This window comes from Staurois parvus, unplaced genomic scaffold, assembly GCF_062004578.1.
Source record: "Staurois parvus isolate SC_StPar_1 unplaced genomic scaffold, SC_StPar_1.0 ptg000565l, whole genome shotgun sequence".
In the NCBI taxonomy this organism is placed as follows: domain Eukaryota; kingdom Metazoa; phylum Chordata; class Amphibia; order Anura; family Ranidae; genus Staurois; species Staurois parvus.
The window spans coordinates 202,533-346,711 of record NW_028318361.1 but is presented as its reverse complement, the minus strand read 5'-3'; the positions used below and the strand labels follow the sequence as shown (position 1 = coordinate 346,711).

Genomic DNA, 144,179 nt, shown 5'->3' with positions numbered 1-144,179 from the left:
TGACATTCCCTCCTTTTACAGAGACAATCTGATAGTAAGGTTTATGACCAGCTTTGAAAAATGGTCATTTTATCCTGATTGTCTGCCAGTTGGAAATTACTTAGAAATTAGATATTAATACTAACCGACAAATGGGGGTTTATTTACTAAAGCTGGAGAGTGCAAAATCAGACTCACTTCTGCATAGAAACCAATCAGCTTCCAGGTTTCATTGCCAAAGCTTCATTGAACAAGCTGAGGTTAGAAGCTGATTGGTTTCTATGCAGAAGGGAGTCTGATTTTGGACTCTCCAGCTTTAGTAAATAAACCCCATGGTGTCTGCAAATGTCCCGGGACTGCAAGAGGCTTCCAACAGCGTGAGCTTCTTCCAACAAGTTAGCTGTCAGTTGGACTGCGATGGTTGTTCTGTGTGCAATTACTTTTCACTCAGCTACCTCTATATTCATTGGTCCAGATGGAATGCCCTTCATGTATCTTGCGATGAAAGTAGAAGGTCAGATGACATTAAAGTAAATGGGCCTCACCCAGGCAGGACTTAGCCCCGAGCTGTCACCGTTTAACTTTAAAGCAATTCTTACTGACCGATGTATTTTTCTGGAGGCATTTCATATTTATATTTCTACTAGTTCTATTAGAACTTAATCTATCCACTCTTTAAATACTTGTTTATAACCCAACTCTGACCAAATTTGTTTTTTTTTAATTTTCTAAAATCTATTAACGACTGTCTATAAAGGCAAAAAGGCCCCGGAAGACGTCTGGCTATGACGAAACGCGTTAGTGGGAGCCTCCATTCTGATGTCATTGCGTAAGGATCACCATGTTAGCTTGTTTCTGCTAATTGATGTTTTTAAGCTTGTAAGTGCAATTTTGTTCTTCTAAATCAATTAGCCTTAACTTACTGCACTATGAGAGGCACCTGTTTAGTTTCATATGAATCTATGTTGACTTCAGGCCTCGGGTGGTGCACGTGATCCGATCTGAGACACATGAGCCTGGACAGAATTATATATATTGAGCGTGTTGTGACCTCCTATCATCAAGGGATCAAAGGATCTGGTAAGCCTCCAATCTGATATCAGGGTGGTGCAATTCACGTTGGTGGTTATATTAGAATGAAGATTTTTCATCATTCATCACAGATAAAAGGGGAGACTTTATAAGGTCTGTTTTATTTATGTTTATTTAACTTATTTAATTTATTTGTTTTTTGCCAATGGTTCACTCTTGAGCACTTTCTTGTTTATCTTTTATTGGACATATATTATTTGTACATTATTCATGTATTCTTTGAGGTATTTATATTTCACTATATTTTCACTTTCTGTCTTTACAAAATGAGATATCAGGCTTTTGAGGTACCAAACCCAAACAAAATTCATAAAAACCGATTTTATTGTATCACAAATAGATTTAAAGTCACATAAGATAATATATGAAGGACTGACTATACTGATGGTGTTAGACCTTCATATTCTGCATCCCATATACCATGTAAAATGATTAGATTTCCTATGATACTCAAATATGCTGCAATGTAGCTCTTTCTATATCATTGTGTTGGTGATCTAGTGGAATGGGGCGACTCAACATATTGCACAAGAATTACTACTTTCTCAGGCGTGTATTGGAGGTGAATGCATAGTGATTGTTTGCTAGCCAATTGCACCAGTGATGACCATAACCATAAAACCAGGGACGTACAGTATTTACTGAGAGGCAAACAAGACATTTTCCTTGGGCGGCATTTTTCGGGGGGGGGGGGGGGGACGCCCTCTGGAATAAGGGACATTCGTGGAAGGTGTCAAAAGATGGGAACCAGGTGAGGCACTGCCTGAGCTCTGCTGAAGAGTGTAGGCAAAGGCCGACTCTGTGCTTTCCTGACCATGTCTTCGGGGATGGCTGGCTGCTTTCAATCCGGAGGTGAGTGCTGGATGAACATCACTCTTTCCTCTCCCTTTGATGACCCACTAAACAGGTATCTTATATTAACATCACTCCAGTTGGATTCCTTGATGTGTTCATACTTCCTCCATCCACTTAGGAGCTCCTATTCCACTGGATCACCAAAGTGGAAATAATTACATTTGTGTATCGTAGTAAATCTAATCATCCTACATAGATATAGCTGGTCAGTGGTAGGTGGGATGGAGGTCTAGGACCATCAGTATAGTCAGTCCTTTATATAATGATCTTACATGACTTTAAATCTATTTGTGATAGAAAAAAAATAGTTTTTATGCATTTTTCTACAGTTTGATACCTCAAATGTCCGATCTTCTGTTTTGTAAAGATTCTTGTACATTTACGGATGTGGTTCATTACTCTACCCCTTTACCTGGATTACTCTATACAATAATTCTACTTTGAGTCTTTTAAATATACAATTAAGTTGGGAAAAAAGTGCAAAATATACCAGTTGAATCTGTGAGAAATCCAGTGCTGACCTGCATCTTGTGCACACTGTATGGATGTGGACAATTTCTCAGCTTTGCAGTGGTGGGGTCTTTCAGGATCTAGAAGACTGCACAATGAGAAGACATCATCACAATGGTATTGAATGGCATGGGCAAAGACTACAGTCTACCTTTCAAAATGGAACAAGCAAAGGACACAGGCTGTCATGGTCCGGGATCAGGCTCGGAGGCCAGTGGCTGTAGCAGTAGAGAGGTTCACATAGTAGTCAGTTGGATGAATACACAAGCAGATCCCCCTAGCGACAACACTGGTTCAACCGAGGTTTAAGGGAGTACTAGCTAGTCTTCACCAGAGCTACTGATAGTGGAGATGGATTTCGCTGTGTGCTAATGCCAGGTCACGGATTAGAGCAAACAAGGGTCAGGTAGTGGATGAAGCCGAAAGGAACAAGCAGAAGAGTAGTTGATGGACAACCCAAAGGGTCAGTAATCAGTAGTAGCTGGATGGGATCAGATGGAAGCGTAGTCGATGAGCAAGCTAAGGGTCAAAAACGAGTGTTAACAAAGAGAAGTACAGCAGTAGGCATGCAAGGAGCAAGAAATCGGCTGGATTGAGCTCAATATTCTTGTAAACAGGAAGTGCAAGGACATGGCTTAAAGTAGAACTTTAGTCAGAAAAGTCCTTCTAGATCACTTCAGGTTGGCCCCTTTTGCAGGTGTAGCTAGGTAAAACATTAAAAATAAGTGCCTATACTGTTTAAAATCCAGTAATACACCATCGCACCTTTTTCTGCACATGCTCAGTTGCTCTTTATTTTCAGCTTTGTGTTCAAAATGTAAAGGCTTGTCCACTGACAGCCTAAAGATTTACTGCTGCTCGGGGGCTCTGGTCTTCAGTAAGATGGCGGCCTCTGGCAAGAAGAAATGGGAGCAATGCTGGAGGAAACTTAAAGCACGCACTAATTTTGGTAGCATAATTATTAATGTGGAATGTATATTCCTTGCTAAAGAACAATATTTTGTATCAAGTAGTTTGGGTAAAGTTCCCCTTTAAGCTATGTCCCTACACCTCCTGTTTGTCAGATTATTGTGCTCTCTCCAGCTGATGTCTTGCCCCTTGCATACCTTCTGCTGTCTTTCTCTTTGTTACCACATTTTATCAATCCTTGGCTTGTTTCTCATATATGTTTCCACCTATGGCCACCGCTAGACTATTTTGCGCTCTAGGCGACTAGGCAGCTAATTTCAACACCCCCCCCCAAAAAATAGAACTTCACCTGTAGTTCTGCTTCACTCCTCCTAGCACACATCCTCTTTCCCTTCAAATATTCCATCCTAGCACAAATCCTCCCCTCGTAACCCCCCCCCCCAGCATTGATCCCCCCCAATCCCGCCTCCTAGGAAAAATCTCCCTAAATGTATTCTCTTAGCACAACCCCCTCCAAATTAGCCTTCCCAGCACAAATCCTTTCTCCCCACCCAAATCCCCTCTCCTAGGTCAGATCCCTCCCTCCTAGCACAACCCCCTCCAAATTACCCTTCCCAGCCTAAAACCCTATGGAAGATTGCTCCACTGACAGGAGAGGAAAGCAAAGCCCACACCTCCTGGCTCTCTCTTGTCATTTCTCCTTTGCAGGCTTCACTGATTCAGTCTTCTTTCCCCTTGTTTCAGCCATGGACTGAAGACTGGCCAGAGGGAGCACAACTGAAATCTGGGGGGGTGTAGCCCATCCCAGCACTCCTTAGATCAGGCCATGGAGGAGCGTAGGGACCCCAGCGGCTGTGGCTGCACCCTAGGTTGCAGTGTGTCCTAGGCAGCTGCCTATTTTGCCTAGTGGTAGCGCCAGCCCTACTTCCATCTACTCTCATCCAGATCCTACTCATTACTGACCTTTTGGCTTATTTTTGATCGACTACTCTTCTGCTTGTTCCTTTCTGCTTCATCTGCTACCTGACCCCTGCTTGATCTCTTCCTGTTGGGGCAAACCAGAGGGTCGTGACCTGGCATTAGCATGAAGTGAAAGTGAAACCCATCCCCACCATCAGGAGCTCTGGTGAAGACTGGCTTGTACTTAGACCCCAGCCTGTGTTATTGCTAGGGGGATCTGCTTGTGAATTCACCCATCTGACTACTGTGTGAACCTCTCTACTGCTACATCCACTGGCCTTCAAGACTAATCCCAGACCATGACAGTCTGGGTCCCTCACTGGTGCCATTCCGAAAGGGAGAGTGTGGTAACGTCTTCTCATTGCGCTGTCTTCTGGATCACGAGAGATCCCCACCACTGGAAAGACATTGTCTATGTCCATACAGTGATGTGGGTACATGAAGATGGACCTTCTTACCCTGCTGTAGGAAAAATCAAAGACTCAAGACCAGACAAGATACCATAGATTTAGGTTTGTAAAAGGAGCTTTTAGATAGCCTATGTTCCTAAACCAGGGGGAGGTGTTCCATAATTCACAGAGGCTTGAGATAAGACTGCAGGGTGCACAGAGCACTTTTTTTCCAACCTAATTGTATATTTTAAAGACCCAAAGTAGAATTATTGTATAGAGTATAACAGGTAAATTGGTAGAGAAAGGTACCACATCCGAAAATGTACAAGAATCACGTAATGTCATTTGTAAAGGACTGAGGGTGTTAGATAGGAAACTTGGATGGGAGCTGGAGAGACATTCAATCTCACCTGTCCTTGTGTAGTGGTTTTACAGGTGCCACACCCCTATTTAATCAGAAAAAAGCAAAGACCCTAACAGAGGAAAAACTTATGGGGCTTTTCAAGGCACCATACCATAAAGTATGGTATATGTTATGGTGCCTTGCAAAGCCCCATTAGTTTTTCCTCTGTTAGGGTCTTTGCTTTAAACTGAGGGTGCTTACAATGTAGTTCTTTCCACATTGGTGATCCAATGGAATTGGAGCTCCTAGGTATTTTGTAAGTGGATAGAGGAAGTATGGACACATTCAGGGATCCAACAAGAGAGATGTTATTATACCATACCTGTATAATAGGTTATCAAAGGGGATATTTTGAAGGGTGGTCTTAGATTTTCATCATTAGCTAGAAGTTCCAGTATTTCGCTCTTTCCTTTGGTGCCTCTCTATGCTCCGGTGGGAGGTTTTATGGTCTTATCAGTGGTGTAATTGGCTGGCAAGCAATCACCATGCATACACTGCCAATACACTTCTGAGAAAGTAAAAATTCTTGTGAAATATGTTGAGTCGTCCCATTCCACTAGATCACCAGCACAATGATAGGGAAATAGCTACATTGTGACACATTTGTGTATCATAGTAAATCTAATCATCTTTAGGTGGTATGTGGGATGCAGTATATGGAAGTCTAGCACCATCAGTATAGTCAGTCCTTCGTATATGATCTTATGTGACTTTAGATCTATTTGTTGTACAATAAAATGGGTTTGTTTATACCTTTTGTTGGGGTTTGTTACCTCAAGAGCCTGATCTTCTGTTTTGTAAAGACTAAAAAGCAACAAATAGGAGAAGTTCCTTTCTAAGTTTATTTGCCTTTATAGTTTGTCGATAATAGATTTTTGGGCACTGAAAAAAAGTGTCCGAAATTGTGTTTTAAACAAATATTTAAAATGTTGAAAGTTTATTTTTGTAATAGAACTTGCTGACGTTTCATACCAGCTATACGCATTAAATGCCTCCAGAAAAAATATTTCTGCCAATAAGAATTGTTTTAGAGTTATATCGAGACAGCTCGGGGCTAAATCCTGCCTGAGTGAGGCCCATGTACTCTAACGTCACCCAACCTTCTACGTTCTTCACAAGGTAGACGTATAGCATTCCATCTGGACCAATGAGTATATAAGAAGCTGAGAGATCGGTAATTGTCCACAGATCCCCTCCAACATCCAACTGCCTCTCCTAAAGGTAGCAAAGCTCAACCGACAACGAACTTTGCGCACTTGTTGGAAGATCATCAAGTTGCTGGAAGTTTCGTGAAGACCTGGGACGTTTGAAAACCACATTTATCGGTTAGTATACAATTCCTAAGTCATTTACAACTGATAGCCGACAATAAGGATACAATTGTCATTTTCTAAAGCTGTACAATCTCCATGATGGGAGGGGATGTCATGCGAGAACGATGGAGATTGCCATTGGTGACTCTGTATTTTCAGAATGCTGGTTGGTTATCAAGATAATTCACTGATCTGCGGCTTTGTAATTGCGCTACTTTATGTGAAGCAGCGTGATTTCAAAGTCGCATTCAGTGTGAACCAGAGCTCACCGTATTTCTCTAATGGTCTGAATCGTATTGTTTTTTCCTAGTAAATAAAAATAATGAATATTGTAACATATATGAATGTTTTTTCTTTCTTTGTATTTATTTTGTTTTACTTTGTATTTTGCTGTATTGCTCTACAGGTTTGAATCTTATTCTTTAGTTCACGTTATAAATTCTTCTTCTTCTTCTTAATAATAATAATAACAATGATAACTAGAAAAGCTACAATTTGTGGGGAAATTGTGTGAAGTGTTCTTGCCTCCACCTGTAGTCTACAACTGGAGTGGGCGGAGTAACTGGGTGGAGTAGCTTGAGTAACATTGTGTGGTTGGAGTGGCTGAAGTAACTGTGAAAAGGTTGGACGGGGCAGAGTAACTTTATGGAGTGCGCAGAGTAACTGTGTGGAGTGTTTGGAGTGAGTAAAGATAGTAAACATGACATTAACCAATTGATCATGGCAAGCTTGATAGAGTGAGAAATGCATTTCAACTTTTAATTATTTATATAGCACATCAAACTGTTGTAATTTAAAAAATTATAGATCCTACACCGAAGAGCTTTATATTGTGAGAATCACAAGACCCAGACCTACATTTTGCTGCATTGTATGTCTCTGAAATATTAAAAATTAAGGCACAGTCACAGTTTAGAAATTGCCCTTAAAATTTGAGGTGACTAGAGTGGAGTTTCAATGAATGTCAATGGGTGGCGTGAGTTTCAAACAAATGGTCATATTGTGAAAACTATCAGGACTATGGCTTAGCCGTGGACATTTTTAGTGGCCACAGGGATAGCTGAACATTTTGATATAAGATTTGTGTAGGGGGGCTCGCAAATGAGGGAGTGATGGCAGTTTAGAAATCATGTCCTGATTTTTCAGCTCACACTCTAGCTTTTGTCAGCTCACACTCTAGTTTTGAACATTCCACCATTCATTCCTATGGGACCAATTTCACCACAAAAATGCTGAAATTTCATGAACCATTCGGCGAAACATTCCACAAAGTAATAGCACACCAATCGGGAACAACCCGCACGTTTCGGTATATTACTATCTATGGAGTGTAAAAACTGTGGGAGGAGTTTGGGGGGTAAATTTGGCTCTAATAATCAGAATATATATGTGAGATAACAGGAAGTAGTCTTGCCATGCAGGAACACTTAATAATAATATATACATATATATGAAATAATTTCTTATCAAATATTGTTAGATCTTATATGTTATGTAGTCAACAAAAATAATGAATATTGTAAAATATATGGATGTTTGGTGTTTGTTTTTTCATTGTATTTATTTTGTTTTATTTTGGATTTTATTGTATTACTTTACTGGTTTGAATCTTATTGTATATTTCTAGTTATAAATTTATATATATATAATTTTTTCAGTTAAAATTTTGGTAAGTCTAGTATGTTACATAGTCAATAAAGATAATGAATATTGTAGCATATATGGACATTATTTTTTCTGTTGTATTTATTTTGGGTTTTTCTGTATAAAACTATATATAAAATAAAGCAAACTCTGCAGGACTTGTTTCTTTTTCTTTCTGTTTTTTCTTTTTTTTCTGATTTTTGCTGAATCACAAACAGAATTTGGTTGCTCATACTGGATGTATTTTCCAGGGTCCCTGATAACCATGAAGACAACACTGCTGCTCTCTGTATTGTGCGCTGCCATGGCGGGTGAGTGAAGTTGATGTCCTTTTCTCCTATAATAACACATCTGGAATACAGAGACAGCGATAGTTCCCAGAAATTAGATGGCACAATTGGGGAAGGGCAGATGGACAGAGAAAGAGTGAGGGAGATCAATTCTCTGATTTAAATTTATCTAAACTAAATCTAAATAATAATGTAATATATTGCAGCTTGCTGGTTCTTAGTGGTGGCTGCATTAGTTTTCTTTTTTTAGACTTTTTTGTGAATGTTTTCACTTGGTGATCCTGCCAGCCTCCATGTAACATCTCCCACTCTCCATATTGTATCTATGAACAAGCAGTGCCATAGGACTACAAAATCCTTCCCCCTTTCCTGATCTGTGTAAGATAGGAGGAAGGGGCAATAAACTGACCTAACAGGACTGATAACCCTGTATGAGATAAGACTGCAGAGTCCACAGGAGAGCATTGGATTTCTGGCAGGATCAACAGATAACAAAACAGATTAGGAATGAATGGCAGCCCCGCGTATCTGCTGAATATCAGCGTGGTTTGCCTGAGGGTGCAGGAATGCGTGTGATTTACACAAATTCCGGCACCTACATATATGTAAACCTCGCCTTATTCAGGAACACGAGTGACTACAACGCAGGGAAGAGGGTTGTGGAGCACTTTGTTTATGAATTGTAACACTTTTGGTAGACGTTTGTATATTGGAACACTCGGGTACAAGTTGCAGCGGTTGGACAATCATTGGATTGCTGTGGAGAACTTTGAAACAAACTAGACATTATCGCTGATTTATTTGAACTGTTGTGATCCTTGTGTCACATAGTAGCTTGATATGAGACCTGTTTAGACTTCCACACAGGAACACGGGGCGCACTTTAATGTATTTCTGTCTCTCCAGTGGCTGCGTCTCAATCCTGTGACAGTGCTACCTGTGCTGATGATGAGTATTGTAAAAATAATACTACCTGCGTGTGCAATACAACTCTCTATAAAGATTCAGGTATGGTATGATATAATATAGTCAGAATGGGTGCCTTATGAAATCAAATATTGAATTTATGAAATAAAATGTATTTCTATGAATAAACCATATGAGGTGCATGTAGCACACATTAAATAGTGGGAAGGTGCAATGGTCACTTTACATCAGGATTCTAAATGAACCCCAATGGAGTGCCCTGGTGTGAATGAGCCCCCCGACTTCCTGAACATGAATGGTGGATAGTACAGGAATAATCTGACTGTCTGCAGATAAACATACAAACTGGGATTGCTGTGTGTAATATGGAGTCAGGAGACCATAGCAAGACCCAACTGAAGTCGACTTATCGTGTTCCCAAAGAAACAATCACTGTTTGCACCCAGATATGAGGCTTAGGGAGGTCTGTATCGGGGAAATCACGAATAGAGTCTTCAGCTTCTGAAGGACTCCGGTGTGCCAGACTATACCAGACATTGCATGGGGTTACTTGAGCAAAGTCTGCCTCTGATAAGTCTGCTCTTGTTTCTTCACTCCCGATGAATGATAGGTCTGATGGGGGACAGATGATATATACAAAAGGTGGGGTCTCCCTGGAGATATCAATGATCATCTATGGACATGACCAACACTGGGATCCAAATGCCTGAAAAGCCAAGCTACTTGACTTGTTCAGACAGAATCCTAAGCTCTACTGACCACCAATGTAAAGGTTCTACACTAACCACCAATGTAAGGGAACACTACACTAACCACCAATGTAAGGGGGCTCTACACTGACCACCAATGTAAGGGGACACTACACTAACCACCAATGTAAGGGGGCTCTACACTGACCACCAATGTAAGGGGACACTACACTGACTAACACTGACCACCAATGTAAGGGGCACTACGTTGACCACCACTGTAAGAGGGGCTCTACACTAACCACCAATATAAGGAAGCATTACACTGACCACCAATGTAAGGGGGCACTACATTGACCACCAATGTAAGGGGGCACTACATTGACCACCAATGTAAGGAGGCACTACACTGACCATCAATGTAAGGAGGCACTACACTGACCACCAATGTAAGGGAATACTACACTGACCCCCAATGTAAGGAGACATTACACTGACCACCAATGTAACAATAGATCCCCAACCATTAACAGTAGCTCTCCCCAGCAAAAATGGACAGACACTCAAAATAGATGTCTTCTAGCAACAATAGATCCCAAGCACCCAGCAACAACAGACCCCTCTCAACAGTAGATCCTGTCCAGCAACAATTCCCCCCCCCCCACAATAATAGATCCCCCACCAACAACAATAGACCACCCAGCAGCCAGCATTAATAGACCCACCAGCACACCCCAGCACCCCTTGCCATTACATAAATTCAGTGCTGGAGGTGCCGGATTGGCGTTTCCCCACTGAAAAAAAGCCCTGGTAGGCACTACACTGACCACCAATGTATGGAAAGTTGGTGCATTGACTATGAACAGTCTGTACTGTATGTAAACTGGAAGTTTAATTTCTCTTTAACTCCTTGACTCTATTGCTGCTTTCTCCCCAGTCCCTGGTCACTCTGCCACCCTAAAGTGGGTATATATAGAAACCCCCTATAGTGTATAATGTACATCAAGTATGTCACCGTCACCTTCTCATCTCAGAAATACTGAATTAATTTACTCTTTTTACAGGAAGCAAACCATCTCCAAATTTGACTTGTGATGGAGGATTTTTCAATATTCAAGTGTCAAAATGTTGGTTGGAAGCACATGGTTATAATACATCTGATATAAGGCTGAACGACACCAACTCCAAGTGTTGGGCAGTAAGGGAGATTGTGGGTGGAATATCGCAGATGGCCATTCATAGTCCATTGACAAAATATGTCTGTGACACTGATACTGTGGTAAGTTCTCCTGACTCGGTCTGACTGTTTACTATACAAGAGAAGTAAAAACAGATACATTAAAGTATATTTGGACAAAAATATTCTGTTTTAGGATGTTAATGGAATAGAGAAAACGTAGAGCCCTTGTTATGTTATTCTTTTGTCTTTGTTCTCAGAAGAATGTTTTACTTTCTATATATTTTTGCTACTTAGTCTTGTAAGAAAAGAAATGACAAACAAATACTTTTGTTATATGCCCCAGGCTCAACAGAACACATTATGATTGCACTATAAGCCTAAGAATTTTTTTGTTACCCCAATGCCCTGATGAAGTTACACCCCCCCCACCCATATACATACCTGGTGTCCCTGGTCATTTCCACCGGGTCCTCCAAGTCTGCACCCTTCCCCGATCTTCCTGTTTGTAGAGGAGATAGTGAGGGAAGGGGTGTGTTTGGCTCCTGCATCTGCATGGGAGGAGGGAGCAGGGGCGTGGCTTGCTGGGCGCTGTGTGTTTGAAAAGACGCACACAGCCCCAGCTGGGGGCCCACATACATGGATGTCTCTTTAGCAGCAGGCTAGTTAAAAGAGACATGCAAAAGGATGAGCTGAATTCCAGGCAGATATAAAAGACACAAATAACACAGCTCTGTATTTATTTACATCATTAAATGTATTTTTTTAATACAGTCAGTATAAGTACCTCCATGTGATCTGGTTTCAGCCTCGTGCAGTCCCTGTTCAACTGGGAGAAAGAGAAGCAGCACAAGTAGCTAGTTAGTTCATGTGCTGACAAAGATTATGTTGATAGGAGGAGAGAGCAGAGTGACAGAGAGATGAGCTCATCAGTCCTCTGCTTCTCTTATTACTGTACAGTCACAGGCTGGGGGTTTGGGGTCCAAAGGGACCTGGGCTCAGAGAAAGTGGATTGATACTGGCCATCAGAGTGAGCACATAAATTGGCAAAAAAAAAAAAATCCACAGGAGGAATCTCTGAACTGAAGTTGAATTTTGCATGCATTTTGTTATTTTATCTTTGGGGTATTTATATTTTTATATATATTTTTTACAATGGAGTTTATTGATAGTATCAAGTCATCAGATGAATCCAAGGATAGAAATATCAGTGAAGAGGAATAAACATACAGTTCCTCTAGGTAACATAAAGCATAATAAATGCACTGAGTTACAGAAGCAAACAAGAAATGTGATTACAATGTGTAATGAAATGATAAGATACATAACAAAGTGCAGTATTGATTAGCATATGAAGATCTCGGATTCATCAGTAGAAAAGGAGAAAATGGGGGCGACCATTGGGTGGTAGAAGGTCACACCCCGGGAAATGTCATAGAGCCACGTCCCAAGTGTTTTCCACACAGCTTGGATATTCCCCACCCTCTGAAAGAAGTAAACTGTATCCTCTATCCATCTCCCGGATGGGAGAGCTGCCTAAGCGGGGGGACGTTTCTAAACTCCCCCTGCATCCAGTGCCTGTGCACACTCCCTGGGAACGCGTGACACCGCATTCGGTGCCTACTTTGTCCTCCGGACACAGCGGAACACCGATCGCTGTACGGGACCCTCTGTGTGAGGTCCAGATTCATGTGATCACTGATTGGCCAATCAGTGATCATATGAATAGTAGTAAACAAGATGCCACTTCCTGACATCATTGCTTATTACTATGATCACAGAGGTCACATGGTACAGGCCGTGACACGCTGTGACCAATCACAGCTCACACATTATTTCTCAATGGCTGCAGGAATGCAGCCAGAGAGGAGAAATTATTGCATTTACAGCCTTTATGGGTGTAAAAGCAATCAATGTAAAAAAAGAAAAAAAAATCTTCATCACCCCCCACAATTAGTACAGTGTCACTATGGTGACATTGCACTGCTAGGGTGACAGTATGTAACCCCCCACCCCATAAATAATAATATAAAAGAAATAAAATAAAAATGTAAAAAACATTTGAAAAATTTTAATTTTTGGTTATAAACTAATTTGTTTTTTTTTTGGTTTGCTAAAAAGATAGCTGAATACATTTTGGCCAAGATTTATGAAGAAAGATTATTGATTTGCAAAATTTTATAAGAAAAACACTTTTTTTCCAAATTTTTGGTCTCTTTCATTTATATAGCAAACAAAATAAAAATCCCAGCGGTGAATAAATACCACCAAAATAAAGTTTTATCTGTCTCAAAAAAAGCCTATGGGTACAGTGTTGCATGACCGCGCAATTGTCAACCAAAGCACTGAAAGCTGAAAATTGTCCTGGACAGGAAGGGGGTGAGAGTGTCAGGACTTGAAGGGGTTAATAAAGCAACATTGTTTTTGTTCTTTGTGTACGGAGTTTATGTTCCTAAAAGGTCCATTAGGTTCTCATGAATCTGTAAGTAAACATGAAGACAGCGTACAAAGCATTATGCGGAACCCCATGAGAGAAGTGAGGATACGCCAATCCTTTGGGCCCAAAATGGGTCCAGCGATTATACAAAACGCTTCAGGTTCCAAAAAAAAAAAAATATTCAGCTGAAGTATAGAATGAAAAAGAAGAGTAGATGAGGAGAAAGAAAAAGTTAAGGAAAACATAAAGGTTCCCGGGGGATCACGGTAGAAGGCGGGGTATTTATTTTTATCTGGTTGCTTTTGGCCGGAGTTCTGCTTTTACAAAACTGGAGACTTGCTTTTTGACTTGTCAGGGAATACACTGATATTAATAGTAACTATCTGTAAATGTGCAGATCACTGTATGGAGTTTTCTGACCTCGTCTAATGACTTATGTGCTTCCTCTCTCTACAGGTAAACAAAACCCATATCACATACACAAATCAGCTGAATATTTTTGCCAATACGGGTCCGATCATAACACAAAATGACGCTGCTATGAATGTCTCCTGCTCTTACCCGCTGTATATGAATATCACGCTTAATGTGACCCTGCACCCAATACTCGGGTAATTATTATTACACATTGTTGGTCTTTCAGAAATCTATGTTGGCCATCTCTTATGACATTGGATTCCATCATATACTCTTGTATGAGGTGCTTATAGTGGAGTTCCAGCTGAAAAAAAAATACAGACACTTACCTGTCCCTCAGTCCAGCGGTGTCCTCACCATGGCTGGTTTCACCGGTTGTCTTCTCTCCCTGCCGCCGGCATCTTCAGCGGAGTTCCAGCTGAAAAGAAAAAAAAAGTCAGCAGCTACAAAAACTTTAGCAGCTGACTGCAAACTCTTACCTGTCCTTTGGTCCAGCGATGTCCTCACCACGGTTGGTTTTTACCAACCGTCTTCTGCGCCGATCCCCCGAGAGCCAATTGGATATTCCTTGGATCAACTTTCCCGATAAATGTTAGTCCATACTCGTCTGTACGAATGAAGGGCGCACTCTCTTCATGCATTATCGTGGTGAAACACGAGTTCATTAAAATGCATAAATGTACATACTCACAAACCAAAAGAGATAAAAACAGAGACAAAGAGTCAGTGGTGACGGTCCCAAATGACGGGAGACCCTTGATGAGGTAGGCTGACGCGTTTCAGGAGACGTACTCCCTTCTTCAGAGCTCTCCTTTGGTTTGTGACTATGCACTTTTATGCATTTTAATAAACTCGTGTTTCACCGTGGTAATGCACGAAGAGAGTGCGCCATGTTCACCAGTTACAAGGTTTCCCGATCTTCCAAGGGCTGCACCTCAGTGAATGACAGTCACAGTACCCCTAGTCAGCATGAAGATATAAGCGCTGGTTTGGTTTTTTGGATACTCATCTATATGCTGCCATAATTGGTGTTTTTCTGTAGTTGCCCCACTTTGGCTCTAATGCAGGCCAGAAACGGGTCAAAACCGGGCCTTTTTTTATGAAAAAAAACCCCCATAAAATCGGCTGTTCGATCGGCCGACGTTACCACCAATGGTAAAAAAAATCGGTTGATTTTAGTCCCGTCTACGGCCGGCATTTAACCCCATAATTACTTCTGTCCCTTGCAGAGAGCTCCGCTATTATATTTTACATGAAAAAGTCTTGTGGTTGCAACAATGTATCCATTTGTATCCTTTTCGGATACACATTGTTTTATTTGGATACTAATAGATACATTGTTGCAAGACTTTTCATATAAAATATAATAGCGGACTGGAATTCTTCTTTTTCTTCTTCTTGCAGGTCACGGCTCATGCGCAGACTTTTTATCGGTAAAACGATCGGCCGATTTGCCCATCATTGGCGGGAAAATCGTCCGATCGTCAAAATCTGTCACAAATTTACCAACTTGACCAATAAAAAAATGTGCCAAAACCCCGAAAAACGGCCGACCAATTAACCCACTAACGGTGCGAAAATCGGCCAATTTTTTTTTCGGACAAAAAATCAGTCGATTTTTGACCCGTCTATAGCCTGCATTAGACTTATTACTGAGCAATCACATGACTACTTACTGCCCAGTTCTCAGTCTTCTCCAAGTGGAGAGAAGTGACTGTCAGTCATGTCCTCTCCGCTCTGCTCCTCCAGCACTCACAGAAGCATTGGTCAGGGGAGGGGGTGGGTGCAGCTGGCTCCAGATCTCAGTCGCATGCTGAGAGGCAGATCCAGCTGTCAGTCTGACAGTCAAATGGATCCTGACAATTTTGTCGGGATCCTTCCACAGCCTGTAGAGGCTGTGCCATGTCAGATGATAGCGGGCAATCTGGGTCACAGAAGAGTAAGTAAGTGCACTCCTGTGCCCCACAAGAGATGTACGGACGAAAACCATTTTTGGAATATTTCTCTTTCAAAGTATTTTTATTTTGTTTGCTTTATAAACATTCATTTTAACACCATTGTGGTGCTTTTTAAATTGTATATCAGATTAATGGCTTCCATCAGAATACACAGAGCTAAAGGAAATAGCTAATAGGTTTGTTCTTTATCCTCATTGCAAATAATGTCAGTTCTCTGTGTGATAACATAGACGCATGGCCACATACCTACAAGGGTTTCTTGGTAGGTGACCTTTGTCTTGTGTCTATTTTCCAGGAGCGCAGTAATAAACGGTCCTACAAATGGTACAAGTTATACAGCCGTAATGGCAGCCTTTACAGATAACACATATTCGGTCGGGCTCTTGGAAGAAGACACCGTGACTGTGGAAGATACTATTTACCTTTCTGTGAAAGTACCAGATCTGGATGCCAACACCTTCAGTCTCTCAGTGGTGAATATTTATGCCTCTCCTACCAACTCAAGCTCCCCCAAGTACTATCTTCTTCAGGACGGGTAAGTACACAGTATGCCGGTTAGCAATTCTATGTGGTCTTTGACTACAGAAATAATTCATTAAATGCCCAGAAAAAGATATCATATTAGGAGGTAGGTTGCTGTAGTGTTGCCAAGAAGTTCTGAACTAATCTGGTCAAACAACTTATTAAAGTGACATAATTAACATTTATTAACATTTATTTTTGCTTGATACAGGGGGGTTTATTTACTAAAGCTGGAGAGTCCAAAATCAGACTCACTTCTGCATAGAAACCAATCAGCTTCCAGGTTTCATTGCAAAGCTTCATTGAACAAGCTGAGGTTAGAAGCTGATTGGTTTCTATGCAGAAGGGAGTCTGATTTTGGACTCTCCAGCTTTAGTAAATAAACCCCAGTATGTTTTCCATTGAAGGGCTCATTCACACCACAATTGATGGGTTCCTTTGCTCAAGGCAGGCCCAATGCATTGACAATCCGTTGTTTATTACAAGTCCAGGTCACAGCAATGTGTTGGTGCGCATTGGAGGAAAATGGAGCATGCTGCAATTAAGCAGAGTGCAATACATGCAAATTGATGTATTTCATTCATCTCAATGGAGAATACATCAGGGAGAAAATCATGTAGGTGTGAATAGGTCTGAGGTGTGAAGAAATACTGGTCACAGAGCATGTAATCATTTCTTGTGTACGGCACAATGACTCCACCAATTAAAATGTGAATTGGGGACTTTAATTCTGAATAACAGGAACAATATAATGAACACATGCCTAGAACTGTTCAGTTATAAAATACATATAAAATAGGGAAGACATGCCATGTATTGTCCATCTATAATATATATATATATATATATCTGTAAATCTATATCGATAGATAGATAGATAGATAGATAGATAGATAGATAATAGATAGATAGATAGATAATAGATAGATACAGTATTTATATATTGAACATACCCCATACATTGATCAGCTCTATTAGTATGTACCAGTATTGTGTTCTAATCTATAGATTACAGTAACTGAAAGCTGATGAAAGGTTTCTGTATCCAGGTGCCCATCTAGCCAAATATCTGCTGACCAGCTAACAGTGGATAACAATGGAGTCGGCATTGAAGCTCTGTTTGCAATGAAAGTCTTCAAGATCACCAGTTCTAACACCGTCTATCTCTTTGCTGATCTTAGACTCTGCACTGATGATTGTGCGGTAAGACTCAACGTACACATAGAGGATGTTCTGTGATTTCTGTGCCTGAAGGAGCAGTCAGGGCTTCATTAGCCATACCCACATATTAGGAACCGGGGGTTTTCTTCAATGGGAATGCAGTTCTGGCACCTTCAGCACAGAATGTTTGTAAGGGCAAGGAGTGGTGGGAAGTAGAGGTCTTTTGTTGCTAAGGAGGTCAGTTGTTGCTGGGGGCAATATTGTTACGGGTTGGGGGGTCTATTGCTGTTGGGAAGGATCTATTGTTGTTGGGGGGTATTTACTTGTGGGGGGTCTATTGTTGTTGGTTGCTGACAGGTATACTGTTGCTAAAGGGTGTCTATTGTTGCTATGGTGGATCTATTGTTGATGGCTTTATTGTTGTAAAGGGAACTATTGTTGCTGGTTTGGATTTATTGTTGCTGGGATGATATTTTATTTGGGGGGGGGGGCTATTGTTGATGGCTGCAGGGGATCTATTTTACTGCTTTTTGTTATCATTAACATATTCCAAACAAATTTAGCAATACAAAATTATACTTTGTTCTGTGTCTTTTAAAAGGGGCGGTACTGGAAGGTCGGTATGGGGTGGAACTAAGGGACAGTACTTGGAGGTGGGTGGAGGGTGGACACACGGAGTGGCTTGGAAGGAGGGAGTTCTTGCACCTATTCTCTGGGAAAAAACTCCTGAAAGGAACAGTTTAGACAGGTACCAAGAATCCTACTAGCATGTTGGAGGAAATCCACACAAACATAACATGCAAACTCCATGCAGTTAGTGTTCTGGCTGGGAGTTTAAGATCCCCAGTGCTGCAAGGCAAAGAGTACTAATCATCAAGCTACTGCGCTGCCCAAATGTCCACATTTGGCTTTCTGATCGTTGCACAGCCTTATTAAGATGAATAGAGGTGTTTATGGACCAAAAATATATGAACACCAAGCATAAAGATACCAGTTTTCCTCCTGAATACCAGATCTGCTGCTGCTAACCAAGCGGGTAGAACATTGCTGTGTGTAAAGAGTATAGTAGCTGAAATAATGGCCAACTCCACACAAAAGTGGCAAATTAAGTTATATGCTGGCTTCTGATACTGAGATATCACCACCAGAATTCACAGTTCTGCCCATCTGCTGCAGCCATAACATGGGATGAGCTAGAGTTTGGCTCAAACCCAAGTCCATCCCTAACAAAGTTGATTGATGGCTTCATGCTTATCCCCAACAAAGACAATGGATGGTTTCATGCTCATTCCTAACAAAGACAATGGATGGTTTCATGCTCATTCCTAACAAAGACAATGGATGGTGTCATGCTGCCCCGATACAATGTATAATAAATAGGTGATTCCTATTACAGGGAAGTCTCACCATTGGAGTGATGGAAGAACCTGGTGCGCCCGCATCCTCCACTGTTTCCATTGTGGGGATAACACAGATAAAGGAACATGAAGGGGACGTTGTGACTTTAGCATAGCTGTGGTGTTTCTTTGATACAGTTTGCAGTTCCTTTATCGATTTCACTTGTCTGGAATTTCTGTTGAATTACTTTTATTTCCTTACAGACCTGCGGCTCCAGATCAGGTGTTTCCAAGAACATTGCAGGAAGAACCGGTATCTATCTGAATGCAGGTAAGTCATCTCAGGTTCAGTTTTGTTACAGTAATTTTCCGTGTTCCTTCAGTCACATATATTAAAGACAAACATATTTTTTGGGGTAATGTGGGAAAAGGGTTAAAGCTTTTGTCAAGTATTATCTGCTGTCTTTGTTCCCTTTGTGGGAATACCTCTCACTTCCCATTCTGTCTGACTCCTGTCACCTGACCAGGAAGAATGGAGAAATGTCCCAGAGGGGACAAATCAATAAAACTTGCAGAGATTCTAACCCTTCACTGTCATAATAAAAAAAAATGTTTTCTTGCTGAGTGTGTCCCGTATATTTAAAAGATAAAAAAGTGAACAAATTGCCCATTGTTTGGGTTTATTGTCGGGGCTTACAAATGCTTCAACGTCTACGGTGAACACAACCCAATTATTTCAGCCTCCAGTGAATGTGAATGTCATACGATATATCCAGAAGAATGAGTCTCAGCCCTGTTGAGATCTCCAATTAACAGAAATGTTTTTCTTTATTTCCAGCTGATAAGTCTTACGATATAGATGTCAGTTCTGCTAGCGGTAAGTAAACTCTTACATTGAGAATTCTCATTGTTTAAACATGTTCAACCCATTTACAGCAACAACACCCCTATACACTGGGGAAGGGCAGGTCGACCTCAACATCTATCCCCTGCATATATGCCCCACCCCCAGAGCTGTAACCGAGCTGTCACCAATATCCCACAGTCAACTACCGATAATCAGCAGTTGGTAGGATTGGCTCTGGATGATGTCAGCACTGAATCATCTAAACTAAACATCTAAGCTCATCAACTAAAGCTGAATTCCAGGAAATAATCTACATTTTCAGATGATTAACAGATAGGGGAGCCATAGTACCTGCCAACGGATTTGTAATTCTGTCTATGCATTCCTGAGATTTACACAACTCTGCCATGCAGCACAGCCATGAAGATGACGCCATTTTTACTGTTACACTTAGGAATACAATGGTGTCCTCTCCTCACCCCCAGTTGGGCAGTAGCACACTGATTAGGTCATCTACCCCTCCTCCTATCCGCATGCTCCTTGTAAATACTTCTGTGTGCAGCACATGATTAGTATTCTATCCTTTGTGCTGTTTCTTCCTCTCACTTTTATTTATTATTTTATTGCAGGTACTTATATAGCACCACCAATTTACACATATATTGTACATTCATATCAGCCCCGCCCTCAAGGAGCTTACAATCGAAGGTCCCTAACTCACATACCCACATACATACAAATACTAGGGCCGATTTAGCTCCCATTGTGTAGGTAGTATCGTGGTTGGGATTTGAACCAATGAACCCAGTGCTGCTAGGTTGAAGTTCTAACCACTTAGCCACTGTGCTGCTCTCACATTTAATCTCTACTGTACAGGGACGGCAAAAGGCCGATACCAGGTAACATCTAGGTACTTACACTGCTTGCATTAAAAAAATGCTCAGCAAAAATATTGTCTCCTTTTCAGCCTTTGCAGATTCCTTTTACTGGCCACAAAAAGAATTAACTCCTCCATAGAGATATGTCAAATTTCCCATTTCCCCCCATCTCACCTGTCTAATTCCAACACTGACTGAGAGCTTTGACCTATCCATATAATTCTATGCGTACAGTTAGTATTTATCTAAAAATGTTATTTTTTTTATAAAACTATAAAGTTAAAAGGTTGTTAGCAATGATTGAGACTTTCAATTAGAAAGAGACAGTCTGAAGGCAAACAGCTTCTGTTGTGCTGTCTTTGGAAAACACATATTGCTCCATGACACAAATATTGTATTAACATTTTTTTTTTGTGGTATTTAATGCTGTCCCCCACTAGACAGATTTTCCTTCACCTGTATTAAAATGTTACTGTTTTTGGTGGTATTTATTGTTTCCCCCCCACTAGACAGATTTCCCATCACTTCCTGTGTGGTCAACAGAACTACAGTGGAGGGGATCTCTGTATTAATGAGTACATCCAGCCATTTTTTTCTCAGCTTTAGAAATAGTTGGAAAGGATAAGGCTCCATTTTGGGCTTTTATTACCATCTTGGGATATGTTAGAGAAATTTCCCTTTGCTTACTGTCCCAGTGGCAACGGTTTTACCAAACCAGAAGTGAGAGCAAATCTCCAACAACAACACAGACAGAAATAATTTTTGTTTATTAAGTAGAGTATAGAAAGGTCAAAGTACCTGCCAGCTTTTTTATTGCTGTTTGGGTCCTTGTAGCAGATTTTCCCTCAATTCCTTTTTTTTAAAACCATTGTCACTTTGACGGTAAATGAGGGTAAATTTCTCTATATCAGTTAGACTGACAAGAGTTCGAATTCTATCTCTATTGTATCAAGATTTATAAAAATTTTGGTTGTACATACACTTTAAATTCCCATAGTCACAATCTGGTATAAAAGTTGGCTTTCTTCAGACTGCAACTAAATGAAAACTTAGGATTGAACAAAAGATCTTCCATAGGAAGGTGAAGCCCTTCCCAATCCATTCCTAATATCTCTTGTGTGATGTTATTGGAGGATGAAGCCCTTCCCGCTCCATTCCTAATATCTCTTGTGTGATGTTATTGGAGGATGAAGCCCTTCCCGCTCCATTCCTAATATCTCTTGTGTGATGTTATTGGAGGATGAAGCCCTTCCCGCTCCATTCCTAATATCTCTTATGTGATGTTATTGGAGGATGAAGCCCTTCCCTCTCCATTCCTAATATCTCTTATGTGATGTTATTGGAAGGTGAATGTCACGGTGTAAGGTCAGGTTCAGAGACCAGTTGCTATAGCAGTAAAAGGCTTACCTGGAACCAGCAGGATAGGTACACCAGCGGATCCCCCTGGGAATGACGCAGGCTCACCTGAGGTGCGGGGTCTAAGTATTAACCAGTATTCACCAGAGCTCCTAATGGTGGAGATGGATTGGGCTGCGTGTTAATACCAGGTCGCAGATCTCAGGATCACCCCACCAGGGAATGAGCAGACTGGGAACCAATAGCGGATCAACAGGTTAGGGATCAGACGAAAGCAGAGTCGGTCACAAGCCAAGGGTCGGTCACAAATGGTAGCAGATCAATCGTGGTCAGGAACAAGCCAAAGGTCAGTAGCGGAGGTGTAGACAGCAGCAGGAACAGTAGCAGGAATATTGGCTGGAAAGGCACAATAATCTGGCAAGGAGGAAGTCCAAGGACATGGCTTATATAGGAAGTTCATGGGAGGAGCAAGGAGTTCAAGGTTCAAGAGCAAACAAGGCACAAGGCAGGATTATCCAATAGATGAGGCAAAGTGTTGTCCAGCATCCCAGGTAGCTCAGTGAGTAGAGTTACTGCCTGACACAGTAGAAGTCCCAGGTTCAAGTCCAGGCCCTGACAGTGAAGCCCTTCCCGATCCATTCCTAATATCTCTTATGTGATGTTATTGGAAGATGACAACTCTTCCCGCTCCATTCCTAATATCTTCTCTGTGTTGTTCCAGAATTCTCCATGCCTTGGACTTTGTCTGCTCTGATCTCCTCCTGGATCCTGATGAAGCTGATGTAAAGTCTTCGAGCACCAACCATCCCGGGCACCATGAGGCTTTGTCGTAACGTCAACCCCAATGCTCTCGGCAGAGAGAAGTTATGAAGGAATCTTGTATCTATTTCATTTTCTGTGTATGCTATTGGCTGCATCATATATAACGCTACCTAGGATAACCTCGCCGCTATGCGCCCTGATTATTACTCATTTTGTACAGTGCCGATATTCTGCTCTTTTGGCTTAGAGGTGCCGGCTTTATATCTGAGCTATTTATTGTGTTGTATTTATTGTACGGCAAGAATGGTTAATGGAATGGACAATATATTAGATATTTTGTATCCCTGGTGAGCACAACCTGTACTTTTTACTGTTCTTTTACATATAATAAACTGCAAAGTAATGTAATTCAAGGTGTTTCTTTGCATTTATATTCAGTCATTGCAGGTGCTATGGTTAGGGAAAGGTGCCTCCTAAGGCATAGCTAACCCCAAAACCCAAAATGTAATATATTGCAGCTCACTGGCCCTTAGATTAGTGGTTGCATTTTTCTTTTTTTACAGGCATTTTCCCCCTTTTTATAATTTAAACTTTTATTTGATTTTCCAGTACAAAAAGAACAACACCTTTGCAAAATTTTTTTCACATATACATATTTCCATTTACTACAATATTACCCCCACCCACTCTTCCACCCTCCCCCCAACCTATTTAACCCATCCACATCCTCTTTCCTGAACTATATCTTCTCTCATATATATCTATCTATCTCTGATACTGCTCTCTCTCAGATTCTCAATTAAGGCTCTCTCCTGACTTCTAATTTTCCCCCTCAATTCCGACCAGTTCCATATATTTTTCAGAGGTTTTACATTTCATCCGACTGCACCACATTTTCCTGAATTTTTTCCATTTTATGCTTCTCCATGTGACATAGATATTTTCAACTCTATTTATCCATTCGTTAATTCTTGGTGCTTCAGCAACCTGCCAGAACTTGGCAATCAAACCCTTAGCTGCCCTAATTAAGTGATAAAGTACCCTATTTTTATATAATTTCGCTGATTGCTCAAATTTATAAAATAAACACCTCCAGGGATCACTCTGTACAGTTATCCCACATATTTCCTGAATGTATTGGATTATTTCCCTCCAGTAATCCTGTATTTTTGGGCAACCCCACCATAGATGTGCCATTGTACCCCTCTCTCCGCATCCTCTCCAGCACAGAGGTGAAGTATCTACTTGTTACCTGTAAGCTACGTTTGGTGTAATATACCATCTAGTTAAACATTTATATTTCATCTCCACTGTGCTCATATTTGTCACCTCATTTGTTAATTTGAAAACTTTATTCCATTGCTGTGCATTCAATTATGTTCCAAGCTCCTTTTTCCATTTTTCCAAGAACCCCAGAGGATCAGTTCCTTCCATAGCCATAAGGATCTTATAAATCCTAGAAGTGACACATTTTGGGGTTATTTTTTCATTTAACAATTTATCAAATGCATACATGTCCAAAACGTATGTGGTATCCATACAATCTTCTTTAACTGTGCCTTATTTAAAATCCCTTCCATCTTTACCCATCCTTCCCCTTGTGAATTAAATGTCCAATCTACTATTCATGACAAAATCATTGCTAGATAGTAATTTCTTACGTTGGGTAAGCCCAAAACCCCATTCCCTTTTACTCTACTCAGGACCTCGTAACTGATTCTTGGTTTCTTATTTGCCCATATAAACTTAGTAATCATCTTCTTTATTATCCTGAAAAAAGACCCTGAAAGGTGAACCGGGAGCATGTGGAACTTATACAGAATTTTTGGCATTATCACCATCTTTACCAAATTTATACATCCTAACCAAGAGGCTCCTCCCTTTGAAAGTCTCCTTAGCTCTTCCTTAACTTCATTTAGTAGTGGGATATAGTTTGCCTTATATATACCTTTTATTGAGGGGGTTAATTTTACTCCCAGGTAACCTATTTCCTTTTCCCTCCAGATAAATGGAAACTCTTTTTGTAGACTCAACTTCTCTGACATTGGGAGGTTGATATTTATTATTTCTGATTTTACCGGGTTTATTTTCAAGTTTGATAGCTCACCATACTGTTTTAATACTCTCATTAGGTTAGGCAATGTTATTCTGGGGTTTAACAATATAAAACAACGTATCATCTATGTCAACATATCATCTGCATATGTGGCTACTTTATGCTCCATTTCACCTATCTTTATTCCCGCTATATCTACACATTTCCTTGCCCTCGCCAGAACAGGTTCCAAAGACAGTACAAACAACAAGTTGTTCATTCTAAAAAACTGAGAAAGAGATCCGTTAACCGTGACCGCTGCTGACGGGCTATTATACAATCATTTTATCCATTTTAGCATTTTAGGCCCTATTTCTAATGTCTAGTGTATCAAACATGAATCCCCAATAAAAACTAAAAAAAATTTTCAGCATCGATCGATAGGAGTATTGCCAGCACTTTCTCTCTCTTAGCTCTTTGTACAAGAATCAAGGGTCTCAAACCATTATACCTACCTTCTCTTCTCGGGATAAAACCCACCTGATCTAGATGTACTCATTCAGGCATCAAGTCCTTCAGTCTCATTGCCAGCACCTTAGCATATAATTTAGTGTCTATGTTTAGTAATGATATAGGCCTGTAACTGGCCTCCAACTCCTCCCCCCTGTGATTTCATATACCTGCACATTTTAGGGACAAGAAGATCTCTAAACTTTTTTAAATATCCCACTGTGTATCCATGCAGCTTTGGGATTTTACCTCCCACAGTGTTCTTTAAGGCTAAGTTAATTTCCTCTGGGATAATAGGTCTCTCAAGGGTCTTTAGTTTTTCTTCCACTAATCGTGGCAACTCCACTTCATGTAAATAATTTACGTGGTTCTTTTCTTTTCCTCTTCCCTTTCCTTTTGATCACCACCTTCTCATTAAGTATTTTCCAAGTCTATTCCCCCACTGGTATCTTTCCTTTAAGACCCTATTAACTATTCTCCTCGACTCTTGTTCCAAAAGATCTTTTAACTCATCTCTTTTAAGTATTATCTTCTGATATACATCTGTTCCTCTTTTCTTTGTGTAGCTGTTCCAATTTATAAAGCTCTTCTGTCACCATCTTTATTTTTTTTCTGTTCCTATCAAAATCAGTATTCCCCTAATATAAGTTTTATGTGTATCATACTGTGGCTACCAAGACCTCATTAGTCTCATTGAGCTCAAAAAAGTGTTAAATTTCTCACCTTAACAAACTTCAGGATCCTGTATGAGCATTTAATTTAATCTCCATATAGTTGTTTTATCTCGGCCTCCTCCTACTCATAATCTCATTGTGATGGGAGCATGGTCAGAAATGGACATGACCTCTATGTTGGAACTAACCAATGATTCCAACTGTCTATGCTCTATCATTATATAATTTGTACTAGGAGGGGGGATGGAGGGGGGAATTTCTGCTAGGAGATGGGATGGGATGATTAGGTGGTTGGTTGTGCTGGGAGGGGAGATTTTGGGGAAACTTTATGCTAGTAGAGGGGATTGAGTGGGAATTTGTACTAGGAGAGGGGGAGTAGGGGGGATTTGTGTTAGGAGGGGGGATTGGGGGAAAGTTGTGCTAGGAGTGGGGATTGGGAGGGGTTGTGCTAGAAGATGGGATTTGTGCTATGAGGGGGGATTTGGGGGGGGGAGATTTGTGCTGGGAAAGGAATTTTGGAGGGGGTTGTACTAGGCTCAGATTCAGGGGGGATTTCAAGTAGTAGGTGGGATTGGATGGATTTATGCTAGGGGGTAAAGTAGAACTATAGGTGAAGTTTTATCTTTTTGAGGGGGGATGCAAGTAGCTGATCTTGCCTAGGGCACAAAATAGTCTAGCACCATCACTGGGTAGGATTGCAGGAAATAGAGGAGTAGGGATGAGATTACTGCTCATTCCGCAGCATATGAGGGTCATGTAGTGGATGAAGCTGAAAGGAACAAGCAGAAGAGTAGTTGATGGACAACCCAAAGGGTCAGTAATCAGTAGTAGCTGGATGGGATCTGATGGAAGCTAAGGGTCAAAAACGAGTGTTAGCAAAGAGCAGTACAGCAGTAGGTATGCAAGGAGCATGAAATCGGCTTGATTGAGCTCAATATTCTTGTAAACAGGAGGTACAATGACATGGCTTAAAGCAGAACTTTAGTCAGAAAAGTCCTTCTGGATCACTTAAGGTTGGCCCCTTTTGCAGGTGTAGCTAGGTAAAACATTAAAAATAAGTGCCTATACTGTTTAGAATACAGTAATACACCATCTCATCTTTTTCTGCACATGCTCAGTTGCTCTTTATTTTCGGCATTGTGTTCAAAATGTAAAGGCTTGTCCACTGACAGCCTAAAGATTTACTGCTGCTCGGGGGCTCTGGTCTTCAGTAAGTTGGCGGCCTCCAGCAAGAAGAAATGGGAGCAATGCTGGAGGAAATTTAGAGCACGCACTAATTTTGGTAGCATAATTATTAATTTGGAATGTATTTTCCTTGCTAAAGAACAATGTTTTGTACCAAGTGGTTTGGGTAAAGTTCCCCTTTAAGCTATGTCCCTACACCTCCTATTTGTCTGATTATTGTGCTCTCTCCAGCTGATGTCTTGCCCCTTGCATACCTTCTGCTGTCTTTCTCTTTGTTACCACATTTTATCAACCCTTGGCTTGTTCATTATATATGCTTCCACCTAGGACCACTGCTAGACTATTTTGCGCTGTAGGCGACTAGCACAAATCCTCCCCTCCTAATTCCCCCCTCCCCCATAGCATTAATCCCCCCCCCCAATCCCGCCTCCTAGGAAAAATCTATCTAAATGTATTCTCTTAGCACAATCCCCTCCAAATTACCCTTCCCTGCACAAATCCTTTCTCCCCACCCAAATCCCCTCTCCTAGGACAGATCCCTCCCTCCTAGCACAACCCCCTCCAAATTACCCTTCCCAGCACAAATCCTTTCCCCCCACCCAATTCCCCCATCTTAGGACAAATCCCTCCCTTCTAGCACAACCCCTCTCAATCCCCTCTTCTAACCCAATTTCCCCCCAATCCCCCCTCCTAGCACAACCCCTCCCAAAACCCTATGGAGGATTGCTCCACTGACAGGAGAGGAAAGCAAAGCCTACACCTCCTGGCTCTCTCCTGTCATTTCTCCTTTGCAGGCTTCACTGATTCAGGCTGCTCTCCCCTTGTTCCAGCCGTGAGTGTGGGAATAGAGGAAAACACTCAGTGGCCAGGCACAGCATCAAGACTGGCCTGACAGGGGCACAACTGAAATCTGGGGGGAGGTGTAACCCATCCCAGCACTCCCCTTAGATCAGGCCATGGAGGAGAGTAAGGACTTCAGCGGCCTTGGCTGCACCCTAGGTGGCATTGTGCCCTAGGCAGCTGACTATTTTGCCCAGTGGTAGCGCCAGCCCTGCTTCCTTCTACTCTCATCCAGATCCTACTGATTACTGACCTTTTGGCTTGTTTTTGATCGACTACACTCCTGCTTTTTTCTTCCTGCTTCATTTTCTACCTGACTCCTTCTTCCTCTCTTCCTGTTGGGGCAAACCAGAGGGTCGTGACCTGGCATTAGCCCCACCGTCAGGAGCTCTGGTGAAGACTGACTAGTACTTATACCCCAGCCTGTGTTATTGCTAGGAGGATCTGCTTGTGTATTCATCCATCTGACTACTGTGTGAACCTCTCTACTGCTACATCCACTGGCCTTCAAGACTAATCCCAGACCATGACAGTCTGGGTCCCTCACTGGTGCCATTCCGAAAGTGAGAGTGTGTAACGTCTTCTCATTGCGCTGTCTTCTGGATCATGAGAGGACCCCACCACTGGAAAGACATTGTCTATGTCCATACAGTGATGTGGGCACTTGAAGAAGGACCTTCTTACCCTGCTGTAGGAAAAATCAAAGACTCAAGACCAGGAAAGAGACCACAGATTTAGGTAAGTAAAAGGAGCTTTTAGATAGTCTATGTTCCTAAACAAGGGACAGGTGTTCCATAATTCATAGAGGCTTGAGATAAGACTGCAGGGTGCACAAAGATCTTTTTCTCCAACCTAATTGTATATTTTAAAGACCCAAAGTAGAACTATTGTATAGAGTATACCAGGTAAATTGGTAGAGAAAGGTACCAAATCCGAAAATGTACAAGAATCACGTAATGTCATATGTAAAGGACTGACTAAACTGAGGGTGTTAGATAGGAAAATTGGATGGGAGCTGGAGAGACATTCAATCTCACCGTCCTTGTGTAATGATTTTACAGGTGCCACACCCCTATTTAATCAGAAAAAAGCAAAGACCCTAACAGAGGAAAAACTTATGGGGCTTTTCAAGGCATCATACCCTATGGTTTGGTATATGGTATGGTGCCTTGAAAAATCTCATTAGTTTTTCCTCTGTTAGGGTCTTTAAACTGAGGGTGCTTACAATGTAGTTCTTTCCACATTGGTGATCCAATGGAATAGGAACTCCTAGGTATTTTTTAAGTAGATAGAGGAAGAATGGACACATTAAGGGATCCAACAGGAGAAATGTTATTATACCATACCTGTATAATTGGCTATCAAAGGGGATATTTTGAAGGGTGGTCTTAGATTTTCATCATTAGCTAGAAGTTCCAGTATTTCGCTCTTTCCTTTGGTGCCTCTCTATGCTCCGGTGGGAGGTTTTATGGTCTTATCAGTGGTGTAATTGTCTGGCAAGCAATCACCATGCATACACTGCCAATACACTCCTGAGAAAGAAAAAATTCTTGTGAAATATGTTGAGTCATCCCATTCCACTAGATCACCAGCACTATGATAGGGAAATAGCTACATTGTGACACATTTGTGTATCATAGTAAATCTAATCATCTTTAGGTGGTATGTGGGATGCAGTGTATGGAAGTCTAGCACCACCAGTATAGTCAGTCCTTCGTATATGATCTTATGTGACTTTTAATCTATTTGTTGTACAATAAAATGGGTTTGTTTATACCTTTTGTTGGGGTTTGGTATCTCAAGAGCCTGATCTTCTGTTTTGTAAAGACTAAAAAGCAACAAATAGGAGAAGGTCATATGTAAAGGACTGACTAAACTGAGGGTGCTAGTCCTCCATCCCACACACCACTGACCAGCTCTATCTATGTAAGACAATTAGATTTACTACAATGAACAAATGTGTTACAATGTAGTTCTTTCCGCATTGGTGATCCAATGGAATAGGAGCTCCTAGGTATTTTTTAGGTGGATAGAGGAAGTATGGACACATTAAGGGATCCAACCGGAGTGATGTTATTATACAATACCTGCATAATAGGTTATCAAAGGGGATATTTTTAGGGGTGCTCTTAGATTTTTATGATTAGCTAGAAGTTCCAGTATTTTGCCCTTTCCTTTGGTGCCTCTCTATGCTCCGGTGGGAGGTTTTATGGTCTTATCAGTGGTGTAATTGGCTGGCAAGCAATCACCATGCATACACTGCCAATACACTTCTGAGAAAGAAAAATTCTTGTGAAATATGTTGAGTTGTCCCATTCCACTAGATCACCAGCACTATGATAGGGAAATAGCTACATTGTGACACATTTGTGTATCATAGTAAATCTAACCATCTTTAGGTGGTATGTGGGATGCAGTATATGGAAGTCTAGCACCATCAGTATAGTCAGTCCTTCGTATATGACTTTATGTGACTTTGTTGTACAATAAAATGGGTTTGTTTATGCCTTTTGTTGGGGTTTGTTACCTCAAAAGCCTGATCTCCTGTTTTGTAAAGACTAAAAAGCAACAAATAGGAGAAGTTCCTTTCTAAGTTTTTTTGCCTTTATAGTTTGTCAATAATAGATTTTTGGGCACTGAATGTCCAAAATGGAAAAAAAAGTGTCCGAAATTGTGTTTTAAACAAATATTAAAAATGTTGAAAGTTTATTTTTGTAATAGAACTGGCTGACATTTCAGACCAGCTATAAATATTAAATGCCTCCAGAAAAATGCATTGGTCATTAAGAATCGCTTTAGAGTTAAATCGGGACAGCTCGGGGCTAAATCCTGCCCGGGTGAGGTCCATTTACTCTAATGTCACCCAACCTCCACTTTCTATGTTTTTTTCAAGGTAGACGTATAGCATTCCATCTGGACCAATGAGTATATAAGAAGCTGAGAGATCAGTAATTGTCCACAGAACCCCTCCAACATCCAACTGCCTCTCCTAAAGGTAGCAAAGCTCAACCGACAACGAACTTTGCGCACTTGTTGGAAGATCATCAAGTTGCTGGAAGTTTCGTGAAGACCTGGGACATTTGAAAACCACATTTATCGGTTAGTATACAATTCCTAAGTCATTTACAACTGATAGCCGACAATAAGGATACAATTGTCATTTTCTAAAGCTGTACAATCTCCATGATGGGAGGGGATGTCATGGGAGAACGATGGAGATTGCCATTGGTATTTTCAGAATGCTGGTTGGTTATCATGCTGGTTGCGCTACTTTAAGTGAAGTAGCGTGATTTCAAAGTCGCATTCAGTGTGAACCAGAGATTACTGTAATGGTTTGAATCTTAGTGTTTTTTCACAGTAAATAAAAATAATTAATATTGTAACTTATATGAATTTTTTTTCTTTGTATTTATTTTGTTTTACTTTGTTTTTTGCTGTATTGCTCGACAGGTTTGAATCTTATTCTTTATTTCACATTATAAATTCTTCTTCTTTTTCTTGTTTTTATTATTAATAATGATAATAATAATATAATATATATGAAATAATTTCTTATCAATTATTGTTAGGTCTGGTATGTTACGTAGTCAATAAAAATAATGAATATTGTAAAATATATGGATGTTTGCTGTTTGTTTGTTTTTTTATTGTATTTATTTTGTTTTATTTTGGGTTTTACTGTATTACTTTATTGGTTTGAATCTTATTATATATTTCTAGTTATAAATGTATATATATATATCATTTTTTGGTAAAAAAGTCAATAAAGAATTTAATATTGTAGCATATATGGATGTTATTTTTTCCGTTGTATCTATTTTGGATTTTACTGTATAAAACTATATATAAAATAAAGCAAAACTCTGCAGGACTTTTTTCTTTTTCTTAGTTTTTTCAGATTTTTGCTAAATCACAAACAGAATTTGGTTGCTCATACTGGATGTATTTTCCAGGGTCCCTGATAACCATGAAGACAACACTGCTGCTCTCTGTATTGTGCGCTGCCATGGCGGGTGAGTGAAGTTGATGTCCTTTTCTCCTATAATAACACATCTGGAATACAGAGACAGCGATAGTTCCCAGAAATTAGATGGCACAATTGGGGAAGGGCAGATAGACAGAGAAGGAATGAGGGAGATTAATTCTCTAATTTAAATGTATCTAAACCCGAGAATAATAATGTAATATATTTCAGCTTGCTGCTTCTTATGGTGGCTGAATTAGTTTTAATTTTTTAGACTTTTTTTCACCTGGTGATCCTGCCAGCCTTCCTGTGACATCGCCCACTCTCCATATTGTATCTATGAACAAGCAGTGCCATAGGACTACAAAATCCTTCCCCCTTTCCTCATCTGTGTAAGATAGGAGGAAGGGGCAATAAACTGACCTGACAGGACTGATAAACCTGTATGAGATAAGACTGCAGAGTCCACAGGAGAGCATTGGATTTCTGGCAGGATCAACAGATAACAAAACAAATTAGGAATGAATGGCAGCCCCGCGTATCTGCTGAATATCAGCGTGGTTTGCCTGAGGGTGCAGGAATGCGTGTGATTTACACAAATTCCGGCACCTACATATATGTGAACCTCGCCTTATTCAGGAACACGGGTGACTACAACGCAGGGAAGAGGGTTGTGGAGCACTTTGTTTATGAATTGTAACACTTTTGGTAGACGTTTGTATATTGGAACACTCGGGTACAAGTTGCAGCGGTTGGACAATCATTGGATTGCTGTGGAGAACTTTGAAACAAACTAGACATTATCGCTGATTTATTTGAACTGTTGTGATCCTTGTGTCACATAGTAGCTTGATATGAGACCTGTTTAGACTTCCACACAGGAACACGGGGCGCACTTTAATGTTTTTCTGTCTCTCCAGTGGCTGCGTCTCAAACCTGTGGAAGTGCTACCTGTGCTCCTGAAGAGTATTGTGACATTAGTACTGCCTGCGTGTGCAATACAAGTCTCTTTACCAACACAGGTATGGAATGATATAATATGGTCAGAATGGGAGCCTTATGAAATCAAATATTGAATTTATGAAATAAAATGTATTTCTATGAATAAACCATATGAGGTGCATGTAGCACACATTAAATAGTGGGAAGGTGCAATGGTCACTTTACACCAGGATTCTAAATGAACCGCAATGGAGTGCCCTGGTGTGAATGAGCCCCCCGACTTCCTGAACATTTGAGTGGTGGAGAGTACAGGAATAATCTGACTGTCTGCAGATAAACATACAAACTGGGATTGCTGTGTGTAATATGGAGTCAGGAGACCATAGCAAGACCCAACTGAAGTCGGCTTGTCGTGTTCCCAAAGAAACAATCACTGTTTGCACCCAGATATGAGGCTTAGGGAGGTCTGTATCGGGGAAATCCTGAAAAAGAGTCATCAACTGGTAAATGACTCCTGTGTGCTCTCTAAAGCAGACTTTATGAACCCGAGTTCTGCAGAACCATAAGGTTCCTCCACAGGTTGGTTTGGGTTCGTTGAGCAAATTCTACCTCTCAGATAAGTTTATTCTAGTTGCTTCACTTCCGCTGAATGATAGGTCTGGGGGGGGGGGGGGACAGATGATGTATACAAAAGGCGGGGTCTCCCAGGTGACATCAATGACCATCTACGGATGTGACCAAATATAGTCAATGTTGTCACTGGGATCCAAATGTCATCTCTACTGGCCACCAATGTGGGGGGGGGGCACTACATTGACCACCAATGTAAGGGAGCACTACATTGACCACCAATGTACGGGGACACTACACTGACCATCAATGTAAGGGGACACTACACTGACCATCAATGTAAGGGGACACTACACTGACCACCAATGTACGGGGACACTACACTGACCATCAATGTAAGGGGACACTACACTGACCATCAATGTAAGGGGACACTACACTGACAATCAATGTAAGGGGACACTACACTGACCACCAATGTGAGGGGGCACTACACTGACCACCAATGTAAGGGGGCACTACACTGACCACCAATGTGAGGGGGCTCTGCACTGACCATCAATGTAAGGGGGCACTACACCAATTATCAATGTAAGGGGCAGTACAATAACCCCCAATGTAAGGGGGGGGGACACTACACTTATTATCAATATAAGGGGGCGCTACACTGACCACCAATGTAAGGGGGGGCTACACTGACCACCAGCAGTCAATGTACTGTATGTACACTGAAAGTTTAATTGTCCTTTAACTCCTTGACTCTCTGGCAGCTTTCTCCCCAGTCCCTGGTCACTCCTGCCACCCTACATTGGGTATATAGAACACCTCCTATGGTGTATAATGTACATCAAGTATGTCACCGTCACCTTCTCATCTCAGGAATGCTGAATACATTTACTTTTATTTAGGAGGCCTTCCATCTCCAAATTTTACTTGTACTGGAGCAAAGTTCAATATACAAATGCCAAAATGTTGGTTGGAAGCACATGGGTATAACATCACCAATGTAAGGCTGAACAGCACCAACTCTGACTGTTTCGCAGTAAGGGAGCTTGTGGATGGAACATCGCAGTTGACCCTTCATCGTCCATTGACGACTTCTGACTGTAACACTTATACTGAGGTAAGTTCTCTTGACACGGTCTGACTGTTTGTTATACAAGAGAAGCAAAAACAGATACATTAAAGTATGTATAGAAAAAAAATGGGGGGTCCGCTCTTCCGGACCCTGCATTCACTATATCTGCTCTCCCCGGACACCGCATTCATTATATCCGGTCTCCCCGGACCCCGCATTCACTATATCCGCTCTCCCCGGACATCGCATTCACTATATCCGCTCTCCCCGGACCCTGCATTCACTAAATCCGGTCTCCCCGGACCCCGCATTCACTATATCCGCTCTCCCCGGACACCGCATTCACTATATCCGCTTTCCCCGGACCCCGCATTCACTATATCCGCTCTCCCCGGACCTCGCATTCACTATATCCGCTCTCCCCGGACCCCGCATTCACTATATCTGCTCTCCCGGGCCCCGCATTCACTATATCCGCTCTCCCCGGACCCCGCATTCACTATTTCCGCTCTCCCCGGACCCCGCATTCACTATATCCGCTCTCCCCGGACCCCGCATTCACTATATCCGCTCTTCCCGGACCCCGCATTCACTATATCCGCTCTCACTGGACCCCGCATTCACTATATCTGCTCTCCCAGGACCCCGCATTCACTATATCCGCTCTCCCCGGACCCTGTATTCACTATATCCGCTCTCCCCGGACCCTGCATTCACTATATCCGCTCTCCCCGGACCCCGCATTCACTATATCCGCTCTCCCCGGACCCCGCATTCACTGTATCCGCTCTCCCCGGACCCCGCATTCACTATATCCACTCTCCCCGGACCCCGCATTCACTATATCTGTTCTCCCCGGACCCTGTATTCACTATATCCGCTCTCCCCGGACCCCGCATTCACTATATCCGCTCTCCCCGGACCCCGCATTCACTATATCCGCTCTCCCCGGACCCCGCATTCACTGTATCCGCTCTCCCCGGACCCCGCATTCACTATATCCACTCTCCCCGGACCCCGCATTCACTATATCTGTTCTCCCTGGACCCCGCATTCACTATATCCGCTCTCCCCGGATCCCGCATTCACTATATCCACTCTCCCCGGACCCCGCATTCACTATATCCGCTCTCCCCGGACCCCGCATTCCCTATATCTGCTCTCCCCGGACCCCGCATTCACTATATCCGCTCTCCCCGGACCCTGCATTCACTGTATCCAGTCCCCCACAGTACACACAACATGGAAATAAACATAAGCTGCTAAATACCTTTTCTAATCAGCAGTATATAGCTGTCTTGTGACTTCTGTCAGTGTCCAGCTGAGCACTGGTTAAAACTTATAGGAGGAGTTTTCATTCTGCTCTGACTGTCCTATGAGGCTGCAAGTGAAAAGTCACTTTTCTTTTTTTATCTGTGGGCTATTCATTTTTATTTGGCTGTTTTGGGTGGAGTTCTGCTTTAACAAACCTGGAGACTTCCTTTTTGTCCTGTCAGAGAATACACTGCCTCTCTGTCTGGACAGTGCTGATTGGCCCTGTGCTGATCACATGCACCCTCCCAAAGAAAAAAGAAAAAAACCTCTCTAGCAATACACACCAAACTGAACATGTGCAGAGTGACTCCTGGAGCTCTGTACTATCAGCAGATGGACTGGGGTCAGTAGAAGAAGGGGAGTATCTGAGAAGACAGGATAAAACATTCTTCTTTCACAATGTGGAGGATTAACCCCTTAGGTTCCACAGTGAGTACACCAAGCATGCTTTATGGCATCTACAGACTGATTGTACTGTTGGGGGTTTAGTAACAGTTTATTGGAGTAGAGAAGGCTTAGAACCATTGTTATGTTTTTTTGTTGTTGTCTTTGTCCCCAGAAGAGTGTTTTACCCTCTACATAGTTTTTTTTTTACATTTTCATCCAGGCTCAGCAGAACAAATTAAAGCAGCACAAACCCGGAGCTTTTGTTTTATCCTAATGGATTCACAACACTGATGAAAAAATACCCCAATACAGTTACAACCCCCCTGTCCTCAAACACTTACCTGGTGTACCTGGTCACTTCCACCGGATCCTCCATGTCTGTACTATTCCCTGAACCTTCTGTTTCTACAGGAGATAGTGAGGGGCGTGATTGACTCCTGCAGCTGCATGGGAGGAGTGAGGAGGGGCGTGGCTTGCTGGGCGCTGTGTGTTTAAAAAGACACACACAGCCCCAGCTGAGGGTGCAAATGCATAGATGTCTCTTTAGCAGTTGGCAGATCACTGTATGGCGGGGCGTTTTCTGACGTTGTCTAATGACTTATGTGTTTCCTCTCTCTACAGGTAAACTCAACCCATATCACATACATAAATCAGCTGAATATTCTTGCTGAGACGGATCCGATCCGAATAGCCAATGATGCTGTCATGAATGTCTCCTGCTCTTACCCGCTGTCTTTGAATGTCAGCCTTAATGTGACCCTGCACCCAGTTGTTGGGTAATTATTATTACATGATGTTGGTCTTTCAGGAATCCATGCTGATTGTCTCTTATGATATACTCTTGTGTAAGCGGTCCTTAACCCCTTCACTCCTGAGGGTGAAACAAATCCTAATGCCTAAGCACAATTAGCAACGTTGACCTGTGTTAGTAAAACCGTCCATATCATCACAACTACTTCGTACATCGAGGTGGATTATACCGCGTTTTTTTTCAGGACAAATTGAGCTTTCCTTTGGTAGTAAATGGTAATGGATATCTCCTGATTTATTTTTTATCATCAAAGGAAAACTGGCCCAAAATATTTAATTTTTTAATATTTATTTTTACAAAATGTTTTTCCCTCTATGCTAGGAGTTAGAGAGATACAATGTATCTCTCTCCTCCATTTATAGAGAGAAGAAAAAAAAAAGGGGGCCGGGCTGTACAGCGACTGATCACTGTGTTAGCCAATCAGAGGCTATCACTGCAATCATGTGACCTGGAATCGGTAGTCCCAGGTCCTGATCATTAGAACGGGACCCGGGGTTCTCAGTGACAACGCGGTCTTTGTGCTGGCTGCGCTGTGTGACGCGCTCCCAGTAGAAAGACCGGTACGGAAATAGGCGGCCCCACGGAAAAAAGCCCAGTTCTGTGAGGGCTGATATTTGTGTGACGTCGGTGTCAAGGGGTTAAAATAGAACTTTAGTCAGAAAACTAAGCCCTGCTAGATCACTCCAGGCTGGCCCCTTTTGCAGGTATAGCCATGGAAAACATTAAAAACAACTACCTGTACTGTTTAAAATCCAGTAATACACTGCCCCACCCTGCTCTGCACATGCTCAGTTGCTCTCTAATTTGCAGCACTGTGCCTAAAATCAGAGCCACAAGAGGCCGATCTGCTGACATCCCGCTGCTCAGGGGCTCTGGGCTTCGTCAAAATGGCAGCCTCCAGTAAGCAGAAACCAGAGGCGAATCACAGCACACACTAATTTTTGTAGCATCATTAATAATGTAGAATGTATTTCTCTAAAGAACATAATTTTTTATCAAGTAGCTATAGGTAAAGTTCCACTTGAAGCAAAACGTCAAATATCTTCCCAACAGTAGATGTTAAACTCACAGGTCTGTGGTTACTAATTAAAGAGCTCAATCTGTTTCTTAGCAAAGACACTAAACTGACCTTACTGATTTGGAAACAAAAGCTTAGATATACCTGAGCTCAACTCTCGGAGGACACATGGGTGTAAGCCATCTGGGCCAAGTGCTTCCAAGCCGCCCTGTTAAATCGAGAGGAAACGTCTCTGCAGTAGAAGAGTCTTTATACCCCGTGTCTCCTCCCTTCCTTCTGCTTCAGTGCTGCAGCCTCCATGAGACTCTTTGGCATTGAATGCTTGTTTGTCCCCCCCGCCACATTGCTGGGTTCCTTCCACCTCACCCTACAACACTGCTAAGTCCTACATTGACATTGGGGCCAAAGAAGGAACCATGGCATGTGCTGGGAGACTCAGGTGCACTTCCAGAAATGTTGAATACTGAAGAGTCCGGTGGAGTATGAAAACTTTTTTATTGCAGGTACATTTAGTCTCAATTTGTTTTCCAGTCTGACAAGGTAATTGAAAGAAGTATGGATTTAAAAAAACAAACAAACATATTAACCTCTATGCTGCAGTTGCCCAATGTCTGCTCTAAAACCAAAAAATGTGCAATCAACTGACTCTCGGTCTCCTTGGAGCAAAGAGTGGTGACTGTCAGTCACCACTCTCCACTCTGTTCCTCTAGCACTTACTAGAGATCTAGGTGGGTAAAGGAGTGGGTGCAGCTGGCTCTCAGCCAGGCTCAGCTGTCAATCAGACAATATTGTTGGGATCCTTCCAGATCCTGGGCGGCTCTGCCGTGTCATCTAACAAAAACCCGCTATTAGCTGAATCTGGGTCCCAGTATGGATTTAAAAAAACCAATATACATACCTCTATGCTGCAGTATTGGTGTAATTCTGCAGTTGCTCCATGTCTGCTCTAAAATCAAAAATGAGCAACCAAATGACTGCTGATCTCTCGTTTCTCGGTCTTCTTGGAGCAAAGAGCGGTGACTGTCAGTCACCACTCTCCACTCTGCCCCTCCAGCACTTACTAGAGAGCTAGGCTAGGCTAGGAAAGGAGTGGGTGCTGCTGCCTCTGACGCTCAGCCAGGCCCAGCTGTCAATCAGGCAGCCAGGTGGATCCCAACAATATTGCTGGGATCCTTCCAGATCCTGGAGCAGCTCTGCCGTGTCATCTGACAAAAGCCCACCATTAGCTGAATCTGGGTCCCATGGGAGCAATAGAAAGTGCACTGCTATGACCCACAGAAGAAGTATGAACAAAAAAACGTTTTGACCATACATCTCTTTTAAATGATCTTTATTGGTCTAATTCTTAAGCAGATTCATTTTAAACCTTTGTGGTGCATTTGCAATTGTAGTTGTAGCAGTTTCACCGCTTCCATCAGTATACACGGAGCTGAGGGGGGTATTTAATAGGTTTGCTCTTTTTTTATCCTCAGTGCAATTAATGTCAGTTCTGCGTCCTCTCTGTATAATAACATAGACGCATGGCCACTTACCTACAAGGGGTTCTAGGTAGGTAACATTTTGTTGTGTGTTTATTTTCCAGGAGCACAGTAATAAACGGCACTACAGCAGATGCAAGTTATGTAGCCTTAATGGTGGCCTATAAAGATCAGTTTACGACCCTTCTCTCAGAGACTGACCCCCTGACAGTGGAAGATATTATCTACATCTCAGTGGTCGTACCAGATCTGGATTCCAAAACCTTCAACCTCTCAGTGGTGAATCTTTATGCCTCTCCTACCAACTCAAGCGACATCAAGTACTATCTTCTTAAGAATGAGTAAGTACGCAGTACACAGGTTAGTAGCTCTGCGTGTTCTTTGCACACTTGGACTGCAGAAATAATTCATTAAATGCCCAGAACAATATATCACCTTAGGAGGTAGGTTGTTGTAGTGTTGGCATGAAGTTCTGAACTGATCTACACAAGACAACTTTTTAAAGTCAAATAATTCTGCAGTTTGTCTTTAAAGCCACTCAGACTTTTTTTATTTCAGTTTTGGATAGAGCTGGGGAAAGGTTAGAACCCTTGTACAGGGGCATCCCTAGGGTTGGTGTCACCCGGTGCGGTAACATGTGGTGTCACCCCTCTAGAGGTGGGCAGTCCCTGTCATGCACACACAGCCTGGCTCTTCCCCTACCTGTGTCCCCGTCGCACCCCCCAGACCAGTGTTGCAAGATCAGTTAACTCCATATAGGTTGCAAGCCGATGATCCCCACAATATGGATCAGAACTGCGGAATGGGGAGCATAATGGATTTGACTCTGATACATCTTTCTTTGATCGTTGACTTGCAAACTATATGGGGTTAACTGATCTTGCAACACCGGTCCGGGGGGTGCGACGGGGACACAGGGAGGGGAAGAGCCAGGCTGTGTGTGCATGACAGGGACCGCCCACCTCTGGAGGGGTGACACCACGTGTTAACACAGAACCGATCCATCTTGCGGGGATCGTCGGCTTCCTTTACTATTTTTGGTGTCACCCCCTGAGATAGGTGTAACCCGGTGCGGTGCGCACCCCCCGCACCCACCTAGGGATGCCACTGCCCTTGTAAGGTGTCCGTGGCTCCTTTGAGGCACTTTCAGCTTCCTGTTCCATGCTGGTGACACCAGGTCTAGAATTAAGGAGATGGAGTCATCAAGACAGTACAACACAGACAGCAATACAAACCAGGTGAGAGATTCTTTCTCTTCACCACTCCGCTTGCCCTCCATGTCCCCACTGGAGAGATTTTACATCAATTTGTGTCCCTGTATTTGTGTGTCACCAGGACAGGAAATGAGGGGGAATATTTCTTCAGACAGCAATACAAACCTTGAGAAGGGACTAGGTGTAGAAGGAGAAAAAAGGCAAAAAGCCAACGTATTTTGAGGGTGTTAAGCAGTCCGCCTTCATCAGCGCTTCAGGTACTTAGGTATATGGAGAAGGACTGGACTCAATAGGATGGTGATTGGTGAAAGATCTAACAATCTTTAGGCATGGCTTTCCCAGCTGCTTTAGGCACCAAGCAATGAATACCCACCAGAGGATCTAATCCTTTCCCATACTATTCATTGATTATAAGAAAAGGTTACAACTACAGAGCTCTTTTAAAATGATACAAAACTTCAGGTTTGAAGTAACACTTACCTGATGTGTCTTCCATTGAAGGACCCGTTTGCACCACCTGTGATGGGCTGCTTTGCTCAAGGCAAGGCTCTACGCATTGACAATCCATAGTTTCCAATAGGCCAGTTCACAGCAATGCATTGGATGAAAAGGATGAATGTTGTATTTTAACAGAGCGCAATACATTGGAGACTTTAATGCTAAGTAACAGAAACAATAATAATGAACACGTGCCTGAAATCATCCATCCAGCTATAATACAGTATACATGTAAAATAATGAAGACATGCCATGTATTGTTCATCTATAACAGATATATGTATTTATACAGTATATACCCCATATATTGATCAGCTCTATTAGTATGTACCAGTATTGTGTTCTAATCTTTAGATAACAGTAACTGAAAGCTGATGAAAGGTTTCTGTATCTAGGTGCCCATCTAGCCAAATATCTACTGACCAACTAGCAGTGAACAGCAACGGAGTCAGCAATGAAGCTCGGTTTGCAATGAAAGTCTTCAAGATCGCCAGTTCTGACACCGTCTATCTCTATGCTGAACTTAGACTCTGCACTGATGATTGCACCGTGGTAAGACTCAACATACACATAGAGGATGTTCTGTGATTTCTGTGCCTGAAGGAGCAGTCAGGGCTTCATTAGCCATACCCACATATTAGGAACCGGGGTTTTTCTTCAACGGGAACGCAGTTCCGGCACCTTCAGCATAGAATGATTGTAAGGGCAAGGAGTGCAGGGAAGTAGAAGTATTTTGTTGCTAAGGAGGTCAATTGTTGCTAGGGGCTATATTGTTACTGGGAGGATCTATTGCTGCTGGGTAGTATCCATTGTTGTTAAGGGGTATTTAGTTGTGGGGGCTTTGTTGTTGGCTGCTGACAAATATATTGTTACCGAAGGGCGTCTGTTGTTGCTATGGTGGATGAATTGTTGTTGTGAGGTTTTTGTGTTGTAAGGGGATCTATAGTTTCTGGCCAACAATCCAACCAGCATGTCATTGGAAGAAACCCACACAAACATAACATGCAAACTCCATGCAGTTAGTGTCCTGGCTGGGAGGTTAAGATCCCCAGTGCTGCAAGGCATGAGTGCTAACCATCAATCCACTGTGCTGCCCAAATGTCCACAGTTGGCTTTCTGATCATTACATGGCCTTATTAAGATGCATAGAGGTGTTTATGAACCAAAAATATAAAAAACAAATAAATAAACTCCAAGCATAAAGATGTCAGCTTCCCTCCTGAGTACCAGATCTGCTGCTGCTAACCAAGCAGGAAGAACATTGCTGTGTGTAAAGAGCACATTACCTGAATTAATGGCCAACTCCACACAAATGTGGCAAATTAAATCATATGCTGGCTACTGATATTGAGATACCACCACCAGAATTCACAGTTCTGCCCATCTGCTGCAGCCATAACATGGGATGAGCTAGGGTTTGGTTTAAACTCTAACAAAGATGATTGATGGCCAGCCCCAACAAAGACAAATGATGGTTTCATGCTCATCCCCAACAAAGACCACTGATGGTTTCATGCTCATTCCTAACAAAGATGACTGATATTGTCATGCTCATTCCTAAAAAAGACCACTGATGGTGTCATGCTCATTCCTAACAAAGACAATTGATGGTGTCATGCTCATACCTAACAAAGACCACTGATGGTGTCATGCTCATTCCTAACAAAGATCACTGATGGTTTCATGCTCATTTCTAACAAAGACAATGGATGGTTTCATGCTCATTCCTAATGAAGACAATGGATGGTGCCATGCTGCCCTGATACAATGTAGAATAAATAGGTGATTGAGGAATATGGCTTAGAGTGACTGAAACCAATGTGGAGGGGAAATGCAAACTATTCCAGGGAAGTCTCACCATTGGAGTGATGGAAGAACTTGGTGCGCCCGCATCCTCCACTGTTTCCTTTGTGGGGATAACACAGATAAAGGAACATGAAGGGGACGTGACTTTAGCATAGCTGTGGTGTTTCTTGGATACAATTTGCAGTTCCTTCATCGATTTCACTTGTCTGGAATTTCTGTTGAATTACTTTTATTTCCTTACAGACCTGCAGCTCCAGATCAGGTGTTTCCAAGAACATTGCAGGAAGAATCGGTATCTATCTGAATGCAGGTAAGTCATCTCAGGTTCAGTTTTGTTACAGTAATTTTCCGTGTTCCTTCAGTCACATATATTAAAGACAAACATATTTTTTTGGGGTAATGTGGGAAAAGGGTTAAAGCTTTTGTCAAGTATTATCTGCTGTCTTTGTTCCCTTTGTGGGAATACCTCTCACTTCCCATTCTGTCTGACTCCTGTCACCTGACCAGGAAGGATGGAGAAATGTCCCAGAGGGGACAAATCAATAAAACTTGCAGAGATTCTAACCCTTCACTGTCATAATAAAAAAAAATGTTTTCTTGCTGAGTGTGTCCCGTATATTTAAAAGATAAAAAAGTGAACAAATTGCCCATTGTTTGGGTTTATTGTCGGGGCTTACAAATGCTTCAACGTCTACGGTGAACACAACCCAATTATTTCAGCCTCCAGTGAATGTGAATGTCATACGATATATCCAGAAGAATGAGTCTCAGCCCTGTTGAGATCTCCAATTAACAGAAATGTTTTTCTTTATTTCCAGCTGATAAGTCTTACGATACAGATGTCAGTTCTGCTAGCGGTAAGTAAACTCTTACATTGAGACTTCTTATGGTTTAAAGAGTTGTAGTTAAACATGTTCAACCCATTTATAGCAACAACACCCTTATATGTGGGGGAAGGGCAGGTGGACCTCAACATCCATCCCCTGCATATATGCCCCACCCCCAGGACTGTGACCGAGCTGTTACCAATAGCTCACAGTCAACTACCAATAATCAGCAGTTGGTAGGATTGGCTCCGGATGATGTCAGCACTGTGCAGCAAATCACAGTGCAACATGATCAGGTGACCCTCCTATCGACCTTTGGGTATCAGGGCCCATTTAAAGCACCAGCTGCCACCAGCATAAAGAGGCTAATGCTGAATTCCAGGAAATAATCTAAATTTTCAGATGAATAACAGATAGGGGAGCCATATTACCTGCCAACGAATTTGTATTTTTGTTCCTGAGATTTACACAACTCTGCCACGCAGCACAGCCATGAGGATGACGCCATTTTTACTGTTACACTTAGGAATACAGCGGTGTCCTCTCCCCACCCCCAGTTGGGCAGTAGCACACTGATTAGGTCATCTACCCCTCCTCCTATCCGCATACTCCTTGTAAATACTTCTGTGTGCAGCACATGATTAGTACTCCATCCTTGTGCTGTTTCTTCCTTTCACTTATTATTTTATTGCAGGTACTTATATAGCACAACCAATTTACACATATATTGTACATTCATATCAGCCCCACCCTCAAGGAGCTTACAATCGAAGGTCCCTAACTCTCATACATACATACAAATACTAGGGCCGATTTAGCTCCCATTGTGTAGGTAGTGCCATGGTTGGGATTTGAACCAACGAACCCAGTGCTGCTAGGTAGACGTGCTAACCACTTAGCCACTATCCTTCTCTCCCATTCTTTTTCTCCTGTACAGGGATGGCAAAAGGCCGATACCAGATCACAGTTAGGTACTTACACTGCTTGCATTAAAAAAAATGCTGAGCAAAAAATATTGTCTCCTTTTCAGCCTTTGCAGATTCCTGTTACTGGCCACAAAAATATTCAACTCCTCCATAGAGATATGTCAAATTTCCCATTTCCCCCCATCTCACCTGCCTAATTCTAACACTGACTGAGAGCTTTGACCTATCCATATAATTCTATGCATACAGTTCGTATTTATCTAAAAATGTATTGATTTTTTTTTTTTTTATAAAACCATAAAGTTAAAGGGTTGTTAGCAATGATTGAGACTTTCAATTAGAAAGAGACAATCTGAAGGCAAACAGCTTCTGTTGTGCTGTATTTGGAAAACACATAATGCTCCATGACACAAATATTGTATTACATTTTTTTTTTGGTATTTATTGCTGTCCCCCACTAGACAGATTTTGTTTTGCTTAACCTATATTAGCATGTTGTTGTTTTTGGTGGTATTTATTGTCCCCTCACTAGACAGATTTCTCATCACTTCCTGTGTGGTCAACACAACTACAGTGGAGGGGATCTCTGTATTAATGCGTACATCCAGCCATTTTTTCTCAGCTTCAGAAATAGTCGGAAAGGATAAGGCTCCATTTTGGGCTTTTATTGCCATCTTGGGATATGTTGGTGAAATTTCCCTTTGCTTACTGTCCCAGTAAAATGAAAGCAAATCTCCAACAACAACACAGACAGAAATCATTTTTTTTATTAAGTAGAGTATAGAAAGGTCAAAGTACCTGCCAGCTTTTTTATTGCTGTTTGGGTCCATGTAGCAGATTTTCCCTCAATTCCTTTTTGGTAAAAGTCACTTTGACGGTAAATTTCTCTAATGATGCCCCATATCAATTAGACTGACAAGATTTAAAATTCTATCTCTATAGCATTCAGATTTATAAAAATGTTGGTACTTACTTACTTTAAATTCCCATAGTCACAATCAGGTATAAAAGTTGGCTTTCATCAGACTGCAACTACAATGAAAATGTAGGATTGAACAGAAGATCTTCCATTGGAAGATGACAACCCTTCCCACTCCATTCCTAATATCTTCTCTGTGTTCTTCCAGGTTTCTCCATGCCTTGGACTTTGTCTGCTCTGATCTCCTCCTGGATCCTGATGAAGCTGATGTAAAGTCTTCGAGCACCAACCATCCCGGGCACCATGAGGCTTTGACGTAACGTCAACCCTAATGCTCTCGGCAGAGAGAAGTTATGAAGGAATCTTGTATCTATTTCTTTTTCTGTGTATGCTATTGGCTGCATCATATATAACGCTACCTAGGATAACCTCGCCGCTATGCGCCCTGATTATTACTCATTTTGTACAGTGCCGATATTCTGCTCTTTTGGCTTAGAGGTGCCGGCTTTATATCTGAGCTATTTATTGTGTTGTATTTATTGTACGGCAAGAATGGTTAATGGAGTGGACAATATATTAGATATTTTGTATCCCTGGTGAGCACAACCTGTACTTTTTACTGTTCTTTTACATATAATAAACTGCAAAGTAATGTAATTCAAGGTGTTTCTTTGCATTTATATTCAGTCATTGCAGGTGCTATGGTTAGGGAAAGGTGCCTCCTAAGGCATAGCTAACCCCAAAACCCAAAATGTAATATATTGCAGCTCACTGGCCCCTTAGATTAGTGGTTGCATTTTTCTTTTTTTTTCAGGTATTTTCCCCCCTTTTTTTAATTTAAAGTTTTATTTGATTTTCCAGTACAAAAAGAACAACACCTTTTCACACATACGTATTTCCATTCAATCCAATATTACCCCCACCCACCCTTCCACCCTCCCCCCAACCTATTTTCCCCATCCACATCCTGTTTCCTGAACTATATCTTCTCTCATATCTATCTATCTATCTATCTATCTATCTATCTATCTATCTATCTATCTATCTCTGATACTGCTCTCTCTCGGATTCTCAATTAAGGCTCTCTCCTGACTTCTAAACTTCCCCCTCAATTTTGACCAGTTCCATATATCTTTTAGATATATATATATATATCTTAGGTTTTACATTTCAACCAACTGCACCACATTTTCCTGAATTATTCCATTTTATCCTCCTCCATGTGACATAGCATCTCCATCCTATAGATATTTTCATCTCTATTTATCCATTCGTTAATTCTTGGTGCTTCAGCAACCTGCCAGAACTTGGGAATCAAACCCTTAGCCACCCTAATTAAGTGATAAAGTAGCCTATTTTTATATAATTTCGCTGAAGGCTCAAAGTTATAAAATAAACATCTCCAGGGATCTCTCTGTACAGTTATCCCACATATTTCCTGAATGTATTGGATTATTTCCCTCCAGTAATCCTGTATTTTTGGGCAACCCCACCATAGATGTGCCATTGTACCCCTTTGTCTACATCCTCTCTAGCACAGAGGTGAAGTATCTACAGTACTTGTTGCCTCTAAGCTACGTTTGGTGTAATATACCATCTAGCTAAACATTTATAGTTCATCTCCACTGTGCTCATATTTGTCACCTCATGCGTTAATTTGAAAACGTTATTCCATTGCTGTGCATTCAATTATGCTCCAAGCTCCTTTTCCCATTTTTCCAAGAACCCCAGAGGATCAGTTCCTTCCATAGCCATAAGAATCTTATAAATCCTAGAAGTGACACATTTTGGGGTTATTTTTTCTTTTAACAATTTATCAAATGGATACATGTCCTCCGATGTCCTCAGTGGTTGTGGGAGACTTGAAACAAAATGGTTTAGTTGATAGTACCGCCACTCATCAAATGTGATCAATAATTTTTTTCTTTAAATTTTGAAAAGTGTTCAATTTCCCATCATTCAATATATCCTTCAAGCGCGTGTTCTTATCCTTTATTCATTTCCCAAAAATATTATCCTTCCCCGGGGGGGGAATACTTTGTTCCCACCAAGGGAGTCGATATTGAATTATATTTCCATTCTTTTTGACTATACATTCTATCCCATAATCCCATATACTCAAAACTTTCCTTGTGTCCTGTTAACATCTAATGTGAGAAACTTATATCTTATCCATACAATCTTCTCTAACTGTGCCTTACTTAAAATCCCTTCCATCTTTACCCATCCTTCCCCTTGTGAATTAAATGTCCAATCTCCTATTCGTGACAAAATCACTGCTAGATAGTAATTTCTTACGTTGGGTAAGCCCAAAACCCCATTTCCTTTTACTCTACTCAGGACCTCGTAACTGATTCTTGGTTTCTTATTTGCCCATATAAACTTAGTAATCATCTTCTTTATTATCCTGAAAAAAGACCCTGAAAGGTGAACCGGGAGCATGTGGAACTTATACAGAATTTTTGGCATTATCACCATCTTTACCAAATTTATACATCCTATTCAAGAGGCTCCTCCCTTTGAAAGTCTCCTTAGCTCTTCCTTAACTTCATTTAGTAGTGGGATATAGTTTGCCTTATATATACCTTTTATTGAGGGGGTTCATTTTACTCCCCAGGTAACCTATTTCCTTTTCCCTCCAGATAAATGGAAACTCTTTTTTGTAGACTCAACGTCTCTGACATTGGGAGGTTGATATTTATTATTTCTGATTTTACCCGGTTTATTTTCAAGTTTGATAGCTCACCAAACTGTTTTATTACTCTCATTAGGTTAGGCAACGTTATTCTGGGTTTACAATATAAAACAACGTATCATCTATGTCAACATATTATCTGCATATGTGGCTTCTTTATGCTCCATTTCACCTATCTTTATTCCCGCTATATCTACACATTTCCTTGCCCTCGCCAGAACAGGTTCCAAAGACAGTACAAACAACAAGTTGTTCATTCTAAAAAACTGAGAAAGAGATCTGTTAACCGTGACCGCTGCTGACGGGCTATTATACAATCATTTTATGCATTTTAGGCCCTATTTCTAATGTCTCTAGTGTATCAAACATGAATCCCCAATAAAACCTAAAAAAAATTTTCAGCATCGATCGATAGGAGTATTGCCGGCACTTTCTCTCTCTTAGCTCTTTGTACAAGAATCAAGGGTCTCAAACCATTATACCTACCTTCTCTTCTCGGGATAAAACCCACCTGATCTAGATGTACTCATTCAGGCATCAAGTCCTTCAGTCTCATTGCCAGCACCTTAGCATATAATTTAGTGTCTGTGTTTAGTAATGATATAGGTCTGTAACTGGCCTCCAACTCCTCCCCCCCGTGATTTCATATACCTGCACATTTTAGGGACAAGAAGATCTCTAAATTTTTTTAAATATCCCACTGTGTATCCATGCAGCCCTGGGCTTTTACCTCCCACAGTGTTCTTTAAGGCTAAGTTAATTTCCTCTGGGATAATAGGTCTCTCAAGGGTCTTTAGTTTTGAGAAACATGAGCCTGCACAGGACTATATATATACTGAGCGTGTTGTGACCTCCTATGATCAGGGGATCAAAGGATATGGTAAGCCTCCATATTGGAATGAAGATTTTTCACCACAGATAAAAGGGAACTGTTCTATACACTTTATAAGGACTGTTTTATTTATGTTGATTTAATTTATTTGTTTTTTGGCAATGGATCACTCTTGAGCACTTTCTTGGTTATATTTTATTGGACATATATTATTTGTACATTATTCATGAATTATTGGAGGTATTTATTATTATATATTTTTTTAATTTTCTTTATATAAAGAGACAATACAAATAACAATAATATCACATCAAATACATCAAATACACCCCCTTTTCCCCCATTTCCTCCCCCCCAATCCTCTCCCCCTTAAAAAAACCCCATGTCCATTCCTGTCTTATCTTCTCTTTCCCTTTTTGTATACCAACCCATTTCCATTTATCTGTTTAATCATTTAATTTCCTCAACTCAATTATCAAATCATCCGTCATTTTGACATAATTTCCTGATGTTCTAAAATCACACCACCCTCTCCATTTTTCTCTATACACTTCCACTTTATCCTCCTCAATATAACACAACTCCTCCATCTTATTAATATACTCAGTTCTATCCATCCAGTCCTTCATTGTTGGGGAATCCTGGACCTGACAATATTTAGGAATCAAGCTCTTTGTAAATAATACGCTATGCTATTTTTATATTGTTTTACTGACAACTCTGTTTTGTAGAAAAGGCACACCCACGGGTACTTCTGTATTGAAGTCCCCAAAATCTCCTGTATATTTTTATTATTTCTTGCCAAAATACTTGTATATTTGGACTTTCCCACCAAATGTGCGCCATCGTCCCTAGTGCCCCACATCCCCTCCAACACAATGGTGATATTTCCTCTCGCTGTTTATGTGCCACACTCGGTGTACAATACCATCTGGACAAACATTTATAATTCATTTCAACTACGTTCATATTCCTCACCCCGTGTATTCATTTTAACACTTTACTCTTCTGTTGATCATTTATTTTTGTACCCAATTCTCTACTGCTGTAGCAGTAGAGAGGTTCACATAGTAGTCAGTTGGATGAATACACAAACAGATCCCCCTAGCAACAACACTGGTTCAACCGAGGTGTAAGGGAGTACTAGCTAGTCTTCACCAGAGCTACTGATGGTGGAGATGGATTTCGCTGTGTGCTAATGCCAGGTCACGGATTAGAGCAAACGAGGGTCAGGTTGTGGATGAAGCTGAAAGGAACAAGCAGAAGAGTAGACTATGGACAACCCAAAGGGTCAGTAATCAGTAATATCTGGATGGGATCAGATGGAAGCGTAGTCGATGAGCAAACTAAGGGTCAAAAACGAGTGTTAGCAAAGAGAAGTACAGCAGTAGGTATGCAAGGAGCAAGAAATCGGCTGGATTGAGCACAATATTCTTGTAAACAGGAAGTGCAAGGACATGGCTTACAGTAGAACTTTAGTCAGAAAAGTCCTTCTAGATCACTTCAGGTTGGCCCCTTTTGCAGGTGTAGCTAGGTAAAACATTAATATTTACTGCTGCTGAGACCATCAGTATAGTCAGTCCTTCATATATGATCTTATGTGACTTTTAATCTATTTGTTGTACAATAAAATGGGTTTGTTTATACATTTTGTTGGGGTTTGGTATCTCAAAAGCCTGATCTTCTGTTTTATAAAGACTAAAAAGCAACAAATAGGAGAAGTTCCTTTCTAAGTTTAGTTGCCTTTATAGTTTGTGGATAGATTTTTGGGCACAGAAAAAAAAGTGTCCGAAATTGTGTTTTAAACAAATATTTAAAATGTTGAAAGTTTATTTTTGTAATAGAACTTGCTGACGTTTTATACACATTAAATGCCTCCAGAAAAATATTTCAGCCAATAAGAATTGTTTTTGAGTTATATCGAGACAGCTCGGGGCTAAATCCTGCCTGAGTGAGGCCCATGTACTCTAACGTCACCCAACCTTCTACGTTCTTCACAAGGTAGACGTATGGCATTCCATCTGGACCAATGAGTATATAAGAAGCTGAGAGATCAGTAATTGTCCACAGATCCCCTCCAACATCCAACTGTCTCTCCTAAAGGTAGCAAAGCTCAACCGACAACGAACTTTGCGCACTTTGTTGGAAGATCATCAAGTTGCTGGAAGTTTTCGTGAAGACCTGGGACGTTTGAAAACCACATTTATCGGTTAGTATACAATTCCTAAGTCATTTACAACTGATAGCAGACAATAAGGATACAATTGTCATTTTCTAAAGCTGTACAATCTCCATGATGGGAGGGGATGTCATGGGAGAACGATGGAGATTGCCATTGGTGACTCTGTATTTTCAGAATGCTGGTTGGTTATCAAGATAATTCACTGATCTGCGGCTTTGTAATTGTGTTACTTTAAGTGAAGCAGCGTGATTTCAAAGTCGCATTCAGTGTGAACCAGAGCTCACTGTATTCCTCTAATGGTTTGAATCTTAATGTTTTTTCCTAGTAAATAAAAATAATGAATATTGTAAAATATATGAATGTTTTTTCTTTCTTTGTATTTATTTTGTTTTACTTTGTATTTTGCTGTATTGCTCTACAGGTTTGAATCTTATTCTTTATTTCATGTTATAAATTATTTCTTCCTCTTCTTCTTCTTCATATTAAGAATAATAATTATATATATATATACATATACATATATATGAAATAATTTTTTATCAAATATTGTTAGGTCTGGTATGTTACGTAGTCAATAAAAATAATGAATATCGTAAAATATATGGATGTTTGTTGTTTGTTTGTTTTTTCATTGTATTTATTTTGTTTTATTTTGGGTTTTACTGTATTACTTTACTGGCTTGAATCTTATTGTATATTTATAGTTATAAATTTATATATATATAAGTCTAGTATGTTACGTAGTCAATAAAGATCATGAATATTGTAACATATATGGACATTACTTTTTCCATTGTATTTATTTTGGGTTTTAATGGAAAAAAATATATATAAATGAAAGCAAAACTCTGCAGGACTTTTTCTTTTTTTCTTTTTCTTTCTGTTTTTTCTTTTTTTTCTGATTTTTGCTGAATCACAAACAGAATTTGGTTGCTCATACTGGATGTATTTTCCAGGTTCCCTGATAACCATGAAGACAACACTGCTGCTCTCTGTATTGTGCGCTGCCATGGCGGGGGGTGAGTGAAGTTGATGTCCTTTTATCCTATAATAACACATCTGGAATACAGAGACAGCGATAGTTCCCAGAAATTAGATGGCACAATTGGGGAAGGGCAGATGGACAGAGAAAGAGTGAAGGAGATCCATTCTGTAATTTAAATGTATCTAAACCCGAGAATAATAATATAATATATTTCAGCTTGCTGGTTCTTAGTGGTGGCTGCATTTGTTTTCTTTTATTCTTTTTTCTCACATGTTTTCACTTGGTGATCCTGCCAGCCTCCATGTAACATCTTCCACTCTCCATATTGTATCTATGAACAAGCAGTGTCATAGGACTACAAAATCCTTCCCCCATTCCTCATCTGTGTAAGATAGGAGGAAGGGGCAATATACTGACCTAACAGGACTGATAACCCTGTATGAGATAAGACTGCAGAGTCCACAGGAGAGCATTGGATTTCTGGCAGGATCAACAGATAACAAAAGAAATTAGGAATGAATGGCAGCCCCGCGTATCTGCTGAATATCAGCGTGGTTTGCCTGAGGGTGCAGGAATGCGTGTGATTTACACAAATTCCGGCACCTACATATATGTGAACCTCGCCTTATTCAGGAACACGGGTGACTACAACGCAGGGAAGAGGGTTGTGGAGCACTTTGTTTATGAATTGTAACACTTTTGGTAGACGTTTGTATATTGGAACACTCAGATACAAGTTGCAGCGGTTGAACAATCATTGGATTGCTGTGGAGAACTTTGAAACAAACTAGACATTATCGCTGATTTATTTGAACTGTTGTGATCCTTGTGTCACATAGTAGCTTGATATGAGACCTGTTTAGACTTCCACACAGGAACACGGGGCGCACTTTAATACTTTTCTGTCTCTCCAGTGGCTGCGTCTGAAACCTGTGGAAGTGCTACCTGTGCCGATGATGAGTATTGTGACAATAGTACTACCTGCGTGTGCAATACAACTCTCTATACAGACTCAGGTATGGTATGATATAATATAGTCAGAATGGGAGCCTTTTGAAATCAAATATTGAATTTATGAAATAAAATGTATTTCTATGAATAAACCATATGAGGTGCATGTAGCACACATTAAATAGTGGGAAGGTGCAATGGTCACTTTACATCAGGATTCTAAATGAACCGCAATGCAGTTCCCTGGTGTGAATGAGCCCCCCGACTTCCTGAACATGAATGGTGGAGAGTACAGGAATAATCTGACTGTCTGCAGATAAACATACAAACTGGGATTGCTGTGTGTAATATGGAGTCAGGAGACCATAGCAAGACCCAACTGAAGTCGGCTTATCGTGTTCCCAAAGAAACAATCACTGTTTGCACCCAGATTTGTGGCTTAGGGAGGTCTGTATCGGGGAAATCCTGAAAAGAGTCTTCAGCTTCTGAAGGACTCCGGTGTGCCAGACTATACCAGACTGAACCCGAGTTCTGTGCAATCGTGGGGTTTTTCCACAGATTGCATGGGGTTCCTTGAGCAAACTCTGCCTGTCAGATAAGTCTGCTTTTGTTGCTTCACTCCCGCTGAATGGCAGATCTGGTGGGGGACAGATGATATATACAAAAGGTGGGGTCTCCCTGGAGATATCAATGACCATCTATGGACATGACCAACACTGGGATCCAAATGCCTGAAAACCCAAGGTACTTGACTTGTTCAAACGGAACCCTTAGCTCTACTGACCACCAATGTATGGGGGCTCTGCACTGACCACCAATGTAAGGGGTTCTACACTGACCACCAATGTAAGGGGCACACTACACTGAACTCCAATGTAACAGGGCACTACACTGACCACCAATGTAAGGGGCACTACACTGACCTCCAATGTAACGGGGCACTACACTGACCACCAATGTAACAGGCACTACACTGACCACCAATGTAAGGGGATACTACACTGACCACCAATGTAAGGGGACACTACATTGACCACCAGTGTAAGGGGGCACTACACTGACCATCACTATAGGGGGGCATCTATGGACATGACCAACACTGGGATCCAAATGCCAAAAACCCAAGATACTTGACTTGTTCAAACGGAACCCTTAGCTCTACTGACCACCAATGTAAGGGGACACTACACTGACCATCAATGTAAGGGGACACTAAATTGACCACCAATGTAAGGGGACACTACACTGACCACCAATGTAAGGGGGCACTACACTGATCACCAATGTAAGGGGGCACTACACTGATCACCAATGTAAGGGGACACTAAATTGACCACCAATGTAAGGGGACACTACACTGACCACCAATGTAAGGGGACACTACATTGACCACCAGTGTAAGGGGGCACTACACTGACCACTAATGTAAGGGGGCACTACATCGACCACCAATGTAAGGGGGCACTACACTGACCATCAATATAGGGTGGCACTACACTGACCACTAATGTAAGGGGCACTACATCGACCACCAATGTAAGGAGGCACTACACTGACCATCAATATAGGGTGGCACTACACTGACCACTAATGTAAGGGGCACTACATCGACCACCAATGTAAGGGAACACTACACTGACCACCAATGTAAGGAGGCACTACACTGACCACCAATGTAAGGAGGCACTACACTGACCACCAATGTAGACCTCTAATTCAACATCAGATCCCTTCCAGTAAAAATGGACTCCCCGGCAACAATAGATCCCAAGCAGCCAGCAATAGTAGACCCCCTCTTAACAGTAGATCCTGCCCAGCAACAATTGGACCCCCCAGCAACAATAGATCCCCCACCGAAAGCAATAGACCACCCAGCAGCCAGCATTAATAGACCCACCAGCACACCCCAGCACCCCTTGCCATTACATACATTCAGTGCTGGAGGTGCCGGAATGGGGTTGCCCCACGTTCCCACTGAAAAAAAGCCCTGATTGGCTCTACACTGACCACCAATGTATGGAAAGGGGGTACACTGACCACCAACAGTCTGTACTGTATGTAAACTGGAAATTTAATTTGGCTTTAACTCTAACTCTCTGGCTGCTTTCTCCCCAGTCCCTGGTCACTCCTGCCACCCCAAAGTGGGTATATATAGAAACCCCCTATGGTGTATAATGTACATCAAGTATGTCACCGTCACCTTCTCATCTCAGAAATGCTGAATAAGTTTACTCTTTTTACAGGAAGCTTTCCAAATTTGACTTGTGATGGAGGATATTTCAATATACAAGTGCCAAAATGTTGGTTGGAAGCACATGGTTATAATACGTCTGATATAAGGCTGAACGGCACCGACGCCAATTGTTTGGCAGTAAGTAACGTTGTGGGTGGAATATCGCAGATGACCATTCATCATCCATTGATAAAATATGACTGTAACACTAGTACTGAGGTAAGTTCTCCTGACACGGTCTGACTGTTTGATATACAAGAGAAGTAAAAATAGATACATTAAATTATGTATGGACAAAAATGTTCAATTTTAGGATTTTAATGGAATAGAGAAAATGTAGAACACTTGTTATGTTTTTTTTTTGTCTTTGTTCTCAAAAGAATGTTTTCCCTTCTTTGTATTATTTGATACTTAGTCTTGCAAGAAAAGAAATGACAAAACAAAAACTTTTGTTATATGCCCCAGGCTCAACAGAACACATTAAGATTGCACTAAAGCCTAAGAATTTTTTTGTTACCCCCAATGTCCTGATGAATTTACACCCCCCCTCATCCGCATAAGTACAAGACAAGTAGCTAGTTAATTCATGTGCTGACAAAGATTATATTGATAGGAGGAGAGAGACAGAGAGATGAGCTCATCAGTCCTCTGCTTCTCTTATTACTGTACAGTCACAGGCTGGGTGTGTGGAGTCCAGGGGGACCTGGGCTCAGAGAAAGTGGGTTGACACTGGCTGTCAAAATGAGCACATAAATTGGCAAAGAAAAAATACCGCAGGGGGAATCACTGAACTGAAGTTGGATTTTGCATGTATTTTGTTATTTTATCTTTGGGGTATTTATTTAATTATTTTGTACAATGGAGTTTATTGATAGTATCAAGTCATCAGATGAATCCAAGGATAGAAATAACAGTGAAGAGGAATAAACATGCAGTTCCTCTAGGTAACATAAAGCATAATAAATGCACTGAGTTACAGAAGCAAACAAGAAATGTGATTACAATGTGTAATGAAATGATAAGATACATAACAAAGTGCAGTATTGATTAGCATATGAAGATCTCGGATTCATCAGTAGAAAAGGAGAAAATGGGGGCGACCATTGGGTGGTAGAAGGTCACACCCCGGAAAATGTCATAGAGCCACGTCCCAAGCGTTTTCCACACAGCTTGGATATTCCCCACCCTCTGAAAGAGGTAAACTGTATCCACCATCTCCATCCAATGTCCTTTGGAATCAGTTTGTAATGTTTGATTGGTGGGGGGGGGGGGGGGGACATGCTGTGTTCCTATTGTGCAATGCAATTTTAAATATATGTAAGATACATTTTAGACAGAGGCATCCCTAGGGTTGGCGTCATCCGGTGTGGTAAGAAGTGGTGTCACCCCTCCAGAGAGGAAGGAGCGGTGCCGGTGTAGCAGTAAAATGAGTATCCCGACCCGTGAAGATATGTATCCCCTGAAGGTTGAACCTATACGGGGTTAACTGATCTTGCGACCCATAGTGATCCGCAGGATCAGCTTCAGCGGTTTGCAGCCTCTAAGGGGTTAACTGTGGCAGCTCTGTGCTAATGTTGGAGATCGGTTTCTTCGGCCTGAATCTGGCACATGGGCCGTTGCTTCAGGGGATACATATCTTCACAGGTCGGGATACTCATTTTAACACTACACCGGGGGCAGCTGTCACTGTGCCGGGAACCCGGGATCACCCCAATAACTGGCCAGGACCTTCACAGAACCCAGAAGCTCTGCTGGCATCCTACTCATGCACCCCTTGTGATGGTGTCACTCAGTGCACCCCGTACCCCCCTAGGGTTGCCACTGGTTTTAGATGTGATATGTTAATAAAGCAACATTGTTTTTGTTCTTTGTGTACGGAGTTTATGTGCCTAAAAAGTCCATTAGGTTCTCATGAATCCGTAAGTAAACAGTAAACATGAAGACAGCATACAAAGCATTATGTGTAACCCCATGAGAGGAGTGTGGATACACCAATCCTTTGGGCCCAAAATGGGTCCAGCGATTATACAAAATGCTTCAGGTTAAAAAAAAAAATTATATTCAGCTGAAGTACAGAATGAAAAAGAAGAGTAGATGAGAAGAAAGAAATAGTTAAAGAAAAGGAAAAAGGGTCCCGGGGATCACGGTAGAAGGCGGGGTATTTCTTTTTATCTGGTTGTTTTTGGCCGGAGTTCTGCTTTACAAAAACTGAAGGCGACCTTTTTCACTTGTCAGGGAATACACTGACATTAATAGTAACTATCTGTAAATGTGCAGATCACTGTATGGCGGGGAGTTTTCTGACCTCGTCTAATGACTTATGTGCTTCCTCTCTCTACAGGTAAGCTCAACCCATATCACATACACAAATCAGCTGTATATTGTTGCTGATACGGATCCGATCCGAACACAAAATGACGCCGTCATGAATGTTTCCTGCTCTTACCCGCTGTATATGAATGTCAGCCTTAATGTGCCCCTGCACCCAAAACTTGGGTAATTATTATTACACGTTTTTGGTCTTTCAGAAATCTATGTTGACTATCTCTTATGACATTGGATTCCATCATATACTCTTGTATGAGGTGCTTAAAGCGGAGTTCCAGCTGAAAAAAACTGTAGCTGCTGATTTTTAAAAAACAAACACTTACCTGTCCCTCGGTCCAGCAATATCCTCACCACAGCTGGTTTCAACGGCCGTTTTCTGTGCCGATCCCCCAAGAGGCAATTGGATATTCCCTGGATCAACTTTCCCTATAAATGTTAGTACATACTCTTCTGTGCACTCTCTTCATGCATTACCGTGGTGAAACGTGGTACCAGGGGCGAACTGACAACTCATGGGGCCCCCGGGCAATAGGGGATCATGGGGCCCCTGTGTCCTTGCCCAAACTAAAAAAAGCCTATGAAAAAAGTACCAGGGGCATCTCATGGGGCCTCTACTGACCTCGGGCCCTCGGGCAGTTCTCAAATTTCCAAATGGTCAGTCCGCCCCTGCGTGGTACGTTTCTTCTAGATTTATGGATTTAAAAAGTAATGAACATACATAGTTACATAGTTAGTCTGGCTGAAAAAAGACAAAAGTCCATCCAGTTATACCATAAAGAAAAAAAAGTTATAATCCTACACCCACAGTTGATCCAGAGGAAGGCAAAAAACCCAGCAAAGCACGATCCAATTTGCTTCTGCAGGGGAAAAAAATCCTTCCTGATCCCCAAGAGGCAATCAGATATTCCCGGGATCAACTTTCCCTATAAATGTTAGTACTTACTCTTCTGTGCACTCTCTTTATGCATTACCGTGGTGAAACACGACTTTATTAAAATGCATAAATGTACATACTCACAAACCAAAGGAGATAAAAACAGAGACAAAGACTCAGTGGTGACGGTCCCAAATGACGGGAGACCCTTGATGAGGTAGGCTGACGCGTTTCGGGAGATGTACTCCCTTCTTCAGAGCTCTCCTTTGGTTTGTGACTATGCACTTTCATGCATTTTAATAAGCTCGTGTTTCACCGCGGTAATGCACGAAGAGAGTGCGCCATGTTTTTGGTTTCTTCACCAGTTACAAGGTTTCCCGATCTTCCAAGGGCTGCACCTCAGTGAATGACAGTCACAGTACCCCTAGTCAGCATGAAGATATGAGCGCTGGTTTGGTTTTTTGGATACTCGTCTGTATGCTGCCATAATGGTGTAATTGGTGTGTTTCTGCCGCTGCCCCACATTGGCTCTAAGACTGAGATGTGAGCAATCACATGACTACTTACTGCCCAGTTCTCAGTCTTCTCCAAGTGGAGACAAGTGACTGTCAGTCATGTCCTCTCCGCTCTGCTCCTCCAGCACTCACAGAAGCATTGGTCAGGGGAGGGGGTGGGTGCAGCTGGCTCCAGATCTCAGTCGCATGCTGAGAGGCATATCCAGCTGTCTTTCAGACAGTCAAATGGATCCTGACAATTCTGTTGGGATCCTTCCACAGCCTGTAGAGACTGTGCCATGTCAGATGATAGCGAGCAATTTGGGTCACAGAAGAGTAAGTAAGTGCAGTCCTGTGCCCCACAAGAGATGTACGGACAAAAAAAGTATTTAAAGGTATTTTTATTTTGTTTGTTTTATAAACATTCATTTAAAAACCATTGTGGTGCTCTTTAAATTGTATATCAGATTCATCTCTTCCATCAGAATACACAGAGCTAAAGGAAATAGCTAATAGGTTTGTTCTTTATCCTCATTGCAAATAATGTCAGTTCTCTGTGTGATAACATAGACGCATGGCCACATACCTACAAGGGTTTCTTGGTAGGTGACCTTTGTCTTGTGTCTATTTTCCAGGACCGCAGTAATAAATGGACCTACAGCAGGTACAAGTTATACAGCCGTAATGGCAGCCTTTAAAGAAGGCACATATACAACCCTTCTCTCAGAACAAGACACCCTGACTGTGGAAGATACTATTTACCTTTCTGTGAAAGTACCAGATCTGGATGCCAGAACCTCCAATCTCTCAGTGGTGAATCTTTATGCCTCTCCTACCAACTCAAGCGACATCAATTACTATCTTCTTAAGGACGGGTAAGTACACAGCACACAGGTTAGCAATTCTATGTCATCTTTGACTACAGAAATAATTCACTAAATGCCCAGAAACAGATATATTAGGAGGTAGGTTGTTGTAGTGTTGCCAAGAAGTTCTGAACTAATCTGGTCAAACAACTTATTAAAGTGACATAATTAACATTTATTAACATTTATTTTTGCTTGATACAGAATGTTTTCCATTGAAGGGCTCATTCACACCACAATTGATGGGTTCCTTTGCTCAAGGCAGGCCCAATGCATTGACAATCCGTTGTTTATTATAAGTCCAGTTCACATCAATGTGTTGGTGCGCATTGGAGGAAAATGGAGCATGCTGCAATTAAGCAGAGTGCAATACATGCAATTTGATGTATTTCATTTGTCTCCATGGAAAATACATCAGGGAGAAAATCGTGTAGGTGTGAGTAGGTCTGAGGTGTGAAGAAATACTGGTCACAGAGCATGTAATCATTTCTTGTGTACGGCACAATGACTGTGAATTGAGGACTTTAATTCTGAATAACAGGAACAATATAATGAACACATGCCTAGAATTGTTCAGCTATAAAATACATATAAAATAAGGAAGACATGCCATGTATTGTCCATCTATAATATATACTGTATATCTATATATCTATATTGATAGATAAATACTGTAGATAGATAGATAGATAGATAGATACAGTATTTATATATTGAACACACCCCATACATTGATCAGCTCTATTAGTATGTACCAGTATTGTGTTCTAATCTATAGATTACAGTAACTGAAAGCTGATGAAAGGTTTCTGTATCCAGGTGCCCATCTACTGATATATCTACTGACCAGCTAACAGGGAGTAGCAATGGAGTCGGCATTGAAGCTCGGTTTGCAATGAAAGTCTTCAAGATCACCAGTTCTAACAGCGTCTATCTCTTTGCTGAACTTAAACTCTGCACTGATGATTGTAACGTGGTAAGACTCAACGTACACATAGAGGATGTTCTGTGATTTCTGTGCCTGAAGGAGCAGTCAGGGCTTCATTAGCCATACCCACATATTAGGAACCGGGGGTTTTCTGCAACAGGAACGCAGGGAAATGCAGTTCCAGCACCTTCAGCATAGAATGTTTGTAAGAGCAAGGAGTGCTGGGAAGTAGAGGTCTTTTGTTGCTAAGGAGGTCAGTTGTTGCTGGGGGGCGATATTGTTACTGGGGGGGGTCTATTGCTGTTGGGTAGGATCTATTGTTGTTGGGGGGTATTTAGTTGTGGGGGGTCTATTGTTGTTGGCTGCTGACAAATATGTTGTTGCTAAAGGGTGTCTATTGTTGCTATGGTGGATCTATTGTTTAGGGGTTTTTTGTTGTAAGGGGAACTATTGTTGCTGGTTTTGATTTATCGTTGCTGGGATGGTATTTTATTTGGGGGGGTATTGTTGATGGCTGTGGGGGATCTATTTTACTGCTTTTTGTTATCATTAACAAATTCCAAAAAAATTATTTAGCAATACAAAATTATACTTTGTTCTGTGTTTTTTTAAAAGGGGCGATACTGGAAGGTCGGTAGGGGGTGGAACTAAGGGACAGTACTCAGAGGTGGGTGGAGGGTGGGCACAAAGAGTGGCTTGGAAGGAGGGAGTTCTTGCACCTATTCTCTGAGAAAAAACCCCTGACAGGAACAGTTTAGACAGGTGCCAAGAATCCTACTAGCATTTTGGAGGAAATCCACACAAACATAACATGCAAACTCCATGCAGTTAGTGTTCTGGCTGGGAGGTTAAGATCCCCAGTGCTGCAAGGCAAAGAGTACTAACCATCAAGCCACTGCGCTGCCCAAATGTCCACAGTTGGCTTTCTGGTTATTGCGCAGCCTTATTAAGATGCATAGAGGTGTTTATGGACCAAAAATATATTTAAAAAATAATGAGCACCGAGCATAAACATACCAGTTTTCCTCCTGAATACCAGATCTGCTGCTGCTAACCAAGCAGGTAGAACATTGCTGTGTGTAAAGAGCAAAGTAGCTGAATTAATGGTCAACTCCACACAAACGTGGCAAATTAAGTTATGTGCTGGCTTCTGATACTGAGATATCACCACCAGAATTCACAGTTCTGCCCATCTGCTGCAGCCATAACATGGGATGCGCTAGGGTTTGGCTCAAACCCAAGTCCATCCCTAACAAAGACAAATGATGGCTTCATGCTCATCCCAAACAAAGACAATGGATGGTGCCATGCTGCCCCGATACAATTAGAATAAATAGGTGATTGGGGAATATGGCTTGGAGTGACTGAAACCAATGTGGAGAGGAAATGTAAACTATTCCAGGGAAGTCTCACCGCTGGAGTGATGGAAGAACCTGGTGCGCCCGCATCCTCCACTGTTTCCATTGTGGGGATAACACAGATAAAGGAACATGAAGGGGACGTTGTGACTTTTGCATAGCTGTGGTGTTTCTTGGATACAATTTGCAGTTTCTTCATCGATTTCACTTGTCTGGAATTTCTGTTGAATTACTTTTATTTCCTTACAGACCTGCCCCTCTGTATCCAGATCAGGTGTTTCTCAGAAAATTGCAAGAAAAGTCAGTCTCTATCTGGATGCAGGTAAGTCATCTCAGGTTCACAGTTTTGTTACAGTAATTTTCCGTGTTCCTTCAGTCACATGTATTAAAGCCCAACTCCAGACCAACCCATTGTTTGGGTTTATTGTCGGGGCTTACAAATGCTTTCACGTCTACGGTGAACACAACACAATTATTTCAGCCTCCAGTGAATGTGAATGTCATACGATATATCCAGAAGAATGAGTCTCAGTCCTGTTGAGATCTCCAATTAACAGAAATGTTTTTCTTTATTTGCAGCTGATTCCTCTTACGATACAGATGTCAGTTCTGCTAGCGGTAAGTAAACTCTTACATTGAGACTTCTCATGGTGTAAAGAGGTGTAATTAAACATGTTCAACCCATTTACAGCAACAACACCCTTATATGTGGGGGAAGGGCAGGTGGACCTCAACATCCATCCCCTGCATATATGCCCCACCCCCAGAACTGTGACCGAGCTGTCACCAATAGCTCACAATATAATCAGCAGTTGGTAGGATTGGCTCCGGATGAAGTCAGCACTGTGCAGCAAATCACAGTGCAGCGTGATCAGGTGACCTTCCTATCGACCTTTGGGTATCAGGGTACATTTAAAGCACCAGCTGCCACCAGCATAAAGAGGTTAAAGCTGAATTCCAGGAAAAATCTACATTTTCAGATGATTAACAGATAGGGGAGCCATATTACCTGCCAACGGATTTGTATTTCTGTCTATGCGTTCCTGAGTTTTACACAACTCTGCCACGCAGCACAGCCATGAGGATGACGCCATTTTTACTGTTACACTTAGGAATACAGTGGTGTCTTCTCCCCACCCCCAGTTTGGACAGTAGCACACTGATTAGGTCATGTACCCCTCCTCCTATCCCGGGGGTAGGCAACTTGTGGCTCTCTAGCTGTTGTGGAATTACATTTCCCATGAGGCATTGTAAAGATTATAAAACTGACAGTTACAGCTATGACTTGCAGAGTCATGATGGAACTTGTAGTCCTGCGGCTCTCAGGTTGCCTACCCCTGTCCTCTCCGCATGCTCCTTGTAAATATTTCTGTGTGCAGCACATGATTAGTACTCCATCCTTGTGCTGTTTCTTCCTCTCACTTGTATTTATTATTTTAATTGCAGGTACTTATATAGCACCACCAATTTACACATTCATATCAGTCCCGCCCTCAAGGAGCTTACAATCGAAGGTCCCCAACTCTCATACCTACATACATACAAATACTAGGGTCAATTTAGCTCCCATTGTGTAGGTAGTACGGTGGTTGGGATTTGAACCAACGAACCCAGTGCTGCTAGGTTGAAGTTCTAACCACTTAGCCACTGTGCTGCTCTCACATTCTACCTCTGCTGTACAGGGACAGGAAAAGGCCAATATCAGGTAACATTTAGGTACTTACACTACTTGCAGGTAGTGCCGTGGTTGGGATTTGAACCAACAAACCCAGTGCTACTAGGCAGAAGTGCTAACCACTTAGCCACTGTGCTGCTCTCCCATTCTTTTTCTCCTGTACAGGGATGGCAAAAGGCCAATACCAGATCACATTTAGGTACTTACACTGCTTGCATTGAAGAATGCTCAGCAAAGATATTGTCTCCTTTTCAGCCTTTGCAGATTCCTGTTACACAAATAATTAACTCCTCCATAGACATATGTCAAATTTCCCATTTCCCCCCATCTCACCTGTCTAATTCTAACACTGACTGAGAACTTTGACCTATCCATATAATTCTATGCGTACAGTTAGTATTTATCTAAAAATGTATTGATGTTAGTTTGATTATAAAAGCATAAAGTTAAAGGGTTGTTAGCAATGATTGAGACTTTCAATTAGAAAGAGACAATCTGAAGGCAAACAGCTTCTGTTGTGCTGTCTTTGGAAAACACATAATGCTCCATGACACAAATATTATATTAAAATGTTTTTTGTTTTTTTTTTGGTGATATTTATTGTTTTCCCCCCCACTGGTCAGATTTCCCATCACTTCCTGTGTGGTCAACACAACTACAGTGGAGGGGATCTCTGTATTAATGAGTACATCCAGCTTTTTATTTTCTCAGCCTTAGAAATAGTTCGAAAGAATAAGACTCCATTTTGGGCTTTTATTGCCATCTTGGGATATGTTGGTGAAATTTCCCTTTGCTTACTGTCCCAGTGGCAACTGTTTTACAAAACCGGAAGTGAAAGCAAATCTCCAACAACACAGACAGAAATATTTTTTTTTATTAAGTAGAGTATAGAAAGGTCAAAGTACCTGCCAGCTTCTTTTTATTGCTGTTTGGGTCCATGTAGCAGATTTTCCCTCAATTCCTTTTTGGTAAAAGTCACTTTGACGGTAAATGAGGGTAAATTTCTCTAATGATGCCCCATATCAATTAGACTGACAAGAGTTCGAATTCTATCTCTATAGCATCCAGATTTATAAAAATTTTGGTTGTACATACACTTTAAATTCCCATAGTCACAATCTGGTATAAAAGTTGGCTTTCATCAGACTGCAACTACAATGAAAACTTGATTGAACAGAAGATCTTCCATTGGAAGATGAAGCCCTTCCCTCTCCATTCCTAATATCTCTTATGTGATGTTATTGGAGGATGAAGCCCTTCCCTCTCCATTCCTAATATCTTCTCTGTGTTGTTCCAGGTTTCTCCATGCCTTGGACTTTGTCCGCTCTGATCTCCTCCTGGATCCTGATGAAGCTGATGTAAAGTCTTCGAGAACCAACCATCCCGGGCACCATGAGGCTTTGACGTAACGTCAACCCTAATGCTCTCGGCAGAGAGAAGTTATGAAGGAATCTTGTATCTATTTCATTTTCTGTGTATGCTATTGGCTGCATCATATATAATGCTACCTAGGATAACCTCGCCGCTATGCGCCCTGATTATTATTCATTTTGTACAGTGCCGATATTCTGCTCTTTTGGCTTAGAGGTGCCGGCTTTATATCTGAGCTATTTATTGTGTTGTATTTATTGTACGGCAAGAATGGTTAATGGAGTGGACAATATAATAGATATTTTGTATCCCTGGTGAGCACAACCTGTACTTTTTACTGTTCTTTAACATATAATAAACTGCAAAGTAATGTAATTCAAGGTGTTTCTTTGCATTTATATTCAGTGATTGCAGGTGCTATGGTTAGGGAAAGGTGCCTCCTAAGGCATAGCTAACCCCAAAACCCAAAATGTAATATATTGCAGCTCACTGGCCCTTAGATTAGTGGTTGCATTTTTCTTTTTTTTCAGGTATTTCCCCCCCTTTTTTTTAATTTACATTTCAACCAACTGCACCACATTTTCCTGAATTATTTTCATTTTATCCTTCTCCCTGTGACATAGCTCCTCCATCCTATAGATATTTTCAACTCTATTTATCCATTCGTTAATCCCTGTGCTTCAGCAACCTGCCAGAACTTGGGAATCAAACCCTTAGCTACCCTAATTAAGTGATAAAGTAGCCTATTTTTATATAATTTTGCTGAAGGCTCAAAGTAATAAAATAAACACCGCCAGGAATCACACTCTACAGTTATCCCACATATTTCCTGAATGTATTGGATTATTTCCCTCCAGTAATCCTGTATTTTTGGACCACCCCACCATAGATGTGCCATTGTACCCCTCTCTCCACATCCTCTCCAGCACAGAGGTGAAGTATCTACTTGTTGCCTGTAGGCTACATTTGGTGTAATATATCATCTACTTAAACATTTATAGTTCATCTCCACTGTGCTCATATTTGTCACCTCATTTGTTAGTTTGAAAACTTTATTCCATTGCTGTGCATTCAATTCTGTTCCAAGCTCCTTTTCCCATTTTTCCAAGAACCCCAGAGGATCAGTTCCTTCCATAGCCATAAGGATCTTATAAATCCTAGAAGTGACACGTTTTGGGGTTATTTTTTCATCTAACAATTTTTCAAATGGATACATGTCCTCCGATGTCCTCAGAGGTTGTGGGAGACTTGAAACAAAATGGTTTAGTTGAAAGTACCGCCACTCATCAAATGTGATCAATAAATAATTTTTCTTCTTTAAATTTTGAAAAGTGTTCAATTTCCCTTCATTCAATATATCCTTCAAATGTGTGTTCTTGTCCTTTATCCATTTCCCAAAAATGGTATCCTTCCCCGGGGGTTAAATACTCCATTCCCACCAAGGGAGTCGATATTGAATTATATTTCCATCCTTTTTGACTATACATTCTATCCCATAATCCCATATACTCAAAACTTTCCTTGTGTCATGTTAACATCTAATGTGAGAAACTTATGTGGTATCCATACAGTCTTGTCTAACTGTGCCTTACTTAAAATCCCTTCCATCTTTACCCATCCTTCCCCTTGTGAATTAAATGTCCAATCTCCTATTCGTGACAAAGTCACTGCTAGATAGTAATTCCTTACGTTGGGTAAGCCCAAACCCCCATTCCCTTTTACTCTACTCAGGACCTCGTAACTGATTCTTGGTTTCTTCTTTGCCAATACAAACTTAGTAATCATCTTCTTTATTATCCTGAAAAAAGACCCCGAAAGGTGAACTGGGAGCATGTGGAACTTATACAGAATTTTTGGCATTATCACCATCTTTATCAGATTTATACGTCCTATCCAAGAGGCTCCTCCCCTTTAAAGTCTCCTTAGCTTTCCTTAACTTCATTTATTAGTGGGATATAGTTTGCCTATTATATATCTTTTATTGAGGAGGTTAATTTTACTCCCAGGTAACCTATTTCCTTTTTCCTCCATATAAATGGAAACTCTTTTTGTAGACTCAACTTCTCTGACATTGGGAGGTTGATATTTAATATTTCTGATTTTACTGGGTTTATTTTCAAGTTTGATAGCTCACCATACTGTTTTAATGCTCTCATTAGGTTAGGCAATGTTATTCTGGGTTTAACAATATAAAACAAAGTATCATCTGTGTCAACATATCATCTGCATATACAGCTACTATATGCTCCATTTCACCTATCTTTATTCCCGCTATATCTACACATTTCCTTACCCTCACCAGAACAGGTTCCAAAGGCAGTATAAATAACAAGGGAGAAAGGGGACATCCTTGCCTAGTGCCGCTGTGCATTCTAAAAAACTGAGAAAATCTGTTAATCATGACCGCTCCTGACGGGATAGTATACAATCCTTTTATCCATTTTTGCATTTTAGGCCCTATTCCTAATGTCTCTAGTGTATCAAACATGAATCCCCAATTAAGCCTATAAAAAGCCTTTTCAGCATCGATCGATAGGAGTATTGCCGGCACTTTCTCTCTCTTAGCTCTTTGTAAAAGAATCAAGGGTCTCAAACCATTATACCTACCTTCTCTTCCCAGGATAAAACCCACCTGATCTAGATGTACCCATTCTGGCATCAAGTCCTTCAGTCTCATTGCCAGCACCTTAGCATATAATTTACTGTCTATGTTTAGTAATGATATAGGCCTGTAACTGGCACACTGTGAGCTATCCTTCCCTTCTTTAAGAATAATTGTTATATGAGCTTGCAGTGACTCCTCCCTCATTTCCAACTCCTCCCTCCGTGCTTTCATATACCTACACATTTTAGGGACAAGAAGATCTCTAAATTTTTTTAAATATCCATCCGGCCCTGAGCTTTTACCTCCCACAGTGTTCTTTAAGGCTAAGGTAATTTCCTCCAGGGTAATAGGTCTCTCAAGGGTCTCTAGTTTTTCTTGCGCTAATCGTGGCAATTCCACTTCACGTAAATATTTCTGCATGGTTCTTTTCTTTTCCTCTTCCCTTTCCATTTGATCACCACCGCTCATATAAAGTTCACTATAATATTTTTGAAACCTATTAGCAATATCAGAAGTAGCATACAATATTTCTTCTTTCCCATCTCTAATTTTTTCTATAAAATTTTTGGATTTCTTGGTCTTTGACCTTCTCATTAAGTATTTTCCAGGTCTATTCCCCTACTGGTATCTTTCCTTTGGGACCCTATTAAATATCCTCCTCGACTCTTGTTCCAAAAAATCTTTTAACTCATCTCTTTTATGTATCTATTCCTCTCTTTTTTAGTGTAGCTGTTCCAATTGTAAAGCTCTTCTGTCACCATCTTTATTTTTTTTCTGTTCCTATCAAAATCAGTATTCCCCTAATATAAGTTGTATGTGTATCCCATACTGTGGCTACGGAGACATCATTAGTCTCATTGAGCTAAAAAAAGTGTTAAATTTCTCACCTTAACCTACTTCGGGATCCTGTATGAGCATTTAATTTAATCTCCATATAGTTGTGTTATCTCGGCCTCCTCCTACTCATAATCTCATTGTGACGGGAGCATGGTCAGAAATGGACATGACCTCTATGTTGGAACTAACCAATGATTCCAACTGTCTATGCTCTATCATATATAATTTGTACTAGGAGGGGGGATGGAGGGGGGAATTTGTGCTAGGAGATGGGATGGGGGGGGGGTGTTAGAAGGGAGGATTAGGTGGGGGTTGTGCTGGGAAGGGATTTTGGGGAAAATTCATGCTAGTAGAGGGGATTTGGTGGGAATTTGTACTAGGAGAGAGGTAGTAGGGGGGATTTGTGTTAGGAGGGGTGATTGGGGGAAAGTTGTTGTAGGGATGGGGATTGGGAGAGGTTGTGCTAGGAGATGGGATTTGTGCTATGAAGTGGGATTTGGGGGGGGGGGATTTGTGCTGGGAAAGGAATTTTGGAGGGGGTTGTGCTAGGAGGGATTCAGGGGAGATTTCAAGCAGTAGGTGGGATTGGGTGGATTTATGCTAGGTGGGGGAGGGTTGAGAGAGAGAATATTTGCTAGGAGGGGTAAAGAAGAACTATAGGTGAAGTTTTATCACAAAAAAATCTAAACACACCCACAGTTTTTGACAAGGCCTTCAATAAAAAAAAATATTAATTTTTAATATAAAATTTAATATAAATTAAATTTAATATAAATTAATATAATCCCCCCACCCCCATGTACATCCATTTAATTATGTTTCCCAGCTATTTAGATCCACATCAATCATTATGTGTGACATTTGCTGAAAGAAAAAAAAACTTGATGCCCACCAACAGGATCATACCCCAACGGCGGCTTGTTCACTTCTTACAGCTGATTTAAATAAAAGGGGAGGTTTCTCCCAGGTGACATCACTTATCATATTTAGAAATGACCCAAAGGGTCTGGCATGAAACACAAGGAGGACCCCACCCCTATTTTTGTGTGGGGTCACCCTTACAATTTACCTGACCTGAAGGGCCTCATATGAATTATTGGGGAAGCCTACACCATTTTTTTTGCATGTGGGACCCCATTGACCCTCATCTGGGACAAGAATCTTGTACAGATGAAAGGAATCCTTGGCCATTTGTTTACAAACAGAACAAAGCAGCAGGGAAATGTCATTTTGCTAGCGATTTTAACACATTCTTTTCTTTGTAAATGTCGGTGTTGCTGTAATGGGTTGTATACATCATATAGATACACCATATCACAGGCAGGGTTGGAGCCTCCCCCAGGCATGATATTTAATAGAGCCTTGCATTGTTAATGTTTCAATTTGAATGTTACTAAAATCATTGCTCTCTGTCATTTTTTTTTAAATTTGTTTTGCTCTTTTTTGCTTTGATACATGGACACTGCCCCGATGACTTTTTTTAACGTTTCCTGGCCTATTCACTTAGAAAATGTCCAGAACTGATTTAGTGGTATTACATTCAAAACCAAAAATGTAATGTATTGCATCTTACCAATTATTAGATGTGGTGGCTGCTTTATTTTTTTTATGTTTTTTTCCCTATGTTTTCACTTGGCCAGTAACACTGCTCCTGTAATACTCTCCATGGTTCCACTTCTGCCACAAGAGACAGCACCTTCAGAAGTGCAGGATGAAGTCTCCGGCTCCAGTACTGACTGTTCCTACTGACTGAGAAGCTAAGTTGTGTCACATGACCTCAATGCAGAGCAATGCAAAGAGAGTCAGCACTGCGACATTATGTGAGAATGAAAGAGAATAGAATGTGCATGTGTGGGTTGGGAATGAAGCCAGGAGTGCTCATTTGTAGGTTTTGGGGGCCTCACACCCAACCATGGGTACATCCTGCCATTTGCAGGATGGAATGGGGAGGACAATAATATGGACAGCTGAAAAGGTAAGCATATATTTGCAAAATGAACCACATCATTTATTGTATGAAAGTCACTGTAAGGCATAGGAATGTTTTTAGAAAAAGTATTTAAAGGTGAACTAGCCCTTTAATAATTAATCTGCTGTGGACTTCAGTGGGGTTCAGTACGATGGAGACGAGGTACATTTGTCTCATTACAACTGCTAACTTCATCCTATTTTGCATATGTCCCATTGACAATTGCGGTCTACTGTCCATCCTTTGACTTGTTCTTTATCCATGTACACAACCCAATGAACAGAACATTGCAATCTGAGACAGAAATAGTTGGGATTGATTGCCATTCCTCTCAAAGGATTGCGTGTTTCATGCTGGTATTGGTTATCCCAATGTGGATGACTTTTAATGTCTATAGCTAAGAGATGTCCACTTAGTCACTGCAGAATTGAAGTGTGTGATCAATCTAGAGCCACAATGGTTCATGACTGTTTATGTTATCTTTGTAATAATTTCTCATTGTCCCCTCTTAAACCTGTACAGACTTTACAAAAATTACAAAAGACTTTAGGAATTGTCTGTTAAAATACTTTTTCTTTAAGAGATAGCTTTAAAACTCATCTCTGGGCATACGTAATTCATCTACTCATCTGTGTCAGGATCAAGTTCTGAACCTGGGACCTCTGCATTGTCTGGCTGTGTCTCCTCTTGCTGTGCCACCTGCAATGCTGGTCTGGTACAGAAGCAAAGACACATCACCTCTAAGTAAATAAATAATTTGCGCTAGTAAATGTGTATAAATATATAAATATATATGAAGAAATCATCAAATCATAAGTCCAGAAAAAATATATATATATACCAATACCACAAAAAAAAAAAATATAAAAAACTTTTAGGTGCAAAAAACTTTTGTGCAAAAAAAGTGTCTGAATATGAAAAATTTCACCAAAAAACCTTGATAATATAATGGCAGATCATCCATAAATATATCTTCAGAAACGGAAACTCTGCAGCACACCGATCCTCATCGATCGAAATAACAGGATGAAAAACTTTGTGGTTAATCGAAAATCCACTTCTCCAATAGGCGGGGCTTGATTGATGTGACGTCATTACGTTTTTGGCTGCCAGCTACTGCGCATGTGCTGAGTAGCCAGGCTCGTTTATGTGATTGCTGTTATGCTGTTGATGCTGGTGTCGGCTGGGACACCTCTTGAGTAAGTGCAATGAGTACCTAATAAAGGAATTGGTTTTTATAATATTGCCCCATGAAGTCTTTCTGTTTCTCCCGAGTGCTTGGCATTTCCCCCTATGGATACGTTTGAAGGTGGTCCTTTACCTATTGGAGAAGTGGATTTTCGATTAACTACAAAGTTTTTCATCCTGTTATTTCGATCGATGAGGATCGGTGTGCTGCAGAGTTTCCGTTTCTGAAGATATATTTATGGATGATCTGCCATTATATTATCAAGGTTTTTTGGTGAAATTTTTCATATTCAGACACTTTTTTTGCACAAAAGTTTTTTGCACCTAAAAGTTTTTTATATTTTTTTTTGTGGTATTGGTATATATATATATTTTTTCTGGACTTATGATTTGATGATTTCTTCATATGTATTTATATATTTATACACATTTACTAGCGCAAATTATTTATTTATTGGTACACTTTATATATGGTGATTTTTTTGCAGCTGGTACATTATTAGTAAGTTATATAATTTTGACCATAGGCGCTATTATTAATTTTTCTTACATCACCTCTAAGTGTAGACTGTTTAACAATTTATTCTTAAAAAAGGTAAATTTAACAACTCACATCTCGTAAAAGTAAAACAGGCTCATAGGGATCAGTGTCTATCGCCAGATGTAGACGACCGCTCAGGGAGGGATACCGGCAGATCAGCAGGGGGACGTCAGATGCCAACACCACTAGCTATGGACATACCAGGGACACAGCCAGGCTCCACCATCCACGCCTCTCCTCCTTGCAGCACCTCCTGCTGATGGGCCGGTATCCTTCTCTCAGCGGTCTTCTACATCTGGTGATAGATGTTCTGCACACTGATCCCTATGAGCCTGTTTTACTTTTACAAGATGTGAGTTGTTAAATTTACCATTTTTTTACCAATAAACTGTTAAACAGTCTACACTTAGAGGTGCTGTGTCTTTGCTTCTGTTCCTTCTACTCTAGAGTTCCGCTTCACTCTACCACAGCCTGCCCTAGTGCCTTTAGACTGGACCTGACCTGGAACACACCCATAAAACTACATGGACTGCACAATTCATGCTCCTGTTTACTCTCCTTGCAGTGCCTTGTCTGGTGTCTTTGTCTCTGTTAAATCTTGAACTCTTTGCTCCCCCATGAACTTTCCATTTAAATATAAAGTTCATAGATGAGCAAAGAGTTCAAGGTTTAACAGAGATGAGGTATAAATCAGGAATGATCATAGAACCTGACAAACAGCAGTCCAGGGTCGCAGGTGCCACGGCAAGAAGAGTCTCAGCCAGACACAGCAGTGGTTCCAGGTTCAGATCTGGATCCTGACTCAGATGGTGGATTCAGATGCATTAAAAACATTGCCATTCAGGTCATCAAAACATACTGTAGACCAGGGGCGGACTGACAACTCATGGGGCCCTCAGGTAATAGGGGATCATGGGGCCCCTGTCTCCTTGCCCAAACTCAAAAAAGCCTATGAAAAAGGTACCAGGGGCAACTCATGGGGCCCCCTACTGACCTGGGCCCTCGCGCAGTGCCCGAGTTTCCAAATGGTCAGTCCGCCCCTGCTGTAGACAGACTCATGGTGTACTAGATTTTAACATCCTTTATAAAAGTAAGAAAATAGTATACTCACACAACAATCACCATATAACTACCCCATTATATATACATTCTCCAGGCCTCTCCTGTAAGTGAATGAAAGGTTAACCAAACTTTTGTGAAGCAATGGCATTAAGCAGGATATTCAGCTAATCCCTGTCTATACCAGGAAGCCCCCACCATGCACTGCTCAACTCTGCTCTCCAGGCACAATCCCACTTGCTTACCCACAACCAGCATCAGTGCCCAAAACCAATTCCTTCACCCTTAGCTCATCCACTGTACCAAAGTTAATCACTCAAAGAGCAATAAAGCCAAAGAATTATCATGATAACCAACCAACTATGAATCTTAAAATGAAGAATAACCAATGGCAGCCTCCATCATTCTCTCATGACATTCCCTCCTTTTACAGAGACAATCTGATTGTAAGGTTTATGACCAGCTTTGAAAAATGGTCATTTTATCCTGATTGTCTGCCATTTGGAAATGACTTAGAAATTAGATATTAATACTAACCGACAAAAGGTGTCTGCAAATGTCCCGGGACTGCAAGAAGCTTCCAACAGCGTGAGCTTCTTCCAACAAGTTAGCTGTCAGTTGGACTGCGGTGGTGGTTCTGTGTGCAATTACTTTTCACTCAGCTACCTATATATTCATTGGTCCAGATGGAATGCCCTTCATGTATCTTGCGATGAAAGCAGAAGGTCAGATGACATTAAAGTAAATCAGCCTCACCCAGGCAGGACTTAGCCCCGAGCTGTCACAGTTTAACTTTAAAGCAATTCTTACTGACCGATGTATTTTTCTGGAGGCATTTCATATTTATACTTCTACTAGTTCTGTTAGAACTTAATCTATCCACTCTTTAAATACTTGTTTATAACCCAACTCTGACCAAATTTGTTTTTTTTTAATTTTCTAAAATCTATTAACGGCTGTCTATAAAGGTAATAAGGCCCCAGAAGATGTCTGGTTATGACGAAACGCGTTGGACGGAGCCTCCATTCTGATGTCATTGCGTAAGGATCGCCATGTTAGCTTGTTTCTGCTAATTGATGTTTTTAAGCTTGTAAGTGCAATTTTGTTCTTCTAAATAAATGAGCCTTAACTTACTGAACTATGAGAGGCACCTGTTTATTTTCATATGAGTCTATGTTGACTGCAGGCCTCGGGTGGTGCACGTGATCTGATCTGAGACACATGAGCCTGGACAGAATTATATATATTGAGCGTGTTGTGACCTCCTATGATCAAGGGATCAAAGGATCTGGTAAGCCTCCAATCTGATATCACGGTGGTGCAATTCACGTTGGTAGTTATATTGGAATGAAGATTTTTCATCATTCATCACAGATAAAAGGGGACTGTTCTATACACTTTATAAGGTCTGTTTTATTTATGTTTATTTAACTTATTTAATTTATTTGTTTTTTGCCAATGGTTCACTCTTGAGCACTTTCTTGTTTATCTTTTATTGGACATATATTATTTGTACATTATTCATGTATTCTTTCAGGTATATATATTTTACTATATTTTCACTTTCTGTCTTTACAAAATGAGATATCAGGCTTTTGAGGTACCAAACCCCAACAAAATTCATAAAAACCCATTTTATTGTATCACAAATAGATTTAAAGTCACATAAGATAATATATGAAGGACTGACTATACTGATGGTGTTAGACCTTCATATTCTGCATCCCATATACCATGTAAAATGATTAGATTTCCTATGATACTCAAATATGCCGCAATGTAGCTCTTTCTATATCATTGTGTTGGTGATCTAGTGGAATGGGGCGACTCAACATATTGCACAAGAATTACTACTTTCTCAGGCGTGTATTGGAGGTGTATGCATAGTGATTGTGTTTGCTAGCCAATTGCACCAGTGATGACCATAACCATAAAACCAGGGACGTACAGTATTTACTGAGAGGCAAACAAGACATTTTCCTTGGGCGGAATTTTTCGGGGGGGGGGGGGGAACGCCCTCTGGAATAAGGGACATTCGTGCAAGGTGTCAAAAGATGAGAACCAGGCGAGGCACTGCCTGAGCTCTGCTGAAGGGTGTAGGCAAAGGCCGACTCTGGGCTTTCCTGACCATGTCTCCGGGGATGGCAGGCTGCTTTCAATCCGGAGGTGAGTCCTGGATGAACATCACTCTTTCCTCTCCCTTTGATGACCCACTAAACAGGTATCGTATATTAACATCACTCCAGTTGGATTCCTTGATGTGTTCATACTTCCTCCATCCACTTAGGAGCTCCTATTCCACTGGATCACCAAAGTGGAAATAATTACATTTGTGTATCGTAGTAAATCTAATCATCCTACATAGATATAGCTGGTCAGTGGTAGGTGGGATGAAGGTCTAGGACCATCAGTTTAGTCAGTCCTTTATATAATGATCTTACATGACTTTAAATCTATTTGTGATAGAAAAAAAATTGTTTTTATGCATTTTTCTACAGTTTGATACCTCAAATGTCCGATCTTCTCTTTTGTAAAGATTCTTGTACATTTACGGATGTGGTTCATTACTCTACCCCTTTACCTGGATTACGCTATACAATAATTCTACTTTGAGTCTTTTAAATATACAATTAAGTTGGGAAAAAAGTGCAAAATATACCAGTTGAATCTGTGAGAAATCCAGTGCTGACCCCCATCTTGTGCACACTGTATGAATGTGGACAATTTCTCAGCTTTGCAGTGGTGGGGTCTTTCAGGATCCAGAAGACTGCACAATGAGAAGACATCATCACAATGGGATTGAATGGCATGGGCAAAGACTACAGTCTACCTTTCAAAATGGAACAAGCAAAGAACACAGGCTGTCATGTTCTGGGATCAGGCTCGGAGGCCAGTGGCTGTAGCAGTAGAGAGGTTCACATAGTAGTCAGTTGGATGAATACACAAGCAGATCCCCCTAGCAACAACACTGATTCAACCGAGGTTTAAGGGAGTACTAGCTAGTCTTCATCAGAGCTACTGATGGTGGAGATGGATTTCGCTGTGTGCTAATGCCAGGTCACGGATTAGAGCAAAGAAGGGTCAGGTAGTGGATGAAGCCGAAAGGAACAAGCAGAAGAGTAGTCGATGGACAACCCAAAGGGTCAGTAATCAGTAGTAGCTGGATGGGATCAGATGGAAGCGTAGTCGATGAACAAGCTAAGGGTCAAAAACGAGTGTTAGCAAAGAGAAGTACAGCAGTAGGTATGCAAGGAGCAAGAAATCGGCTGGATTGAGCACAATATTCTTGTAAACAGGAAGTGCAAGGACATGGCTTAAAGTAGAACTTTAGTCAGAAAAGTTCTTCTAGATCACTTCAGGTTGGCCCCTTTTGCAGGTGTAGCTAGGTAAAACATTAAAAATAAGTGCCTATACTGTTTAAAATCCAGTAATACACCATCGCACCTTTTTCTGCACATGCTCAGTTGCTCTTTATTTTCAGCATTGTGTTCAAAATGTAAAGGCTTGTCCACTGACAGCCTAAAGATTTACTGCTGCTCGGGGGCTCTGGTCTTCAGTAAGATGGCGGCCTCCAGCAAGAAGAAATGGGAGCAATGCTGGAGGAAATTTAGAGCACGCACTAATTTTGGTAGCATAATTATTAATGTGGAATGTATATTCCTTGCTAAAGAACAATATTTTGTATCAAGTAGTTTGGGTAAAGTTCCCCTTTAAGCTACTGTATGTCCCTACACCTTCTGTTTGTCAGATTATTGTGCTCTCTCCGGCTGAAGTCTTACCCCTTGCATACCTTCTGCTGTCTTTGTCTTTGTTACCACATTTTATCAATCCTTGGCTTGTTCATCATATATGCTTCCACCCAGGGCCACTGCTAGACTATTTTGCGCTCTAGGCGACTAGGCAGCTAATTTCACCACATCCCCAAAAAATAGAACTTCACCTGTAGTTCTGCTTCACTCCTCCTAGCACACATCCTCTTTCCCTTCAAATATTCCATCCTAGCACAAATCCTCCCCTCGTAATCCCCCCCCAGCATTAATCCCCCCCAATTCCACCTCCTAGGAAAAATCTCCCTAAATGTATTCTCTTAGCACAACCCCCTCCAAATTAGCCTTCCCAGCACAAATCCTTTCTCCCCACCCAAATCCCCTCTCCTAGGACAGATCCCTCCCTCCTAGCACAACCCCCTCCAAATTACCCTTCCCAGCCTAAAACCCTATGGAAGATTGCTCCACTGACAGGAGAGGAAAGCAAAGCCCACACCTCCTGGCTCTCTCTTGTCATTTCTCCTTTGCAGGCTTCACTGATTCAGTCTTCTTTCCCCTTGTTTCAGCCATGGACTGAAGACTGGCCAGAGGGAGCACAACTGAAATCTGGGGGGGTGTAGCCCATCCCAGCACTCCTTAGATCAGGCCATGGAGGAGCATAGGGACCCCTAGGCTGTGGCTGCACCCTAGGTTGCAGTGTGTCCTAGGCAGCTGCCTATTTTGCCTAGTGGTAGCGCCAGCCCTACTTCCATCTACTCTCATCCAGCTCCTACTCATTACTGACCTTTTGGCTTATTTTTGATTGACTACTCTTCTGCTTGTTCCTTTCTGCTTCATCTGCTACCTGACCCCTGCTTGATCTCTTCCTGTTGGGGCAAACCAGAGGGTCGTGACCTGGCATTAGCATGAAGTGAAAGTGAAACCCATCCTCACCATCAGGAGCTCTGGTGAAGACTGGCTAGTACTTAGACCCCAGCCTGTGTTATTGCTAGGGGGATCTGCTTGTGAATTCACCCATCTGACTACTGTGTGAACCTCTCTACTGCTACATCCACTGGCCTTCAAGACTAATCCCAGACCATGACAGTCTGGGTCCCTCACTGTTGCCATTCCGAAAGGGAGAGTGTGGTAACGTCTTGTCATTGCGCTGTCTTCTGGATCACAAGAGGACCCCACCACTGGAAAGACATTGTCTATGTCCATACAGTGATGTGGGTACATGAAGATGGACCTTCTTACCCTGCTGTAGGAAAAATCAAAGACTCAAGACCAGACAAGAGACCACAGATTTAGGTTTGTAAAAGGAGCTTTTAGATAGTCTATGTTCCTAAACCAGGGGGAGGCGTTCCATAATTCATAGAGGCTTGAGATAAGACTGCAGGGTGCACAGAGCACTTTTTTTCCAACCTAATTGTATATTTTAAAGACCCAAAGTAGAACTATTGTATAGAGTATAACAGGTAAATTGGTAGAGAAGGGTACCACATCCGAAAATGTACAAGAATCACGTAATGTCATATGTAAAGGACTGAGGGTGTTAGATAGGAAAATTGGATGGGAGCTGGAGAGACATTCAATCTCACCGTCCTTGTGTAATGATTTTACAGGTGCCACACCCCTATTTAATCAGAAAAAAGCAAAGACCGTAACAGAGGAAAAACTTATGGGGCTTTTCAAGGCATCATACCCTATGGTTTGGTATATGGTATGGTGCCTTGAAAAATCTCATTAGTTTTTCCTCTGTTAGGGTCTTTAAACTGAGGGTGCTTACAATGTAGTTCTTTCCACATTGGTGATCCAATGGAATAGGAACTCCTAGGTATTTTTTAAGTAGATAGAGGAAGAATGGACACATTAAGGGATCCAACAGGAGAAATGTTATTATACCATACCTGTATAATAGGTTATCAAAGGGGATATTTTGAAGGGTGGTCTTAGATTTTCATCATTAGCTAGAAGTTCCAGTATTTTGCTCTTTCCTTTGGTACCTCTCTATGCTCCGGTGGGAGGTTTTATGGTCTTATCGGTGGTGTAATTGGCTGGCAAGCAATCACCATGCATACACTGCCAATACACTTCTGAGAAAGAAAAAATTCTTGTGAAATATGTTGAGTCATCCCATTCCACTAGATCACCAGCACTATGATAGGGAAATAGCTACATTGTGACACATTTGTGTATCATAGTAAATCTAATCATCTTTAGGTGGTATGTGGGATGCAGTATATGGAAGTCTAGCACCATCAGTATAGTCAGTCCTTCGTATATGATCTTATGTGACTTTAGATCTATTTGTTGTACAATAAAATGGGTTTGTTTATGCCTTTTGTTGGGGTTTGTTACCTCAAAAGCCTGATCTTCTGTTTTGTAAAGACTAAAAAGCAACAAATAGGAGAAGTTCCTTTCTAAGTTTATTTGCCTTTATAGTTTGTCGATAATAGATTTTTGGGCACTGAAAAAAAGTGTCCGAAATTGTGTTTTAAACAAATATTTAAAATGTTGAAAGTTTATTTTTGTAATAGAACTTGCTGACGTTTCATACCAACTATACGCATTAAATGCCTCCAGAAAAATATTTCTGCCAATAAGAATTGTTTTAGAGTTATATCGAGACAGCTCGGGGCTAAATCCTGCCTGAGTGAGGCCCATGTACTCTAACGTCACCCAACCTTCTACGTTCTTCACAAGGTAGACGTATAGCATTCCATCTGGACCAATGAGTATATAAGAAGCTGAGAGATCGGTAATTGTCCACAGATCCCCTCCAACATCCAACTGCCTCTCCTAAAGGTAGCAAAGCTCAACCGACAACGAACTTTGCGCACTTGTTGGAAGATCATCAAGTTGCTGGAAGTTTCGTGAAGACCTGGGACGTTTGAAAACCACATTTATCGGTTAGTATACAATTCCTAAGTCATTTACAACTGATAGCAGACAATAAGGATACAATTGTCATTTTCTAAAGCTGTACAATCTCCATGATGGGAGGGGATGTCATGGGAGAACGATGGAGATTGCCATTGGTGACTCTGTATTTTCAGAATGCTGGTTGGTTATCAAGATAATTCACTGATCTGCGGCTTTGTAATTGCGCTACTTTATGTGAAGCAGCGTGATATCAAAGTCGCATTCAGTGTGAACCAGAGCTCACCGTATTTCTCTAATGGTTTGAATCTTATTGTTTTTTCCTAGAAAATAAAAATAATGAATATTGTAACATATATGAATGTTTTATCTTTCTTTGTATTTATATTGTTTTACTGTGTGTTTTGCTGTATTGCTCTACAGGTTTGAATCTTATTCTTTTTTTCACGTTATAAATTATTTCTCTTCCTCTTCTTCATAATAAGAATAATAATTTTATATATATATATATATATATATATATATATATATATGAAATAATTTTTTATCAAATATTGTTAGGTCTGGTATGTTACGTAGTCAATAAAAATAATGAATATCGTAAAATATATGGATGTTTGTTGTTTGTTTGTTTGTTTGATTGTATTTATTTTGTTTTATTTTGGGTTTTACTGTATTACTTTACTGGCTTGAATCTTATTGTATATTTATAGTTATAAATCTATATATATAAGTCTAGTATGTTACATAGTCAATAAAGATCATGAATATTGTAACATATATGGACGTTACTTTTTCCATTGTATTTATTTTGGGTTTTAATGGAAAAAACTATATATAAAATAAAGCAAAACTCTGCAGGACTTTTTCTTTTTTTATTTTTCTTTCTGTTTTTTCTTTTTTTCTGATTTTTGCTCAATCACAAATTTGGTTGCTCATACTGGATGTATTTTCCAGGGTCCCTGATAACCATGAAGACAACACTGCTGCTCTCTGTATTGTGCGCTGCCATGGCGGGTGAGTGAAGTTGATGTCCTTTTCTCCTATAATAACACATCTGAAATACAGAGACAGCGATAGTTCCCAGAAATTAGATGGCACAATTGGGGAAGGGCAGATGGACAGAGAAGGAATGAGGGAGATCAATTCTCTGATTTAAATGTATCTAAACTAAATCTAAATAATAATGTAATATATTGCAGCTTGCTGGTTCTTAGTGGAGGCTGCATTAGTTTTCTTTTTTTAGACTTTTTTTCACATGTTTTCACTTGGTGATCCTGCCAGCCTTCCTGTAACATCGCCCACTCTCCATATTGTATCTATGAACAAGCAGTGCCATAGGACTACAAAATCCTTCCCCCTTTCCTCATCTGTGTAAGATAGGAGGAAGGGGCAATAAACTGACCTAACAGGACTGATAACCCTGTATGAGATAAGACTGCAGAGTCCACAGGAGAGCATTGGATTTCTGGCAGGATCAACAGATAACAAAACAGATTAGGAATGAATGGCAGCCCCGCGTATCTGCTGAATATCAGCGTGGTTTGCCTGAGGGTGCAGGAATGCGTGTGATTTACACAAATTCCGGCACCTACATATATGTGAACCTCGCCTTATTCAGGAACACGGGTGACTACAACGCAGGGAAGAGGGTTGTGGAGCACTTTGTTTATGAATTGTAACACTTTTGGTAGACGTTTGTATATTGGAACACTCGGGTACAAGTTGCAGCGGTTGGACAATCATTGGATTGCTGTGGAGAACTTTGAAAAAAACTAGACATTATCGCTGATGTATTTGAACTGTTGTGATCCTTGTGTCACATAGTAGCTTGATATGAGACCTGTTTAGACTTCCACACAGGAACACAGGGCGCACTTTAATGTTTTTCTGTCTCTCCAGTGGCTGCGTCTGTACCCTGTGGAAGTGATTTCTGTGCTCCTGAAGAGTATTGTGACATTAGTACTGCCTGCGTGTGCAATACAAGTCTCTTTAACAACACAGGTATGGTATGATATAATATGGTCAGAATGGGAGCCTTTTGAAATCAAATATTGAATTTATGAAATAAAATGTATTTCTATGAATAAACCATATGAGGTGCATGTAGCACACATTAAATAGTGGGAAGGTGCAATGGTCACTTTACATCAGGATTCTAAATGAACCGCAATGGAGTGCCCTGGTGTGAATGAGCCCCCCGACTTCCTGAACATGAGTGGTGGAGAGTACAGGAATAATCTGACTGTCTGCAGATAAACATACAAACTGGGATTGCTGTGCGTAATATGGAGTCAGGAGACCATAGCAAGACCCAACTGAAGTCGGCTTATCGTGTTCCCAAAGACACAATCACTGTTTGCACCCAGATTTGTGGCTTAGGGAGGTCTGTATCCGGGAAATCCTGAAAAGAGTCATCAACTGGTAAATGACTCCTGTGTGCTCTCTAAAGCAGACTTGATGAACCCGAGTTCTGCAGAACCGTAAGGTTCCTCCACAGGTTGGTTTGGGTTCGTTGAGCAAATTCTTCCTCTGAGATAAGTTTATTCTAGTTGCTTCACTCCCGCTAAATGATAGGTCGGGGGGGGGGGGACAGATGATGTATACAAAAGGCGGGGTCTCCCAGGTGACATCAATGACGGTCTACGGATATGACCAAATATAGTCAATGTTGTCACTGGGATCCAAATGTCTGAAAAGACAAGCTACTTGGGTGGTTCAGACGGAACCTTAAACTGGCCACCAATCTGGGGGGGGGGGGAGTAACTACATTGACCACCAATGTAAGGGGAGCACTACATACACTAACCACCAATGTAAGGAGGCACTACACTGACCACCAATGTAAGGGAGCACTACACTGACCATCAATGTAAGGGGATCACTACAATGACCACCAATGTAAGGGGGAACTACACCAACCATCAATGTAAGGGGGCAATACACTGACGGCCAATGTAAGGGGAACACTACAATGACCACCAATGTAAGGATGCACAGCACTGACCATCAATGTAAGGATGCACCACACTGACCACCAATGTAAGGGGGCACTACACTGACCACCAATGTAAGGGGCACTACACTGACCACCAATGTAAGGGGGCACTACACTGACCATCAATGTAAGGGAGCATTACACTGATTACCAATATAAGGGGGCAATATACTGACCACCAATGTAAGGGGGACTACACTGATCACCAATGTAAGGGGGGCTACACTGACCACCAACAGTCAATGTACTGTATGTACACTGAAAGTTTAATTGTCCTTTAGCTCTTTGACTCTCTGGCAGCTTTCTCCCCAGTCCCTGGTCACTCATGCCACCCTACATTGGGTATATATAGAAAACCTCCTATGGTGTATAATGTACATCAAGCACATCACTGTCACCTTTTCATATCAGAAATGTTGAATACATTTACTTTTTTTTTAGCACACCCCAGCACCCCTTGCCATTACATAAATTCAGTGCTGGAGGTGCTGGATTGGCGTTTCCCCACGTTCCCACTGAAAAAAAGCCCTGGTTGGCACTACACTGACCACCAATGTATGGAAAAGGGGTGCATTGACTATGAACAGTCTGTACTGTATGTAAACTGGAAGTTTAATTTGTCTTTAACTCTGACTCTATTGCTGCTTTCTCCCCAGTCCCTGGTCACTCCTGCCACCCTAAAGTGGGTATATATAGAAACCCCTATAGTGTATAATGTACATCAAGTATGTCACCGTCACCTTCTCATCTCAGAAATGCTGAATGAATTTACTCTTTTTACAGGAAGCAAACCATCTCCAAATTTTACTTGTACTGGAGCAAAGTTCAATATACAAGTGCCAAAATGTTGGTTGGAAGCACATGGGTATAATACATCCAATATAAGGCTGAACAGCACAGACAACGGGTGTTTCGCAGTAAGGAAGGTTGTGGATGGAATATCGCAGATGACCCTTCATCATCCATTGACGACCTCGGACTGTAACACTGGAGCTGTGGTAAGTTCTCCTGACACGGGCTGACTGTTATATAAGAGAAGTAAAAACAGATACATTAAAGTATGTATAGATAAAAATGTTATGTTTTAGGAACTTAAAGTGTTACTAAACCCAGAACTCTACATTCACTATATCTGGTCTCCCCGGACCCCGCATTCACTGTATCCGCTCTCCCCAGACCCCGCATTCACTATATCCGCTCTCCCCGGACCCCGCATTCACTATATCCGCTCTCCCCGGACCCCGCATTCACTATATCCGCTCTCCCCGGACCCCGCATTCACTATATCCGCTCTCCCCGGACCCCGCATTCACTATATCTGGTCTCCCCGGACCCTGCATTCACTATATCCGCTCTCCCCGGACCCCGCATTCACTATATCCGCTCTCCCCGGACCCCGCATTCACTATATCCGCTCTCCCCGGACCCCGCATTCACTATATCCGCTCTCCCCGGACCCCGCATTCACTATATCCGCTCCCCGGACCCCGCATTCACTATATCCGCTCTCCCCGGACCCCGCATTCACTATATCCGCTCTCCCCGGACCCCGCATTCACTATATCCGCTCTCCCCGGACCCCGCATTCACTATATCCGCTCTCCCCGGACCCCGCATTCACTATATCCGCTCTCCCCGGACCCAGCATGCAGTATATCTGGTCTCCCCAGACCCCGTATTCACTATATCCCCTCTCCCCGGACCCCGCATTCACTATATCTGCTCTCCCCGGACCCCGCATTCACTATATCCGCTCTCCCCAGACCCCGCATTCACTATATCTGCTCTCCCCGGACCCCGCATTCACTATATCCCCTCTCCCCGGACCCCGCGTTCACTATATCTGGTCTCCCCAGACCTTGCATTCACTATATCCGCTCTCCCCGGACCCTGCATTTACTATATCCGCTCTCCCCGGACCATGCATTCACTATATCCGCTCTCCCCAGACCCCGCATTCACTATATCCGCTCTCCCCGGACCCCGCATACACTATATCCGCTCTCCCCGGACCCCGTATACACTATATCCACTCTCCCCGGACCCCGCATTCACTATATCCGCTCTCCCCAGACCCCGCATTCACTATATCCGCTCTCCCCGTACCCGGCATTCACTATATCCGCTCTCCCCATACCCGGCATTCACTATATCCGCTCTCCCCGGACCCTGCATTCACTATATCCGCTCTCCCCGGACCCAGCATTCACTATATCTGGTCTCCTCGGACCCCGCATTCACTATATCCGCTCTCCCCGGACCCCGCATTCACTATATCCGCTCTCCCCGGACCCCGCATTCACTATATCCGGTCTCCCCATACCCGGCATTCACTATATCCACTCTCCCGGACTCTGCATTCACTATATCTGGTCTCCCCGGACCCCGCATTCACTATATCCACACTCCCCGGAACCCGCATTCACTACATCCCTTTCCCCGGACTTAAATATAAACTGCTAAATACCTTTTCTCATCAGCAGTATATAGCAGTCTTGTGACGTCTGTCAGTGTCCAGCTGAGCACTGGTTAAAACTTGTAGGAGGAGTTTTCATTCTGCTCTGACTGTCCTATGAGGCTGCAAGTTAAAAGTCCCTTTTCTTTTTTTATCTGTGGGCAATTCATTTTTATTTAGCTGTTTTGGGCTGGAGTTCTGCTTTAACAAAACTGGAGACTTCCTCTTTGTCCTGTCAGAGAATACACTGACTCTCTGTCTGGACAGTGCTGATTGGCCCTGTGCTGATCACATGCACCCTCCCAAAGAAAAAAGAAAACTCTCTAGCAATACACAGCAAACTGAGCATGTGCAGAGTGACTCCTGGAGCTCTGTACTATCAGCAGATAGACTGGGGACAGTAAAAGAAGGGGAGGATCAGAGAAGACAGGATCAAACATTCTTCTTTCACAATGTGCAGGATTAACCCCTTAGGTTCCACAATAAGTATACCAAGCATGCTTTATGGCATCTACAGACTGATTGTACTGTTGGGGTTTAGTAACAGTTTATTGGAGTAGAGAAGGCTTAGAACCATTGTTATGTTTTTTGTTGTTGTCTTTGTCCCCAGAAGAGTGTTTTACCCTCTACATAGTTTTTGTTTTACATTTTCATCCAGGCTCAGCAGAACAAATGAAAGCAGCACAAACCCGGAGCATTTTTTTTTTCTATCCTAATGGATTCACAACACTGATGAAACAAATACCCCAATACAGTTACAACCCCCCTGTCCTCAAACACTTACCTGGTGTACCTGGTCACTTCCACCAGATCCTCCATGTCTGTACTATTCACTGTCCAGTCCCAGGTTGGGGGGACCTGGGCTCAGAGAAAATGGGTTGAATGATACTGGTCATCAGACTGAGCACATCAATTGGCAAAAAAAATTCTCTGCATCAAAGTTGAATATTGCAGTAAAAGTAACTTTTCTTATTTTATCTGTAGGCTATTCATTTTGATTTATTTGGCTTGGGCTGGAGCAGGGGCGGACTGACAACTCATGGGGCCCCCGGGCAATAGGGGATCATGGGGCCCCTGTGTCCTTGCCCAAACTCAAAAAAGCATATGAAAAAGGTACCAGGGGCATCTCATGGGGCCCCCTACTGACCTCGGGCTCTCAGGCAGTGCCCGAGTTTCCAAATGGTCAGTCCGCCCCTGGGCTGGAGTTCTGCTTTAACAAATCTGGAGACTTCCTTTTTGACCGGTCAGAGAATACACTGATATTAATAGTAACTATTGGATAATGTGCAGATCACTGTATGGCGGGGAGTTTTCTGACCTCGTCTAATGACTTGTGTTCTTCCTCTCTCTACAGGTAAGCAAAACCAATATCACATACACAAATCAGCTGTATATATTTGCCGAGACGGATCCGATCCGAATAGCCAATGACGCTGCCATGAATGTCTCCTGCTCTTACCCGCTGTCTTCGAATGTCAGCCTTATTGTGCCCCTGCACCCAGTACTCGGGTAATTATTATTACATGATGTTGGTCTTTCAGGAATCCATGCTGATTGTCTCTTATGAGATACTCTTGTGTAAGCGGTCCTTAACCCCTTCATGCCTGAGGGTGAAACAAATCCTAATGCCTAAGCACAATTTTGCAACATTGACCTGTGTTAGTAAAACCGTCCATATCATCACAACTACTTCGTACATCCAGGTAGATTATATTTTTTTTCAGGACGAATCGGGCTTTTGATGTTAAATAGTAATGGATATCTCCTGATTTTTTTTTTTATCAACAGAGGAAAACTGGCCCAAAATATTTAATTTTGTAATATTTATCTTTTTTTTTTTTATACAAACATTTTTCCCCTCTATGCCAGGAGTTAGAGAGAAGAAAAAAAAGGGGGCTGGCCTGTACAGGGACTGATCACTGTGATAGCCAATCAGAGGCTATCACTGTAATCATGTGACCTGGAATCGGGAGTCCCAGGTCCTGATCATTAGAATGAGACCCGGGGTTCTCAGTGACACCGCGGTCTTTGTGCTGGCTGCGCTGTGTGAGGCGCTCCCAGTAGAAAGACAGGTACGGAAATAGGCGGCCCCACGGAAAAAAGCCCAGTTCTGTGAGGGCTGATATTTGTGTGACGTCGGTGTCAAGGGGTTAAAATAGAACTTTAGTCAGAAAACTAAGCCCTGCTAGATCACTCCAGGCTGGCCCCTTTTGCAGGTATAGCCATGGAAAACATTAAAAACAACTACCTGTACTGTTTAAAATCCAGTAATACACTGCCTCACCCTGCTCTGCACATGCTCAGTTGCTCTCTAATTTGCAGCACTGTGCCTAAAATCAGAGCCACAAGAGGCCGATCTGCTGACATCCTGCTGCTCAGGGGCTCTGGGCTTCGTCAAAATGGCAGCCTCCAGTAAGCAGAAACCAGAGGCAAATCACAGCACACACTAATTTTTGTAGCATCATTAATAATGTAGAATGTATTTCTCTAAAGAACATAATTTTTTATCAAGTAGCTATCGGTAAAGTTCCACTTGAAGCAAACCTTCAAATACCTTCCCAACAGTAGATGTTAAACTCGCAGGTCTGTGGTTACTAATTAAAGAGCTCAATCTGTTTCTTAGCAAAGACACTAAACTGAACTTACTGATTTGGAAACAAAAGCTTAGATATAACTGAGCTCAACTCTCGGAGGACACATGGGTGTAAGCCATCTGGGCCAAGTGCTTCCAAGCCGCCCTGTTAAATTCAGAGGAAATGTCTCTGCAATAGAAGAGTCTTTATACCCCGTGTCTCCTCCCTTCCTTCTGCTTCAGTGCTGCAGCCTCCATGAGACTCTTTGGCATTGAATGCTTGTTTGTCCCCCCCGCCACATTGCTGGGTTCCTTCCACCTCACCCTACAACACTGCTAAGTCCTACATTGACATTGGGGCCAAAGAAGGAACCATGGCATGTGCTGGGAGACTCAGGTGCACTTCCAGAAATGTTGAATACTGAAGAGTCCGGTGGAGTATGAAAACTTTTTTATTGCAGGTACATTTAGTCTCAATTTGTTTTCCAATCTGACAAGGTAATTGAAAGAAGTACAGATTTAAAAAAACAAACAAACATATTAACCTCTATGCTGCAGTTGCCCAATGTCTGCTCTAAAACCAAAAAATGTGCAATCAACTGACTCTCGGTCTCCTTGGAGCAAAGAGTGGTGACTGTCAGTCACCACTCTCCACTCTGTTCCTCTAGCACTTACTAGAGATCTAGGTGGGTAAAGGAGTGGGTGCAGCTGGCTCTCAGCCAGGCTCAGCTGTCAATCAGACAATATTGTTGGGATCCTTCCAGATCCTGGGTGGCTCTGCCATGTCATCTAACAAAAACCCGCTATTAGCTGAATCTGGGTCCCAGTATGGATTTAAAAAAACAAATATACATACCTCTATGCTGCAGTATTGGTGTAATTCTGCAGTTGCTCCATGTCTGCTCTAAAACCAAAAATGAGCAACCAAATGACTGCTGATCTCTCGTTTCTCGGTCTTCTTGGAGCAAAGAGCGGTGACTGTCAGTCACCACTCTCCACTCTGCCCCTCCAGCACTTACTAGAGAGCTAGGCTAGGCTAGGAAAGGAGTGGGTGTTGCTGCCTCTGACGCTCAGCCAGGCCCAGCTGTCAATCAGGCAGCCAGGTGGATCCCAACAATATTGCTGGGATCCTTCCAGATCCTGGAGCAGCTCTGCCGTGTCATCTGACAAAAGCCCACCATTAGCTGAATCTGGGTCCCAGGGGAGCAATAGAAAGTGCACTGCTATGACCCACAGAAGAAGTATGAACAAAAAAACGTTTTGAGCATACATCTCTTTTAAATGATCTTTATTGGTCTAATTCTTAAGCAGATTCATTTTAAACCTTTGTGGTGCATTTGCAATTGTAGTTGTAGCAGTTTCACCGCTTCCATCAGTATACACGGAGCTGAGGGGGGTATTTAATAGGTTTGCTCTTTCTTTATCCTCAGTGCAATTAATGTCAGTTCTGCGTCCTCTCTGTATAATAATATAGACGCATGGCCACTTACCTACAAGGGGTTCTAGGTAGGTAACCTTTTATTGTGTTTATTTTCCAGGAGCACAGTAATAAACGGCACTACAGCAGATGCAAGTTATGTAGCCTTAATGATGGCCTATAAAGATCAGTTTACGACCCTTCTCTCAGAGACTGACCCCCTGACAGTGGAAGATATTATCTACATCTCAGTGGTCGTACCAGATCTGGATTCCAAAACCTTCAACCTCTCAGTGGTGAATCTTTATGCCTCTCCTACCAACTCAAGCGACACCAAATACTATCTTCTTCAGGACGGGTAAGTACGCAGTACACAGGTTAGTAGCTCTGCGTGTTCTTTGCACACTTGGACTACAGAAAAAATTCACTAAATGCCCAGAACAATATATCACCTTAGGAGGTAGGTTGTTGTAGTGTTGGCATGAAGTTCTGAACTGATCTACACAAGACAACTTTTTAAAGTCAAATAATTCCACAGTTCGTCTTTAAAGCCACTCAGACTTTTTTTATTTCAGTTTTGGATAGAGTTGGGGAAAGGTTAGAACCATTGTACAGGGGCATCCCTAGGCTTGGTGTCACCCGGTGCGGTAACACATGGTGTCAGCCCATCACAGGTGGGCAGTCCCTGACAGTCGTGCACACACAGCCTGGCTCTTCCCCTACCTGTGTCCCTGTCGCACCCCCCAGACCAGTGTTGCAAGATCAGTTAACTCCATATAGGTTGCAAGCCGATGATCCCCACAGTATGGATCGGATCTGCGGAATGGGGAGCATAATGGATCGGACTCTGATACATCTTGCTTTGATCGTTGACTTGCAACCTATATGGGGTTAACTGATCTTGCAACACCGGTCCGGGGGGGTGCCACGGGGACACAGGGAGGGGAAGAGCCAGGCTGTGTGTGCATGACAGGGACCGCCCACCTCTGGAGGGGTGACACCACTTGTTAACGCAGAACCGATCCATCTTGCGGGGATCGTCGGCTTCCTTTACTATTTTTGGTGTCACCCCCTGAGATAGGTGTCACCCGGTGCGGTGCGAACTCCCGCACCCACCTAGGGATGCCACTGCCCTTGTAAGGTGTCCGTGGCTCCTTTGAGGCACTTTCAGCTTCCTGTTCCATGCTGGTGACACCAGGTCTAGAATTAAGGAGATGGAGTCATCAAGACAGTAGAACACAGACAGCAATACAAACCAGGTGAGAGGTTCTTTCTCTTCACCACTCCGCTTGCCCTTCATGTCCCCACTGGAGAGATTTTACATCAATTCATGTCCTTGTATTTGTGTGTCACCAGGACAGGAAATGAGGGGGAATATTTCTTCAGGCAGCAATACAAACCTTGAGAAGGGACTAGGTGTAGAAGGAGAAAAAAGACAAAAAGCCAACGTATTTGAGGGTATTAAGCAGTCCGCCTTCATCAGCGCTTCAGGTACTTAGGTATATGGAGAAGGACTGGACTCAATAGGATGGTGATTGGTGAAAGATCTAACAATCTTTAGGCATGGCTTTCCCAGCTGCTTTAGGCACCAAGCAATGAATACCCACCAGAGGATCTAACCCTTTCCCATACTATTCATTGATTATAAGAAAAGGTTACAACTACAGAGCTCTTTTAAAATGATACAAAACTTCAGGTTTGAAGTAACACTTGCCTTTTTTCCTGATGTGTCTTCCATTGAAGGACCCCTTTGCACCACCTGTGATGGGCTGCTTTGCTCAAGGCAAGGCTCTACGCATTGACAATCCATAGTTTCCAATAGGCCAGTTCACAGCAATGCATTGGATGAAAAGGATGAATGTTGTATTTTAACAGAGCGCAATACATTGGAGACTTTAATGCTAAGTATCAGAAACAATAATAATGAACACGTGCCTGAAATCATCCATCCAGCTATAATACAGTATACATGTAACATAATGAAGACATGCCATGTATTGTTCATCTATAACAGATATATGTATTTATACAGTATATACCCCATATATTGATCAGCTCTATTAGTATGTACCAGTATTGTGTTCTAATCTTTAGATTACAGTAACTGAAAGCTGATGAAAGGTTTCTGTATCCAGGTGCCCATCTAGTGAAATATCTTCTGACCAGCTAACAGTGACTAGCAATGGACTCAGCAATGAAGCTCTGTTTGCAATGAAAGTCTTCAAGATCGCCAGTTCTAACAACGTCTATCTCTATGCTGAACTTAGACTCTGCACTGATGATTGCACCGTGGTAAGACTCAACGTACACATAGAGGATGTTCTGTGATCTCTGTGCCTGAAGGAGCAGTCAGGGCTTCATTAGCCATACCCACATATTAGGAACCGGGGCTTTTCTTCAACGGGAACGCAGTTCTGGCACCTTCAGCATAGAATGATTGTAAGGGCAAGGAGTGCAGGGAAGTAGAAGTATTTTGTTGCTAAGGGGGTCAATTGTTGCTAGGGGCTATATTGTTACTGGGGAGGATCTATTGCTGCTGGGTAGGATCTATTGTTGTTGGGGGTATTTAGTTGTGGGGGTTTATTGCTGTTGGCTGCTGACAAATATATTGCTACCGAAGGGCGTCTGTTGTTGCTATGGTGGATGAATTGTTGTTGTGAGGTTTTTGTGTTGTAAGGGGATCTATAGTTTCTGGCCAACAATCCAACCAGCATGTCATTGGAAGAAACCCACACAAACATAACATGCAAACTCCATGCAGTTAGTGTCCTGGCTGGGAGGTTAAGATCCCCAGTGCTGCAAGGCAAGAGTGCTAACCATCAATCCACTGTGCTGCCCAAATGTCCACAGTTGGCTTTCTGATCATTACATGGCCTTATTAAGATGCATAGAGGTGTTTATGAACCAAAAATATAAAAAACAAATAAATAAACTCCAAGCATAAAGATGTCAGCTTCCCTCCTGAGTACCAGATCTGCTGCTGCTAACCAAGCAGGAAGAACATTGCTGTGTGTAAAGAGCACATTACCTGAATTAATGGCCAACTCCGCACAAATGTGGCAAATTAAATCATATGCTGGCTACTGATATTGAGATACCACCACCAGAATTCACAGTTCTGCCCATCTGCTGCAGCCATAACGTGGGATGAGCTAGGGTTTGGTTTAAACTCTAACAAAGATGATTGATGGCCATCCCCAACAAAGACAAATGATGGTTTCATGCTCATTCCTAACAAAGACGACTGATGGTTTCATGCTCATTCCTAACAAAGACGACTGATATTGTCATGCTCATTCCTAAAAAAGACCACTGATGGTGTCATGCTCATTCCTAACAAAGACAATTGATGGTGTCATGCTCATACCTAACAAAGACCACTGATGGTGTCATGCTCATTCCTAACAAAGATCACTGATGGTTTCATGCTCATTTCTAACAAAGACAATGGATGGTTTCATGCTCATTCCTAATGAAGACAATGGATGGTGCCATGCTGCCCCGATACAATGTAGAATAAATAGGTGATTGAGGAATATGGCTTAGAGTGACTGAAACCAATGTGGAGGGGAAATGCAAACTATTCCAGGGAAGTCTCACCATTGGAGTGATGGAAGAACTTGGTGCGCCCGCATCCTCCACTGTTTCCATTGTGGGGATAACACAGATAAAGGAACATGAAGGGGACGTGACTTTAGCATAGCTGTGGTGTTTCTTGGATACAATTTGCAGTTCCTTCATCGATTTCACTTGTCTGGAATTTCTGTTGAATTACTTTTATTTCCTTACAGACCTGCGGCTCCAGATCAGGTGTTTCCAAGAACATTGCAGGAAGAACCGGTATCTATCTGAATGCAGGTAAGTCATCTCAGGTTCAGTTTTGTTACAGTAATTTTCCGTGTTCCTTCAGTCACATATATTAAAGACAAAAATATTTTTTTGGGGTAATGTGGGAAAAGGGTTAAAGCTTTTGTCAAGTATTATCTGCTGTCTTTGTTCCCTTTGTGGGAATACCTCTCACTTCCCATTCTGTCTGACTCCTGTCACCTGACCAGGAAGGATGGAGAAATGTCCCAGAGGGGACAAATCAATAAAACGTGCAGAGATTCTAACCCTTCACTGTCATAATAAAAAAAAATGTTTTCTTGCTGAGTGTGTCCCGTATATTTAAAAGATAAAAAAGTGAACAAATTGCCCATTGTTTGGGTTTATTGTCGGGGCTTACAAATGCTTCAACGTCTACGGTGAACACAACACAATTATTTCAGCCTCCAGTGAATGTGAATGTCATACGATATATCCAGAAGAATGAGTCTCAGCCCTGTTGAGGTCTCCAATTAACAGAAATGTTTTTCTTTATTTCCAGCTGATAAGTCTTACGATATAGATGTCAGTTCTGCTAGCGGTAAGTAAATTCTTACATTGAGACTTCTCATGGTTTAAAGAGTTGTAGTTAAACATGTTCAACCCATTTATAGCAACAACACCCTTATATGTGGGGGAAGGGCAGGTGGACCTCAACATCCATCCCCTGCATATATGCCCCACCCCCAGGACTGTGACCGAGCTGTTACCAATAGCTCACAGTCAACTACCAATAATCAGCAGTTGGTAGGATTGGCTCCGGATGATGTCAGCACTGTGCAGCAAATCACAGTGCAACATGATCAGGTGACCCTCCTATCGACCTTTGGGTATCAGGGCCCATTTAAAGCACCAGCTGCCACCAGCATAAAGAGGCTAATGCTGAATTCCAGGAAATAATCTAAATTTTCAGATGAATAACAGATAGGGGAGCCATATTACCTGCCAACGGATTTGTATTTTTGTTCCTGAGATTTACACAACTCTGCCACGCAGCACAGCCATGAGGATGACGCCATTTTTACTGTTACACTTAGGAATACAGCGGTGTCCTCTCCCCACCCCCAGTTGGGCAGTAGCACACTGATTAGGTCATCTACCCCTCCTCCTATCCGCATGCTTCTTGTAAATACTTCTGTGTGCAGCACATGATTAGTACTCCATCCTTGTGCTGTTTCTTCCTTTCACTTATTATTTTATTGCAGGTACTTATATAGCACAACCAATTTACACATATATTGTACATTCATATCAGCCCCGCCCTCAAGGAGCTTACAGTCGAAGGTCCCTAACTCTCATACATACATACAAATACTAGGGCCGATTTAGCTCCCATTGTGTAGGTAGTGCCATGGTTGGGATTTGAACCAACGAACCCAGTGCTGCTAGGTAGAAGTGCTAACCACTTAGCCACTGTCCTTCTCTCCCATTCTTTTTCTCCTGTACAGGGATGGCAAAAGGCCGATACCAGATCACATTTAGGTACTTACACTGCTTGCATTAAAAAAAATGCTCAGCAAAAAATATTGTCTCCTTTTCAGCCTTTGCAGATTCCTGTTACTGGCCACAAAAATATTCAACTCCTCCATAGAGATATGTCAAATTTCCCATTTCCCCCCATCTCACCTGCCTAATTCTAACACTGACTGAGAACTTTGACCTATCCATATAATTCTATGCATACAGTTATACATTTATCTAAAAATGTATTGATTTTTTTTTTATAAAACCATAAAGTTAAAGGGTTGTTAGCAATGATTGAGACTTTCAATTAGAAAGAGACAATCTGAAGGCAAACAGCTTCTGTTGTGCTGTATTTGGAAAACACATAATGCTCCATGACACAAATATTGTATTACATTTTTTTTTTGGTATTTATTGCTGTCCCCCACTAGACAGATTTTGTTTTGCTTAACCTATATTAGCATGTTGTTGTTTTTGGTGGTATTTATTGTCCCCTCACTAGACAGATTTCTCATCACTTCCTGTGTGGTCAACACAACTACAGTGGAGGGGGTCTCTGTATTAATGCGTACATCCAGCCATTTTTTCTCAGCTTCAGAAATAGTTGGAAAGGATAAGGCTCCATTTTGGGCTTTTATTGCCATCTTGGGATATGTTAGTGAAATTTCCCTTTGCTTACTGTCCCAGTGGCAACTGTTTTACCAAACCAGAAATGAAAGCAAATCTCCAACAACAACACAGACAGAAATAATTTTTTTTATTAAGTAGAGTATAGAAAGGTCAAAGAACCTGCCAGCTTTTTTATTGCTGTTTGGGTCCATGTAGCAGATTTTCCCTCAATTCCTTTTTGGTAAAAGTCACTTTGACGGTAAATTTCTCTAATGATGCCCCATATCAATTAGACTGACAAGATTTCAAATTCTATCTCTATAGCATTCAGATTTATAAAAATGTTGGTACTTACTTACTTTAAATTCCCATAGTCACAATCAGGTATAAAAGTTGGCTTTCATCAGACTGCAACTACAATGAAAATGTAGGATTGAACAGAAGATCTTCCATTGGAAGATGACAACCCTTCCCACTCCATTCCTAATATCTTCTCTGTGTTCTTCCAGGTTTCTCCATGCCTTGGACTTTGTCTGCTCTGATCTCCTCCTGGATCCTGATGAAGCTGATGTAAAGTCTTCGAGAACCAACCATCCCGGGCACCATGAGGCTTTGACGTAACGTCAACCCCAATGCTCTCGGCAGAGAGAAGTTATGAAGGAATCTTGTATCTATTTCATTTTCTGTGTATGCTATTGGCTGCATCATATATAACGCTACCTAGGATAACCTCGCCGCTATGCGCCCTGATTATTACTCATTTTGTACAGTGCCGATATTCTGCTCTTTTGGCTTAGAGGTGCCGGCTTTATATCTGAGCTATTTATTGTGTTGTATTTATTGTACGGCAAGAATGGTTAATGGAGTGGACAATATATTAGATATTTTGTATCCCTGGTGAGCACAACCTGTACTTTTTACTGTTCTTTTACATATAATAAACTGCAAAGTAATGTAATTCAAGGTGTTTCTTTGCATTTATATTCAGTCATTGCAGGTGCTATGGTTAGGGAAAGGTGCCTCCTAAGGCATAGCTAACCCCAAAACCCAAAATGTAATATATTGCAGCTCACTGGCCCTTAGATTAGTGGTTGCATTTTTCTTTTTTTTTCAGGTATTTTCCCCCCCTTTTTTTAATTTAAAGTTTTATTTGATTTTCCAGTACAAAAAGAACAACACCTTTTCACACATACGTATTTCCATTCAATCCAATATTACCCCCACCCACCCTTCCACCCTCCCCCCAACCTATTTTCCCCATCCACATCCCCACATCCTCTTTCCTGAACTATATCTTTTCTCATATCTATCTATCTATCTATCTATCTATCTATCTATCTATCTATCTATTATCTATCTATCTATCTATCTATCTATCTATCTATCTATCTATCTATCTATCATCTATCTATCTATCTATCTATCTATCTATCTATTATCTATCTATATATCTATCTATCTATCTATCTATCTATCTATTATCTATCTATATATCTATCTATCTATTATCTATCTATCTATCTATCTATCTATCTATCTCTGATACTGCTCTCTCTCGGATTCACAATTAAGGCTCTCTCCTGACTTCTAAACTTCCCCCTCAATTCTGACCAGTTCCATATATCTTTCAGAGGTTTTACATTTCAACCAACTGCACCACATTTTCCTGAACTATTCCATTTTATCCTCCTCCATGTGACATAGCATCTCCATCCTTTAGATATTTTCATCTCTATTTATCCATTCATTAATTCTTGGTGCTTCAGCAACCTGCCAGAACTTGGGAATAAAACCCTTAGCTGCCCTAATTAAGTGATAAAGTACCCTATTTTTATATAATTTTGCTGAAGGCTCAAAGTTATAAAATAAACACCTCCAGGGATCTCTCTGTACAGTTATCCCACATATTTCCTGAATGTATTGGATTATTTCCCTCCAGTAATCCTGTATTTTCGGGCAACCCCACCATAGATGTGCCATTGTACCCCTTTCTCTACATCCTCTCTAGCACAGAGGTGAAGTATCTACAGTACTTGTTGCCTGTAAGCTACGTTTGGTGTAATATACCATCTAGCTAAACATTTATAGTTCATCTCCACTGTGCTCATATTTGTCACCTCATGTGTTCATTTGAAAACTTTATTCCATTGCTGTGCATTCAATTATGCTCCAAGCTCCTTTTCCCATTTTTCCAAGAACCCCAGAGGATCAGTTCCTTCCATAGCCATAAGAATCTTATAAATCCTAGAAGTGACACGTTTTGGGGTTATTTTTTCTTTTAACAATTTATCAAATGGATACATGTCCTCCGATGTCCTCAGTGGTTGTGGGAGACTTGAAACAAAATGGTTTAGTTGATAGTACCGCCACTCATCAAATGTGATCAATAATTTTTCTTCTTTAAATTTTGAAAAGTGTTCAATTTCCCATCATTCAATATATCCTTCAAGCGCGTGTTCTTATCCTTTATTCATTTCCCAAAAATATTATCCTTCCCCGGGGGGGGGAATACTTTGTTCCCACCAAGGGAGTCGATATTGAATTATATTTCCATTCTTTTTGACTATACATTCTATCCCATAATCCCATATACTCAAAACTTATATGGTATCCATACAATCTTCTCTAACTGTGCCTTACCTAAAATCCCTTCCATCTTTACCCATCCTTCCCCTTGTGAATTAAATGTCCAATCTACTATTCGTGACAAAGTCACTGCTAGATAGTAATTTCTTATGTTGGGTAAGCCCAAAACCCCATTCCCTTTTACTCTACTCAGGACCTCGTAACTGATTCTTGGTTTCTTATTTGCCCATATAAACGTAGTAATCATCTTCTTTATTATCCCGAAAAAAGACCCTGGAAGGTGAACCGGGAGCACGTGGAACTTATACAGAATTTTTGGCATTATCACCATCTTTACCAAATTTATACATCCTATCCAAGAGGCTCCTCCCTTTGAAAGTCTCCTTAGCTCTTCCTTAACTTCATTTATTAGTGGGATATAGTTTGCCTGATATATACCTTTTATTGAGGGGGTTAATTTTACTCCCAGGTAACCTATTTCCTTTTCCCTCCAGATAAATGGAAACTCTTTTTGTAGACTCAACTTCTCTGACATTGGGAGGTTGATAATTAATATTTCTGATTTTATTGGGTTTATTTTCAGATTTGATAGCTCACCATACTGTTTTAATACTCTCATTAGGTTAGGCAACGTTATTCTGGGTTTAACAATATAAAACAAAGTATCATCTGTGTCAACACATTATCTGCATATGTGGCTTCTTTATGCTCCATTTCACCTATCTTTATTCCCGCTATATCTACACATTTCCTTGCCCTCGCCAGAACAGGTTCCAAAGACAGTACAAACAACAAGAGAGAAAGGGGACATCCTTGCCTAGTGCCGTTGTGAATTCTAAAAACCTGAGAAAGACATCCGTTAACCGTGACCGCTGCTGACGGGCTATTATACAATCATTTTATGCATTTTAGGCCCTATTTCTAATGTTTCTAGTGTATCAAACATGAATCCCCAAGAAACCCTAAAAAAAATTTTCAGCGTCGATTGATAGGAGTATTGCCGGCACTTTCTCTCTCTTAGCTCTTTGTACAAGAATCAAGGGTCTCAAACCATTATACCTACCTTCTCTTCTCGGGATAAAACCCCCTGATCTAGATGTACTCATTCAGGCATCAAGTCCTTCAGTCTCATTGCCAGCACCTTAGCATATAATTTAGTGTCTGTGTTTAGTAATGATATAGGTCTGTAACTGGCCTCCAACTCCTCCCCCCGTGATTTCATATACCTGCACATTTTAGGGACAAGAAGATCTCTAAATTTTTTTAAATATCCCACTGCGTATCCATGCAGCCCTGGGCTTTTACCTCCCACAGTGTTCTTTAAGGCTAAGTTAATTTCCTCCGGGATAATAGGTCTCTCAAGGGTCTTTAGTTTTTCTTGCACTAATCGTGGCAACTCCACTTCATGTAAATATTTCTGCGTGGTTCTTTTCTTTTTCTCTTCCCTTTCCTTTTGATCACCACCTTCTCATTAAGTATTTTCCAAGTCTATTCCCCCACTGGTATATTTCCTTTGAGACCCTATTAACTATCCTCCTCGACTCTTGTTCCAAAAGATCTTTTAACTCATCTCTTTTAAGTATTATCTTCTGATATACATCTGTTCCTCTTTTCTTTGTGTAGCTGTTCCAATTTATAAAGCTCTTCTGTCACCATCTTTATTTTTTTTCTGTTCTAATCAAAATCAGTATTCCCCTAATATAAGTTTTATATGTATCCCATACTGTGGCTGCCAAGACCTCATTAGTCTCATTGAGCTCAAAAAAGTGTTACATTTCTCACCTTAACCTACTTTGGGATCCTGTATGAGCATTTAATTTAATCTCCATATAGTTGTTTTATCTCGGCCTCCTCCTACTCATAATCTCATAGTGACGGGAGCATGGTCAGAAATGGACATGACCTCTATGTTGGAACTAACCAATGATTCCAATTGTCTATGCTCTATCATTATATAATTTGTACTAGGAGGGGGGATGGAGGGGGGAATTTGTGCAAGGAGAGGGGATGGGGGGTGGTGTTAGCAGGGATGATTAGGTGGTTGGTTGTGCTGGGAGGGGAGATTTTGGGGAAAATGTATGCTAGTAGAGGGGATTGAGTGGGAATTTGTACTAGGAGAGGGGGAGTAGGGGGGATTTGTGTTAGGAGGGAGGATTGGGGGAAAGTTGTGCTAGGAGTGGGGATCGGGAGGGGTTGTGCTAGAAGATGGGATTTGTGCTATGTGGGGGGGATTTGGGGGGGGGGATTTGTGCTGGGAAAGGAATTTTGGAGAGGGTTGTGCTAGGCTTGGATTCAGGGGGGATTTCAAGTAGTAGGTGGGTGGATTTATGCTAGGAAGGAGGGTTGAGAGAGAGGATTTGCTGGGAGGGGTAAAGTAGAACTGTAGGTGAAGTTTTATCTTTTTGAGGGGGGATGCAAGTAGCTGATCTTGCCTAGGGCACAAAATATTCTAGCACCGTCACTGGGTAGGATTGCAGGAAATAGAGGAGTAGGGATGAGATTACTGCTCATTCCGGAGTTCAAACCAAACCTTGGCTGTTTGGGCATTTGGAAAAATGCCTGAACATTTCAGCGGGCATTGCTTCCTTTATTATACATGACAGATTGCTGTTGTCAGGGGTTATTAAGGATGCAAATATGCTGAGTTTTAACAACTAGTGACTTCACTCTTCCCTATTTGCTACCATGTCTGGGAATCCCTGGCCAAGTAAGCAAAGAAGCTGGGGATATATATACGAAAAAAAAAAACATAGTGGGGGGTCCTCTCATAATTCATACTAAGCATTTCAGGTCTGGTATGAATTTTAGGGGAACCACATGCAAAAATGTCATACTAGACCCTTCAGCTTCCTCAAAGATTTAAGGAAGAACCCTATGCAAAAATCAAGAAAACAAATGTTCAGGTCCCCTCAGAATATAAATACCAGACCCTTTTCTGAGCATGCAGGAAAGGGGAGCAAGCATGCCTCCCTTCCTCCTGAACCATACTGGGCCACATTCCCTCAACCTGGGCAGGAACAGAAGCAAGGGGATTCTCAGAATCTGAAAGCCCCCTTTAACAATCTGGGGGACATCAGATAATGCCTCCCTATGTGAATGCATAAGGGGTACATATTATGCCTAATTATTCTCAAAACAATCTAAAAACACCCACAGTTTTTGACAAGGCCTTCAATAAAAAAAATATTAAAAAGCCCCCCCCACCCCCATGTACATCCTTTTAATTATGTTTCCCAGCTATTTAGATCCACATCAATCATTATGTGTGACATTTGCTGAAGGAAAAAAAAGCTTGATGCCCACCAACATGATCATACCCCAACGGTGGCTTGTTCACTTCTTACAGCTGATTTAAATAAAAGGGGAGGTTTCTCCCAGGTGACATCACTTACCATATTTAGAAATGATCCAAAGAGTCTGGCATGAAACACAAAAAGGACCCTGCCCCTATTTTTGTGTGGGGGTCACCCTTACAATTTACCTGACTTCATATCAATTATTGGGGAAGCCTACACCATTTTTTTGCATGTGGGACCCCATTGACATATACCAGACCCTCATCTAGGATAAGGATCTCGTTCAGATAAAAGGAATCCTCGGCCATTTGTTTACAAACAGAACAAAGCAGCAGGGAAATGTAATTTTGCTAACGATTTTAACAAATTCTTTTCTTTGTAAATGTTGGTGTTGCTGCAGTGGGTTGTATACATCATATATATGCACCACTTCACAGGCAGGGTTGGTGCCTCCCCCAGGCATGGTATTTAATTGAGCCTTGCATTGTTAATGTTTCAATTTGAATGTTACTAAAATCATTGCTGTCTGTCATATGGAATTGTTTTTGCTCTTCGTTGCTTTAATACATATTTCCTAGGACAGTGCCCTGCCCCCCCCCCCCCCCATGAAATTGTTTAACATTTCCTGGCCTATTCACTTAGAAAATGTCCAGAACTGATTTAGTGGTATTACATTCAAAACCAAAAATGTAATATATTGCATCTTACCAATTATTAGATGTGGTGGCTGCTTTAGTTTTTTTTTAATGTTTGTTTCCCTCTGTTTTCACTTGGCCAGTAACACTGCTCCTGTATTACTCTCCATGGTTCCACTTCTGTCACAAGACTTCTGTTGGAGTGCCACCTGACAGCACCTTCAGAAGTGCAGGATGAAGTCTCCGGCTCCAGTACTGACTGTTCCTACTGACTGTGAAGCTAAGTTGTGTCACATGACCTCAATGCAGAGCAATGCAAAGAGAGTCAGCACTGCGACATTATGTGAGAGTGAAAGAGAATAGAATGTGCATGTGTGGGTTGGGAATGAAGCCAGGAGTGCTCATTTGTAGGTTTTGGGGGCCTCACATCCAACAATGGGTACATCCTGCCATTTGCAAGATGGAATGGGGAGGACAATAATATGGACAGCTGAAAAGGTAAGCATTTATTTGCAAAATGAACCACATCATTTATTGTATGAAAGTCACTGTAAGGCATAGGAATGTTTTTAGAAAAAGTATTTGAAGGTGAACTAGCCCTTTAATAATTCATCTTCTGTGGACTTCAGTGGGGTTCAGTACGATGGAGACGAGGTACATTTGTCTCATTACAACTGCTAACTTCATCCTATTTTGCATATGTCCCATTGACAATTGCTGTCTACTGTCCATCCTTTGACTCGTTCTTTATCCATGTACACAACCCAATGAACAGAACATTGCACTCTGAGACAGAAATAGTTGGGATTGATTGCCATTCCTCTCCCAAAGATTGCATGCTTCATGTAGGTATTGGTTATCCCAATGTGGACGGCTTTTAATGTCTATAGCTAAGAGATGTCCACTTAGTCACTGCAGAATTGAAGTGTGGGATCAATCTAGAGCCGCAATGGTTCATGACTGTTTATGTTACCTTTGTAATAATTTCTCATTGTCCCCTCTTAAACCTGTACAGACTTTACAAAAATTACAAAAGACTTTAGAAAGTGTCTGTTAAAATACTCTTGCTTTAAGAGATAGCTTTAAAACTCATCTCTGGGCATACATAATTCATCTAGTCATCTGTGGCAGGATCAAGTTCTGAACCTGGGACCTCTGCATTTTCTGTCTGTCTCTCTTCTTGCTGTGCCACCTGCAATGCTGGTCTGGTACAGAAGCAAAGACACAGCACCTCTAAGTGTAGACTGTTTAACAGTTTATTCTTAAAAAAGGTAAATTTAACAACTCACATCTCGTAAAAGTAAAATAGGCTCATAGGGATCAGTGTCTATCGCAGATGTAGACGACCGTTCAGGGAGCAATACCGGCAGATCAGCAGGGGGACGTCAGATGCCAACACCACTAGCTATGGACATACCAGGGACACAGCCAGGCTCCACCATACATGCCTCTCCTCCTTGCAGCACCTCCTGCTGATGGGCCGGTATCCTTCTCTCAGCGGTCTTCTACATCTGGTGATAGATGTTCTGCACACTGATTCCTATGAGCCTGTTTTACTTTTACAAGATGTGAGTTGTTAAATTTACCATTTTTTTACCAATAAACTGTTAAACAGTCTACACTTAGAGGTGCTGTGTCTTTGCTTCTGTTCCTTCTACTCTAGAGTTCTGCTTCACTCTACCACAGCCTGCCCTAGTGCCTTTAGACTGGATCACCCTCTGCTTGACCTGGAACAAACCCCATTTACATGGACTGCACAATTCATGCACCTGTATACTCTCCTTGCAGTGCCTTGTCTGGTGCCTTTGTCTCTGTTAAATCTTGAACTCTTTGCTCCTCCATGAACTTTCCATTTAAATATAAAGTTCATAGATGAGCAAAGAGTTCAAGGTTTAACAGAGATGAGTTATAAAGCAGGAATGATCATAGAACCTGACAAACAGCAGTCCAGGGTCAAAGGTGCCACAGCAAGAAGAGCCTCAGCCAGACACTTCAGTGGTCCCAGGTTCAGATCTGGATCCTGACTCAGATGGTGGATTCAGATGCATTAAAAACATTGCCATTCAGGTCATCAAAACATACTGTAGACCAGGGGTGGACTGACAACTCATGGGGCCCTCAGGCAATAGGGGATCATGGGGCCCCTGTGTCCTTGCCCAAACTCAAAAAAGCCTATGAAAAAGGTACCAGGGGCTTCTCATGGGACCCCCTACTGACCCGGGCCCTCGGGCAGTGCCCGCGTTTCCAAATGGTCAGTCCGCCCCTGCTGTAGACAAACTCATGGTGTACTAGATTTTAACATCCTTTACAATATAAAAGTAAGAAAATAGTATACTCACACGACAATCACCATATAACTACCCCTTTATATATACATTCTCCAGGCCTCTCCTTTAAGTGAATGAAAGGTTAACCAAACTTTTGTGAAGCAATGGCATTAGGCAGGATATTCAGCTAATCCCTGTCTATACCAGGAAGCCACCACCATGCACTGCTCAACTCCGCTCTCCAGGCACAATCCCCCTCGCTTATCCACAACCAGCATCAGTGCCCAAAACCAATTCCTTCGCCCTTAGCTCATCCACTGTACCAAAGTTAATCACGCAAAGAGCAATAAAGCCAAAGAATTATCATGATAACCAACCAACTATGAATCTTAAAATGAAGAATAACCAATGTCAGCCTCCATCATTCTCTCATGACATTCCCTCCTTTTACAGAGACAATCTGATTGTAAGGTTTATGACCAGCTTTGAAAAATGGTCATTTTATCCTGATTGTCTGCCAGTTGGAAATGACTTAGAAATTAGATATTAATACTAACCGACAAATGGTGTCTGCAAATGTCCCGGGACTGCCAGAGGCTTCCAACAACGTGAGCTTCTTCCAACAAGTTAGCTGTCAGTTGAACTGCGGTGGTGGTTCTGTGTGCAATTACTTTTCACTCAGCTACCTATATATTCATTGGTCCAGATGGAATGCCCTTCATGTATCTTGCGATGAAAGCAGAAGGTGGAGGTCAGATGACATTAAAGTAAATGGGCCTCACCCAGGCAGGACTTAGCCCCGAGCTGTCACAGTTTAACTTTAAAGCAATTCTTACTGACCGATGTATTTTTATGGAGCCATTTCATATTTATACTTCTACTAGTTCTATTAGAACTTAATCTATCCATTCTTTAAATACTTGTTTATAACCCAACTTTGACCAAATTTGTTTTTTTTTAATTTTCTAAAATCTATTAACGACTGTCTATAAAGGCAATAAGGCCCCAGAAGATGTCTGGTTATGACGAAACGCGTTAGCCGGAGCCTCCATTCTGATGTCATTGCATAAGGATCGCCATGTTAGCTTGTTTCTGCTAATTGATGTTTTTAAGCTTGTAAGTGCATTTTCATTCTTCTAAATCAATTAGCCTTAACTTACTGCACTATGAGAGGCACCTGTTTAGTTTCATATGAGTTTATGTTGACTGCAGGCCTCGGGTGGTGCACGTGATCCGATCTGAGACACATGAGCCTGGACAGAATTATATATATTGAGCGTGTTGTGACCTCCTATGATCAAGGGATCAAAGGATCTGGTAAGCCTCCAATCTGATATCACGGCGGTGCAATTCACGTTGGTGGTTATATTGGAATGAAGATTTTTCATCATTCATCACAGATAAAAGGGGACTGTTCTATTCACTTTATAAGGTCTGTTTTATTTATGTTTATTTAACTTATTTAATTTATTTGTTTTTTGCCAATGGTTCACTCTTGAGCACTTTCTTGTTTATCTTTTATTGGACATATATTATTTGTACATTATTCATGTATTCTTTCAGGTATATATATTTTACTATATTTTCACTTTCTGTCTTTACAAAATGAGATATCAGGCTTTTGAGGTACCAAACCCCAACAAAATTCATAAAAACCCATTTTATTGTATCACAAATAGATTTAAAGTCACATAAGATAATATATGAAGGACTGACTATACTGATGGTGTTAGACCTTCATATTCTGCATCCCATATACCATGTAAAATGATTAGATTTCCTATGATACTCAAATATGCCGCAATGTAGCTCTTTCTATATCATTGTGTTGGTGATCTAGTGGAATGGGGCGACTCAACATATTGCACAAGAATTACTACTTTCTCAGGCGTGTATTGGAGGTGAATGCATAGTGATTGTTTGCTAGCCAATTGCACCAGTGATGACCATAACCATAAAACCAGGGACGTACAGTATTTACTGAGAGGCAAACAAGACATTTTCCTTGGGCGGAATTTTTCGGGGGGGGGGGAACGCCCTCTGGAATAAGGGACATTCGTGCAAGGTGTCAAAAGATGGGAACCAGGCGAGGCACTGCCTGAGCTCTGCTGAAGGGTGTAGGCAAAGGCCGACTCTGGGCTTTCCTGACCATGTCTCCGGGGATGGCAGGCTGCTTTCAATCCGGAGGTGAGTGCTGGATGAACATCACTCTTTCCTCTCCCTTTGATGACCCACTAAACAGGTATCGTATATTAACATCACTCCAGTTGGATTCCTTGATGTGTTCATACTTCCTCCATCCACTTAGGAGCTCCTATTCCACTGGATCACCAAAGTGGAAATAATTACATTTGTGTATCGTAGTAAATCTAATCATCCTACATAGATATAGCTGGTCAGTGGTAGGTGGGATGGAGGTCTAGGACCATCAGTTTAGTCAGTCCTTTATATAATGATCTTACATGACTTTAAATCTATTTGTGATAGAAAAAAAATTGTTTTTATGCATTTTTCTACAGTTTGATACCTCAAATGTCCGATCTTCTCTTTTGTAAAGATTCTTGTACATTTACGGATGTGGTTCATTACTCTACCCCTTTACCTGGATTACGCTATACAATAATTCTACTTTGAGTCTTTTAAATATACAATTAAGTTGGGAAAAAAGTGCAAAATATACCAGTTGAATCTGTGAGAAATCCAGTGCTGACCCCCATCTTGTGCACACTGTATGGATGTGGACAATTTCTCAGCTTTGCAGTGATGGGGTCTTTCAGGATCCAGAAGACTGCACAATGAGAAGACATCATCACAATGGGATTGAATGGCATGGGCAAAGACTACAGTCTACCTTTCAAAATGGAACAAGCAAAGAACGCAGGCTGTCATGGTCTGGGATCAGGCTCGGAGGCCAGTGGCTGTAGCAGTAGAGAGGTTCACATAGTAGTCAGTTGGATGAATACACAAGCAGATCCCCCTAGCAACAACACTGGTTCAACCGAGGTTTAAGGGAGTACTAGCTAGTCTTCATCAGAGCTACTGATGGTGGAGATGGATTTCGCTGTGTGCTAATGCCAGGTCACGGATTAGAGCAAAGAAGGGTCAGGTAGTGGATGAAGCCGAAAGGAACAAGCAGAAGAGTAGTCAATGGACAACCCAAAGGGTCAGTAATCAGTAGTAGCTGGATGGGATCAGATGGAAGCGTAGTCAATGAGCAAGCTAAGGGTCAAAAACGAGTGTTAGCAAAGAGAAGTACAGCAGTAGGTATGCAATTAGCAAGAAATCGGCTGGATTGAGCTCAATATTCTTGTAAACAGGAGGTACAAGGACATGGCTTAAAGTAGAACTTTAGTCAGAAAAGTCCTTCTAGATCACTTCAGGTTGGCCCCTTTTGCAGGTGTAGCTAGGTAAAACATTAAAAATAAGTGCCTATACTGTTTAAAATCCAATAATACACCATCGCACCTTTTTCTGCACATGCTCAGTTGCTCTTTATTTTCAGCATTGTGTTCAAAATGTAAAGGCTTGTCCACTGACAGCCTAAAGATTTACTGCTGCTCGGGGGCTCTGGTCTTCAGTAAGATGGCGGCCTCTGGCAAGAAGAAATGGGAGCAATGCTGGAGGAAATTTAAAGCACGCACTAAGTTTGGTAGCATAATTGTTAATGTGGAATGTATATTCCTTGCTAAAGAACAATATTTTGTATCAAGTAGTTTGGGTAAAGTTCCCCTTTAAGCTACTGTATGTCCCTACACCTCCTGTTTGTCAGATTATTGTGCTCTCTCCAGCTGATGTCTTGCCCCTTGCATACCTTCTGCTGTCTTTCTCTTTGTTACCACATTTTATCAACCCTTGGCTTGTTCATCATATATGCTTCCACCCAGGGCCACTGCTAGACTATTTTGCGCTGTAGGCGACAAGGCAGCTAATTTCAACACCCCCCCCAAAAAATAGAACTTCACCTGTAGTTCTGCTTCACTCCCCCTAGCACACATCCTCTTTCCCTTCAAATATTCCATCCTAGCACAAATCCTCCCCTCGTAATCCCCCCCCAGCATTAATCTCCCCCAATCCCGCCTCCTAGGAAAAATCTCCCTAAATGTATTCTCTTAGCACAACCCCCTCCAAATTAGCCTTCCCAGCACAAATCCTTTCTCCCCACCCAAATCCCCTCTCCTAGGACAGATCCCTTACTCCTAGCACAACCCCCTCCAAATTCCCAGCCCAAAACCCTATGGAGGATTGCTCCACTGACAGGAGCGGAAAGCAAAGCCCACACCTCCTGGCTCTCTCTTGTCATTTCTCCTTTGCAGGCTTCACTGATTCAGTCTTCTTTCCACTTGTTTCAGCCATGAGTGTGGGAATAGGGGAAAGCACTCAGTGGCCAGGCACAGCATCAAGACTGGCCAGAGGGAGCACAACTGAAATCTGGGGGGTGTAGCCCATCCCAGCACAGGCCATGGAGGAGCGTAGGGACCCCAGCGGCCGTGGCTGCACCCTAGGTTGCAGTGTGTCCTAGGCAGCTGACTATTTTGCCTAGTGGTAGCGCCAGCCCTACTTCCATCTACTCTCATCCAGCTCCTACTCATTACTGACCTTTTGGCTTATTTTTGATGGACTACTCTTCTGCTTGTTCCTTTCTGCTTCATCTGCTACCTGACCCCTGCTTGATCTCTTCCTGTTGGGGCAAACCAGAGGGTCGTGACCTGGCATTAGCATGAAGTGAAAGTGAAACCCATCCCCACCATCAGGAGCTCTGGTGAAGACTGGCTAGTACTTATACCCCAGCCTGTGTTATTGCTAGGGGGATCTGCTTGTGAATTCACCCATCTGACTACTGTGTGAACCTCTCTACTGCTACATCCACTGGCCTTCAAGACTAATCCCAGACCATGACAGTCTGGGTCCCTCACTGGTGCCATTCCGAAAGGGAGAGTGTGGTAACGTCTTCTCATTGCGCTGTCTTCTGGATCACGAGAGCACCCCACCACTGGAAAGACATTGTCTATGTCCATACAGTGATGTGGGTACATGAAGATGGACCTTCTTACCCTGCTGTAGGAAAAATCAAAGACTCAAGACCAGACAAGATACCATAGATTTAGGTTTGTAAAAGGAGCTTTTAGATAGTCTATGTTCCTAAACCAGGGGGAGGTGTTCCATAATTCACAGAGGCTTGAGATAAGACTGCAGGGTGCACAGAGCACTTTTTTCCAACCTAATTGTATATTTTAAAGACCCAAAGTAGAATTATTGTATAGAGTATAACAGGTAAATTGGTAGAGAAAGGTACCAGATCCGAAAATGTACAAGAATCACGTAATGTCATATGTAAAGGACTGAGGGTGTTAGATAGGAAACTTGGATGGGAGCTGGAGAGACATTCAATCTCACCTGTCCTTGTGTAGTGGTTTTACAGGTGCCACACCCCTATTTAATCAGAAAAAAGCAAAGACCGTAACAGAGGAAAAACTTATGGGGCTTTTCAAGGCACCATACCATATAGTATGGTATATGGTATGGTGCCTTGCAAAGCCCCATTAGTTTTTCCTCTGTTAGGGTCTTTGCTTTAAACTGAGGGTGCTTACAATGTAGTTCTTTCCACATTGGTGATCCAATGGAATAGGAGCTCCTAGGTATTTTGTAAGTGGATAGAGGAAGTATGGACACATTCAGGGATCCAACAAGAGAAATGTTATTATACCATACCTGTATAATTGGCTATCAAAGGGGATATTTTTAGGGGTGCTCTTAGATTTTCATCATTAGCTAGAAGTTCCAGTATTTTGCTCTTTCCTTTGGTGCCTCTCTATGCTCCGGTGGGAGGTTTTATGGTCTTATCAGTGGTGCAATTGGCTGGCAAGCAATCACCATGCATACACTGCCAATACACTCCAGAGAAAGAAAAAATTCTTGTGCAATATGTTGAGTCGTCCCATTCCACTAGATCACCAGCACTATGATAGGGAAATAGCTACATTGTGACACATTTGTGTATCATAGTAAATCTAATCATCTTTAGGTGGTATGTGGGATGCAGTATATGGAAGTCTAGCACCATCAGTATAGTCAGTCCTTCGTATATGATCTTATGTGACTTTTAATCTATTTGTTGTACAATAAAATGGGTTTGTTTATACCTTTTGTTGGGGTTTGTTACCTCAAAAGCCTGATCTCCTGTTTTGTAAAGACTAAAAAGCAACAAATAGGAGAAGTTCCTTTCTAAGTTTATTTGCCTTTATAGTTTGTCAATAATAGATTTTTGGGCACTGAAAAAAAGTGTCCGTAATTGTGTTTTAAACAAATATTTAAAATGTTGAAAGTTTATTTTTGTAATAGAACTGGCTGACGTTTCATACCAACTATACACATTAAATGCCTCCAGAAAAATATTTCTGCCAATAAGAATTTTTTAGAGTTATATCGAGACAGCTCGGGGCTAAATCCTGCCTGAGTGAGGCCCATGTACTCTAACGTCACCCAACCTTCTACGTTCTTCACAAGGTAGACGTATAGCATTCCATCTGGACCAATGAGTATATAAGAAGCTGAGAGATCGGTAATTGTCCACAGATCCCCTCCAAGATCCAACTGCCTCTCCTAAAGGTAGCAAAGCTCAACCGACAACGAACTTTGCGCACTTGTTGGAAGATCATTAAGTTGCTGGAAGTTTCGTGAAGACCTGGGACGTTTGAAAACCACATTTATCGGTTAGTATACAATTCCTAAGTCATTTACAACTGATAGCCGACAATAAGGATACAATTGTCATTTTCTAAAGCTGTACAATCTCCATGATGGGAGGGGATGTCATGCGAGAACGATGGAGATTGCCATTGGTGACTCTGTATTTTCAGAATGCTGGTTGGTTATCAAGATAATTCACTGATCTGCGGCTTTGTAATTGTGTTACTTTATGTGATTTCAAAGTCGCATTCAGTGTGAACCAGAGCTCACCGTATTTCTCTAATGGTTTGAATCTTAATGTTTTTTCCTAGTAAATAGAAATAATGAATATTGTAACATATAATAATGTTTTTTCTTTCTTTGTATTTATTTTGTTTTACTTTGTATTTTGCTATATTGCTCTTCAGGTTTGAATCTTATTCTTTAGTTCACGTTATAAATTCTTCTTCTTCTTCTTCTTAATAATAATAATAACTAGAAAAGCTACAATTTCTGGGGAAATTGTGTGAAGTGTTCTTGCCTCCACCTGTAGTCTACAACTGGAGTGGGCAGAGTAACTGGGTGGAGTAGCTTGAGTAACATTGTGTGGTTGGAGTGGCTGAAGTAACTGTGAAAAGGTTGGATGGGGCAGAGTAACTTTATGGAGTGCGCAGAGTAACTTTATGGAGTGTTTGGAGTGAGTAAAGATAGTAAACATGACACTAACCAATTGATTATAGCAAGCTTGATAGAGTGAGAAATGCATTTCAACTTTTAATTATTTATATAGCACATCAAACAGTTGTAATTTAAAAATTATAAATCCTACACCAAAGAGCTTTGTATTGTGAGAATCACAAGACCCAGACCTACATTTTGATGCATAGTATGTCTCTGAAATATTAAAAATGAAGGCACAGTCACAGTTTAGAAATTGCCCTTCAAATTTGAGGTGACTAGAGTGGAGTTTCAATGAATGTCAATGGGCGGCGTGAGTTTCAAACAAATGGTTATATTGTGAAAACTATCAGGACTATGGCTTAGCCGTGGACATTTTTAGTGGCCACAGGGATAGCTGAACGTTTTGATATAAGATTTGTGTAGGGGGGCTCGCAAATGAGGGAGTGATGGCAGTTTAGAAATCATGTCCTGATTTTTCAGCTCACACTCTAGCTTTTGTCAGCTCACACTCTAGTTTTGAACATTCCACCATTCATTCCTATGGGACCAATTTCACCACAAAAATGCTGATATTTCGTGAACCATTCGGCGAAACGTTCCACAAAGTAATAGCGCACCAATCGGGAACAATCCGCACGTTTCAGTATATTACTGTCTATGGAGTGTAAAAACTGTGGGAGGAGTTTGGGGGGTAAATTTGGCTCTAATAATCAGAATATATATGTGAGATAACAGGAAGTAGTCTTGCCATGCAGGAACACTTAATAATAATAATATATACATATATATGAAATAATTTCTTATCAAATATTGTTAGATCTTATATGTTATGTAGTCAACAAAAATAATGAATATTGTAAAATATATGGATGTTTGGTGTTTGTTTTTTTATTGTATTTATTTTGTTTTATTTTGGATTTTATTGTATTACTTTACTGGTTTGAATCTTATTGTATATTTCTAGTTATAAATTTATATATATATAATTTTTTTCAGTTAAAATTTTGGTAAGTCTAGTATGTTACATAGTCAATAAAGATAATGAATATTGTAGCAGATATGGACATTATTTTTTCTGTTGTATTTATTTTGGGTTTTTCTGTATAAAACTATGTATAAAATAAAGCAAACTCTGCAGGACTTGTTTCTTTTTCTTTCTGTTTTTTCTTTTTTTTCTGATTTTTGCTGAATCACAAACAGAATTTGGTTGCTCATACTGGATGTATTTTCCAGGGTCCCTGATAACCATGAAGACAACACTGCTGCTCTCTGTATTGTGCGCTGCCATGGCGGGTGAGTGAAGTTGATGTCCTTTTCTCCTATAATAACACATCTGGAATACAGAGACAGCGATAGTTCCCAGAAATTAGATGGCACAATTGGGGAAGGGCAGATGGACAGAGAAGGAATGAGGGAGATCAATTCTCTGATTTAAATTTATCTAAACTAAATCTAAATAATAATGTAATATATTGCAGCTTGCTGGTTCTTAGTGGTGGCTGCATTAGTTTTCTTTTTTTAGACTTTTTTGTGAATGTTTTCATCTGGTGATCCTGCCAGCCTCCATGTAACATCTCCCACTCTCCATATTGTATCTATGAACAAGCACTGCCATAGGACTACAAAATCCTTCCCCCTTTCCTCATCTGTGTAAGATAGGAGGAAGGGGCAATAAACTGACCTGACAGGACTGATAACCCTGTATGAGATAAGACTGCAGAGTCCACAGGAGAGCATTGGATTTCTGGCAGGATCAACAGATAACAAAACAAATTAGGAATGAATGGCAGCCCCGCATATCTGCTGAATATCAGCGTGGTTTGCCTGAGGGTGCAGGAATGCGTGTGATTTACACAAATTCCGGCACCTACATATATGTGAACCTCGCCTTATTCAGGAACACGGGTGACTACAACGCAGGGAAGAGGGTTGTGGAGCACTTTGTTTATGAATTGTAACACTTTTGGTAGACGTTTGTATATTGGAACACTCGGATACAAGTTGCAGCGGTTGGACAATCATTGGATTGCTGTGGAGAACTTTGAAACAAACTAGACATTATCGCTGATTTATTTGAACTGTTGTGATCCTTGTGTCACATAGTAGCTTGATATGAGACCTGTTTAGACTTCCACACAGGAACACGGGGCGCACTTTAATGTTTTTCTGTCTCTCCAGTGGCTGCGTCTCAATCCTGTGACACTATTACCTGTGCTGCTGATGAGTATTGTGAAAATAATATTGCCTGCGTGTGCAATACAACTCTCTATACAGACTCAGGTATGGTATGATATAATATGGTCAGAATGGGAGCCTTTTAAAATCAAATATTGAATTTATGAAATAAAATGTATTTCTATGAATAAACCATATGAGGTGCATGTAGCACACATTAAATAGTGGGAAGGTGCAATGGTCACTTTACACCAGGATTCTAAATGAACCGCAATGGAGTGCCCTGGTGTGAATGAGCCCCCCGACTTCCTGAACATGAATGGTGGATAGTACAGGAATAATCTGACTGTCTGCAGATAAACATACAAACTGGGATTGCTGTGTGTAATATGGAGTCAGGAGACCATAGCAAGACCCAACTGAAGTCAGCTTATCGTGTCCCCAAAGAAACAATCACTGTTTGCACCCAGATTTGTGGCTTAGGGAGGTCTGTATCGGGGAAATCACGAAAAGAGTCTTCAGCTTCTGAAGGACTCCGGTGTGCCAGACTATACCAGACATTGCATGGGGTTCCTTGAGCAAAGTCTGCCTCTGATAAGTCTGCTCTTTTTTCTTCACTCCCGATGAATGACAGATCTGATGGGGGACAGATGATATATACAAAAGGTGGGGTCTCCCTGGAGATATCAATGATCATCTATGGACATGACCAACACTGGGATCCAAATGCCTGAAAAGCCAAGCTACTTGACTTGTTCAGACGGAATCCTAAGCTCTACTGACCACCAATGTATGGGGGCTCTACACTGACCACCAATGTAAGGGGACACTACACTGACTAACACTGACCACCAATGTAAGGGGCACTACGTTGACCACCAATGTAAGAGGGGCTCTACGCTAACCACCAATGTAAGGAAGCATTACACTGACCACCAATGTAAGGGGGCACTACATTGACCACCAATGTAAGGGGACACTACACTGACCACCAATGTAAGGAGGCACTACACTGACCACCAATGTAAGGAGGCACTACACTGACCACCAATGTAACAATCGATACCCAACCATTAACAGTAGCTCTCCCCAGCAAAAATGGACAGACACTCAAAATAGATGTCTTCCAGCAACAATAGATCCCAAGCAGCCAGAAACAATAGACCCATCTTAACAGTAGATCCTGTCCAGCAACAATTTACCCTCCCACAATAATAGATCCCCCACCAACAACAATAGACCACCCAGCAGCCAGCATTAATAGACCCAGCAACACACCCCAGCACCCCTTGCCATTACATAAATTCAGTGCTGGAGGTGCCGGAATGGCGTTCCCCCATGTTCCCACTGAAAAAAAGCCCTGGTTGGCACTACACTGACCACCAATGTATGGAAAGGGGGTGCATTGACTATGAACAGTCTGTACTGTATGTAAACTGGAAGTTTAATTTGTCTTTAACTCTGACTCTGGCTGCTTTCTCCCCAGTCCCTGGTCACTCCTGCCACCCCAAAGTGGGTATATATAGAAACCCCCTATAGTGTATAATGTACATCAGGTATGTCACCGTCACCTTCTCATCTCAGAAATGCTGAATGAATTTACTCTTTTTACAGGAAGCAAACCATCTCCAAATTTGACTTGTGATGGAGGATCTTTCAATATACAAGTGTCAAAATGTTGGTTGGAAGCAAATGGTTATAATACGTCCAATATAAGGCTGAACGACACCAACTCCAAGTGTTGGGCAGTAAGGGAGATTGTGGGTGGAATATCGCAGATGGCCATTCATAGTCCATTGACAAAATATGTCTGTGACACTGATACTGTGGTAAGTTCTCCTGACTCGGTCTGACTGTTTACTATACAAGAGAAGTAAAAACAGATCCATTAAAGTATGTATGGACAAAAATATTCTGTTTTAGGATTTTAATGTAATAGAGAAAACTTAGAACCCTTGTTATGTTATTTTTGTTTTCAGAAGAATGTTTCACCTTCTATATATTTTTGCTACTTAGTCTTGTAAGAAAAGAAATGACAAAACAAACACTTTTATTATATGCCCCAGGCTCAACAGAACACATTAAGATTGCACTAATGCCTAAGAATTTTTTTGTTACCCCCATGCCCTGTTGAATTTACAACCCCCCCCCCCACATCCTCATATACATACCTGGTGTCCCTGGTCATTTCCACCGGGTCCTCCAAGTCTGCACCCTTCCTCGAACCTCCTGTTTGTAGAGGAGATAGTGAGGGAAGGGGTGTGTTTGGCTCCTGCATCTGCATGGGAGGAGGGAGCAGGGGCGTGGCTTGCTGGGCGCTGTGTGTTTGAAAAGACGCACACAGCCCCAGCTGGGGGCCCACATGCATGTATGTCTCTTTAGCAGCAGGCTAGTTAAAAGAGACATGCAAAAGGATGAGCTGAATTCCAGGCAGATATAAAAGACACAAATAACACAGCTCTGTATTTATTTACATCATTAAATTTATTTTTTTTAATACAGTCAGTATAAGTACCTCCATGTGATCTGGTTTCAGCCTCATGCAATCCCTGTTCAACTGGGAGAAAGAGAAGCAGCACATGTAGATAGTTAGTTCATGTGCTGACAAAGATTATGTTGATAGGAGGAGAGAGCAGAGTGACAGAGAGATGAGCTCATCAGTCCTCTGCTTCTCTTATTACTGAACAGTCACAGGCTGGGGGTGTGGGGTCCAAGGGGGACCTGGGCTCAGAGAAAGTGGGTTGATACTGGCTGTCAGAGTGAGCACATAAATTGGCAAAAAAAAAAAAATCCACAGGAGGAATCTCTGAACTGAAGTTGAATTTTGCACGTATTTTGTTATTTTATCTTTGGGATATTTATTTATTATTTTGTACAATGGAGTTTATTGATAGTATCAAGTCATCAGATGAATCCAAGGATAGAAATAACAGTGAAGAGGAATAAACATGCAGCTCCTCTAGGTAACATAAAGCATAATAAATGCACTGAGTTATAGAAGCAAACAAGAAATGTGATTACAATGTGTAATGAAATGATAAGATACATAACAAAGTGCAGTATTGATTAGCATATGAAGATCTCAGATTCATCAGTAGAAAAGGAGAAAATGGGGGCGACCATTGGGTGGTAGAAGGTCACACCCCGGAAAATGTCATAGAGCCACGTCCCAAGCGTTTTCCACACAGCTTTGATATTCCCCACCCTCTGAAAGAAGTAAACTGTATCCACCATCTCCATTCATCTCCCGGATGGGAGAGCTGCCGATGCAGGGGAACGTCTCTAAACGTCCCCCTGCATCCAGTGCCTGTGCGCACTCCCTGGGAACGTGTGACACCGCATTCAGTGCCTGCTTTGTCCTCCGGACACAGCGGAACACCGATCGCTGTATGGACCCTCTGTGTGAGGTCCAGATTCATGTGATCACCGATTGGCCAATCAGTGATCATATGAATAGTAGTAAACAAAATGCCACTTCCTGACATCTTTGCTTACTACTATGATCACAGAGGTCACATGGTACAGGCAATGTGACAAGCTGTGACCAATCACAGCTCACACATTATTTCTCAATGGCTGCAGGAATGCAGCCAGAGAGGAGAAATTATTGCATTTACAGCCTTTATGGGTGTAAATGCAATCAATGTAAAAAAAGAAAAAAAAATCTTCATCACTCCCCACAAGTAGTACAGTGTCACTATGGTGACATTGCACTTCTAGGGTGACAGTATGTAACCCCCCACCCCATAAATAATAATATAAAAGAAATAAAATAAAAATGTAAAAAATTGAAAATTTTGTAAATTTGAAAAATTTAAATTTTTGGTTATAAACTAATTTGTTTTTTTTGGTTTGCTAAAAAGATAGCTGAATACATTTTTGGCCTAGATTTATGAAGAAAGATTATTTATTTGCAAAATTTTATAAGAAAAACACTTTTTCCAAATTTTTGGTCTCTTTAATTTATATAGCAAACAAAATAAAAATCCCAGCGGTGAATAAATACCACCAAAATAAAGTTTTATCTGTCTCAAAAAAAGCCTATGGGTACAGTGTTGCATGACCGCGCAATTGTCAACCAAAGCACTGAAAGCTGAAAATTGTCCTGGACAGGAAGGGGGTGAGAGTGTCAGGACTTGAAGGGGTTAATAAAGCAACATTGTTTTTGTTCTTTGTGTACGGAGTTTATGTTCCTAAAAGGTCCATTAGGTTCTCATGAATCTGTAAGTAAACATGAAGACAGCATACAAAGCATTATGCGGAACCCCATGAGAGAAGTGAGGATATGCCAATCCTTTGGGCCCAAAATGGGTCCAGCAATTATACAAAATGCTTCAGGTTCCAAAAAAAAAAAAAAAATTCAGCTGAAGTACAGAATGAAAAAGAAGAGTGGATGAGAAGAAAGAAAAAGTTAAAGAAAACATAAAGGTTCCCAGGGATCACGGTAGAAGGCGGGGTATTTATTTTTATCTGGTTGTTTTTGGCCGGAGTTCTGCTTTAACAAAACTGGAGACTTGCTTTTTGACTTGTCAGGGAATACACTGACATTAATAGTAACTGTCTGTAAATGTGCAGATCACTGTATGGCGGGGAGTTTTCTGACCTCGTCTAATGACTTATGTGCTTCCTCTCTCTACAGGTAAACAAAACCCATATCACATACACAAATCAGCTGAATATTTTTTCCAATACGGGTCCGATCATAACACAAAATGACGCTGCTATGAATGTCTCCTGCTCTTACCCGCTGTATATGAATATCACGCTTAATGTGACCCTGCACCCAATACTCGGGTAATTATTATTACAGATTGTTGGTCTTTCAGAAATCTATGTTGGCCATCTCTTATGACATTGGATTCCATCATATACTCTTGTATGAGGTGCTTATAGTGGAGTTCCAGCTGAAAAAAAAAATACAGACACTTACCTGTCCCTCAGTCCAGCGGTGTCCTTACCATGGCTGGTTTCACCGGTTGTCTTCTCTCCCTGCCGCCGGCATCTTCAGCGGAGTTCCAGCTGAAAAAAAAAAAAAGTCAGCAGCTACAAAAACTTTAGCAGCTGACTTTTAAAATACAAACACTTACCTGTCCCTCGGTCCAGCGATGTCCTCACCACGGTTGGTTTCACCAACCGTCTTCTGCGCCGATCCCCAGAGAGCCAATTGGATATTCCGTGGATCAACTTTCCCGATAAATGTTAGTCCATACTCGTCTGTACGAATGAAGGGCGCACTCTCTTCATGCATTATCGTGGTGAAACACGAGTTTATTAAAATGCATAAATGTACATACTCACAAACCAAAAGAGATAAAAACAGAGACAAAGAGTCAGTGGTGACGGTCCCAAATGATGGGAGACCCTTGATGAGGTAGTCTGACGCGTTTCAGGAGATGTACTCCCTTCTTCAGAGCTCTCCTTTGGTTTGTGACTATGCACTTTTATGCATTTTAATAAACTCGTGTTTCACCACAGTAATGCACGAAGAGAGTGCGCCATGTTTTTGCTTCTCTTCACCAGTTACAAGGTTTCCTGATCTTCCAAGGGCTGCACCTCAGTGAATGACAGTCACAGTACCCCTAGTCAGCATGAAGATATAACTGCTGGTTTGGTTTTTTGGATACTCATCTATATGCTGCCATAATTGGTGTTTTTCTGTAGTTGCCCCACTTTGGCTCTAATGCAGGCCAGAAACGGGTCAAAACCGGGCCTTTTTTTATGAAAAAACCCCCCCATAAAATCGGCTGTTCGATCGGCCGACGTTACCACCAATGGTAAAAAAAAAATCGGCTGATTTTAGTCCCGTCTACGGCCGGCATTTAACCCCATAATTACTTCTGTCCCTTGCAGAGAGCTCCGCTATTATATTTTACATGAAAAAGTCTTGTGGTTGCAACAATGTATCCATTTGTATCCTTTTCGGATACACATTGTTTTATTTGGATACTAATAGATACATTGTTGCAAGACTTTTCATATAAAATATAATAGCGGACTGGAATTCTTCTTCTTTTTCTTCTTCTTGCAGGTCACGGCTCATGCGCAGACTTTTTATCGGTAAAACGATCGGCCGATTTGCCCATCATTGGCGGGAAAATCGTCCGATCGTCAAAATCTGTCACAAATTTACCAACTTGACCAATAAAAAAATGTGCCAAAACCCCGAAAAACGGCCGACCAATTAACCCACTAACGGTGCGAAAATCGGCCAATTTTTTTTTCGGACAAAAAATCAGTCGATTTTTGACCCGTCTATAGCCTGCATTAGACTTATTACTGAGCAATCACATGACTACTTACTGCCCAGTTCTCAGTCTTCTCCAAGTGGAGAGAAGTGACTGTCAGTCATGTCCTCTCCGCTCTGCTCCTCCAGCACTCACAGAAGCATTGGTCAGGGGAGGGGGTGGGTGCAGCTGGCTCCAGATCTCAGTCGCATGCTGAGAGGCAGATCCAGCTGTCAGTCTGACAGTCAAATGGATCCTGACAATTTTGTCGGGATCCTTCCACAGCCTGTAGAGGCTGTGCCATGTCAGATGATAGCGGGCAATCTGGGTCACAGAAGAGTAAGTAAGTGCACTCCTGTGCCCCACAAGAGATGTACGGACGAAAACCATTTTTGGAATATTTCTCTTTCAAAGTATTTTTATTTTGTTTGCTTTATAAACATTCATTTTAACACCATTGTGGTGCTTTTTAAATTGTATATCAGATTAATGGCTTCCATCAGAATACACAGAGCTAAAGGAAATAGCTAATAGGTTTGTTCTTTATCCTCATTGCAAATAATGTCAGTTCTCTGTGTGATAACATAGACGCATGGCCACATACCTACAAGGGTTTCTTGGTAGGTGACCTTTGTCTTGTGTCTATTTTCCAGGAGCGCAGTAATAAACGGTCCTACAAATGGTACAAGTTATACAGCCGTAATGGCAGCCTTTACAGATAACACATATTCGGTCGGGCTCTTGGAAGAAGACACCGTGACTGTGGAAGATACTATTTACCTTTCTGTGAGAGTACCAGATCTGGATGCCAACACCTTCAGTCTCTCAGTGGTGAATATTTATGCCTCTCCTACCAACTCAAGCTCCCCCAAGTACTATCTTCTTCAGGACGGGTAAGTACACAGTATGCCGGTTAGCAATTCTATGTGGTCTTTGACTACAGAAATAATTCATTAAATGCCCAGAAAAAGATATCATATTAGGAGGTAGGTTGCTGTAGTGTTGCCAAGAAGTTCTGAACTAATCTGGTCAAACAACTTATTAAAGTGACATAATTAACATTTATTAACATTTATTTTTGCTTGATACAGGGGGGTTTATTTACAAAAGCTGGAGAGTCCAAAATCAGACTCACTTCTGCATAGAAACCAATCAGCTTCCAGGTTTTATTGCAAAGCTTCATTGAACAAGCTGAGGTTAGAAGCTGATTGGTTTCTATGCAGAAGGGAGTCTGATTTTGGACTCTCCAGCTTTAGTAAATAAACCCCAGTATGTTTTCCATTGAAGGGCTCATTCACACCACAATCGATGGGTTCCTTTGCTCAAGGCAGGCCCAATGCATTGACAATCCGTTGTTTATTACAAGTCCAGGTCACAGCAATGTGTTGGTGCGCATTGGAGGAAAATGGAGCATGCTGCAATTAAACAGAGTGTAATACATGCAAATTGATGTATTTCATTCATCTCAATGGAGAATACATCAGGGAGAAAATCATGTAGGTGTGAATAGGTCTGAGGTGTGAAGAAATACTGGTCACAGAGAATGTAATCATTTCTTGTGTACGGCACAATGACTCCACCAATTAAAATCTGAATTGGGGACTTTAATTCTGAATAACAGGAACAATATAATGAACACATGCCTAGAACTGTTCAGTTATAAAATACATATAAAATAGGGAAGACATGCCATGTATTGTCCATCTATAATATATATATATATATATATCTGTAAATCTATATCGATAGATAGATAGATAGATAGATAGATAGATAGATAATAGATAGATAATAGATAGATACAGTATTTATATATTGAACATACCCCATACATTGATCAGCTCTATTAGTATGTACCAGTATTGTGTTCTAATCTATAGATTACAGTAACTGAAAGCTGATGAAAGGTTTCTGTATCCAGGTGCCCATCTAGCCAAATATCTGCTGACCAGCTAACAGTGGATAACAATGGAGTCGGCATTGAAGCTCTGTTTGCAATGAAAGTCTTCAAGATCACCAGTTCTAACACCGTCTATCTCTTTGCTGATCTTAGACTCTGCACTGATGATTGTAACGTGGTAAGACTCAACGTACACATAGAGGATGTTCTGTGATTTCTGTACCTGAAGGAGCAGTCAGGGCTTCATTAGCCATACCCACATATTAGGAACCGGGGGTTTTCTTCAATGGGAATGCAGTTCTGGCACCTTCAGCACAGAATGTTTGTAAGGGCAAGGAGTGGTGGGAAGTAGAGGTCTTTTGTTGCTAAGGAGGTCAGTTGTTGCTGGGGGCAATATTGTTACGGGTTGGGGGGTCTATTGCTGTTGGGAAGGATCTATTGTTGTTGGGGGGTATTTACTTGTGGGGGGTCTATTGTTGTTGGTTGCTGACAGGTATACTGTTGCTAAAGGGTGTCTATTGTTGCTATGGTGGATCTATTGTTGATGGCTTTATTGTTGTAAAGGGAACTATTGTTGCTGGTTTGGATTTATTGTTGCTGGGATGATATTTTATTTGGGGGGGGGGCTATTGTTGATGGCTGCAGGGGATCTATTTTACTGCTTTTTGTTATCATTAACATATTCCAAACAAATTTAGCAATACAAAATTATACTTTGTTCTGTGTCTTTTAAAAGGGGCGGTACTGGAAGGTCGGTATGGGGTGGAACTAAGGGACAGTACTTGGAGGTGGGTGGAGGGTGGACACACGGAGTGGCTTGGAAGGAGGGAGTTCTTGCACCTATTCTCTGGGAAAAAACTCCTGAAAGGAACAGTTTAGACAGGTACCAAGAATCCTACTAGCATGTTGGAGGAAATCCACACAAACATAACATGCAAACTCCATGCAGTTAGTGTTCTGGCTGGGAGTTTAAGATCCCCAGTGCTGCAAGGCAAAGAGTACTAATCATCAAGCTACTGCGCTGCCCAAATGTCCACATTTGGCTTTCTGATCGTTGCACAGCCTTATTAAGATGAATAGAGGTGTTTATGGACCAAAAATATATGAACACCAAGCATAAAGATACCAGTTTTCCTCCTGAATACCAGATCTGCTGCTGCTAACCAAGCGGGTAGAACATTGCTGTGTGTAAAGAGTATAGTAGCTGAAATAATGGCCAACTCCACACAAAAGTGGCAAATTAAGTTATATGCTGGCTTCTGATACTGAGATATCACCACCAGAATTCACAGTTCTGCCCATCTGCTGCAGCCATAACATGGGATGAGCTAGAGTTTGGCTCAAACCCAAGTCCATCCCTAACAAAGTTGATTGATGGCTTCATGCTTATCCCCAACAAAGACAATGGATGGTTTCATGCTCATTCCTAACAAAGACAATGGATGGTTTCATGCTCATTCCTAACAAAGACAATGGATGGTGTCATGCTGCCCCGATACAATGTATAATAAATAGGTGATTCCTATTACAGGGAAGTCTCACCATTGGAGTGATGGAAGAACCTGGTGCGCCCGCATCCTCCACTGTTTCCATTGTGGGGATAACACAGATAAAGGAACATGAAGGGGACGTTGTGACTTTAGCATAGCTGTGGTGTTTCTTTGATACAGTTTGCAGTTCCTTTATCGATTTCACTTGTCTGGAATTTCTGTTGAATTACTTTTATTTCCTTACAGACCTGCGGCTCCAGATCAGGTGTTTCCAAGAACATTGCAGGAAGAACCGGTATCTATCTGAATGCAGGTAAGTCATCTCAGGTTCAGTTTTGTTACAGTAATTTTCCGTGTTCCTTCAGTCACATATATTAAAGACAAACATATTTTTTGGGGTAATGTGGGAAAAGGGTTAAAGCTTTTGTCAAGTATTATCTGCTGTCTTTGTTCCCTTTGTGGGAATACCTCTCACTTCCCATTCTGTCTGACTCCTGTCACCTGACCAGGAAGAATGGAGAAATGTCCCAGAGGGGACAAATCAATAAAACTTGCAGAGATTCTAACCCTTCACTGTCATAATAAAAAAAAATGTTTTCTTGCTGAGTGTGTCCCGTATATTTAAAAGATAAAAAAGTGAACAAATTGCCCATTGTTTGGGTTTATTGTCGGGGCTTACAAATGCTTCAACGTCTACGGTGAACACAACCCAATTATTTCAGCCTCCAGTGAATGTGAATGTCATACGATATATCCAGAAGAATGAGTCTCAGCCCTGTTGAGATCTCCAATTAACAGAAATGTTTTTCTTTATTTCCAGCTGATAAGTCTTACGATATAGATGTCAGTTCTGCTAGCGGTAAGTAAACTCTTACATTGAGAATTCTCATTGTTTAAACATGTTCAACCCATTTACAGCAACAACACCCCTATACACTGGGGAAGGGCAGGTCGACCTCAACATCTATCCCCTGCATATATGCCCCACCCCCAGAGCTGTAACCGAGCTGTCACCAATATCCCACAGTCAACTACCGATAATCAGCAGTTGGTAGGATTGGCTCTGGATGATGTCAGCACTGAATCATCTAAACTAAACATCTAAGCTCATCAACTAAAGCTGAATTCCAGGAAATAATCTACATTTTCAGATGATTAACAGATAGGGGAGCCATAGTACCTGCCAACGGATTTGTAATTCTGTCTATGCATTCCTGAGATTTACACAACTCTGCCATGCAGCACAGCCATGAAGATGACGCCATTTTTACTGTTACACTTAGGAATACAATGGTGTCCTCTCCTCACCCCCAGTTGGGCAGTAGCACACTGATTAGGTCATCTACCCCTCCTCCTATCTGCATGCTCCTTGTAAATACTTCTGTGTGCAGCACATGATTAGTATTCTATCCTTTGTGCTGTTTCTTCCTCTCACTTTTATTTATTATTTTATTGCAGGTACTTATATAGCACCACCAATTTACACATATATTATACATTCATATCAGCCCCGCCCTCAAGGAGCTTACAATCGAAGGTCCCTAACTCTCATACCCACATACATACAAATACTAGGGCCGATTTAGCTCCCATTGTGTAGGTAGTATCGTGGTTGGGATTTGAACCAATGAACCCAGTGCTGCTAGGTTGAAGTTCTAACCACTTAGCCACTGTGCTGCTCTCACATTTAATCTCTACTGTACAGGGACGGCAAAAGGCCGATACCAGGTAACATCTAGGTACTTACACTGCTTGCATTAAAAAAATGCTCAGCAAAAATATTGTCTCCTTTTCAGCCTTTGCAGATTCCTTTTACTGGCCACAAAAAGAATTAACTCCTCCATAGAGATATGTCAAATTTCCCATTTCCCCCATCTCACCTGTCTAATTCCAACACTGACTGAGAGCTTTGACCTATCCATATAATTCTATGCATACAGTTAGTATTTATCTAAAAATGTATTGATGTTATTTTTTTTATAAAACTATAAAGTTAAAAGGTTGTTAGCAATGATTGAGACTTTCAATTAGAAAGAGACAGTCTGAAGGCAAACAGCTTCTGTTGTGCTGTCTTTGGAAAACACATAATGCTCCATGACACAAATATTGTATTAACATTTTTTTTTGTGGTATTTAATGCTGTCCCCCACTAGACAGATTTCCCTTCACCTGTATTAAAATGTTACTGTTTTTGGTGGTATTTATTGTTTCCCCCCCACTAGACAGATTTCCCATCACTTCCTGTGTGGTCAACAGAACTACAGTGGAGGGGATCTCTGTATTAATGAGTACATCCAGCCATTTTTTTCTCAGCTTTAGAAATAGTTGGAAAGGATAAGGCTCCATTTTGGGCTTTTATTACCATCTTGGGATATGTTAGAGAAATTTCCCTTTGCTTACTGTCCCAGTGGCAACGGTTTTACCAAACCAGAAGTGAGAGCAAATCTCCAACAACAACACAGACAGAAATAATTTTTTTTATTAAGTAGAGTATAGAAAGGTCAAAGTACCTGCCAGCTTTTTTATTGCTGTTTGGGTCCTTGTAGCAGATTTTCCCTCAATTCCTTTTTTTTAAAACCATTGTCACTTTGACGGTAAATGAGGGTAAATTTCTCTATATCAGTTAGACTGACAAGAGTTCGAATTCTATCTCTATTGTATCAAGATTTATAAAAATTTTGGTTGTACATACACTTTAAATTCCCATAGTCACAATCTGGTATAAAAGTTGGCTTTCTTCAGACTGCAACTACAATGAAAACTTAGGATTGAACAGAAGATCTTCCATAGGAAGGTGAAGCCCTTCCCAATCCATTCCTAATATCTCTTGTGTGATGTTATTGGAAGATGAAGCCCTTCCCGCTCCATTCCTAATATCTCTTGTGTGATGTTATTGGAAGATGACAACCCTTCCCTCTCCATTCCTATTATCTCTTATGTGATGTTATTGGAGGATGAAGCCCTTCCCTCTCCATTCCTAATATCTCTTATGTGATGTTATTGGAAGGTGAATGTCACGGTGTAAGGTCAGGTTCAGAGACCAGTTGCTATAGCAGTAAAAGGCTTACCTGGAACCAGCAGGATAGGTACACCAGCGGATCCCCCTGGGAATGACGCAGGCTCACCTGAGGTGCGGGGTCTAAGTATTAACCGGTATTCACCAGAGCTCCTAATGGTGGAGATGGATTGGGCTGCGTGTTAATACCAGGTCGCAGATCTCAGGATCACCCCACCAGGGAATGAGCAGACTGGGAACCAATAGCGGATCAACAGGTTAGGGATCAGACGAAAGCAGAGTCGGTCACAAGCCAAGGGTCGGTCACAAATGGTAGCAGATCAATCGTGGTCAGGAACAAGCCAAAGGTCAGTAGCGGAGGTGTAGACAGCAGCAGGAACAGTAGCAGGAATATTGGCTGGAAAGGCACAATAATCTGGCAAGGAGGAAGTCCAAGGACATGGCTTATATAGGAAGTTCATGGGAGGAGCAAGGAGTTCAAGGTTCAAGAGCAAACAAGGCACAAGGCAGGATTATCCAATAGATGAGGCAAAGTGTTGTCCAGCATCCCAGGTAGCTCAGTGAGTAGAGTTACTGCCTGACACAGTAGAAGTCCCAGGTTCAAGTCCAGGCCCTGACAGTGAAGCCCTTCCCGATCCATTCCTAATATCTCTTATGTGATGTTATTGGAAGATGACAACTCTTCCCGCTCCATTCCTAATATCTTCTCTGTGTTGTTCCAGGATTCTCCATGCCTTGGACTTTGTCTGCTCTGATCTCCTCCTGGATCCTGATGAAGCTGATGTAAAGTCTTCGAGCACCAACCATCCCGGGCACCATGAGGCTTTGTCGTAACGTCAACCCCAATGCTCTCGGCAGAGAGAAGTTATGAAGGAATCTTGTATCTATTTCATTTTCTGTGTATGCTATTGGCTGCATCATATATAACGCTACCTAGGATAACCTCGCCGCTATGCCCCCTGATTATTACTCATTTTGTACAGTGCCGATATTCTGCTCTTTTGGCTTAGAGGTGCCGGCTTTATATCTGAGCTATTTATTGTGTTGTATTTATTGTACGGCAAGAATGGTTAATGGAGTGGACAATATATTAGATATTTTGTATCCCTGGTGAGCACAACCTGTACTTTTTACTGTTCTTTTACATATAATAAACTGCAAAGTAATGTAATTCAAGGTGTTTCTTTGCATTTATATTCAGTCATTGCAGGTGCTATGGTTAGGGAAAGGTGCCTCCTAAGGCATAGCTAACCCCAAAACCCAAAATGTAATATATTGCAGCTCACTGGCCCTTAGATTAGTGGTTGCATTTTTCTTTTTTTACAGGCATTTTCCCCCTTTTTATAATTTAAACTTTTATTTGATTTTCCAGTACAAAAAGAACAACACCTTTGCAAAAATTTTTTCACATATACATATTTCCATTTACTACAATATTACCCCCACCCACCCTTCCACCCTCCCCCCAACCTATTTAACCCGTCCACATCCTCTTTCCTGAACTATATCTTCTCTCATATATATCTATCTATCTCTGATACTGCTCTCTCTCAGATTCTCAATTAAGGCTCTCTCCTGACTTCTAATTTTCCCCCTCAATTCCGACCAGTTCCATATATTTTTCAGAGGTTTTACATTTCAACCTGCACCACATTTTCCTGAATTTTTTCCATTTTATGCTTCTCCATGTGACATAGATATTTTCAACTCTATTTATCCATTCGTTAATTCTTGGTGCTTCAGCAACCTGCCAGAACTTGGCAATCAAACCCTTAGATGCCCTAATTAAGTGATAAAGTCCCCTATTTTTATATAATTTCGCTGATTGCTCAAATTTATAAAATAAACACCTCCAGGGATCACTCTGTACAGTTATCTCACATATTTCCTGAATGTATTGGATTATTTCCCTCCAGTAATCCTGTATTTTTGGGCAACCCCACCATAGATGTGCCATTGTACCCCTCTCTCCGCATCCTCTCCAGCACAGAGGTGAAGTATCTACTTGTTACCTGTAAGCTACGTTTGGTGTAATATACCATCTAGTTAAACATTTATAGTTCATCTCCACTGTGCTCATATTTGTCACCTCATTTGTTAATTTGAAAACTTTATTCCATTGCTGTGCATTCAATTATGTTCCAAGCTCCTTTTTCCATTTTTCCAAGAACCCCAGAGGATCAGTTCCTTCCATAGCCATAAGGATCTTATAAATCCTAGAAGTGACACATTTTGGGGTTATTTTTTCATTTAACAATTTATCAAATGCATACATGTCCAAAACTTATATGGTATCCATACAATCTTCTTTAACTGTGCCTTAATTAAAATCCCTTCCATCTTTACCCATCCTTCCCCTTGTGAATTAAATGTCCAATCTACTATTCATGACAAAATCATTGCTAGATAGTAATTCCTTACGTTGGGTAAGCCCAAAACCCCATTCCCTTTTACTCTACTCAGGACCTCGTAACTGATTCTTGGTTTCTTATTTGCCCATATAAACTTAGTAATCATCTTATTATCCTGAAAAAAGACCCTGAAAGGTGAACCGGGAGCATGTGGAACTTATACAGAATTTTTGGCATTATCACCATCTTTACCAAATTTATACATCCGAACCAAGAGGCTCCTCCCTTTGAAAGTCTCCTTAGCTCTTCCTTAACTTCATTTAGTAGTGGGATATAGTTTGCCTTATATATACCTTTTATTGAGGGGGTTAATTTTACTCCCAGGTAACCTATTTCCTTTTCCCTCCAGATAAATGGAAACTCTTTTTGTAGACTCAACTTCTCTGACATTGGGAGGTTGATATTTATTATTTCTGATTTTACCGGGTTTATTTTCAGGTTTGGTAGCTCACCATACTGTTTTAATACTCTCATTAGGTTAGGCAACGTTATTCTGGGGTTTAACAATATAAAACAACGTATCATCTATGTCAACATATCATCTGCATATGTGGCTACTTTATGCTCCATTTCACCTATCTTTATTCCCGCTATATCTACACATTTCCTTGCCCTCGCCAGAACAGGTTCCAAAGACAGTACAAACAACAAGTTGTTCATTCTAAAAAACTGAAAAAGAGATCCGTTAACCGTGACCGCTGCTGACGGGCTATTATACAATCATTTTATCCATTTTAGCATTTTAGGCCCTATTTCTAATGTCTAGTGTATCAAACATGAATCCCCAATAAAACCTAAAAAAAATTTTCAGCATCGATCGATAGGAGTATTGCCAGCACGTTCTCTCTCTTAGCTCTTTGTACAAGAATCAAGGGTCTCAAACCATTATACCTACCTTCTCTTCTCGGGATAAAACCCACCTGATCTAGATGTACTCATTCAGGCATCAAGTCCTTCAGTCTCATTGCCAGCACCTTAGCATATAATTTAGTGTCTATGTTTAGTAATGATATAGGCCTGTAACTGGCCTCCAACTCCTCCCCCCCGTGATTTCATATACCTGCACATTTTAGGGACAAGAAGATCTCTAAACTTTTTTAAATATCCCACTGTGTATCCATGCAGCTTTGGGATTTTACCTCCCACAGTGTTCTTTAAGGCTAAGTTAATTTCCTCTGGGATAATAGGTCTCTCAAGGGTCTTTAGTTTTTCTTCCACTAATCGTGGCAACTCCACTTCATGTAAATAATTTACGTGGTTCTTTTCTTTTCCTCTTCCCTTTCCTTTTGATCACCACCTTCTCATTAAGTATTTTCCAAGTCTATTCCCCCACTGGTATCTTTCCTTTAAGACCCTATTAACTATTCTCCTCGACTCTTGTTCCAAAAGATCTTTTAACTCATCTCTTTTAAGTATTATCTTCTGATATACATCTGTTCCTCTTTTCTTTGTGTAGCTGTTCCAATTTATAAAGCTCTTCTGTCACCATCTTTATTTTTTTTCTGTTCCTATCAAAATCAGTATTCCCCTAATATAAGTTTTATGTGTATCATACTGTGGCTACCAAGACCTCATTAGTCTCATTGAGCTCAAAAAAGTGTTAAATTTCTCACCTTAACAAACTTCAGGATCCTGTATGAGCATTTAATTTAATCTCCATATAGTTGTTTTATCTCGGCCTCCTCCTACTCATAATCTCATTGTGATGGGAGCATGGTCAGAAATGGACATGACTAGAGATGAGCGAATCGAACCAGGCGAACCGGAATTCGAGTCGAATTTCAGGAAATATTCGATTCGCGTCGAAACCGAAATTTTGCCTACTTCGGGTGCGCAAATCGAAGATTTCCCGATCAGCCGGCAAAAGTGTCCCTGCAGTGAGCTCCGCTATTTCTGACAGTTCTCTGACAGAAGGAACACATGTTTAGCGGTTGAAACATTGTATCTATTAGTTTACATTTAGGATACAGATGTTTCAACCACTGTACATGTGAAGAAGCTGTGAGAGAACTGTCAGAAATAGAGGAACTCTGCACATACACTTTTTGCCGGCTTGGAATTATTCTTCTTTTCATCCTACTTCTTCTTCTTCTTCATCCTCATCCTCAGAAGAAGAGGATGAGGATGAAGAAGAAGAAGAAGAAGAAGTAGGATGAAAAGAAGAATAATTCCAAGCCGGCAAAAAGTGTATGTGCAGAGTTCCTCTATTTCTGACAGTTCTCTCACAGCTTCTTCACATGTACAGCGGTTGAAACATCTGTATCCTAAATGGAAACAAATAGATACAATGTTTCAACCGCTGTATGGAAGGAATGTCCCAGAACTGTCATTAATAGTCTATTTCTGACAGTTCTATGACATTCCCTCCATACAGCGGTTGAAACAGCTGTATGGAGTGAATGTCCCAGAACTGTCAGAAATAGACTATTTATGACAGTTCTGGGACATTCACTCCATACAGCGGTTGAAACATTGTATCTATTTTTTTCCATAAATGACATTCTGCAGATACACTTAGAGGAGCGCTGCAGATACACTTTTTGCCGGCTTGGAACTATTCTTATTTTCATCCTACTTCTTCTTTTTCTTCTTATGAGGATGAGGATGAAGAAGAAGAAGTAGGATGAAAATAAGATTAATTCCAAGCCAGCAAAAAGTGTATCTGCAGCGCTCCTCTAAGTGTATTTGCAGAATGTCATTTATGGAAAAAAATAGATACAATGTTTCAACCGCTGTATGGAAGGAATGTCCCAGAACTGTCATAAATAGTCTATTTCTGACAGTTCTATGACATTCCCTCCATACAGCGGTTGAAACAGCTGTATGGAGTGAATGTCCCAGAACTGTCAGAAATAGACTATTTATGACAGTTCTGGGACAATCACTCCATACAGCTGTTTCAACCGCTGTATGGAGGGAATGTCATGGAACTGTCAGAAATAGACTATTAATGACAGTTCTGGGACTGTCCTTCCATACAGCGGTTGAAACATTGTATCTATTTGTTTCCATAAATGGATCCATTTATGGAAACAAATAGATACAATGTTTCAACCGCTATATGGAGTGAATGTCCCAGAACTGTCAGAAATAGACAGAAACTGTCACAGAACTGTCCTTCTTCTCATCCTTCTCCTTCTTCTCATCCTTCTTCTCATCCTTCTTCTCATCCTTCTCCTTCTTCTCATCCTTCTCCTTCTTCTCATCCTTCTCCTTCTTCTCATCCTTCTCCTCATCCTTCTCCTTCTTCTCATCCTTCTCCTTCTCCTTCTTCTCATCCTTCTCCTTCTCCTTCTTCTCATCCTTCTCCTTCTCCATCTTCTCATCCTTCTCCTTTTCCTTCTTCTCATCCTTCTTCTTCTGCTTCTCCTTCTCCTTCTTCTGCTTCTCCTTCTCCTTCTCCTTCTTCTCATCCTTCTCCTTCTTCTCATCCTTCTCCTTCTTCTCATCCTTCTCCTTCTCCTTCTTCTCATCCTTCTCCTTCTCCTTCTTCTCATCCTTCTCCTTCTTCTCATCCTTCTCCTTCTCCTTCTCCTTCTTCTCATCCTTCTCCTTCTTCTCATCCTTCTTCTTCTCCTTCTTCTCATCCTTCTCCTTCTTCTCATCCTTCTCCTTCTTCTCATCCTTCTCCTTCTCCTTCTTCTCATCCTTCTCCTTCTTCTCATCCTTCTCCTTCTCCTTCTTCTCATCCTTCTCCTTCTTCTCATCCTTCTCCTTCTCCTCATCCTTCTCCTTCTCCTTCTTCTCATCATTCTCCTTCTCCTTCTTCTCATCCTTCTCCTTCTCCTTCTTCTCATCCTTCTCCTTCTCCATCTTCTCATCCTTCTCCTTCTTCTCATCCTTCTCCTTCTCCTTCTTCTCATCCTTCTCCTTCTTCTCATCCTTCTCCTTCTCCTCATCCTTCTCCTTCTTCTCATCCTTCTCCTTCTTCTCATCCTTCTCCTTCTCCTTCTTCTCATCCTTCTCCTTCTCCTCATCCTTCTCCTTCTCCTTCTTCTCATCCTTCTCCTTCTTCTCATCCTTCTCCTTCTCCTTCTTCTCATCCTTCTCCTTCTCCTTCTCCTTCTTCTCATCCTTCTCCTTCTTCTCATCCTTCTCCTTCTCCTTCTCCTTCTTTTCATCCTTCTTCTTCTCATCCTTCTCCTTCTCCTTCTTCTCATCCTTCTCCTTCTCCTTCTTCTCATCCTTCTCCTTCTTCTCATCCTTCTCCTTCTCCTTCTTCTCATCCTTCTCCTTCTCCTTCTTCTCATCCTTCTCCTTCTCCTTCTTCTCATCCTTCTCCTTCTCCTTCTTCTCATCCTTCTCCTTCTCCTTCTTCTCATCCTTCTCCTTCTCTTTCTTCTCATCCTTCTCCTTCTCCTTCTTCTCATCCTTCTCCTTCTCCTTCTCCTTCTCCTTCTCCTCATCCTTCTCCTTCTTCTCATCCTTCTCCTTCTTCTCATCCTTCTCCTTCTTCTCATCCTTCTCCTTCTCCTTCTTCTCATCCTTCTCCTTCTCCTTCTCCTTCTCCTTCCTCATCTCCAAGGGCATTTAAATTAAAGGTACAGTGTTCTGCACTAATTTAAAGGCTCTCTGAAGCCTAGAAACCCTTTTTATAAGTCATCTTCGTAGCGAAGAAATTCACATAGAATCGAATTTCATACTGGAATTCGCCGAATCAGCCGAATCGAATTTTTCATTTCTTCGCTCATCTCTAGACATGACCTCTATGTTGGAACTAACCAATGATTCCAACTGTCTATGCTCTATCATTATATAATTTGTACTAGGAGGGGGGATGGAGGAGGGAATTTCTGCTAGGAGATGGGATGGGATGATTAGGTGGTTGGTTGTGCTGGGAGGGGAGATTTTGGGGAAACTTTATGCTAGTAGAGGGGATTGAGTGGGAATTTGTACTAGGAGAGGGGGAGTAGGGGGGATTTGTGTTAGGAGGGGGGATTGGGGGAAAGTTGTGCTAGGAGTGGGGATTGGGAGGGGTTGTGCTAGAAGATGGGATTTGTGCTATGAGGGGGGATTTGGGGGGGGAGATTTGTGCTGGGAAAGGAATTTTGGAGGGGGTTGTACTAGGCTCGGATTCAGGGGGGATTTCAAGTAGTAGGTGGGATTGGATGGATTTATGCTAGGGGGTAAAGTAGAACTATAGGTGAAGTTTTATCTTTTTGAGGGGGGATGCAAGTAGCTGATCTTGCCTAGGGCACAAAATAGTCTAGCACCATCACTGGGTAGGATTGCAGGAAATAGAGGAGTAGGGATGAGATTACTGCTCATTCCGGAGCATATGAGGGTCATGTAGTGGATGAAGCTGAAAGGAACAAGCAGAAGAGTAGTTGATGGACAACCCAAAGGGTCAGTAATCAGTAGTAGCTGGATGGGATCTGATGGAAGCTAAGGGTCAAAAACGAGTGTTAGCAAAGAGCAGTACAGCAGTAGGTATGCAAGGAGCATGAAATCGGCTGGATTGAGCTCAATATTCTTGTAAACAGGAGGTACAATGACATGGCTTAAAGCAGAACTTTAGTCAGAAAAGTCCTTCTGGATCACTTAAGGTTGGCCCCTTTTGCAGGTGTAGCTAGGTAAAACATTAAAAATAAGTGCCTATACTGTTTAGAATACAGTAATACACCATCTCATCTTTTTCTGCACATGCTCAGTTGCTCTTTATTTTCGGCGTTGTGTTCAAAATGTAAAGGCTTGTCCACTGACAGCCTAAAGATTTACTGCTGCTCGGGGGCTCTGGTCTTCAGTAAGTTGGCGGCCTCCAGCAAGAAGAAATGGGAGCAATGCTGGAGGAAATTTAGAGCACGCACTAATTTTGGTAGCATAATTATTAATTTGGAATGTATTTTCCTTGCTAAAGAACAATGTTTTGTACCAAGTGGTTTGGGTAAAGTTCCCCTTTAAGCTATGTCCCTACACCTCCTATTTGTCTGATTATTGTGCTCTCTCCAGATGATGTCTTGCCCCTTGCATACCTTCTGCTGTCTTTCTCTTTGTTACCACATTTTATCAACCCTTGGCTTGTTCATTATATATGCTTCCACCTAGGACCACCGCTAGACTATTTTGCGCTGTAGGCGACTAGGCAGCTCCTTTCTCCACCCCCCAAAAAAATAGAACTTCACCTGTAGTTCTCTTCACCCCTCCTAGCACACATCCTCTTTCCCCTCAAATTTTCCACACTAGCACAAATCCTCCCCTCCTAATTCCCCCCTCCCCCATAGCATTAATCCCCCCCCCCCCCCAATCCCGCCTCCTAGGAAAAATCTATCTAAATGTATTCTCTTAGCACAATCCCCTCCAAATTACCCTTCCCTGCACAAATCCTTTCTCCCCACCCAAATCCCCTCTCCTAAGACAGATCCCGCCCTCCTAGCACAACCCCCTCCAAATTACCCTTCCCAGCACAAATCCTTTCCCCCCACCCAATTCCCCCATCTTAGGACAAATCCCTCCCTTCTAGCACAACCCCTCTCAATCCCCTCTTCTAACCCAATTTCCCCCCAATCCCCCCTCCTAGCACAACCCCTCCCAAAACCCTATGGAGGATTGCTCCACTGACAGGAGAGGAAAGCAAAGCCTACACCTCCTGGCTCTCTCCTGTCATTTCTCCTTTGCAGGCTTCACTGATTCAGGCTGCTCTCCCCTTGTTCCAGCCGTGAGTGTGGGAATAGAGGAAAACACTCAGTGGCCAGGCACAGCATCAAGACTGGCCTGACAGGGGCACAACTGAAATCTGGGGGGAGGTGTAACCCATCCCAGCACTCCCCTTAGATCAGGCCATGGAGGAGAGTAAGGACTTCAGCGGCCTTGGCTGCACCCTAGGTGGCATTGTGCCCTAGGCAGCTGACTATTTTGCCCAGTGGTAGCGCCAGCCCTGCTTCCTTCTACTCTCATCCAGATCCTACTGATTACTGACCTTTTGGCTTGTTTTTGATCGACTACACTCCTGCTTTTTTCTTCCTGCTTCATTTTCTACCTGACTCCTTCTTCCTCTCTTCCTGTTGGGGCAAACCAGAGGGTCGTGACCTGGCATTAGCCCCACTGTCAGGAGCTCTGGTGAAGACTGACTAGTACTTATACCCCAGCCTGTGTTATTGCTAGGAGGATCTGCTTGTGTATTCATCCATCTGACTACTGTGTGAACCTCTCTACTGCTACATCCACTGGCCTTCAAGACTAATCCCAGACCATGACAGTCTGGGTCCCTCACTGGTGCCATTCCGAAAGTGAGAGTGTGTAACGTCTTCTCATTGCGCTGTCTTCTGGATCATGAGAGAACCCCACCACTGGAAAGACATTGTCTATGTCCATACAGTGATGTGGGCACTTGAAGAAGGACCTTCTTACCCTGCTGTAGGAAAAGTCAAAGACTCAAGACCAGGAAAGAGACCACAGATTTAGGTAAGTAAAAGGAGCTTTTAGATAGTCTATGTTCCTAAACAAGGGACAGGTGTTCCATAATTCATAGAGGCTTGAGATAAGACTGCAGGGTGCACAAAGATCTTTTTCTCCAACCTAATTGTATATTTTAAAGACCCAAAGTAGAACTATTGTATAGAGTATACCAGGTAAATTGGTAGAGAAAGGTACCACATCCGAAAATGTACAAGAATCACGTAATGTCATATGTAAAGGACTGACTAAACTGAGGGTGTTAGATAGGAAAATTGGATGGGAGCTGGAGAGACATTCAATCTCACCGTCCTTGTGTAATGATTTTACAGGTGCCACACCCCTATTTAATCAGAAAAAAGCAAAGACCCTAACAGAGGAAAAACTTATGGGGCTTTTCAAGGCATCATACCCTATGGTTTGGTATATGGTATGGTGCCTTGAAAAATCTCATTAGTTTTTCCTCTGTTAGGGTCTTTAAACTGAGGGTGCTTACAATGTAGTTCTTTCCACATTGGTGATCCAATGGAATAGGAACTCCTAGGTATTTTTTAAGTAGATAGAGGAAGAATGGACACATTAAGGGATCCAACAGGAGAAATGTTATTATACCATACCTGTATAATTGGCTATCAAAGGGGATATTTTGAAGGGTGGTCTTAGATTTTCATCATTAGCTAGAAGTTCCAGTATTTCGCTCTTTCCTTTGGTGCCTCTCTATGCTCCGGTGGGAGGTTTTATGGTCTTATCGGTGGTGTAATTGGCTGGCAAGCAATCACCATGCATACACTGCCAATACACTTCTGAGAAAGTAATTCTTGTGAAATATGTTGAGTCATCCCATTCCACTAGATCACCAGACTATGATAGGGAAATAGCTACATTGTGACACATTTGTGTATCATAGTAAATCTAATCATCTTTAGGTGGTATGTGGGATGCAGTATATGGAAGTCTAGCACCATCAGTATAGTCAGTCCTTCATATATGATCTTATGTGACTTTTAATCTATTTGTTGTACAATAAAATGGGTTTGTTTATACCTTTTGTTGGGGTTTGGTATCTCAAAAGCCTGATCTCCTGTTTTGTAAAGACTAAAAAGCAACAAATAGGAGAAGTTCCTTTCTAAGTTTATTTGCCTTTATAGTTTGTCAATAATAGATTTTTGGGCACTGAAAAAAAGTGTCCAAAATTGTGTTTTAAACAAATATTTAAAATGTTGAAAGTTTATTTTTGTAATAGAACTTGCTGACGTTTCATACCAACTATACGCATTAAATGCCTCCAGAAAAATATTTCAGCCAATAAGAATTGTTTTAGAGTTATATCGAGACAGCTCGGGGCTAAATCCTGCCTGAGTGAGGCCCATGTACTCTAACGTCACCCAACCTTCTACGTTCTTCACAAGGTAGACGTATGGCATTCCATCTGGACCAATGAGTATATAAGAAGCTGAGAGATCAGTAATTGTCCACAGATCCCCTCCAACATCCAACTGCCTCTCCTAAAGGTAGCAAAGCTCAACCGACAACGAACTTTGCGCACTTGTTGGAAGATCATCAAGCTGCTGGAAGTTTCGTGAAGACCTGGGACGTTTGAAAACCACATTTATCGGTTAGTATACAATTCCTAAGTCATTTACAACTGATAGCAGACAATAAGGATACAATTGTCATTTTCTAAAGCTGTACAATCTCCATGATGGGAGGGGATGTCATGGGAGAACGATGGAGATTGCCATTGGTGACTCTGTATTTTCAGAATGCTGGTTGGTTATCAAGATAATTCACTGATCTGCGGCTTTGTAATTGCGCTACTTTATGTGATTTCAAAGTCGCATTCAGTGTGAACCAGAGCTCACCGTATTTCTCTAATGGTTTGAATCTTAATGTTTTTTCCTAGTAAATAGAAATAATGAATATTGTAACATATAATAATGTTTTTTCTTTCTTTGTATTTATTTTGTTTTACTTTGTATTTTGCTATATTGCTCTTCAGGTTTGAATCTTATTCTTTAGTTCACGTTATAAATTCTTCTTCTTCTTCTTCTTAATAATAATAATAACTAGAAAAGCTACAATTTCTGGGGAAATTGTGTGAAGTGTTCTTGCCTCCACCTGTAGTCTACAACTGGAGTGGGCGGAGTAACTGGGTGGAGTAGCTTGAGTAACATTGTGTAGTTGGAGTGGCTGAAGTAACTGTGAAAAGGTTGGAGTGGGCAGAGTAACTTTATGGAGTGCGCAGAGTAACTTTATGGAGTGTTTGGAGTGAGTAAAGATAGTAAACATGACACTAACCAATTGATCATAGCAAGCTTGATAGAGTGAGAAATGCATTTCAACTTTTAATTATTTATATAGCACATCAAACAGTTGTAATTTAAAAATTATAAATCCTACACCAAAGAGCTTTGTATTGTGAGAATCACAAGACCCAGACCTACATTTTGATGCATAGTATGTCTCTGAAATATTAAAAATGAAGGCACAGTCACAGTTTAGAAATTGCCCTTCAAATTTGAGGTGACTAGAGTGGAGTTTCAATGAATGTCAATGGGCGGCGTGAGTTTCAAACAAATGGTTATATTGTGAAAACTATCAGGACTATGGCTTAGCCGTGGACATTTTTAGTGGCCACAGGGATAGCTGAACGTTTTGATATAAGATTTGTGTAGGGGGGCTCGCAAATGAGGGAGTGATGGCAGTTTAGAAATCATGTCCTGATTTTTCAGCTCACACTCTAGCTTTTGTCAGCTCACACTCTAGTTTTGAACATTCCACCATTCATTCCTATGGGACCAATTTCACCACAAAAATGCTGATATTTCGTGAACCATTCGGCGAAACGTTCCACAAAGTAATAGCGCACCAATCGGGAACAATCCGCACGTTTCAGTATATTACTGTCTATGGAGTGTAAAAACTGTGGGAGGAGTTTGGGGGGTAAATTTGGCTCTAATAATCAGAATATATATGTGAGATAACAGGAAGTAGTCTTGCCATGCAGGAACACTTAATAATAATAATATATACATATATATGAAATAATTTCTTATCAAATATTGTTAGATCTTATATGTTATGTAGTCAACAAAAATAATGAATATTGTAAAATATATGGATGTTTGGTGTTTGTTTTTTTATTGTATTTATTTTGTTTTATTTTGGATTTTATTGTATTACTTTACTGGTTTGAATCTTATTGTATATTTCTAGTTATAAATTTATATATATATAATTTTTTTCAGTTAAAATTTTGGTAAGTCTAGTATGTTACATAGTCAATAAAGATAATGAATATTGTAGCAGATATGGACATTATTTTTTCTGTTGTATTTATTTTGGGTTTTTCTGTATAAAACTATGTATAAAATAAAGCAAACTCTGCAGGACTTGTTTCTTTTTCTTTCTGTTTTTTCTTTTTTTTCTGATTTTTGCTGAATCACAAACAGAATTTGGTTGCTCATACTGGATGTATTTTCCAGGGTCCCTGATAACCATGAAGACAACACTGCTGCTCTCTGTATTGTGCGCTGCCATGGCGGGTGAGTGAAGTTGATGTCCTTTTCTCCTATAATAACACATCTGGAATACAGAGGCAGCGATAGTTCCCAGAAATTAGATGGCACAATTGGGGAAGGGCAGATGGACAGAGAAAGAATGAGGGAGATCAATTCTCTGATTTAAATTTATCTAAACTAAATCTAAATAATAATGTAATATATTGCAGCTTGCTGGTTCTTAGTGGTGGCTGCATTAGTTTTCTTTTTTTAGACTTTTTTGTGAATGTTTTCATCTGGTGATCCTGCCAGCCTCCATGTAACATCTCCCACTCTCCATATTGTATCTATGAACAAGCACTGCCATAGGACTACAAAATCCTTCCCCCTTTCCTCATCTGTGTAAGATAGGAGGAAGGGGCAATAAACTGACCTGACAGGACTGATAACCCTGTATGAGATAAGACTGCAGAGTCCACAGGAGAGCATTGGATTTCTGGCAGGATCAACAGATAACAAAACAAATTAGGAATGAATGGCAGCCCCGCATATCTGCTGAATATCAGCGTGGTTTGCCTGAGGGTGCAGGAATGCGTGTGATTTACACAAATTCCGGCACCTACATATATGTGAACCTCGCCTTATTCAGGAACACGGGTGACTACAACGCAGGGAAGAGGGTTGTGGAGCACTTTGTTTATGAATTGTAACACTTTTGGTAGACGTTTGTATATTGGAACACTCGGATACAAGTTGCAGCGGTTGGACAATTATTGGATTGCTGTGGAGAACTTTGAAACAAACTAGACATTATCGCTGATTTATTTGAACTGTTGTGATCCTTGTGTCACATAGTAGCTTGATATGAGACCTGTTTAGACTTCCACACAGGAACACAGGGCGCACTTTAATGTTTTTCTGTCTCTCCAGTGGCTGCGTCTCAATCCTGTGACACTATTACCTGTGCTGCTGATGAGTATTGTGAAAATAATATTGCCTGCGTGTGCAATACAACTCTCTATACAGACTCAGGTATGGTATGATATAATATGGTCAGAATGGGAGCCTTTTAAAATCAAATATTGAATTTATGAAATAAAATGTATTTCTATGAATAAACCATATGAGGTGCATGTAGCACACATTAAATAGTGGGAAGGTGCAATGGTCACTTTACACCAGGATTCTAAATGAACCGCAATGGAGTGCCCTGGTGTGAATGAGCCCCCCGACTTCCTGAACATGAATGGTGGATAGTACAGGAATAATCTGACTGTCTGCAGATAAACATACAAACTGGGATTGCTGTGTGTAATATGGAGTCAGGAGACCATAGCAAGACCCAACTGAAGTCAGCTTATCGTGTCCCCAAAGAAACAATCACTGTTTGCACCCAGATTTGTGGCTTAGGGAGGTCTGTATCGGGGAAATCACGAAAAGAGTCTTCAGCTTCTGAAGGACTCCGGTGTGCCAGACTATACCAGACATTGCATGGGGTTCCTTGAGCAAAGTCTGCCTCTGATAAGTCTGCTCTTTTTTCTCCACTCCCGATGAATGACAGATCTGATGGGGGACAGATGATATATACAAAAGGTGGGGTCTCCCTGGAGATATCAATGATCATCTATGGACATGACCAACACTGGGATCCAAATGCCTGAAAAGCCAAGCTACTTGACTTGTTCAGACGGAATCCTAAGCTCTACTGACCACCAATGTATGGGGGCTCTACACTGACCACCAATGTAAGGGGACACTACACTGACTAACACTGACCACCAATGTAAGGGGCACTACGTTGACCACCAATGTAAGAGGGGCTCTACGCTAACCACCAATGTAAGGAAGCATTACACTGACCACCAATGTAAGGGGACACTACACTGACCACCAATGTAAGGAGGCACTACACTGACCACCAATGTAAGGAGACATTACACTGACCACCAATGTAACAATCGATACCCAACCATTAACAGTAGCTCTCCCCAGCAAAAATGGACAGACACTCAAAATAGATGTCTTCCAGCAACAATAGATCCCAAGCAGCCAGAAACAATAGACCCATCTTAACAGTAGATCCTGTCCAGCAACAATTTACCCTCCCACAATAATAGATCCCCCACCAACAACAATAGACCACCCAGCAGCCAGCATTAATAGACCCACCAGCACACCCCAGCACCCCTTGCCATTACATAAATTCAGTGCTGGAGGTGCCGGAATGGCGTTCCCCCATGTTCCCACTGAAAAAAAGCCCTGGTTGGCACTACACTGACCACCAATGTATGGAAAGGGGGTGCATTGACTATGAACAGTCTGTACTGTATGTAAACTGGAAGTTTAATTTGTCTTTAACTCTGACTCTGGCTGCTTTCTCCCCAGTCCCTGGTCACTCCTGCCACCCCAAAGTGGGTATATATAGAAACCCCCTATAGTGTATAATGTACATCAAGTATGTCACCGTCACCTTCTCATCTCAGAAATGCTGAATGAATTTACTCTTTTTACAGGAAGCAAACCATCTCCAAATTTGACTTGTGATGGAGGATCTTTCAATATACAAGTGTCAAAATGTTGGTTGGAAGCAAATGGTTATAATACGTCTGATATAAGGCTGAACGACACCAACTCCAAGTGTTGGGCAGTAAGGGAGATTGTGGGTGGAATATCGCAGATGACCATTCATCGTCCATTGACAAAATATGTCTGTGACACTGATACTGTGGTAAGTTCTCCTGACTCGGTCTGACTGTTTACTATACAAGAGAAGTAAAAACAGATCCATTAAAGTATGTATGGACAAAAATATTCTGTTTTAGGATTTTAATGTAATAGAGAAAACTTAGAACCCTTGTTATGTTATTTTTGTTTTCAGAAGAATGTTTCACCTTCTATATATTTTTGCTACTTAGTCTTGTAAGAAAAGAAATGACAAAACAAACACTTTTGTTATATGCCCCAGGCTCAACAGAACACATTATGATTGCACTAATGCCTAAGAATTTTTTTGTTACCCCCATGCCCTGTTGAATTTACAACCCCCCCCACATCCTCATATACATACCTGGTGTCCCTGGTCATTTCCACCGGGTCCTCCAAGTCTGCACCCTTCCTCGAACCTCCTGTTTGTAGAGGAGATAGTGAGGGAAGGGGTGTGTTTGGCTCCTGCATCTGCATGGGAGGAGGGAGCAGGGGCGTGGCTTGCTGGGCGCTGTGTGTTTGAAAAGACGCACACAGCCCCAGCTGGGGGCCCACATGCATGGATGTCTCTTTAGCAGCAGGCTAGTTAAAAGAGACATGCAAAAGGATGAGCTGAATTCCAGGCAGATATAAAAGACACAAATAACACAGCTCTGTATTTATTTACATCATTAAATTTATTTTTTTTAATACAGTCAGTATAAGTACCTCTGCGTGATCTGGTTTCAGCCTCATGCAATCCCTGTTCAACTGGGAGAAAGAGAAGCAGCACATGTAGATAGTTAGTTCATGTGCTGACAAAGATTATGTTGATAGGAGGAGAGAGCAGAGTGACAGAGAGATGAGCTCATCAGTCCTCTGCTTCTCTTATTACTGAACAGTCACAGGCTGGGGGTGTGGGGTCCAAGGGGGACCTGGGCTCAGAGAAAGTGGGTTGATACTGGCTGTCAGAGTGAGCACATAAATTGGCAAAAAAAAAAAAATCCACAGGAGGAATCTCTGAACTGAAGTTGAATTTTGCACGTATTTTGTTATTTTATCTTTGGGATATTTATTTATTATTTTGTACAATGGAGTTTATTGATAGTATCAAGTCATCAGATGAATCCAAGGATAGAAATAACAGTGAAGAGGAATAAACATGCAGTTCCTCTAGGTAACATAAAGCATAATAAATGCACTGAGTTATAGAAGCAAACAAGAAATGTGATTACAATGTGTAATGAAATGATAAGATACATAACAAAGTGCAGTATTGATTAGCATATGAAGATCTCAGATTCATCAGTAGAAAAGGAGAAAATGGGGGCGACCATTGGGTGGTAGAAGGTCACACCCCGGAAAATGTCATAGAGCCACGTCCCAAGCGTTTTCCACACAGCTTTGATATTCCCCACCCTCTGAAAGAGGTAAACTGTATCCACCATCTCCATTCATCTCCCGG

The 144,179-nt window shown here is 41.4% G+C and overlaps 6 protein-coding genes across 6 annotated transcripts in view; all 6 read left to right on the top strand.

Moving 5' to 3' along the window:
* The first annotated feature begins 6,271 nt into the window (after positions 1 to 6,271).
* Positions 6,272 to 23,223, top strand: LOC149450679 (uromodulin-like). The gene is made up of 10 exons (XM_089691620.1): positions 6,272 to 6,425; positions 8,309 to 8,368; positions 9,254 to 9,355; positions 11,028 to 11,242; positions 14,034 to 14,188; positions 16,248 to 16,487; positions 17,524 to 17,677; positions 19,237 to 19,303; positions 19,811 to 19,849; positions 22,775 to 23,223. Exons 2-10 carry the CDS (start codon positions 8,323 to 8,325, stop codon positions 22,837 to 22,839), a joined length of 1,083 nt encoding a protein of 360 aa, XP_089547746.1. The 5' UTR covers positions 6,272 to 6,425; positions 8,309 to 8,322; the 3' UTR covers positions 22,840 to 23,223.
* Positions 23,224 to 32,967: 9,744 nt separating this feature from the next.
* LOC149450678 (pancreatic secretory granule membrane major glycoprotein GP2-like) lies at positions 32,968 to 46,468 on the top strand. The gene is made up of 8 exons (XM_089691623.1): positions 32,968 to 33,045; positions 34,444 to 34,658; positions 36,936 to 37,090; positions 39,726 to 39,962; positions 41,729 to 41,885; positions 43,383 to 43,449; positions 43,958 to 43,996; positions 46,020 to 46,468. Exons 2-8 carry the CDS (start codon positions 34,497 to 34,499, stop codon positions 46,082 to 46,084), a joined length of 882 nt encoding a protein of 293 aa, XP_089547749.1. The 5' UTR covers positions 32,968 to 33,045; positions 34,444 to 34,496; the 3' UTR covers positions 46,085 to 46,468.
* Positions 46,469 to 51,482: 5,014 nt separating this feature from the next.
* LOC149450677 (pancreatic secretory granule membrane major glycoprotein GP2-like) lies at positions 51,483 to 65,958 on the top strand. Its single transcript, XM_089691615.1, has 10 exons — positions 51,483 to 51,547; positions 52,477 to 52,536; positions 53,420 to 53,521; positions 55,700 to 55,908; positions 58,031 to 58,185; positions 60,021 to 60,260; positions 61,071 to 61,227; positions 62,787 to 62,859; positions 63,117 to 63,155; positions 65,510 to 65,958. Exons 2-10 carry the CDS (start codon positions 52,491 to 52,493, stop codon positions 65,572 to 65,574), a joined length of 1,086 nt encoding a protein of 361 aa, XP_089547741.1. The 5' UTR covers positions 51,483 to 51,547; positions 52,477 to 52,490; the 3' UTR covers positions 65,575 to 65,958.
* Positions 65,959 to 80,290: 14,332 nt separating this feature from the next.
* LOC149450676 (uromodulin-like) lies at positions 80,291 to 96,751 on the top strand. Its single transcript, XM_089691619.1, has 10 exons — positions 80,291 to 80,443; positions 81,372 to 81,431; positions 82,317 to 82,418; positions 84,196 to 84,410; positions 87,222 to 87,376; positions 89,978 to 90,214; positions 91,992 to 92,148; positions 93,648 to 93,714; positions 94,223 to 94,261; positions 96,303 to 96,751. Exons 2-10 carry the CDS (start codon positions 81,386 to 81,388, stop codon positions 96,365 to 96,367), a joined length of 1,083 nt encoding a protein of 360 aa, XP_089547745.1. The 5' UTR covers positions 80,291 to 80,443; positions 81,372 to 81,385; the 3' UTR covers positions 96,368 to 96,751.
* A 14,386-nt stretch (positions 96,752 to 111,137) lies between these two features.
* On the top strand, positions 111,138 to 127,900 carry LOC149450675 (uromodulin-like). Its single transcript, XM_089691617.1, has 10 exons — positions 111,138 to 111,287; positions 113,158 to 113,217; positions 114,103 to 114,204; positions 115,714 to 115,928; positions 118,739 to 118,893; positions 120,977 to 121,216; positions 122,245 to 122,401; positions 123,960 to 124,026; positions 124,534 to 124,572; positions 127,452 to 127,900. The coding sequence occupies exons 2-10, from the start codon at positions 113,172 to 113,174 to the stop codon at positions 127,514 to 127,516; spliced, it is 1,086 nt and encodes a 361-aa protein (XP_089547743.1). The 5' UTR covers positions 111,138 to 111,287; positions 113,158 to 113,171; the 3' UTR covers positions 127,517 to 127,900.
* A 12,117-nt stretch (positions 127,901 to 140,017) lies between these two features.
* The window catches only part of LOC149450674 (uromodulin-like), a 14,762-nt gene continuing 10,600 nt past the window's right edge, over positions 140,018 to 144,179 (top strand). The window contains exons 1-3 of the mRNA XM_089691612.1: positions 140,018 to 140,077; positions 140,963 to 141,064; positions 142,546 to 142,760. Of these exons, the coding sequence (XP_089547738.1) occupies positions 140,032 to 140,077; positions 140,963 to 141,064; positions 142,546 to 142,760 (363 nt within the window). The 5' untranslated portion in view covers positions 140,018 to 140,031. The remainder of the gene's footprint in view (positions 140,078 to 140,962; positions 141,065 to 142,545; positions 142,761 to 144,179) is intronic.

What these genes read in the sequence shown, in the direction of transcription:
- LOC149450679 (XM_089691620.1), top strand. Translation starts at nt 8,323, where the DNA reads ATGAAGACAACACTGCTGCTCTCTGTATTGTGCGCTGCCATGGCGG. An exon ending in ATTGTGCGCTGCCATGGCGG is followed by an intron (nt 8,369 to 9,253) that starts GTGAGTGAAGTT and finishes CTGTCTCTCCAG; the next exon opens with TGGCTGCGTCTCAATCCTGT. An exon ending in TACTATCTTCTTCAGGACGG is followed by an intron (nt 16,488 to 17,523) that starts GTAAGTACACAG and finishes TTCTGTATCCAG; the next exon opens with GTGCCCATCTAGCCAAATAT.
- LOC149450678 (XM_089691623.1), top strand. Translation starts at nt 34,497, where the DNA reads ATGCCAAAATGTTGGTTGGAAGCACATGGGTATAACATCACCAATGTA. An exon ending in ACCCTGCACCCAGTTGTTGG is followed by an intron (nt 37,091 to 39,725) that starts GTAATTATTATT and finishes TTTATTTTCCAG; the next exon opens with GAGCACAGTAATAAACGGCA. An exon ending in TACTATCTTCTTAAGAATGA is followed by an intron (nt 39,963 to 41,728) that starts GTAAGTACGCAG and finishes TTCTGTATCTAG; the next exon opens with GTGCCCATCTAGCCAAATAT.
- LOC149450677 (XM_089691615.1), top strand. Translation starts at nt 52,491, where the DNA reads ATGAAGACAACACTGCTGCTCTCTGTATTGTGCGCTGCCATGGCGG. An exon ending in TACTATCTTCTTAAGGACGG is followed by an intron (nt 60,261 to 61,070) that starts GTAAGTACACAG and finishes TTCTGTATCCAG; the next exon opens with GTGCCCATCTACTGATATAT. An exon ending in AGATGTCAGTTCTGCTAGCG is followed by an intron (nt 63,156 to 65,509) that starts GTAAGTAAACTC and finishes GTGTTGTTCCAG; the next exon opens with GTTTCTCCATGCCTTGGACT.
- LOC149450676 (XM_089691619.1), top strand. Translation starts at nt 81,386, where the DNA reads ATGAAGACAACACTGCTGCTCTCTGTATTGTGCGCTGCCATGGCGG. An exon ending in CCCCTGCACCCAGTACTCGG is followed by an intron (nt 87,377 to 89,977) that starts GTAATTATTATT and finishes TTTATTTTCCAG; the next exon opens with GAGCACAGTAATAAACGGCA. An exon ending in AGATGTCAGTTCTGCTAGCG is followed by an intron (nt 94,262 to 96,302) that starts GTAAGTAAATTC and finishes GTGTTCTTCCAG; the next exon opens with GTTTCTCCATGCCTTGGACT.
- LOC149450675 (XM_089691617.1), top strand. Translation starts at nt 113,172, where the DNA reads ATGAAGACAACACTGCTGCTCTCTGTATTGTGCGCTGCCATGGCGG. An exon ending in ATTGTGCGCTGCCATGGCGG is followed by an intron (nt 113,218 to 114,102) that starts GTGAGTGAAGTT and finishes CTGTCTCTCCAG; the next exon opens with TGGCTGCGTCTCAATCCTGT. An exon ending in TACTATCTTCTTCAGGACGG is followed by an intron (nt 121,217 to 122,244) that starts GTAAGTACACAG and finishes TTCTGTATCCAG; the next exon opens with GTGCCCATCTAGCCAAATAT.